The 144,179-nt window shown below is 41.3% G+C and overlaps 1 protein-coding gene and 3 pseudogenes across 1 annotated transcript; 2 read left to right on the plus strand and 2 right to left on the minus strand.

Annotated features, from left to right (window-relative positions):
- Positions 1 to 8,103: 8,103 nt before the first annotated feature.
- Positions 8,104 to 13,692, plus strand: LOC120036619 (piggyBac transposable element-derived protein 4-like). The gene is made up of 4 exons (XM_038983001.1): positions 8,104 to 8,150; positions 12,003 to 12,966; positions 13,096 to 13,252; positions 13,529 to 13,692. Exons 2-4 carry the CDS (start codon positions 12,304 to 12,306, stop codon positions 13,690 to 13,692), a joined length of 984 nt encoding a protein of 327 aa, XP_038838929.1. The 5' UTR covers positions 8,104 to 8,150; positions 12,003 to 12,303.
- A 10,226-nt stretch (positions 13,693 to 23,918) lies between these two features.
- Positions 23,919 to 44,218, minus strand: LOC120036620 (annotated as a pseudogene).
- A 132-nt stretch (positions 44,219 to 44,350) lies between these two features.
- Positions 44,351 to 81,688, minus strand: LOC120036621 (annotated as a pseudogene).
- A 50,062-nt stretch (positions 81,689 to 131,750) lies between these two features.
- LOC120036622 overlaps positions 131,751 to 144,179 on the plus strand; it is a 14,541-nt pseudogene continuing 2,112 nt past the window's right edge.

Consider the following 144,179-nt stretch of genomic DNA (forward strand, 5'->3'; position numbering starts at 1 on the left):
AATTGACCAAAGCTCATCGCTAACAACACATAATAACACCTCACATAATGTTGCCCTAAACCTATGACAATTTCTATCACCCAGTGGCATATGGGCTATTAAGGTGAGTGTAGGTGAGGCCACATGAAGCAGTGCCTGCTTTGTTGAAGGTAACATGGACAGATACGCCTCTACCTGTGTAGAGCTCATGCCCCTTTTCCCTTCCAATCTCTAAAGTGTCCTTTTGGGTGGTGGTATAATCTGTATTCATTTTTTTGTCATTTTTATTCTGAACCCACTGCCTGCAAGTCATTGTTAAATTTGCCTAACTATCTTACAGGTAGACCCTCTTTCACTCTCTCTCATCATGTCACAAGCTGACAGGCTCCCAGAGGCAGGGTAATAAAAGGCCCCCAGCTCACTCAATTGCCCCTCCCCTCTCCAACAGACATCAACCCAGAACATCCTGAAGACAGAACATCTAAAAGATAATCTGGGAATCCTTTCTTCCTCATGGAGCTTTTCAAAAGTGAGTTGAATATTCAATGTGATGTTTGTACGGTGGATTCAGAAAGTATTCAGACCCCTTTACTTTTTCCACATTTTGTTAAATTACAGCCTTATTTTAGAATGGATTTAAAAAATACATATTCAGCAATCTACACACAATACCCCATAATGAGAAAACAAAAACAGGTTTTATGAAAATTTAGCGAATTTATTAAAGATAAAAAACAGAAATACCTTATTTACATAACAGTAAGTATTCAGACCCTTTGCTATGAGACTGTCAGAGCAAAAATCAAGCCATGAGGTAGAAGGAATTGTCCGTATAGCTCCGAGACAGGATTGCGTCGAGGCACAGATCTTGGGAAGGGTACCAAAACACTTCTGCAGCATTGAAGGACCCCAAGAACACAGTGTGGTGAAGAAGGCGCAACAGAGCCTCTTCAACCTCAGGAGGCTAAAGAAAGTTGGCTTGTCACCTAAAACACTCACAAATATTTACAGATGCACAATGAAAGCAATCCTGTGTCGGCGCTCTACGCACCATTCCTTCGCCCTCGTGGCTTGGTTTTTGCTCTGACATGCACTGTGAACTGTGGGACCTCATATAGACAGTTGTGTGCCTTTCCAAATCATGTCCAATCAATTGAATTTACCACAAGTTGTAGAAACATCTCAAGGATGATCAATGGAAACAGCATGCACCTGAGCGAGTCTCATATCAAAGGGTCTGAAAACTTATGTAAATAAAGTATTTATTTTGATTTTCTATCATTTGCAAACATTTCTAAGAACCTGAATACTTTCCGAAGGCACTGTATGTATATAAAAACATGTTTTCCACTAACCCTACCATCCATCCCCTAATTAGAGTAAACTAATGCACAACAACTATTAGGCTTCTACGTCCAGCTTCTACATACTATGTACATTTTACGGACACAATGTATTTTACAATAGATATATTTAGTTCGTTTTTAATCCTATCCTTCAGTTACCCTAAACCTCTCCCATCTATCTCTGAAGACCACCCCGTCCTATCCTTCAGTTACCCTAAACCTCTCCCATCTATCTCTGAAGACCATCCAGTCCTATCCTTCAGTTACCCTAACCAAGTTTGGTCTTTAAAGCAGGGCTGACAGACAAGATTCTTAGTTTTCCCCCCTTCCACTTGTCTCTTCCATTTTTGTGGTAATGCTGCAATTAGTTGGTTGTAATTTTGGGTAGAGCAGACATTTCCATATATGTTTATGAGCTGCATGTGTGACAACTCCACCAGTCCTATTGATGGTATAATTTACAAAGATTATACCTTTTTCATGTAATCAATTGTATTTATTTATTTTGATCAGTTACTATATTTGAGTTTAACCATTTTTTTGTATTATTTGTTTGGTCTTTTCTGGTGGATTAAACTGAAATTGCAACCAACTTTCTAAGGCTTGTTTTAAAAATAACGATCTTTTGGAGATGATTTCATTTTCAAATAACTGAAAGTGAGAGGTTGTAATCTGAATAAAGAGAAAAAGGCCATTCTTGAACATGGGGTGAGACATTCTTACTAATCTGATAGAGAACCAGGTCGGAATAAAAGTATAACTTTTGTATGATTGAAGCTTTTAGTTAGAGATCTAATGCTTTAATAATTAATAATTTCTGCCCTCCGAATTCATATTCATTATATAAATAGTCCTATTTAATTTAATCTTGCTTGCTGATATAAATACAATTAAATATTTTTTTCTCGTATAATTTAAAAGGGGACTGGGAGACAAGTCAGGATCGAGGCAAAGATGAACGGAGCAAAGTACAGAGAGATCCTTGATAAAATCCTGCTCAGGACCTCAGACTGGGACAAAGGTTCACCTTCCAACAGGACAATGACCCTAAGCACACAGCCAAGACATCGCAAAATTGGCTTCGAGACAAGTCTCGGAACGTCCTTGAGTGGGCCAGCCAGAGCTCAGACTTGAACCGGATCGAACATCTCTGGAGAGAGCTCTGGTGCAGGTTTTCATCAAGGATCTCTCTATACTTTTCTCCATTCATCTTTCCCTTGATCCTGACTAGTTTCCCAGTCCCTGCCACTGAAAAACATCCCCACAGCATGATGCTGCCACCACCATGCTTCACCGTAGGGATGATGCCAGGTTTCTTAAAGATGTGACACATGGCATTCAGGCCAAAGAGTTCAATCTTGGTTTCATCAGACCAGAGAATCTTGTTTCTCATGGTCTGAAAGTCCTTTAGGTGCCTTTTGGCAAACTCCAAGCTGGCTTTCTTTTGTCTTTTACGGAGAAGTGGCTTCCGTCTGGCCACTCTACCATAAAGGACTAATTGGTGGAGTGCTGCAGAAATGGTTGTTCTTCTGGAAGGTTCTCCCATTTCCACAGAGGAACTATAGAGCTCTGTCAGAGTGACCATCAGGTTCTTGGTCACCTCTCTGACCAAGGCCCATCTCCCCCTATTGCTTAGTTTGGCTGAGTCGCCAGCACTAGGAAGGGTCTTGGTGGTTCCAATCTTCTTCCATTTAAGGATGATGGAAGCCACTGTGTTCTTTGTGACCTTCAATGTGGCAGAAATGTTTTGGTCCACTTCCCCAGATCTGTGCCGTGACACAATCCTGTCTCGAAAGGAATATATCACATCAAATATAGGCTACTTAAAGTTCAAGTTAGATCACACATTCCTCCGATTGTTGTTGAAAAACGTTTCTTAAACGGAACAAAACGGGGATAAACATACCTGAATTTGTCCAATAGAAACTCTCGTTTGCAACTGTTGGACTAATGATTACACCGTATATCAGCTAGATGCAGGCAAGAGTGTGCAAGGCGGTATTGAATGTGTCACTGTCTGTCACCTCAAATTTTTCTCTCGACCTGTGTGCACCTACGTTGTAAACTTTAATTCATAGGCTAGGTTGTAGAAACCTCATGATAGGTATAGGGGAAATGTTAGTATCATGTAGTAGTCTAAACCTATCGCTGTTACATTGAACAATGTTAATGGAATATGATTGGCAGTCATCTAATATGCTGTAATAGAAATAAGGCCATGCTCATGAAAAAACAAATCGTTCTGCCTCATCTTAAACGGCACTGTTAGGATGGTGGACCATCTTGCTACACATGGGAAACTGTTGAGCTGGAAAAACCCAGCAACTTTGCAGTTCTTGACACAAACCGGTGCACCTGGCACCTACTACCATCCCCCGTTCAAAGACACTTAAATATTTTGTCTTCCCCATTCACCCTCTGAATGATACACATACACAATCCATGTCTCATTTGTATCAAGGCTTAAAAATCCTTATTTAACCTGACTCCTCCCCTTCATCTACACTGATTGAAGTGGATTTAACTTGTGACATCAATAAGGGATCGTAGCATTCACCTGGATTCACCTAGTCAGTTTATGTCATGGAAGGAGCAGGTGTTCTTAATGTTTTGTAGACTCAGTGTAAAGCACTACAGATAATCAAGTGCTATTTGAATGTGACGCATTTGCTCTATTGTTTACAGCGGGGTTGGGAAATTCCAGTCCTCGAGGGCCTGATTAGTGTCACAGTTTTGCCCCAGCCCCAGCTAACACACCTGACTCCAATAATCAACAATTCATGATCTTCAGTTTAGAATGCAATTTGATTAATCAGCTGTGTTTGCTAGGGAGGGAGAAAAAGTGTGACATCAATCAGGCCCCGAGGACTGGAGTTGCCCACCCCTGGTTTACAGGATGATTTGTATCTTAAAGAGCGTAGCTTTAAGGGAATAGTACCGTCACATCTAAATAAAAACGAATGTAAAAAATGAACAGAGCAAATGTGTATTAAAACACTACCTAATCAAATAAGTATTTATTCAACATTTACATATTCAAATTGTAATGAAACAGTAGGGAGCAGGTCTCGAACCCTCGACCTTCTAGCCAGAGGTCCGGCGCGCTATCGACTGTGCCGCAAAAGCATGCACGTGCGGCATGGTCGATTTCTGCGATTATAAACCCAGGGTCGCTATTATTATTACACTATTAAGCTTCTACGTCTGTATACAGGACGGTATTATTTGTAAGACGTAAGAGAAAATATATCAGCTTATTGTTAAATTATTATGACGTTCTTTCCAATACAAAAGTGTAGTAACTATTGTTTCCAAACTGCGTTACCCACTCCAGTCAGCAGAAGGTGATGGGCGTCTTTCAGGTGATGCTTCTTGCGTGACGTATAATCTAGTGGACGGGACAGGAGGCTTCTTCAACAGCGACAAAAGGCTTCTGGTTTAACCACGCGGTGCTTTGCTAGCAAACCTAAAACTCTTTAGACCATTCTTGTGTATATTACTCTTTGTGTTTCGAACATAATTCTGTTTACCTATCTACTGGTTCATTTATAAACGTAATTTGCTTGTTAAATTAGCAATGTGTTACATTGATACTGCACTAGGTTAATTTCCCGGAGCATAAACGCACAAATCTAGACGGAGAAAGAAACCCTGGTGAAAGGAGGCAAAGAAGCTTGAAGAATGAAAATGGAGAAATAAGAGGATGATATTACAGTGAAAGAGGAATATGGGAAAGAGGTTGTCAAAGTGGAAAAAGAGGAAGAAGCTTTCAGAATCAAAAAGGAGGAAGATGCCGTAAAATTGAAAGAAGAGGAAGAACCTTTTCGAGTAAAAGAGGAGGATATCTCAATAAAAGAGGAGACTGAAGTTCCGATTACCACCAGTGAGTACTGTCTTAAAAACAGGGACACAAACTATGCAGTTGTTGAACTGTGTTTTTTAAAGGGGCAGTATACTGAAGTTCTGCACTTTGATATGTTGTTCAGTACTGTAGGAATTGTTTAAGGGGCAATCTCCCATTGGTACATATATTTTGTGCACTTCAAAATTGTATTTATTGAATTCTCTATGTGGCCTATATTAAAGTGCACTTATTCTAATATAACAGGCTTTTAAAATATAATATACAGTGCATCATTTCTACTTAAAATATCAAAGGGACGCAAAATGCACCCATTTTGTGGAACGGCCCTTTAACATTTGCATCACAGTTGTGGGAAAAGTACGCAATTGTCATACTTGAGTAAAGTACAGATACCTGAATAGAAAATTACTCAAGTAAAAGTGAGTCACCTAGTAAAGTACTACTTGAGTAAAAGTCTAAAATATACTGAAGTATCAAAAGTAAAAGTATATAAATAATTTCAAATTCCTTATATTAAGCAAACCAGATGGTGCCATTTTCTAGTTTTAATTTTTTTTTTTTTATAGATAGCCAGGACACACTCCAACTCTCAGACAATCTACAATTGAAACGTGTGTTTAGTGAGTCTGCCAGATCAGAGGCAGGGATGTTCTCTTGATTAGTGTGTGATTTGGACCATTTTCCTGTCCAACTAAGCCTTCAAAATGTAATGAGTACTTTTGGGTGTCAGGGAAAATGTATGGAGTAAAAAGTACATCATTTTCTTTAGGAATATAGTGAAGTAAAAGTCAAATTAGTCAAAAATAGTGAAGTACAGATTCCCTGAAAAACTACTTAAATCGTACTTTAAAGTATTTTTTACTTAAGTACTTTATACCACTGATCACAAAAAAAGAAAAAGTATAATTAAAGTGGCTAATTTAGGCCCTTTTTAGACATATATTCATGCCTCTTGTAACACTATGTAATTGCAATAGATGGTCATAAGTTTACCATCTGTTTGATGTTCTCGTTCACACAGGAGAGAGACATGACTATCCTGGATCCTCTGGGGAGCATCAACAACATCCTGCTGACGAGGAAGAGAAGAGTCTCTCCAGATCAGAACACCAGATGGTACAGCTTGGTTTGGTCTAGTATACAGCTTGCTCTATCGGGGTCTGGGCTGGGTTTCTGTAAAGCACTTTATGTCAACAGTGACATAAGCATCCATAATGATATGTGTCTGTCCCCTCTTTATGGTTACCAGGACAATGCTAGCCCTTCCACCCTCCCAGAGTCCCCATGTCGTGCCTCTCCCGGTAGCGGCTCACTGCTGGGTATGAAGAGGTTGTCTGTGCAGCTGGTGGACTGCAGGAAAACAACTGGGCTGAGTGGAACTGTGAGAGGAAGAGAAGAGAAGAAAGGATCAGATTTGACACATCAAAGTAAGTGCTGTAGTGTAGTTTGAACAAATACAATAGATCTGCCCACTGGTATCTGTTACCAGGACAACCAGCAGAGTTCTGTTAGTTGACATGAAGATGGACTGGTATCTTTTACTAGTAGGGCTGTCACAGACTAATAAACATCTTGTTTGACTTAGTCACCTGTTCTTTCGACCAATCAATTGGTGCAAATTTTAAATGTGTATATCTATATATACACTACCGTTGTAAAGTTTGGGGTCAATTAGAAATGTCCTTGTTTTTGAAAGAAAATGTTTAAAAAAAGTCCAATAAAATAACATCAAATTGATCAGAAATACAGTGTAAACATTGTTCATGTTGTAAATGACTGTTGTAGCTGGAAATGGCAGATTGTTTTATGGAATATCTACATAGGCGTACAGAGGCCCATTATCAGCAACCATCACTCCTGTGTTCCAATGGCACTTTGTGTTACCTAATACAAGTTTATAATTTTAAAAGGCTAATTGATCATTAGAAAACCCTTTTGCAATTATGTTAGCACCGCTGAAAACTGTTATGCTGATTTAAAGAAGCAATAAAACTGGCCTTCTTTAGACCAGTTGAGTGTCTGGAGCATCAGCATTTGTGGGTTTGATTACAGGCTCAAAATGGATCAATTAGCCTTTTAAAATTATACACTTGGATTAGGTAACACAACGTGCCATTGGAACACAGGAGTGATGGTTGCTGATAATGGGCCTCTGTACGCCTATGTAGATAATCAGCCATTTCCAGCTACAATAGTCATTTACAACATTAACAATGTCTACACTGTGTTTATGATCAATTTGATGTTATTTTAAATGGACAAAAAAATAGGTTTTCTTTCAAAAACAAGGACATTTCTAAGTGACTCCGAACTCATGAATGGTATTATATATCCTCACACCATCCATGTTGTAAACAGCATTCTGCATGAATTCCGACTGAACTTGCAACAAAACAATTTTATGAAATCTAATTTTGTTAGAAATCTAACATTGTTTAACATGGTCAAGTTCGGTTTCTGTGCAATCTTCAGACACTCTAGAAGGCAACCAAACTTGTTTCATCATTCTACATGATGTATTGGCTATACAACACCTGAATTAGCCCATGAAGGGTCTTGGTCCAATGACCACCTATCGTTTTGAAACCTAGCTAGATAGCCAATGAGCTGGGCTTTCCAGCAGTATGTGAATGCCGTTTGTAGGACAAACAGCCATCATGCTAGAGCTGTGCGCAACAGAGTTCATTCTCTGGTGAAAGGAAACAGGACGCACTGTAGTTTACGTTTCACAGCAGTTCCTTCTCTTCTACAAACTTCTCAAATCTGAAAAAGTTAAACATGGCTACTAAGAGTGGAAAAGCTAAATCTCAGTCCAAGTATAAACATTTTGATGATATTATTGCAGAAATTGACCAGGAGAGTGACACAGAAGGAATGGATGAGGACTCTGTGAGTGACCACAGTTATGATTCCAGCGCGGAAGAAATGTTTTTGGAAGGAAAAGATCCACTTTTAGATCAGTAAGTAAAATAGGTTTTTGCTTCTCATGCTAATGCAGTTGTTTAAATGGTCGCATATTCATTTGATATTATATATATATATATATATATATACACACAGTCGAAGTTTACATACACTTAGGTTGGAGTCATTATAACTTGTTTTTCAACCACTCCACAAATTTCTTGTTAACCTCACTAGGGTATGTGGGACGGTAGCGTCCCACCTCGTCAACAGCCAGTGAAACTGCCGGGCGCCAAATTCAAAACAGAAATCCCATAATTTAAATTCCTCAAACATACAAGTGTTTCACACCATTTTAAAGATACACCTGTTGTAAATCCAGCTGAAGTGTCCGATTTCAAAAAGGTTTTACGACGAAATCACACCAAACGATTATGTTAGGTTAGAGCCAAGTCACAGAAAAATACAGCCATTTTTCCAGCCAAAGAGAGGAGTAACAAAAAGCAGAAATAGAGGTAAAATGAACTTCTCTTAACTACCGATCCCGGATCCGGGTTTGAAAATAGACAACATACGGTGATCGCCACAAATAGTCATATTAACTTTTACTGCCTCAGAAACCCGGATCCGGGAGCACCCCCCACCACCCCCCACTGACTAGCATAGCTAGCATAGCGTCACAAGTAAATTGTAGCATCTAAATATCATTAAATCACAAGTCCAAGACACCAGATGAAAGATACACTTCTTGTGAATCTAGCCACCATTTCTGATTTTTAAAATGTTTTACAGGGAAGACACAATATGTAAATCTATTAGCTAACCACGTTAGCAAAAGACACCATTTTCTTTAATCCACTATTTTTCCACTCCATCACTAGCTATCACCAATTCGACCAAATAAAGAAATAAATAGCCACTAACCAAGAAAAAACCTCATCAGGTGACAGTCTGATAACATATTTATTGTATAGCATAGGTTTTGTTAGAAAAATGTGCATATTTCAGGTATAAATCATAGTTTGCCATTGCAGCCACCATCACAAATCTCCCCAAAGCGACTAGAATTACTACAGAGAGCAACGTGTATTACCAACTTACTCATCATAAAACATTTCATAAAAATAGACAAAGCATAGCAATGGAAAGACACAGTTCTTGTGAATTCAGACAATATTTCAGATTTTCTAAGCGTTTTACAGCGAAAACACAATAAATCGTTATATTAGCATACCACATGTGCAAACGTTACCCGAGCATTGATACAAGCCAAAGAGAGGGATAACGTAATCATCGCCAAAATGTATTAATTTTTTCACTAACCTTCTCAGAATTCTTCCGATGACACTCCTGTAACATCATTTTACAACATACATATACAGTTTGTTCGAAAATGTGCATATTTAGCCACAAAAAACCGTGGTTATAACATGACAATATTAGCAAAACTAGCCTGAAAATGTCGGGGGCCATTTTGGACAGTGATCTGGCGTAATGAATAACTAATCGTAAACTTGACTAAAAAATATAGGGTGGACAGCAATCGAAAGACAAATTAGTTCTTAATGCAATCGCTGAATAACATTTCTAAAATGATCCTTACTGTGCAATACAGGGTTCGCCAAGCGAAGCTATACCAAACAAAATGGCGGAATACGCGTATAACATTTTTCGACAGAACAACGATTTATCATCATAAATAGTTCTTACTGTGAGCTGTTCTTCCATCAGTATCTTGGGCAATGTATCCTTTCTTGGGTCTAATCTTCTTTTGGTCGAAAGCTGTCCTCTTGTCCGTCGAAATGACCACTAACGTTCGACCGGGACCCCGAAACGTGCCCGGTGCTTCAATATGCATCACAAAGCAATGCCTCAAAATCGCACTAAACGGATATAAATTGCTATAAAACGGTTTAAATTAACTACCTTATGATGTTTTTAACACCTATAACGAGTAAAAACATGACAGGCGATATATAAGTGGCTAAACCAACGCTTGGAAAGCGAGCAAGTCCGAAGTCCATCGCGCGCAAGACGCAGCAGGAAAAGACCGGTACATCCGGTCTTTTCTATTTTATACTGGCCCTGATTGCGCAATCGACTCCATTCAAATTGTCACCTCTTACTGACATCTAGAGGAAGGCATGGGCAGTGTTTGTATCCTCATAGGATTTACAGGGACTTTAAAACTGACCTGGGACCAGAGGCCAAAATTTCTGAAATCTGACTCCATATCAGGAAAAGTGCTGTAGAATGAGTTCTGTTTCACTCAGAGACATAATTCAAACGGCTATAGAAACTAGAGTGTTTTCTATCCAATAATAACTATAATATGCATATTGTACGAGCAAGAATTGAGTATGAGGCAGTTTAATTTGGAGACGATAAATGCTAATGTTGAAACAGCACCCCCTATATTGAGAAAAGGTTAAACATTCCTGAAAATACAAGTGTCTCACATGCTTCAAAAGCCTAGAATCCTGCTAATCCAACTGCGTTGTCAGATTTAAAAAAGGATTTACTGCGAAAGAATAGGATGCGATTATCTGAGCTCAGCGCTCCATAACAAACTACTTTTTCAACCAGCACTAGCGTAACATTATCACAGATTGCGTTGAAATAAATCGTTTACCTTTGAAGATTTTGCTCTGTTTGCAATCCCAAGGCTCATTGTTACACACTGAATGGTCTTTTGTTCAGTTAAATCCATTTTTTATAGCCTAACACGAAACATTTTGTGAACGCTTATGTCGTTGAATTTCATTTCATTAAATTTTCGACGAAACATCCGACCTAAATACACCGACTAAACCTGACGTTATCCAGTCATGTTTGGTTTCCTTGCAATCAACTGTTTGTTTTGTAACACAACCAAACTTGATGGGTCATTTCGTGGGACGTATTGAGCCGAAAAAAACGATTGGAAGACAACGAGTAACGAGCTCATTGTGCACCAATTATAGGACCACTGTCTCGTTGATTGACTGAATTTTAACCCAATGACAACTCATCGTCTTGAAATCTAGCTGGGTAGATAGCCAATGAACAGAGGTAAATGGCACTATCAAATGGTTCTTTGTTTGAAGACCAGCCCATACATGAAACGCAGGCGTAACAAGTGTCTTTTACCTTTGTGTTTAGAACTGGAAGGAAGGAAAGTTATTACGCACAGCAGTATTTCGGCAACTTGCATCTTCAGCTGTTTATTTATCCAACATCATGGCGAATAAGTCCGGGAAAGCTAAATCTAAGACTAGATATACGAATGTAGACAACAGTTTAGAGGAAATTGATCGTGAAAGTGATACAGAACTGTTTTTTGAGGAAGACTCCATTAGCGATCACTCCTATGATTCTGAAACTGAGGCCTATTTTTTGAATGGGGAGGACATTGTTTTGGACTGGTAAGTTCTTGTCACGCTAATGCCGTTGTTTGAAATTAATAATATAAAATATTATTTTATTTGTTTTTACATTTTATTTGCAATAAAAAGGTAATGAAATGTGTAAATTACATGTTGGCTATTCATTGTGAGTGAGGATACATTTGTATGTATGTGAACGACCCATAGCCTATGTTTGTGTGTGTGTATATATATATATATATATATAAATGGAATGGAGTAGAATGTAACAGCAAACCCATACATCTCAACAGAGCCAGCATGCTTTCTCTAATTAGGCTATATATTACGGTTAGAGGTTAGAGGGAGCATGGCCGAGGCGCGTGTGTCTGTTGCTACACCCCACCCCCACATGAAATGGCCTATTTGAGGCAGGCCCACAAAATGGCCAAAGTGAAATGGAACAGCACTTTATGTTCCCTGTACTCTTTATATATGTTTATTATACCTGTTGATACAGGGCTCATATGTGAAACTATTCTAACTGAACATTTTCATTCACAGTGGCACTGATTCCGACTGGGAGCCCCCAGCGCCAACTTGTTCATCCAGCTGGACCCCTGCTGTCTCTGGGCCATCTACAGGTGTGAAGGCACCGACAAAGAAGCGGAAGAGGGGAAGTGTGTCACCTGCTAACTAAGGGACAGAAGGGCGTTGGCACACTGTCCTAGAAGATGATGTGGAGCCACCCCAACCAACTTTTCGGCCGAAAAGGAAGCCAGGACCTCAGGTGAACTCGACCACAACTTACAGCCCCCTTCAGCTTTTTCAGTTGTTTTTCACACAATCCGTTGTAGATTCGCTCATGTCTAACACGAATAAGTATGGGAAGAAGAAGCAGTCAGGCAAAAAGGTAGCATGGAAGCCCATATCCATGTCAGACTTTTTCTGCTACCTTTCACTGGTCATCTACATGGGGATGGTGAAGCTGAAAAGCCTGACGGACTACTGGAAAACGTCATCACTCTACCAGCTGCCTTTCCCCATGACTGTTATGTCCTGCAAAAGGTTTCTGGTTCTTTCACAGGCGCTTCATATCAGTGACCCAAAGGTTGATGAAGCGAATGACAAGAAGAGAGGCACAGCAACGTTTGATAGACTGTGCAAAATAAAACCTCTCTACTCCAGCATTGTTGAGGCCTGCAAGACGTACTTTCAGCCAGCCCAGAACGTGTCAATCGATGAGAGGATGGTAGCCTCAAAGGCCAGAATTGGCCTCAAACAATACATGCGAAACAAACCAACCAAGTGGGGTTACAAGCTGTTTGTGTTGGCTGATTCTGTGTGTGCCTACACATGCAATTTTTTTGTCTATGAGGGGAAGAACAGTTTTGCTACCGGTAAGGGACTTGGCTATGACTCTGTAATGGAGTTATTGGATTTTCAACTGCTAGGGAAGGGCTACAAACTGTTTGTGGATAACTTCTACACAAGCCCTACCCTGTTTGCAGACCTTAGGAAGCGGGAAGTGTGGGCTTGTGGCACCATTCGTACCAACAGGGTGGGCTTTCCGAAGACGAAGGTGAACGACATGCCTGAGCGGGCTGAGCGGGGGACCATGCGATGGATCCGTGAAGATGGCCTGCTTTTTGTAAAGTGGATGGATACCAGAGAGGTGGTGATGTGCACAACAATCCACAAGTCCTTCAGTGGGGATCATGTGGTCAGACGTGTCAAGGATGGTGCCGGGGTATGGACCACCAAAAATGTCCCCATTCCAACTGCAGTAAAGGACTACAACAAGAGCATGGGAGGTGTGGACCTATCAGATGCGCTGATAGGCTATTACAATGTTCTGCATAAGACAATGAAATGGTACAAGACCTTCTATCATTTCGTCGACATTGCTGTGGTGAATGCATTCATCCTACACAAGGAAATGGCTAAGAGCTGTGGAAAGCCCTTCCTCTCACAGAAAGCCTTCAGAGAGCAGCTCATCAAGGAGCTTGCTGGCTACAGCACCACTGCACCACACCCTGTCCCTTCTGCTCCTGCCACAAGTGTTCATCTGCCCAGATATATTTGTGCAGGCATGGATGTGCCTAAGGGCCAAAAGGGCACAGCGTGGAGGCGTTGCTGTGTTGTTTGCAAGATGAAGTCCCCCATCACCTGCGCCACATGCTCGGTGACCCTCTGCTTTACATCAGAAAGAGACTGCTATGGCATCTGGCATCAGCAGCAGAATATTGTGTAGAGCTTTGGCAAAGTGGGTGGGGTTATATCCTTCCTGTTTGGCCCTGTCCGGGGGTCTCATCGGATGGGGCCACAGTGTCTCATGACCCCCTCCTGTCTCTGCCTCCAGTATTTATGCTGCAGTAGTTTGTGTCGGGGGGCTAGGGTCAGTTTGTTATATCTGGAGTACTTTTCCTGTCTTATCCGGTGTCCTGTGTGAATTTTAGTATGCTCTCTCTTTCTCTCCTTTCTCTGAGGACCTGAGCCCCAGGACCATGCGTCAGGACCCCCTGGCATGATGACTCCTTGCTGTCCCCAGTCCACCCGGCCTTGCTGCTGTTCCAGTTTCAACTGTTCTGCCTGCGGCTATGGAACCCTAAACTGTTCATTTTTACTCTTGAGGTGCTGTCCTGTTGCACCCTCTACAACCACTGTGATCTCCACCCGGCACAGCCAGAAGAGGACTGGCCACCCCTCATAGCCTGGTTCCTCTCTAGGTTTCTTCCTAGGTTTTGCCTTTCTAGGGAGTTTTTCCTAGCCACCGTGCTTCTACACCTGCATTGCTTGCTGTTTGGGGTTTTAGGCCGGGTTTCTGTACAGCACATTGAGATATTAGCTGATGTAGGAAGGGCTATGTAAATAGATTTGATTTGATAGAGGACTGAGGGTCTTCCAAATATTGAAAGTGTGTAAATAGTTACCCATGTTATTTTGTAAATATATATTTTTCCCCTCAATTTTTTTTGTGGGGGGTGGTGTTAGAATACCATTTTGGTATTTTGTATATAGTTATTTGTTTCAAAATGTATACCTTCACCAATTTGGCCACTTGGGTACATTTGGGCTACATGTGTGGGACACCTGGGTGGCTTCATGATAAATGTCATGTAGCACACTCATTTTGGAAATGATCAATCTGAAACTTTGCACAAGTACTGTTGCCTTATGTTTTCCACTGAAATTGTCCCCATATTCATATCTAAATGTTTGTTTTATCTTGTTCATTTTAAAGATGATGATACAACAATTAAAAAGAAAAAACGTATTGTTTTTTCATTGTATTATCTAAACCAGATCTATTGTGTTATATTCTCCTACATTCAATTCACATTTACACAAACTTCAGAGTGTTTTCTTTCAAATGGTACCAAGAATATGCATATCCTTGCTCCTGGGCCTGAGCTAGAGACAGTTAGATTTGGGTATGTCTTCAGGTGGAAATTGAAAGAAGGGGGGGGGGTAGTTCTAAGAGGTTTTAATCACTAACCTTTGATGATCTTCATCAGATGACACTCCTAGGACTTCATGTTACACAATACATGTATGTTTTGTTCGGTAAAGTTCATATTTATATCCAAAAATCTGAGTTTAGGCGGGACTCTACTGTCTCACTTGGCCAAAGCCAGAGAAAATGCAGAGTGCCAAATTCAAATGAATTACTATAAAAATCTAACTATCATTAAATCACACATGAAAGATACCAAATTAAAGCTACACTGGTTGTGAATCCAGCCAACATGTCAGAATTCAAATAGGCTTTTCGGCGAAAGCAAACAATGCTATTATCTGAGGATAGCACCATTGTAAACAAAGAAAGAGAAGCATAATTCAACCCTGCAGGCGCGACACAAAACGCAGAAATAAAAATATAATTCATGTTACCTTTGACGAGCTTCTGTTGTTGGCACTCCAATATGTCCCATAAACATCACAAATTGTCCTTTTTTTCGATTAATTCCATCGATATATATATCCAAAATGTCCATTTATTTGGCGCGTTTGATCCAGAAAAACACCGGTTCCAATTTGTGAAACGTGACTACAAAATATCTCAAAGGTTACCTGTAAACTTTGGCAAAAAATGTCAAACTACTTTTGTAATACACCTTTTGGTATTTTTTAATGTAAATAATCGATAAAATTGAAGACGGGATGATCTGTGTTCAATACAGGATTAAAACCAACTGTAGCTAGCTTTCTGGTCACGCGCTTCTAACAAACAGGACACTTCGAGTGACCCTCCTTCAAGATGGCCGTACTTCTTCATTACACAAAGGAATAACCTCAACCAATTTCTAAAGACTGTTGACATGAAGTGGAAGCGGTATGAACTGCAAGAAGGTCCCTTAGAAATCTGGTGTCCCAATGAAACCTCATTGAAAAGACAGTGACCTCAAAAAAATAAATCTGAATGGTTTGTCCTCAGGGTTTCACCTGCTAAATAAGTTCTGTTATACTCACAGACATGATTCAAACAGTTTTAGAAACTTCAGAGTTTTTTTCTATCCAAATCTACTAATAATATGCATATCTTCTGGGGATGAGTAGCTGGCAGTTTAATTTGGGCATGCTTTTCATCCAAAATTCCGAATGCTTCCCCCTACCCAAGAGAAGTTAACTGCCTTGTTCAGGGGCAGAATTTCAAAGTAACCAGATCTGTGTTTACTGCCCCATAGGAGGCATTTTGCCATGCTGTCATTATAAATACGAAATTGTTCTGAGGCTGCTGTTCATGCTGGGAAAGTTGATTGAAGTATGATCAACTAAGAAAACTATCATTTCTATAGTAGATTTTGATCACACAATATACATTGGACATACACAGAAGTAAATGCCACACCTTTTCATTCAATGTCATTCATTTCACTACTTTCACAGGAAGTTCTGCTACACTGCCTACAGAAAGTTATGCTACACTGCCTACAGGAAGTTCTGCTACACTGCCCACAGGAAGTTATGCTACACTGCCTAAAGGAAGCTATGCTACACTGCCTACAGGAAGTTCTGCTACACTGCCTACAGGAAGTTATGCTATCGTATATCTTCATTCCTACAGCCTTCAGTCAGGTAGGAAGTAGCAGCGAAGTCCTATTACCAGTCAGATAGGAAGTAGCAGTGAAGTCCTATTACCAGTCAGATAGGAAGTAGCAGTGAAGTCCTATTACCAGTCAGATAGGAAGTAGCAGTGAAGTCCTATTACCAGTCAGATAGGAAGTAGCAGTGAAGTCCTATTACCAGTCAGATAGGAAGTAGCAGTGAAGTCCTACTACCAGTCAGGTAGGAAGTAACAGTGTCAACACTGCCAAGTGGCTGGGATGTCCTCCACTGAGTCCACAGTCCTCTGCACCATAAACACCATCTGTTGTCTGCACACCTCTGACCAGATCAAATCAAATGTTATTGGTCTCATACACATATTTCTCTGATGTCATCCCTGTTGTATTGAAACAGTGCTGTAATATCTAACAATACAAATCAATACATGCAAATCCCCACAATTTATTTCAAGGATGAAGAAATATAGAAATAGTAGAACGAGCAATGTCAGAGTCTGGAATATAAATATATATACAGTTAGTTTACAATGTATATGATGGTGTGCATAGACATTATGGACTGTATATGAATAGAAAAGGTGTGTACAGTAGTAGTTATATAGGATGAGCCTTGACTAGAATACAGGGTGGAGTACTGGGTGGTAGACGGCAGTGTAACAGTGACTAAAGTTCAGGGCAGGATACTGTGCGGAGGCTGGCTAGAGGTGACTATTTATCAGTCTGATGACCTGGAGATAGACCACACATTAACCACACAATAAGCATTGTGGTGGCAGCATCATGTTATGGGTATGCTTGTCACCAGCAGGGACTGGGGAGTTTGTCAGGATCAAAATAAATATGAAAGGAGCAAAGCCCAGGTAAAAAGTTTGAGGAAAACCCACCTCAGTCTTCTGAGAACCTGTTTCCATCACACCTGTTGTGAGTTTTTTTTATAAGGTATGACTTTACTCACATAACATTTTGGATGGTTAATCAAGCAAAATACAGCCAAATTTTTTCCCCCTCAGGAAGCTCCGGTAAACAGTGGTTGTAGTACACTGCTGCCACCACCAGTCCTGGAGGGCATTTTTACTTTGTTGATAGCTAGCTGCTGTGTGGACAAAGACGTAGCAGCTAGCTAACTGGCTACCGATCAAACCTATTGTGTGAACATTCATATTGGACAGCCTTACCTATAGAATAGTACCACCACGATCAGCCCATTCTCTTCCTGACGTCAAATGGAAACAATGGAGCAAATGTATCACATGTAAATATCACTTGATTATCAGAGGAGTAAACTATGAAGCCAGCAAGAACTACTCAGACATTCTAAATATCACTTGATTATCAGAGGGGTGTATTATGACATCAGATAGAACTACTCAGACATTCCAAATATCACTTGATTATCACAGGAGTGTATTATGACATCAGAACTACTCAGACATTCCAAATCAGGCTTCATCCATATCATGAAGGTGGATATTGATCCAACCATTTCTAAAGTAATGACGGGGCTGATGGAAACAGGATATGCCTGTACACTTTTATAAATGCAGACAGATGTTAGTTCGTTTGACATGGTGGGGTCTTTTTGTGTCAGTAAAAATGTATAAGTGAGAAATGGAGGTGGAAACTCCTTTATGAGCAAATATGTATATAATAAACATCACATCTTAGTTAACTTGGAGTCAAGTGATGATATGTTGTGTGGTCCTCCCTCTACGACTTGGGAAACCATGTAGTTTATTAGGCTACAGATGAAATAAGTAATGAACTTCACAGGGTGGTGAAACTGCATGTGATGAGCTTGATGCTCCTTTCCAATACATTTGGATGGTCTTATTCTGGTGACATGATGATTGATGCTTGGTTGCCATTTGACAAATAATATTGCTCTCATCCATAATAATCTCATTGTGTATGTAGCCTACCATCACTGTATATGTGAGCTGCTGACTACAGTGCACGGGACAAGAGGACATTTTCTATTTCACGCAACAGTTTGACCCCAGGAAAGTAAAACAAAGAACTCTTCATTGAGACAATGATAAACAGCAATCTGTGGGAGAGTTGTGGTGGATATTATAAAATAAGGATCTGCTGGAGTCCAAGTCAAACCAAGATTCTTTATTTCTGAGCTCAGAGAGAATAACAGTTACACAGCGCAGTGTAGACAGTTTGAATTCCTGAAGCATTGGGTGATGAGCACATATCTTTATAGTTTCCTGTTCCTGGGAGGGACTTTATTCATACAAGGACGCAGGTTCAGCTGGTTTGCAACACAGGATGATACTCCCAGGAACAGGAGATTATAATAGGTCAGTTTCACAAGGTTAGTCTGTGGTGGTTAATTTCTGTATTACCAAATGAGAGACAAACTTCACACACTAATCAGTTATACTTAAAAACTTCACACACCAATCAGAGTTATACTTAAACTACATCTTTAATAATAAGATCTTTGCAATGACTTTCAACAATTCACTATTTCTAATGAACCGTTGAGAGTGGCAACACAATGGCTACTGAGATCTTTTATAGCAAAGATCCACCCCCTAGTCGACATAAACCACAGATATTAGGAACAGTTTACAAAGTGAGATTTTATAATGAGAAAGGAGTATCCCGTAGCCAGATAGCATTCTCTATAATTTATCATTCAGTTTGGTCCCTAAGACGAGGTTCTATTCTCATTCCTGGTACTTCATAGCACAAAAACACCAACTCATCCAATGGCATAACTCAATTGTCAACTCTAGATACCCCCATCTCAAGTAAAACCCCTTCTTGACCCCACTCCTGGACACGCTCACTGAGGGGAGTGAGCCTCTAGGTCATACACTATCCCAGGATAAGTGCAACATCAGAGAGGACATACAATGGTTCCAGACACTGCCATACACCTCCCCCCAATGCCAAAGGAGGGAGTGACTTGCGCACAGACATTGTGGAAACCAGTAAGTGGTTCCCCATTAATCACACCATCCCTTCACATAGTTTAACAGATACATTCACATATGAAGACAATGTTCCCTCCTGTCCTCTTCCCTTCCTGATATTCTGCATAGCACCAGGGACATGTGAAAGACAAGCCTGACCTCTGCCCTCTCTGGGACCCAGGTGACTGAGCCCCAGCTGAGGGAAGAAGTGCAACTGCCATCACCAGAGTCCGAAGGGATACATTCTAATAACAAGTATATCACATCAGCATATTATGCAGATAAGAGATCTTAATTATCTATGTTACCCAACTAATTCTGATTCATCCACCACAAGTCACATACTCAGATATGTGGACACATACAATTAACATTTTGCATTACAGAGTCTGTGAACATTTTCATTTCATTAAATCATCAGTGGGCCAACATTGCAAATGTAAACAACGGAACAAATGCATCACATCCAAATATCACTTGATTATCTGCAGTGCTGGAGGAATGACACACAGATAAACACACACACAGTGTCAGAGTTTAAAAAAGGACCATTTAAAACAGAAGGAATCTGACCTACTCTATATTCAAACTCCATATTCAATTCATGTTTTCTAATAAAAACATACAAATATATGTTTTAGTATACTTTGTACAATTCAAGTTCATATGGTAAAAACAGGTAATCATTATCAGTCAACAATATAAGACAGCAAGTCCCCTGTGTGTATTCTCTCATGACATTTCAGCTCCCCCGGCTCGTCAAAACCCTTTCCACACTGGGAGCAGTAGTAAGCCTTCTCCCCTGTGTGTATTCTCTCGTGGTAAGCCTTCTCCCCTGTGTGTATTCTCTCGTGTCGATTCAGGTTCCCTAAATCGTTAAAACTCTTTCCACACTGGGAGCAGTGGTAAGGCTTCTCCCCTGTGTGTATTCTCTCATGCCGTTTCAGCTCCCCTGGCTGTTTAAAACACTTTCCACACTGGGAGCAGTGGTAAGGCTTCTCCCCTCTGTGTATTCTCTCATGTTCATTCAGATGACCTTTCTGGTTAAACCGCTTTCCACACTGGGAGCAGTGGTAAGGCTTCTCCCCTGTGTGTATTCTCTTGTGTTGTTTCAGGTCCCATAATCGGTTCCATCCCTTTCCACAGTGGGAGCACTGGTGTCGTCTTGCTGGTTTGGACATCCCTGGCTCTGGTTCCTCTGAGTCTGGTCTTTCTCCTGCCAAAGACAGTGTGTTTTTAAAAAATAGAGACCTGAATGAAACCTCCACATGATAAATCAACCTTGCTATGAGGGCAAATCCTAATCAGATCCCTCAATAACCTGAGGCCAGTTTTAACAATCTTAGTGTGATTTTAAAATAAATGTAGAGCTTCCTGGTAATTACTGATATGTTTACATTACTTATTTTACTCATCCTGTTTTACCAGTCCGAACACAAAAAACTAAACAGTTCTAGGACACAGACGTCGCTGGATTCCAATTGAGCAGGTGGTTCTAAATATATAACTTTCATAGCTGTTCTAAATATATAACTTTCATAGCTGTATGATACAGAATGCGACCTACACACTTCCTTAACCTGTCTAGGACAGGGGTTCCTCTAGCGCCACTCCTCCCACATTCCACTGAAAAGGCAGAGCGCGAAATTCAAAAAATATATTTTTTTAATATTTAACTTTCACACATTAACAAGTCCAATACAGCTAATGAAAGATAAACATCTTGTGAATCCAGCCAACATGTCCGATTTTTAAAATGTTTTACAGCGAAAACACCACGTATATTTATGTTAGCTCACCACCAAATACAAATATAAAAGCACAGACATTTTTCAGAGACCAAATTGAAATACCTAAATACTCATCATAAAACATTTATGAAAAATACATGGTGTACAGCAAATTAAAGACAAACATCTTGTGAATCCAGCCAATATTTCCGATTCTTTAAGTGTTTTACAGCGAAAACACAATATAGCATTATATTAGCTTACCACAATAGCCAGAAACACAAGACATTTACCAGCAGCAAAAGCTAGCGATCGTAACAAACCAGCAAAAGATATATAATTTTTGACTAACCTCGACAAGCTTCATCAGATGACAGTCCTATAACATCAGGTTATACATACACTTATGTTTTGTTCGAAAATGTGCATATTTAGAGCTGAAATCAGTGGTTATACATTGTGCTAACGTAGCATCTTTTTCCCAGAAAGTCCGGATATTTTTAGGACACTCACCTATTCTGACCAAATAACTATTCATAAACGTTACTAAAAAATACATGTTGTATAGGAAATTATAGATACACTAGTTCTTAATGCAATCGCCGTGTTAGAATTCTAAAAATAACTTCATTACGACATCCAGCTTACGTTATGGCGAGAGAGTGCCCAAAATCTGGGCGCAAACTAATAGTACACATGTACGACAGATATATGAAATAGCATCATAAAATGGGTCCTACTTTTGATGATCTTCCATCAGAATGTTGTACAATGGGTCCTTTGTCGGGAACAATCGTTGTTTGGTTTTAGAATGTCCTCTTCTGCAGTCAATTAGCACGGAAAGCTAGCAAAGTGGCGCGAAGCTCTCCTTCGTGAACAAACGCAGACAAAGCAACACGCCTAACGTCCCGAAAAAATTTCAATAATCTAATAAAACTATATTGAAAAAACATACTTTACGATGATATTGTCACATTTATCAAATAAAATCAAAGCCGGAGATATTAGTCGTCTATAACGACAGCTTTTCAGAAGGCAATACCAGGTCCCTTCTCGCGCGCTCCAGAAAACAGGAAACTGGTGTCACGTCATGCCAAGAGCTTTTATTCGACCTCAGATCAAGTTATACACTCCATTTCTTCTCTCACTGCCTGTTGACATCTAGTGGAAGGCGTATGAAGTGCATGTATACTAATATATATCAAGCACATTTATAGGCAAGCCCTAGAACAGAGCCTCGATTTGAGATTTTTCACTTTCTGACAGGAAGTTTGCTGCAAAATGAGTTCTGTTTTACTCACAGATATAATTCAAACGGTTTTAGAAACTTGAGTGTTTTCTATCCAATAGTAATAATAATATGCATATTGTACGAGCAAGAATAGAGTACGAGGCCGTTTAAATTGGGCACGACTTTTCCCCAAAGTGTAAATAGCGCCCTCTATCCTCAACAGGTTAAACATAAAATAAGTAAAGAAGTAATTTTGTGTGGAAGTCTAAAACTTGTTTTTACGTCGAAGACACAAAGCACATCAAAAAATTCTCCCCGTTGTCTAAAGTGTTCGACACCTGCTGTTTAAATGGCCCAATTTCTTATTTAGACATTCACAGGTTTTCAACATGTTGACTATCGCTGAAGTCATATATTGAGTAAAGTAAAAAATAAGTTGAAATATTTTTCCTAAAACTGATAGTTACTACAATAAACAAAAATATAATTGCAACATGTAAAGTGTTGGATGTTTCATGAGCTAAAAAAAAAGATTGCAGAATTTTTTACATCCCTGTTGGTTAACATTTATTCTTTGCCAAGATAATTCATCCACCTGACAGGTGTGGCATATCAAGAAGCTGACTGAACAGCATGATCATTACACAGGTGCACCTTGTGCTGGGGACAATAAAAGGCCACTCTAAAATGTGCAGTTTTATCACAACACAATGCCACAGATGTCTCAAGTTTTGAGGGAGTGTGCAATTGGTATGCTGACTGCAGGAATATCCACTGGAGCTGTTACCAGATAATTGAATGTTCAATTCTCTACCAGAAGCCGCCTCCAACGTCGTTTTAGAGAATTTGGCAGTACATCCAACTGGCCTCACAACCACAGACCACATATAACGCCGCCAGCCAAGGACCTCCACATCGTCTGAGACCAGCCACCCGACTTGTATTTCTCTTTGTAATGAAGCCCTTTTGTGGGGAAAACCTCATTCTGATTGGCTGGGCCTGGCTCCGCAATGGGTGGGCGTATGCCCTCCAGGGCCCACCAATGGCTGCGCCCCTGCCCAGTCATGTAAAGTCCATAGATTAGTGCCTAATTTATTTATTTACAATGACTGACTTATATGAACTGTAAATCGTTGAAATTGTTGTTTATATTTTGGTTCAGTATACACACACGTGCATTCGTTAAGTATTCAGACCCCTTCACCTTTTCCAAATGTTGTTATATTTCAGCATTATTCTAAAATTGATTCAATTGTTTTCCCCCCCAATGTAAACAATGGAGCAAATGCATCACATCCAAATATCACTGTACTATCTGTAGTGCTGGAGGAATGACACACCCAGATAAACACACAGTCAGAGTTTAAAAAAGGACCATTTAAACACATGGAATCTGATCTACTCTATATTCAAACTGACAGACTCCATATTCACTTCATGTTTTCTCGTAAAAACATACAAATATATGTTTAAGACTACTTTGTACAATTCAATATGGTATAAACAAGTAAACACATTCTCAGTCAACAATATAAATTGGAGCACTGTGTATGTTCTCTAATGAATTTTAAGTCAATGTGATGTGAAACATGAATTTACACACGAGGAGAAGTAATTATTCTCCCGTGTGGATTCTCACATGACGTTTAAGTGACCGTGATGAGTAATATGTCTTCCCACAGTCTGAGCATTTGCAAGGGTTCTCCCCTGTGTGCAGTCTCATGTGTTCTTTCAGCTTTTCTGAATGGTTAAAACGCTTTCCGCAGTGGGAGCAGCGGTAAGGCTTTTCCCCTGTGTGTATTTGCTTATGAGCGTTCAGCTTTCCTGACTCTCTGAAACTCTTTCCACAATGGGAGCAGTGGTAAGGCTTCTCCCCTGTGTGTATTCGCTCATGAGATTTCATGTTTCCTAACTTGTTAAAACTCTTTCCACACTGGGCGCAATGGTGTGGCTTCGCTCCTGTGTGTATCCTCTCATGTCTTTTCAGGCTTCCTAATTTGGTAAACCTAGTTCCACACTGGGAGCAGTGGTAAGGCAACTCCCCTGTGTGTATTCGCTCATGAGCTTTCAGGCTTCCTAACTGGTTAAAACTCTTTCCACATTGGGGGCAGAGGTGTCGTCTTGCTGGTTTGGACATCTTTGGTTCCTCGAAGTTTGGTTTTCCTCCTGCCAAAGACAGTGTTTATTTAAAGAGAGACCTGAATGAAACCTCTTCATGATAATGCTGCCTTGTATGAGGTGTCATGACCGTACCGATTATCTCTCACCCCCAACTTAGGAGAGATCTAGGGGTATGAAGATGTGGGGGGTTTTTGACCCCTCACACCCATTGTAAATCTTAGGCAACAGACAAAATTCTTTTGTCCTCTCACTATGGAGAACCGGCCTCAGAACATTAAACATGGAATAAATGGACTTTGGAACAATGGTTTCCGTCAGCCACAATGGTGGTAATGACGATAGATGGAATATGAAAATTTATGTCATTTTTGTTTTGTTATTAAAGGTTAAAGGACGACGTCATTATGAAAACATTGTAACTTTAAGAGTTTTCCTAGTATATGCTTGATGTTTATACATTGTACGTTGTGTGGAAAATGTTCAAATCAAAGAGAATGTTTTGGTAAAGATGAAATGTGAAGTTAGTTGTCTAAAATTGGATTTGAGTAAAATCTAGACCTTGCCTCATAACTTGGTAGGCCCAGAGAATTGCCCTAAAGGCGGTTACGCCCACATCTGACCCGAGGGTATAAGACATGTGAGTTAAGAATTAACATATCAGACTAAGTGACCCGAGCTGCAGCAAAGGTCTGAGTAGTCAACGAACCCAAAACACAACACGAGGTTGAAGACAAAGGAATCCTTTTCTTCTCATGCTATGGATGAATAGCTGCATCTAAGCGGGTGAATTCAAGCCGGACCACCCGGTCTCAACCCCCCATCGAATCGTGGTATCTACACTGTTTTCATTCCTACGCCGTGAGCCCTGAGCTACAGGGCTGGCTGTCCTCAGAAGAATACTTTCAGAACAAGGGTGAGGAATCAGACCACTAAGCAAAAAGGACACTGACATCGTGAGGACAACCAGAGAGTTGCACCCGAGAAGTGCGTCATTTCTTGAAGCCTAAACGGCCCACGCGGAGAGACCCACAGCGGAGACCTTCAACACGTAAGTACATCATTATATTCTGACCCATAAGAGCGGCAGTTCGGGGCAAGGCTAGGGTTCAAATAAGCATAGCTGACAAATGCACCCAAATGTATATTTCTCTCGTGTACTTTCTCTTTTTCTCTCTTTTAAATCCCCATTTTGGGGAACACGCGTCAGAGTGTGTTGGCCCGTTGTACTAAGTTCTAATCAACAGCCTAGACTGTGTTTTTGTTTATGCGTATCTTCTATTATCATTTTAGCTTTCTAGTAAATAAATAGTCAACTAAAATTGGTGTGGTACGAACTCATTGGTGGGACTCGGGTTTGTGCAGATTCCCGGATTATGCGACGTTCAGAATGAGACTGTAGAGGAAATTGATTAATTAGCGACTGTTGTCAAATCGATATTCTGATATTCTTTGAGGTAATTTGGGAAATAGAAACTCAATAAAACTAATTTTCCCCATGGTGCCCAGGTTAATGAGTTAATAATTGTCTGATTCATTTAATCACGCAATTATAAACCGTTAATCATTCGATGAGCAGCAGTCGTCACATTAACTAATACAACGTCACGACATATTGGCACCCCGTGGGAGGCATCGAAGATAAAACTATGGCCGCACTTTTGGGTTAATTCCATACCAATTGTGTAGCAAGATACATATATACCATTAATAGCTATAGGCAGGACTGGTGTGGGAGAAGCGTGTGTGTGTCGTTCCATTTCACCCAGATACTGGTCGGGAGAGAACCACCCCTGTGGTACATCTGACGAAAGCCAGTGTGTCGGAGGGTCTACTGAATGCTACGAGCTAGGGCATATGTACCAGCCGATGCAGACATTCTGAGAATAATACTAGTGGCCCAACTAGTAGGTCACTTTCAGGAGTGATCTGACTCGGTCATAAGCAATTCCTAGAGCAGAGGACATATGAGCCAGCCATTACGGAAATTTGAGTAGGTATATTCGTTTGACCGAAGCGAAGCCGTTATCTTTCTACCTCTCGCATTTGGTCACGTGAAGAGTTTAAGGGTTGAACGTGAGACGTCACCTAGTAAACCCGTTCCCTTGTTGGGGGGACTTCCCTTGCGCCGCGAAGTGGAAACCCCGCGCAAGGAAAGCTAAGCATTGCGCCAGATGCTAAGCTAACAAAGGGGAGCAGCCATTTTTGTTTTCCCCTTTGTTCATAGTGAATTCCCGCGCCGGGTGGGAATCATGTGAGATCTCTGCTTGCGCTATCAGTAACCTCTGGCGAAGAATCGGCAGTCATTTTTCATGAAATAATTCAGGTTACGCTGCAGGATATCAATCCAGTCTCAACTGATTGGATATCATTGTCTCATTCAATTTAATACATACATTAAATTGATACACTACCTTTCCAGGTTGGTTATTGGAATAATACACAAACTAATGTCTTCTAACCAATGAGACATAGTAAACTTTTCAACGTTAATGAAGCAATACAGACCACATTGAAGTGTCTGGAGTTTAGTTTGTGTGTTCTACAGTCTTGTAAAGATAGGGGGGGTTGACTGGGACAGGCAATGTAACATCCATAATGTTTTAAGGAAAAGGTTTTGTAAAACAAGCACCTTACATCAGATCATCTTGAAACTTTCTCTCTAAAGCTAACTTTCATCAAGGTCTTATATGGTCTATTGGTTTCTCTCTTCATTGGCAGAATCCTTTTTCAGTGTTATATTCATAACATCCATATCCACCAGTCTATCTTCCTGTCAACTAACAGAACTCTGCTGGTTGTCCTGGTAACAGATACCAGTCTATCTTCCTGTCAACTAACAGAACTCTGCTGGTTGTCCTGGTAACAGATACCAGTCTATCTTCATGTCAACAGAACTCTGCTGGTTGTCCTGGTAACAGATACCAGTCTATCTTCCTGTCAACTAACAGAACTCTGCTGGTTGTCCTGGTAACAGATACCAGTCTATCTTCCTGTCAACGTAACAGGACTCAGCAGGTTGTCCTGGTAACAGACACCAGTCTATCTAACAGAACTCAGCAGGTTGTCCTGGGAACAGACACCAGGGGGAAGATCTATTTTATTTTTTCAAACTAAACTACAGAACTTACTTTGTGTCAAATCTGATCCTTTCTTCTCTCCTCCTCCTCTCACAGTTCCACTCAGCCCCGTTGTTTTCCTGCAGTCCACCAGCAGCACAGACAACCTCTTTATACCCAGCAGTGAGGCGCTACCGGGAGAAGCACGACATGGGGACTCCAGGAGGGAGGAAGGGCTAGCGTTGTCCTGGTAACCATAAAGAGGGGACACAGACACATATCATTATGGATGCTGATGTCACTGTTGTCATGAAGTGCTTTACAGAAACCCAGCCCAGACCCCGATAGAGCAAGCTGTATGCTAGACCAGACCAAGCTGTACCATCTGGTGTTCTGATCTGGAGAGACTCTTCTCTGCCTCGTCAGCATCAGGATGTTGTTGAGGCTCCCCAGAGGATCCACAATAGTCATGTCTCTCTCCTGTGTGAATGACAACATCAAACAGACGGTAAACTTATGAACTTCTATTATAATCATAGGGTCTTACAAGAGGCATTAATCTCTCTAAACAGCCTAAAATGCAAATGTTGAAGGGTCGTTCCACTAAATGGGTGCCTTTTGCATCCCTTTGATATTTTAAGTATAAATTATGCTCCAACATTGCATTTTAAAAGCCTGTTATACTAGTTACATGGATAAATTACATGGATAATTTAATAAATCTATTTTAAAAGTCCCCAAAATATATGTACCAATGGCAGATTAAAACTAACAAAGGCAGATGGCCCCTTTAACAATTCCTACAGTACTGAACAACATATTCAAGTGTAGAACTTCAGTAGAATGCCCCTTTAAAACCCCACATTAGTTCAACAACGGCATAGTGTGTGACTCTGTTTTTAAGACAGTACTCACTGGTGTTAATCTGATATTCTGTCTCCTCCTCTTTCACTCCCAAGACGTCTTCCTCCTTCACCTTTATTGAGATAGCATCCTCTTCCTCTGTTTCCTCTATAACATCCTCTTCTTCTTTCACGACAATGTTCAGCCTCAGAGCTTCATTCTGCATACAGCAGACCTCTTCTTTAACGGGGGATGAGTAGTTTAGTGAGCTCATGGTCTGGGATGTTAGAATTAGCGACTAGCCTAACGCTAGGCTCAGTATCAATGTTTAACAACTTTGCAAATTGAACAAGCAAATTAGGTTAAAGTTAACCAGTTGATACGTCAACAGAACTGCGTTTACAACACTGTGATTAGCTAATGTACATTAACATGGTCTAAAGCGTCAATCTTTCAGTTTTATGTTGGCTAGCAAGCTACCGAGGCGGTTGAAAGAGTAGCCGTGTTGTTGTTCCTGAAGAAGCGTCCCGTCCAGTAAATTACACGTCACGCAAGAAGCATCAATTGAAAGACGCACTTCGCCATCTGCTGGCTTGAGTGGGTAACGCAGTTTGGAAACAATAGTTACTACACTTTCTGTATTGGAAAACAACGTCATAATAATTTAACAATAAGCATATATTTTGTAAATGATGAATACATACTTCTATTCATTTTTCACATTAGTTTTTATCTAGATGTGACGGTACTATTTCCTTAAAGCTACGCTCTTTAAGACATTTTAGGCCTTGAGACAAATGAGACATGGATTGTGTATGTGTGCCATTCAGAGGGTGAATGGGGAAGACAAAATAGTTAAGAGCCTTTAAACAGGGTATGGTATTAGGTCCCAGGCGCCGGTTTGTGTCAAGAACTGCAACGCTGCTGGGGTTTTCCAGCTCAACCATTTCCCATGTGTATCAAGAATCATCCAACACCCAAACAGTGCCGTTTAAGATGAGGCAGAACTATTTGTTTTTTCATGAGCATGGCCTTAATTCTATTACAGCATATTAGATGACTGTCATTCATATTCCATTCACCCTGTTCAATGTAACAGCAATAGGTTTCGGCTACTACATGATACTATAATTTTCCCTATACCCATCATGAGATTGCTACAACCTAGCCTATGACTGAAAGTTTAGAACGTAGGTGCACACAGGTCGAGATAGGTTTTTTAGGTGACAGACAGTGACACATGGACAGACAGTCGTGAAGACATCACCAACTAATTATCATGGTCCAAACACACCAAGACAGTCGTGAAGAGGGCACAACAACAAGTTTTCCACCTCGGGAGACTGAAAAGATTTGGCATGGGTCCCCAGATCCTCAAAAAGTTCTACAGCTGCACCATCAAGAGCATCCTGGCCGGTTGCATCACCGCCTGGTATGGCAACTGCTCGGCATCTGACCGTAATGCACTACAGAGGGTAGTGAACATCACTGGGGCCAAGCTTCCTGCCTTCCAGGACTTATATAAAGAAAGACCCAAAAATTGTCAGTCACCCAAGTCATAGACTGTTTTCTCTGCTCCCGCACGTCAAGCGGTACCGGAGCACCAAGTCTAGAACCAAAAGGCTCCTTAACAGCTTCTACCCCCATAAGCCATAAGTCTGCTGAACAATTAATCAAATGGCCCCCTGGACTATTTACATTGACCCCACCTCCATTTGTTTTGTACACTGCTGCTACTTGCTGTTTATTATCTATGAAATGTCACTTCACCCCGACCTACATGTACAAATTACCTCAACTAACCTGTACCCCCGCACATTGACTCGGTACCAGTACCCCCTGTATATAGCCTTGTTATTGTTATTTTATTGTGTTACGTTTTATTATTTTTTACTTTTGGTCATTTGCTCATTTTCTTAACTCTTCTTGAACTGTACTGTTAGTTAAGGGCTTTTAAGTAAGCAAGTCACTGTAAGGTCTACACTTGTTGTATTCGGCACATTTGACAAATAAAGTTTGATTATATTTGACAAATTCAGGTATGTTTATCCCGTTTTTTTCTGTTTAAGAAACGTTTGTCTCTAGAGAGTTGAAAACAGCAGGTTTGGGACAGGTAGCACGTCTGGTGAACAGGTCAGGGTTCCATAGCCGCAGGCAGAACAGTTGAAACTGGAGCAGCAGCACGGCCATCTGGACTGGGGACAGCAAGGAGTCATCATGCCAGGTAGTCCTGAGGCATGGTCCTAGGGCTCAGGTCCTCCGAGAGAGAGAAAGAAAGAAAGAGAGAAAGAAAGAGAGAATTTGAGAGAGCATACTTAAATTCACACAGGACACCGGATAAGACAGGAGAAATACTCCAGATATAACAGACTGACCCCAGCCCCCCGACACATAAACTACTGCAGCATAAATACTGGAGGCTGAGACAGGAGGGGTCAGGAGACACTGTGGCCCCATCCGATGATACCCCCGGACAGGGCCAAACAGGCAGGATATAACCCCACCCACTTTGCCAAAGCACAGCCCTCACACCACTAGAGTGATACCTTCAACCACCAACTTACCATCCTGAGACAAGGCCGAGTATAGCCCACAAAGATCTTCGCCATGGCACAACCCAATGGGGGGTGCCAACCCATGAATACGGCTGCACAGTATTGTCTCTTCTCGATGGCGGTTATGATATCGTTTAGTACCTTGAGCGGGGTTGAGGTGCACCCATGACCAGCTCGGAAACCATATTGCACAGTGGAGAAGGTTCATGCTGAAAGAGCTCTGATAGGTTGGAGGATGTCCTCCGGAAGTTGTCATAATTACTGTTTAAGTCTATGGAAGCCTTGAGAACCATGACCCTCCTAGGTTTTGTATTGAAGTCAATGTACCCAGAGGAGGACGCAAAATATATGTTTTATTCAATTATTTGGTGATGTGATTATATTTAGTATAGTTTTATCCAAAAATTATTTTATTTTAATGTTTTACCAATTTATTTTCTTCTGAAACTCACTGAAAATCCCTTCCCACAATTATGTCATGTTGGCTCGATGTCCTTTGGGTGCAGTGGAGGCTTCTCAGAGGAGGAAGGGGAAGACAATCCTTCTCTGAGCAGCCTCCACTGCACCCAAAGGACATCCAGCCAACATGACACAATTGTGGGAAGCATTGGAGTCAACATGTGCCAGCATCCCTGTGGAAGGCTTTGGACACTTTGAAGAGTTCATGCCCCGACAAATTGAGGCTCTTCTGAGGGAAAAGGAGGAGGTTCCTAGTCCATATTAGGATGTTTATTTCTCTCCAAATGTTTGGTATGATCAGTGTATATATATATATATAAAGAAAATATTGCATGACCAAAAGCACAATTCTATTTTTGTAAAAATGAGACAAGTGTACGAGCATATGTGTGACCTCTCATGAACTTTAAGTAGCCTGTATTTGATGTTATATACTCCTTTCGAGACAGGATTGTGTCACGGCCCAGATCTGGGGAAGTGGACCAAAACATTTCTGCAGCATTGAAGGTCCCCATCATCTTAAAAGGAAGAAGTTTGAAACCACCAAGACCCTTCCTACTGCTGGCTGCCCGGCCAAACTGAACAATCGGGGGAGAAGGGCCTTGGTCAGGGAGGTGACCAAGAACCCAATGGTCACTCTGACAGAGCTCCTCTGTGGAGATGGGAGAACCTTCCAGAAGGACAACCATCTCTGCATCACTCCACCAAGCAGGACGTTATGGTAGAGTTGCCAGACGGAAGCCACTCCTCAGTAAAAGGCACATGAAAGCCAGCTTGGAGTTTGCCAAAAGGCACCTAAAGGACTATCAGACCATGAGTAACAAAATTCTCTGGTCTGATGAATGCCATGGGTCACGTCTGGAGGAAACCTGGCACCATTTCTACGGTGAAGCATGGGGTTGGCAGCATCATGCTGTGGGGATGTTTTTCAGCGACATGGACTGGGAGACTCGTCAGGTTCGAGGGAAAGATGAACGGAGCAAAATACAGAGAGATAATTTTTGAAAACTTGCTCCAGAGCACTCAGGACCTCAGACTGGGGCAAAGGTTAACCTTCCAATAGGACAACGACCCTACGCACAAAGCCAAGACAATGCAGGAGTGGCTTTGGGAGTCTCTGAATGTCCTTGAGGGGCCCAGCCAGAGCCCGGATTTGAACCCGATTTAACATCTCTGGAGAGACCTGAAAATAGCTTTGTAGTGACACTCCCCATCCAACCTGACAGAGTTTGAGAGGATCTGCAGAGAAGAATGGGAGAAACATGAGGCTCCTGCTGCTGCTGTCCTCAAGGGAAAATTGACAGATTTTTCACCTAGTTGTCTTTGGGATTCAAACCAGAGATCTTTCGGTTACTGGCCCAACACTAGTAACCGCTAGGCTACCTGCAGCAGGAGCCCCATGTTGACAGGAGAGCCCACCTTTATTTTTCCCTCATTATGAACATTCATATTGGTCAACAGTCAACCTATTGTGTGTATTGAACATTCATATTGGACTGTAGCAGCTAGCTAACTGGCTACCGATCAACCTATTGTGTGTATTGAACATTCATATTGGACTGTAGCAGCTAGCTAACTGGCAACCGATCAACCTATTGTGTGTATTGAACATTCATATTGGACTGTAGCAGCTAGCTAACTGACTACCGATAAACCTATTGTGTGTATTGAACATTCATATTGGACTGTAGCAGCTAGCTAACTGGCTACCGATCAACCTATTGTGTGTATTGAACATTCATATTGGACTGTAGCAGCTAGCTAACTGGCTACTGATCAACCTATTGTGTGTATTGAACATTCATATTGGATTGTAGCAGCTAGCTAACTGACTACTGATCAACCTATTGTGTGTATTGAACATTCATATTGGACTGTAGCAGCTAACTAACTGACTACTGATCAACCTATTGTGTGTATTGAACATTCATATTGGACTATAGCAGCTAGCTAACTGACTACTGATCAACCTATTGTGTGTATTGAACATTCATATTGGACTGTAGCAGCTAACTAACTGGCTACTGATCAACCTAGTGTGTGTATTGAATATTCATATTGGACTGTAGCAGCACAGCTAACTGGCTACTGATCAACCTATTGTGTGTATTGAACATTCATATTGGACTGTCTTACCTGTAGAGTAGCACCACCACCCATCAGCCCATTCTCTTCTTGACATCAAAGCTGCAGTGTATTGTTGGTATAGTTTTTGATGAATAATAATTCAAATTGTGAAGATAGAAGTGTACAATTTATATATATATTTAATCAACTTTAAGATACTGTTTGCCTCTATGCAGATGTAGAAGCTGAATAGGAATATACATTATCAATAAATAGTTGATTGTTCTTTTTTCACATCATACTAAGAATACTGAGCCACAACCTGTAAATGTGACCATACTATTCCTTTAAAGCCCCTCTGTCAGATATAAATCATCAGAGTGGGAAACCAACTGACATGGAAACAATGGAGCAAATGGATCACTATCAGAGTGTATTATGACATCAGATAGAACTACTCAGACATTCTAAATATCACTTGATTATCAGAGGGGTGTATTATGACATCAGATAGAACTACTCAGACATTCCAAATCAGGCTTCATCCATATCATGAAGGTGGATATTGATCCAACCATTTCAAAAGTAATGACCGGGCTGACGGAAACAGGATATACCTGTACACTTTTATTAATGCAGACAGACAATTTGTTAGTTTGTTTGACATGGTGGGGTCTTTTTGTGTCAGTAAAAATGTATGAGCAAGAAATGGCGGTGGAAACTAATTTATCCACAAATATTTATATATTAACCATCACATCTTATTTAACTTGGAGTCACGTGATGATATGTTGTGTGGTCCTCCCTCTACGACTTGGGAAACCATGCAGTTTATTAGGCTACAGACAAAATAAGTTATGAACTTCACAGGGTGGTGAAACTGCATGTGATGAGCTTGATGCTCCTTTCCAATACATTTTGTTGGTCTTATTCTGGTGACATGATGATTGATGCTTAGCTGCCATTTGACAAATAAAATAATATCGCTCTTATCCATAATAATCTCATCATGTAGGTAGCCTACCAGCACTGTATCTGTGAGCTGCAGGCTACAGTGCACGGGACAAGAGCACGTTTTCTATTTTACACAAGTTTTTAAAACCATCAGGAGAGTTGAAAATGTGATGGAAACCAATTTAACTTGTATTTTTCATTCGGTACATGTGAATTTAACAGCAAACGTTATTCTTCTTGTGCACTACGTCATAACGCAACGCCTTTAATCCACAATAAGTCTGTTTGATGCAAATATTTCTGATGGGAAAATGTGTATGTTGTTTTATGCAGATTTGAGAATATTCACATGGAAATCTGGCGCAAATTACATGGAAACTTAGCTACTAAGGTGGATATTGATCCAACACCTGCTACTTATTCAAACCAGCCCACTGGGCACAGACGTCAGTTCAACATCTAGTTTCTATTTACATTTCTTTGAGTCGTCAACTAAAGTGAATTCAACATTAAATCAACACCAAATGTCACCTGTCATTGGATTTAGGTTGCCAGTTCGTGAAAAATTAAAAATACCTGATGTTCATGGCTTTTTACAAATCCAATCAGTTTTCCACATTGATCAAACATCATCACATGGATTTGTTTTGTTGAAATGACATGGAAACAAAGTTTATTCAACCAGTGGGAGGTTTGTAAATGACCCCAGGAAAATAAAACAAAGAACTCTTCATTGAGACAATGATAAACAGCAATCCGTGGGAGAGTTGAGGTGGATATTATAAAATAAGGATCTGCTGGTGTCCAAGTCAAACCAAGATTCTCTATTTCTGAGCTCAGAGAGAATAACAGTTACACAGCGCAGTGTAGACAGTCTAAATTCCTGAAGCATTGGGTGATGAGCACATATCTTTATAGTTTCCTGTTCCTGGGAGGGACTTTATTCATACAAGGGCGCAGGTGCAGCTGGTTTGCAACACAGGATGATACTCCCAGGAACAGGAGATTATAATAGGACAGTTTCACAAGGTTAGTCTGTGGTGGTTAATTTCTGTATTACCAAATGAGGAGAGACAAACTTCACACACCAATCAGTTATACTTAAAAACTTCACACACCAATCAGAGTTATACTTAAACTACATCTTTAATAATAAGATCTTTGCAATGACTTTCAACAATTCACTATTTCTAATGAACCGTTGAGTGGCAACACAATGGCTACTGAGATCTTTTATAGCAAAGATCCACCCCCTAGTCGATATAACAAACCACAGATATTAGGAACAGTTTACAAAGTGAGACTTTATAATGAGAAAGGAGTATCCCGTAGCCAGATAGCATTCGCTATAATTTATCATTCAGTTTGGTCCCTAAAACAAGGTTCTAATCTCGTTCCTGGTACTTCATAGCACAAAAACACCAACTCATCCAATGGCATAACTCAATTGTCAACTCTAGATACTCCCATCTCAAGTAAAACCCCTTCTTGACCCCACTCCTGGACACGCTCACTGAGGGGAGTGAGCCTCTAGGTCATACACTATCCCAGGATAAGTGCAACATCAGAGAGGACATACAATGGTTCCAGACACTGCCATACACCTACCCCCAATGCCAAAGGAGGGAGTGACTTGCGCACAGACATTGTGGAAACCAGTAATTGGTTCCCCATTAATCACACCATCCCTTCACATAGTTTAACAGATACATTCACATATGAAGACAATGTTCCCTCCTGTCCTCTTCCCTTCCTGATATTCTGCATAGCACCAGGGATATGTGAAAGACAAGCCTGACTTCTCCCCTCTCTGGGCCCCAGGTGACTGAGCCCCAGCTGAGGGAAGAAGTGCAACTGCCAACACCAGAGTCCGAAGGGATACATTCTAATAACAAGTATATCACATCAGCATATTATGCAGATAAGACATCTTAATTATCTATGTTACCCAACTAATTCTGATTCATCCACCACAAGTCACATACTCAGATATGTGGACACATACAATTAACATTTTGCATTACAGAGTCTGTGAACATTTTCATTTCATTAAATCCTCAGTGGGCCAACATTGCAAATGTAAACAACGGAAAAATGCATCACATCCAAATATCACTTGATTATCTGCAGTGCTGGAGGAATGACACACAGATAAACACACACACAGTGTCAGAGTTTAAAAAAGGACCATTTAAAACAGAAGGAATCTGACCTACTCTATATTCAAACTCCATATTCAATTAATGTTTTCTAATAAAAACATACAAATATATGTTTTAGTATACTTTGTACAATTCAAGTTCTTATGGTAAAAACAGGTAATCATTATCAGTCAACAATATAAGACAGCAAGTCCCCTGTGTGTATTCTCTCATGCCATTTCAGCTCCCCCCGGCTGGTTGAAACTCATTCCACATTGGGAGCAGCGGTAAGGCTTCTCCCTGTGTGTATTCTCTCATGTTTTTTCAGATCCCCCGACCGGCCGAAAAACTTTCCACACTGAGAGCAGTGGTAAGGCTTCTGCCCTGTGTGTATTCTCTCATGTTTTTTCAGATTCCCTGACCGGTTAAAACTCTTTCCACACTGCGAGCAGTGGTAAGACTTCTCCCCTGTGTGTATTCTCTCATGTCGGTACAGGTCCTTTAACTTGTTAAAACACTTTCCACACTGGGAGCAATGGTAAGGCTTCTCCCCTGTGTGTATTCTCTCATGCCGTTTCAGATTCGCCGGCTGGCTGAAACCCTTTCCACACTGGGAGCAGTGGTAAGGCTTCTCACCTGTGTGTATTCTCTCATGTTTTTTCAGATTCCCTGACCGGTTAAAACTCTTTCCACACAAGGAGCAGTGGTAAGGCTTCTCCCCTGTGTGTATTCTCTCATGCCGTTTCAGATTCGCCGGCTGGCTGAAACCCTTTCCACACTGGGAGCAGTGGTAAGGCTTCTCACCTGTGTGTATTCTCTCATGTCGGTACAGGTCCTTTAACTTGTTAAAACACTTGCCACACTGCAAGCAGTGGTAAGAATTCTCCACTGTGTGTATTCTCTCGTGTTCTTTCAGATTCCCTAACTGGTTAAAACACTTGCCACACTGGGAGCAGTGGTAAGGCTTCTCCCCTGTGTGTGTTCTCTCGTGTTTTTTCAGGTTCCCTAAATCGTTAAAACTCTTTCCGCACTGGGAGCAGTGGTAAGGCTTCTCCCCTGTGTGTATTCTCTCATGTTTTTTCAGGTTCCCTAAATCGTTACAACTCTTTCCGCACTGGGAGCAGTGGTAAGGCTTCTCCACTGTGTGTATTCTCTCGTGTTCTTTCAGATTCCCTAACTGTTTAAAACACTTGTCGCACTGGGAGCAGTGGTAAGGCTTCTCCCCTGTGTGTATTCTCTCATGTTTTTTCAGCTCCCCCGGCTGGTTGAAACACTTTCCACACTGGGAGCAGTGGTAAGGCTTCTCCCCTGTGTGTATTCTCTCATGTTTTTTCAGCTCCCCCGGCTGGTTGAAACACTTTCCACACTGGGAGCAGTGGTAAGGCTTCTCCCCTGTGTGTATTCTCTCATGTTTTTTCAGCTCCCCCGGCTGGTTGAAACACTTTCCACACTGGGAGCAGTGGTAAGGCTTCTCCCCTGTGTGTATTCTCTCGTGTTTTTTCAGGTTCCCTAAATCGTTAAAACTCTTTTCGCACTGGGAGCAGTGGTAAGGCTTCTCCCCTGTGTGTATTCTCTCATGCCGTTTCAGATTCGCCGACTGGCTGAAACCCTTTCCACACTGGGAGCAGTGGTAAGGCTTCTCACCTGTGTGTATTCTCTCGTGTTCTTTCAGGGTACTTAAATGGTTAAAACACTTTCTACAGTGGGAACACTGGTGTCTTCTTGTTGGTTTGGACGTCCCTGGCTCTGGTTCCTCTGAGTCTGGTCTTTCTCCTGCCAAAGACAGTGTGTTTTTAAAAAAAGAGACCTGAATGAAACCTCCACATGATAAATAGGCCTTGCTACGAGGGTAAATCCTAAACAGATCGCTCAATAACCTAAGGCCAGTTTTAACAATCTTGGTGTGATTTTAAAACAAATGTTGTAGAGTTTCCTGGTAATTACTGATAATGTTTACATTACTTTTTTATTAGTTCTGTTTTACAAGTCAGAACACAAAAAACGAAACCGTTCTTGGACACTCAAGACACAGACGTCGCTTAATTGCAATCGAGCAGGTGGTTCTAAATATATAACTTTCATAGCTGTATGATACAGAATGCGAGCTACAGTTGTGGCCAAAAGTTTTGAGAATGACACAAATATTAATTTCCACAAAGTTTGCTGATTCAGTGTCTTCAGATATTTTTGTCAGATGTTACTATGAAATACTGAAGTATAATTACAAGCATTTCATAAGTGTCAAAGGCTTTTATTGGCAATGACATGAAGTTGATGCAAAGAGTCAAAATTTGCAGTGTTGACCCTTCTTTTGCAAGACCTCTGCAATCCACCCTGGTGTCAATTAACTTCTGGGCCACATCCTGTGATGGCAGCCCATTCTTGCATAATCAATGCTTGGAGTTTGTCAGAATTTGTGGGTTTTTGTTTGTCCACCCGCCTCTTGAGGATTGACCACAAGTTCTCAATGGGATTAAGGTCTGGGGAGATTCCTGGCCCTGGACCCAAAATATTGATGTTTTGTTCCCCAAGCCACTTATCACGTTTGCCTTATGGCAAGGTGCTCCTTCATGCTGGAAAAGGAATTGTTCGTCACCGAACTGTTCCTGGATGGTTGGGAGAAGTTGCTCTCGGAGGATGTGTTGGTACCATTCCTTATTCATGGCTGTGTTCTTAGACAACATTGTGAGTGAGCCCACACCCTTGGCTGAAAAGCTACCCCACACATGAATGGTCTCAGGATGCTTTACCGTTGGCAAGATACAGGACTGATGGAAGCGCTCACCTTGTCTTCTCCGGACAAGCTTTTTTCCAGATGCCCCAAACATTCGAAAATGGGATTCATCAGAGACAATGACTTTACACCAGTCCTCAGCAGTCCAATCCCTGTACCTTTTGCAGAATATCAGTTTGTGTGCAGATGCACTCACACCTGCCTGCTGCTATTCCTGAGCAAGCTCTGTACTGGTGGTGCCCCGATCCCGCAGCTGAATCAACTTTAGGAGACGGTCCTGGCGCTTGCTGGACTTTCTTGGGTGCCCTGAAGCCTTCTTCACAACAATTAAACCGCTCTGAAGCCTTCTTCACAACAATTGAACCGCTCTCCTTGAAGTTATCGATGTTCCGATAAAAGGTTGATTTAGGTGCAATCTTACTGGCAGCAATATCCTTGCCTGTGAAGTCTTTTTTTGTGCAAAGCAATGATGACGGCACGTGTTTCCTTGCAGGTAACCATGGGTGACAGAGGAAGAACAATGATTCCAAGCACCACCATCCTTCTGAAGCTTCCAGTTTTGGGGGGGGGGATTCAGTTCATTTGCATGGCAAAGAGGGACTTTGCAATTAATTACAATTCATATGATCACTCTTCATAACATTCTGGAGTATATGCAAATTGCCATCATACAAACTGAGGCAGCAGACTGAAAATTCATATTTGTGTCATTCTCAAAACTTTTGGCCACAATTGTACACACTTCCTTAAACATAAAATAAGTAAATAAGTAATTTTAAGTGGAAGTCCAAAACTTGTTTTTACGTCGAAGACACAAAACACATCAGTAAAATCTCCCCGTTGTCGAAAGGGTTCGACACATGCTGTTGAAATGGCCCAATTTCTTATTTAGACGTTCACAGATTTTCAACATTTTAACTATCGCTGATGTCATATTTTGGGTAAAGTAAAAAATAAAGTGAAATATTTGGGAAGATGTTCCTAAAACTGAGAGTAACTACAATAAACAAAAATATTAGCGCAACATGTAAAGTGTTGGATGTTTCATGAGCTGAAAAAAAAGATTGCAGAATTTTTTACATCCCTGTTAGTTAACATTTATTCTTTGCCAAGATAATCCATCCACCTGACAGGTGTGGCATATCAAGCTGATTAAACAGCATGATCATTACACAGGTGCACCTTGTGCTGGAGAGAATAAAAGGCCACTAAAATGTGCAGTTCTGTCACACAACACAATGCCACAGATGTCTCAAGTTGAGGGAGCGTGCAATTGGCATGCTGACTGCAGGAATATCCACTGGAGCTGTTACCAGATAATTGAATGTTAAAATCTCTACCAGAAGCCGCCTCCAACGTCATTTTAGAGAATTTGGCAGTACATCCAACTGGCCTCACAACCACAGACCACATATAACGACGCCAGCCCAGGACCTCCACATTGTCTGAGACCAGACACCAGAGTTGTATTTCCTCTTTGTAATGAAGCCCTTTTGTGGGGAAAAACTAATTCTGATTGGCTGGGCCTGGCTCCGCAATGGGTGGGCGTATGCCCTCCAGGGCCCACCAATGGCTGTGCCCCTGCCCAGTTATGTAAAGTCCATAGATCAGGGCCTCGTTTATTTATTTACAATCACTGACTCATATAAACTGTAAATCGTTGTTTATATTTTGGTTCAGTATACACACACAGTGCATTCGTTAAAAACTTCTCTAGGATAGGGGGCAGCAATTTCACGTTTGGATGAAAAGCATATCCAAATTAAACTGCCAGCTACTCATCTTCAGAAGATAAGATATGCATATTATTAGTATTATTGGATAGAAAACACTCTGAAGTTTCTAAAACTGTTTGAATGATGTCTGTGAGTATAACAGAACTCATATGGCAGGCGAAAACCTGAGAAAAATCCAACCAGGAAGTGGGAAATCTGAGGTTTGTAGTTTTCAACTCATTGCCTATCGAATGTACAGTGTCTATGGGGTCATATTGCACTTCCTAAGGCTTCCACGAGATGTCAACAGTCTTAGAACATTGTTTGAGGCTTCTACTGTGAAGGAGGGGGGAATGAGAGCTGTTTCAACCAGAGGTCTGCCAGAGTGGCATGAGCTGGTCATGCGCCTACACGTGAGAGCGACCTGCGTTCCATTGCAATTCTAAAGACAAAGGAATTCGCTGGTTGGAACATTATTGAAGATTTATGTTAAAAACATCCTAAAGATTGATTCTATACATCGTTTGACATGTTTCTACGAACTGTAACATACATTTTTGAACTTTTCATCGGAACTTTCGCCTGGACTTGCTCGCGCCTCGTGAGCTTGGATTTGTTTACCAAACGCGCTAACAAAAGGAGGTATTTGGAAATAAATGTTGGACTTTATCGAACAAAACAAACATTTATTGTTGAACTGGGATTCCTGGGAGTGCATTCTGATGAAGATCATCAAAGGTAGGTGAATATTTAAAACGCTATTTCTGACTCAACAACATGGCGGGTATCTGCATGGCTTGTGTCTGAGCGCCGTACTCGGATTATTGCATGGTTTGCTTTTTCCGTAAAGCTTTTTTGAAATCTGACACAGCGGTTGCATTAAGGAGAAGTATATCTATAATTCTGTGCATAATACTTGTATCTTTTATCAACTTTTACATGTTTATTATGAGTATTTCTGTAAATTGATGTGCCTCAAAATTTGCCGGATGTTTTCGATGCTCAACATTACTGACCATAAAGCGCCAATGTAAACTGAGATTTTTGGATATAAATATGAACTTTATCGAACAAAACATACATGTATTGTGTAACATGAAGTCCTATAAGTGCCATTTTATGAAGATCATCAAAGGTTAGTGATAAATTTAATTTAATCTATATTTCTGCTTTTTGTGACTCCTCTCTTTGGCTGGAAAATGGCTGTGTGTGTTTTTGTGACTAGGCTCTGACCTAACATAATTATATGGTGTGCTTTCGCTGTAAAGCTTTTTTTGAAATCGGACACGATGGGTAGATTAACAAGAAGTTAAGCTTTAATTTGGTGTATTGCACTTGTGAATGCATCAAAGTTACATATTTCTAAAAAATATTTTTGAATTTAGCGCTCTGCCTTTTCAGCGGAATGTTGTCGAGGGGTTCCACTAGCCATAAGAAGTTTTAAGACTCCATAATGTTTCATCATTAGATGCTACAGTCCTCCTTCAAGACTCCATAATGTTTCATCATTAGATGCTACAGTCCTCCTTCAAGACTCCATAATGTTGCATCATTAGATGCTACAGTCCTCATTTAAGACCCCATAATGTTTCATCATTAGATGCTACAGTCCTCCTCTAAGACCCCATAATGTATAATCATTAGATGCTACAGACCTCCTTCAAGACCCCATAATGTATAATCATTAGATGCTACAGTCCTCCTCTAAAACTCCATAATGTTTCATCATTAGATGCTACAGGCTACAAATCAACAATGGGTGTCATGAATCTTTACCACTTGCTCTGTAATATGAGTAGTATTCGGATTTCATTCAAACATTTCTTACATGAATATTGAAAATATAAATGTTGATTTTTGTATATATTGTTGAATATAATATACTGTAAGGGTATATCAGTTCCAGGATCTCTGCTAGTGTTAAAGTTATGGGCCATTATATACAGAGAAATTGTGGCGAAATCCTGCACGACTACGCTAAACTTGCCACGGTTTTGAAAATAGAATTCAGTGGTTCTGCGACTCGCAAACACGACAGCTCGTTGGCTAACAATATCAGACAAGCTCAAAATGAACACCCACAGACCTACTATCACCTGCTTCGTTCAGCTTACTTTGGCATGCTCACTGAAACGGGAATGGAAGACCTATTACCATTCAAACAACTGTTTCTGTCAAACATCTACTTCATCAACTACTTGGGCCCTACTGCCCACATTGGGTTGCCAATCTCGACGCTCTGAGAGCTTGTAAGCACCGCTTTTGAAGCATCAAAAGCAAGCCGGGCTAAGAGCCCGGACACCTCGACTTTCGAGCTTAGGCGGGAACCATCACTCCAATTAGAAGGTGCAGCATTAGGGACAGGTGCGGTAAAAGATGACGATCAAAGGGGGTGGCAACCAAGTAACCACCACACTGACAACCACTGCAGTAACAATAGCTATGATGAACGTCCCCAATCTAACAGGTCCCGTAGAGATCAACTTGGCCGATATGTCCCTGCGCCTAACCCTCACAAAGGGTCAGGACACAAGAGTAACAAGCGCAACAAAGTGTTCAACAATGATCTAAACCCTAAGCGAAATGATATAGAAACTCTGATAAGAGATGTACTGCATCGTAAGAAATTTGAGAAAGAGGACAACATAACTAGGCTTAAAATTGTTGGGAACCAAGTCAGCCGAAACTAACGCAATTCGAGAGGACGTCAACATTTCCAATACCCCCGCCCCCACTCCAATCCCTGTCCAGGGACCACTCGTTCTAGATAAGCAGCTTTGCAACAGATGATTCCTCTCCCATTCCGATAGAGGACCCACTGGGTCACATAGGTGAGTTATCCGTCTTGGAAATCGACACAGATTACAAACCGCTCGGTACTCCCAACCCACTCCATTATGTTGGGGATATGATGAGAAAACCCAACTCGAACAGGCCATACCTTAGAACAGTCCTGGAGGACTGTTTGACCTGTCACGCTCTGATAGAGTCGGGTTTGACAATTTCACTCATATCCGAAACCTTGCTGGATGAACTAAAAGGGGCAGTGGACCCAACAAACCGTTGGTTGAAAACGGAACGTTGCGACACGAAGCTTAGGGGTTTCACCGAAGCTACCTCGCCACTATTCAAGTGTCTCCTACTTAAACTCAACTTCGAAAGCGATTACCATCGACATCGAACGGATGCTTATTGGGATAGATTTAATTGACCGTTTGGTACCATTAATGGATTGGAAAACCAACCAAATCTGGTGACAAATATGTATGCCAACTCCGTTGACTTCCCCGCATTCTTCCAAGGCTACCTGTCATACATTGCGCAACGGCGTGGGTTCGACGTCAGCATCTGCCACAAACCCGGTGAACTTGGTTATGAGTTCGCCATTGGTGACAAATGACAAGGTGAGTTCAACACGGAACTTAACCGAACATGAGGTTTTCCTGTGTGGCTTGGGTGATTCACCAGCAGACACATACCGACCTCCACACGCTCCTCTGATAGGGGGCGTGTGCCTAAACGGCACTATGGTTGAGGATGCCAGACTGGCAACCTTGTCAGGAAAATCTGCAATCAGTTTGGAAATGATCAACGATGCTTGTGTAAATGTGATTTTCAGAGTATTTCTGTTATATGACCATATCCCCCGTATATCCCGCGAATCCCCCGTGCATCCCGCAAAGGCGGAGGTGTTGCTAACATTTACGATAGCAAATTTCAATTTACAAAAAAAAAAAATGACGTTTTCGTCTTTTGAGCTTCTAGTCATGAAATCTATGCAGCCTACTCAATCACTTTTTATAGCTACTGTTTACAGGCCTCCTGGTTCATATACAGCATTCCTCTCTGAGTTCCCTGAATTCCTATCAGACCTTGTAGTCATAGCAGATCATATTCTAATTTTTGGTGATTTTAATATTCATGTGGAGAAGTCCACAGACCCACTCCAAAAGTCTTTCGGAGCCATCATCGACTCAGTGGGTTTTGTCCAACATGTCTCTGGACCTACTCACTGCCACAGTCATACTCTGGACCTAGTTTTGTCCCATGGAATAAATGTTGTAGATCTTAATGTTTTTCCACATAATCCTGGACTATCGGACCACCATTTTATTACGTTTGCAATCGCAACAAATAATCTGCTCAGACCCCAACCAAGGAGCATCAAAAGTCGTGCTATAAATTCTCAGACAACACAAAAATTCCTTGATGCCCTTCCAGACTCCTTCTGCCTACCCAAGGACGTCAGAGGACAAAAATCAGTTAACCACCTAACTGAGGAACTCAATTTAACCTTGCGCAATACCCTAGATGCAGTTGCACCCCTAAAAACGAAAAACATTTGTCATAAGAAACTAGCTCCCTGGTATACAGAAAATACCCGAGCTTTGAAGCAAGCTTCCAGAAAATTGGAACGAAATGGCTCCACACCAAACTTTAAGTCTTCCGACTAGCTTGGAAAGACAGTACCGTGCAGTACCGAAGAGCCCTCACTGCTGCTCGATCATCCTACTTTTCCAACTTAATTGAGGAAAATAAGAACAATCCAAAATTTATTTTTGATACTGTTGCAAAGCTAACTAAAAAGCAGCATTCCCCAAGAGAGGATGGCTTTCACTTCAGCAGTAATAAATTCATGAACTTCTTTGAGGAAAAGATCATGACCATTAGAAAGCAAATTATGGACTCCTCTTTGAATCTGCGTATTCCTCCAGGGCTTAGCTGTCCTGGATCTGCACAGCTCTGCCAGGGCCTGGGATCGGGAGAGACACTTAAGTGTTTTAGTACTATATCTCTTGACACAATGATGAAAATAATCATGGCCTCTAAACCTTCAAGCTGCATACTGGATCCTATTCCTACTAAACTACTGAAAGAGCTGCTTCCTGTGCTTGGCCCTCCTATGTTGAACATAATAAACAGCTCTCTATCCACCGGATGTGTACCAAACTCACTAAAAGTGGCAGTAATAAAGCCTCTCTTGAAAAAGCCAAACCTTGACCCGGAAAATATAAAAAAACTATCGGCCTATATCGAATCTTCCATTCCTCTCAAAAATTTTAGAAAAAGCTGTTGCGCAGCAACTCACTGCCTTCCTGAAGACAAACAATGTGTACGAAATGCTTCAGTCTGGTTTTAGACCCCATCATAGCACTGAGACTGCACTTGTGAAGGTGGTAAATGACCTTTTAATGGCGTTAGACCGAGGCTCTGCATCTGTCCTCGTGCTACTAGACCTTAGTGCTGCCTTTGACACCATCGATCACCACATTCTTTTGGAGAGACTGGAAACCCAAATTGGTCTACACGGACAAGTTCTGGCCTGGTTTAGATCTTACCTGTCGGAAAGATATCAGTTTGTCTCTGTGAATGGTTTGTCCTCTGACAAATCAACTGTACATTTCGGTGTTCCTCAAGGTTCCGTTTTAGGACCACTATTGTTTTCACTATATATTTTACCTCTTGGGGATGTTATTCGAAAACATAGTGTTAACTTTCACTGCTATGCGGATGACACACAGCTGTACATTTCAATGAAACATGGTGAAGCCCCAAAATTGCCCTCGCTAGAAGCCTGTGTTTCAGACATAAGGAAGTGGATGGCTGAAAACGTTCTACTTTTAAACTCGGACAAAACAGAGATGCTTGTTCTAGGTCCCAAGAAACAAAGAGATCTTCTGTTAAATCTGACAATTAATCTTGATGGTTGTAAAGTCGTCTCAAATAAAACTGTGAAGGACCTCGGCGTTACTCTTGACCCTGATCTCTCTTTTCACGAACATATCAAGACTGTTTCAAGGACAGCTTTTTTCCATCTACGTAACATTGCAAAAATCAGACATTTTCTGTCCAAAAATGATGCAGAAAAATGAATCCATGCATTTGTTACTTCTAGGTTAGACTACTGCAATGCTCTACTTTCCGGCTACCCGGATAAAGCACTAAATAAACTTCAGATAGTGCTAAATACGGCTGCTAGAATCCTGACTAGAACCAAGAAATTTGATCATATTACTCCAGTGCTAGCTTCCCTACACTGGCTTCCTGTTAAGGCAAGGGCTGATTTCAAGGTTTTACTGTTAACCTATAAAGCGTTACATGGGCTTGCTCCTACCTATCTTTCCGAGTTGGTCCTGCCGTACATACCTACACGTACGCTACGGTCACAAGACGCAGGCCTCCTAATTGTCCCTAGAATTTCTAAGCAAACAGCTGGAGGCAGGGCTTTCTCCTATAGATCTCCATTTTTATGGAACGGTCTGCCTACCCATGTGAGAGACGCAGACTCGGTCTCAACCTTTAAGTCTTTACTGAAGACTTATCTCTTCAGTAGGTCATATGATTGAGTGTAGTCTGGCCCAGGAGTGTGAAGGTGAACGGAAAGGCTCTGGAGTAACGAACCGCCCTTGCTGTCTCTGCCTGGCCGGTTCCCCTCTCTCCACTGGGATTCTCTGCCTCTAACCCTATTACAGGGGCTGAGTCACTGGCTCACTGGTGCTCTTTCATGCCGTCCCTAGAAGGGGTGCGTCACTTGAGTGGGTTGAGTTACTGACGTGATCTTTCTGTCTGGGTTGGTGCCCCCCCTTGGTTTGTGCTGTGATGGAGATCTTTGTGGGCTATACTCGGCCTTGTCTCAGGATTGTAAGTTGGTGGTTGAAGATATCCCTCTAGTGGTGCGGGGGCTGTGCTTTGGCAAAGTGGGTGGGGTTATATCCTTCCTGTTTGGCCCTGTCCGGGGGTATCATCGGATGGGGCCACAGTGTCTCCTGACCCCTCCTGTCTCAGCCTCCAGTATTTATGCTGCAGTAGTTTATGTGTCGGGGGCTAGGGCCAGTTGGTTATACCTGGAGTACTTCTCCTGTCTTATCCAGTGTCCTGTGTGAATTTAAGTATGCTCTCTCTAATTCTCTCGTTCTCTCTTTCTTTCTCTCTCTCTGAGAACCTGAGCCCTAGGACCATATGTCACGGCAAACCGGGCATGATGACTCCTTGCTGTCCCCAGTCCACCTGGCCTTGCTGCTGTCCCAGTTCCAACTGCTCTGCCCGCGGTTATGGAACCCCTACCTGTCCCAGACCTGCTGCTTTCAACTCTTAATGATCGGCTATGAAAAGCCAACTGACATTTATTCCTGATTATTATTTGACCATGCTTGTAATTTATGAACATTTTGAAAATCTTGGCTCTCTCTAATTCTCTCCTTCTCTCTTTCTTTCTCTCTCTCGGAGGACCTGAGCCCTAGGACCATACGTCAGGACTACCGGGCATGATGACTCCTTGCTGTCCCCAGTCCACCTGGCCTTGCTGCTATTCCAGTTTCAACTGTTCTGCCTGCGGTTATGGAACCGCCACCTGTCCCAGACCTGCTGCTTTCAACTCTTAATGATCGGCTATGAAAAGCCAACTGAAAATTATTCATGATTATTATTTGACCATGCTTGTCACTTATGAACATTTTGAACATCTTGGCATAGTTCTGTTATAATCTCCACCCGGCACAGCCAGAAGAGGACTGGCCACCCCTCATAGCCTGGTTCCTCTCTAGGTTTCTTCCTAGGTTTTGGCCTTTCTAGGGAGTTTTTCCTAGCCACTGTGCTTCTTCACCTGCATTGCCTGCTGTTTGGGGTTTTAGGCTGGGTTTCTGTACAGCACTTCGAGATATTAGCTGATGTACGAAGGGCTATATAAAATAAACTTGATTTGATTTGAATGATGTGGCTCTCTGCAATTTCTCCGGATATTTTGTTGGCATTTCTGAACATGGTGCCAATGTAAACTGAGATTTTTGGATATAAATATGCACATTATCGAACAAAACATGCATGTATTGCGTAACATGATGTCCTATGAGTGTCATCTGATGAAGATCATCAGAGGTTAGTGATTAATTTTATCTCTATTTCTGCTTTTTGTGACTCCTATCTTTGGCTGGAAAAATGTCTGTTTTTTTGACTTGGTGGCGATCTAACATAATCATATGCTGTGCTTTCGCTGTAAAGCATTTTTGAAATCGGACACGATGGGTAGATTAACAAGATGTTTATCTTTCATTTCCTGTATTGGACTTTTTAATGTGTGAAAGTTACATATTTCAAAAAAATATTTTTGAATTACCCGTGCTGCCTTTTCAGCGGAATGTTGTCGAGGGGTTCCGCTATCGGAACGCATGTCCTAGACAGGTTTAAGGGGTATTTGTGTGTAGATTGAATCAGGCTGTAATGTAATAAAATATGGAAAAGTCAAGGGGTCTGAATACTTTCCGGAGGCACTGTATGTAGCCATGTTATGAAGTATGAAAAGGCTTGTTCAGTCACATGTCATGAATTCACTATGACATCATCATATTTATATACATTTATATCAATACAAAGTGTTTTTTTTCTCAGACATAAATAAACAATTCCAGGTGAAAACCAAAGGCCATAGCTGTAATACAATAACAAACTGGCAAAGCAGCAGAGTGAGGCCCGCATCCAGCAACGTCACAAGTCACGTTTTGCAGCTGTTTCAGTACAGCACTACAGGGAGAGAGAAAACTCCACTGGACTAGTTTCAATGTATGGAATCACTTCAGAGTTTCTGGATTTTGGGTAAACTTCTCCTTTAACCTCACTAGGGTAGGGGGCAGCATTCGGAATTTTGGATGAAAAGCGTGCCCAAAGTAATCTGCCTGCTACTCAGGCCCAGAAGCTAGGATATGCAAATTAGTAGATTTGGATAGAAACCACTCCAAAGTTTCTAAAACTGTTAAAATAATGTCTGTGAGTATAACAGAACTGAAATGGCAGGTGAGAACCTGAGGAAAATCCATCCAGGAAATGCTTTTATTTTGAAATGCCTGTTTTTCCATTGAAAGCCTATCCACCATACAAAGACTTATGACGCAGGTCACTATCTCTATTGCTTCCTCAACATGTGGCCAGTCTTTAGGCATTGTTTCAGGCTTTTACTCTGAAAAATGAGGGAGAAACAGCACGTTCAATGAGTGTACAGTGGAAATTTCCAGCCATGAGCCCAGCGCATGATCGGAAGGGCGCATTTCTTGTTTCTCCTCTTCTATTGACGAAGCTTTTGTCCGGTTGAAATATGATCGATTATTTATGACAAAAACAACAATGAGAATGGATTATAAACACTGTTTGACATGTTTCTATGAAATTTTATGGTACTTTTCAGATTTTTTGACTGCTGTGACCGCGCTTTGTTCCAATGTATTACTGAACAAAACGCACCAAGAAAACTGAGGTTTTTGGACATAAAGAGTGACTTTATCGAACAAAACAAACATTTATTGTGTAACATGGAGTCTTCGGAGTGCAACCATATGAAGATCAAAGGTAAGTGATACATTTTAACGCTATTTCTGGCTTTTGTTACTCTTCTTCTTGGCTGCTAACTGTTTGTAATGATTTGTCTGCTGGGCGCTGTTCTCAGATAATCGCATGGTTTGCTTTCGACGGAAAGCCTTTTTGAAATCTGACACAGCGGTTGGATTAACAAGAAGTTTATCTTTAAGCTGGTGTATAACATTTGTGTCTTTCATGTATGTTTATTATGAGAATTTCTGTTTTGTTGAGTTTCAAGCTCTGAAATTTCACCGGATGTTGTTTGAGACAGTGTTTTACTGAACAAAACGCGCTAACAAAACAGAGGTTTTTGGATATGAAGAGGGACTTGATCGAACAAAACAAACATTTATTGGGTAACTGGGAGTTTTGTGAGTGTAATCATATGAAGATCATCAAAGGTAAGTGATTAATTTTATCGCTATTTCTGACTTATGTTACTCGTCTACATGGCCGGTTACTGTTTGTTATGATTTGTCTGCTGGGCGCTGTTCTCAGATAATCGCATGGTTTGCTTTCGCCGTAAAGTCTTTTTTGAAATCTGACACCGTGGTTGGATGAACAAGAACTTAATCTTTAAACCGATGTATAACACTTGTATGTTTCATGAATTTTTATAATGAGTATTTCTGTTTTGGAATTTGGCGCTCTGTAATTTCACTGGATGTTGGCCAGGTGGGACGATAGCGTTCCACACCCCCTAGAGAGGTTTTAAAGCATCATTGAGAAATAATGAATTGAAGTTGGAACATTTGTGACATTTGTAGACTAGAGATTAAGAATGTTGGGCCATTAACCGAGAAGTCGCTGGTTCGAATCCGAACGCCCGCAAGGTAGAAAAAAGCTGCCGTTCTACCCTTGAGCAAGGTAGTTAACCCCCAACAACTGCTCCCCGGGCGCCGATAACGTGGACGTCGATTAAGGCAGCCCCCGCACCACTCTGATTCAGAGGGGTTGGGTTCAATGCGGAAGACACATTTAGGGTGAATGGATTCAGTTGTGATTGACTAGATATCCCCTTTCCTTTCCCATCCCAGTCCTCCTTTAAGACTCCATAATGTTTCATCATTAGATGCTAAGAGCGATCTTTGATGAAAACCTGCTCCAGAGCAGAACCTGCTGCTTGAACAGAGTTCTGAGTATAGGGTCTGAGTACTTAAGTAAATGTAATATTTCAGTTTTGTATTTTTTGATAAATTAGCAAAATTATCAAACAAAAATATTTTTGCTTTGTCAGTATGGGGTATTGTGTTTTTAGAAAAAGGCTGTAATGTAACAAAATGTGGAAAAAGTCAAGGGGTCTGAATACTTTCAGGAGGCACTGTACTCTCCGATAGCAACGGCCAATAGCAGACCACTTCCTATATCAGGGACATAGTCGCTCCCGTCTTCCATGTGTGAAAGGTAACCTGGTGAATATCATAGAATCAGGGTTCTGTTAGGTAACCTGGTGAATATCATAGAATCAGGGTTCTGTTAGGTAACCTGGTGAATATCATAGAATCAGGGTTCTGTTAGGTAACCTGGTGAATATCATAGAATCGGGGTTCTGTTAGGTAACCTGGTGAATATCATAGAATCGGGGTTCTGTTAGGTAACCTGGTGAATATCATAGAATCAGGGTTCTGTTAGGTAATCTGGTGAATATCATAGAATCAGGGTTCCGTAAGGGAACCTTCAGTTCTATTTCAGTGACTCGTTAGTCTCTCACTTTGGGGATATAGTCAACTACCACAGAGCTCATACCCTCTCTGATGCCAAGTCTAGACAGGATCATCCCTCAGAGGTCCCCACTCTACTCACCGTATGTGTAGTGATGTCCAGTCAGTAGAACCTCATGAAGGTACATCACCACAACATGCTGCATTACAGATCTCTTGAACAGAGATGCCTTTGAACAATGCCTATGTTGTAGCCATACCTCTGGTGGATTGAGCCATCAAGCCCTCCGGAGGTGTCAGATGCTTGCAACTATAGAACCTCATGAAGGTATGGGGGTGTAACTCATTATACGGATATAATGGCTTAAGTAAAGCAGTTTTAAACAAGATAAATCTAATTTCTATTCTTTCCAGCGGCTCCAACAGCAGAAATGGCCTCAAGCAAAACATAAAAACCCCAGGATGGGACTAGCTGTTTGGGTACTGGGCGTAGGTGACCCTTCATAAAACAACAGATCAGGGGGTGTTCCACTGTATAGTTGTTGCAGCCTAAATGGCAGCCAAATATACATTTATAGTTGAAAAGGCTTTCCTTCGTCAGAAAGCAGAGTAGCTCTGAAACAGAACAAACAAAGGGACTGATTTGTTTCTGATCTCACCATCTGTTAAATACACTGTGCTATAGTAATTATTGTGCTATAGTGAGTGTGTGGCTCTAGAACTCTGAATATAGGTTATTCTCAAGGAGAGCGGTCACGTGTGTTGAGAAGCAGAGGATCACTGGTTTGAGCCTGGTATGGGGACAGGGACAGTGGAGGAATTTCAACTGTTAGCATCAGTTACACATTTTATGAATAAAGTTAGTCATTTCCAAATGAACCATGTTCTTTAAGGTCAATATGTTGGAGTTCAGGCTTTACTTGACCTGTTAAAGTAGGAAATGAAATGAACTTTGTCCATTACAGAGACGGAGGTCAAGACAAAAAAGGGAGCTTGTTTTAAAATATATATTGGCCTGTTTAACAAGCTGTGTAGATCAGATATTAATGAAGCAATACAGACCACATTGAAGTGTCTGGAGTTTAGTTTGTGTGTTCTAGAGTCTTGTAAAGACAGGGGGGTTGACTGGGACAGACAATGTAACATCCATGTTTTTAGGAAAAGGTTTTGTAAAACATTCACCTTACATCAGATCATCTTGAAACTTTCTCTCCAAAGCTAACTTTCATCAAGGTTTTATATGGTCTATTGGTTTCTCTCTTTTCATTGACAGAATCCCTTTTCAGTGTTATGATATTCATAACATCCATATCCACCAGTCTATCTTCCTGTCAACTAACATAACTCTGCTGGTTGTCCTGGTAACAGATACCAGTCTATCTTCCTGTCAACTAACAGAACTCTGCTGGTTGTCCAGGTAACAGATACCAGTGGGCAGATCTATTGTATTTGTTCAAACTAAACTACAGCACTTACTTTGATGAGTTAAACCTGATCCTTTCTTCTCTTCTCTTCCTCTCACAGTTCCACTCAGCCCCGTTGTTTTCCTGCAGTCCACCAGCAGCACAGACAACCTCTTCATACCCAGCAGTGAGGCGCTACCGGGAGAGGCACGACATGGCGACTCTGGGAGGGTGGAAGGGCTAGCGTTGTCCTGGTAACCATAAAGAGGGGACACAGACACATATCATTATGAATGCTTATGTCATCACTGTCATGAAGTGGTTTACAGAAACCCAGCCCAGACCCCGATAGAGCAAGCTGTATTTTAGACCAGACCAAGCTGTACCATCTGGTGTTCTGATCTGGAGAGACTCTTCTCTTCCTCATCAGCATCAGGATGTTGTTGAGGCTCCCCAGAGGATCCACAATAGTCATGTCTCTCTCCTGTGTGAATGAGAACATCAAACAGATAGTGAACTTACGACCGTCTATTATAATCATAGGGTCTTACAAGAGGCATTAATCTCTCTAAACAGGGTCTAAAATGCAAATGTTAAAGGGTCGTTCCACTAAATGGGACCTTTTGCATACCTTTGATATTTTAAGTATAAATTATGCTCCAACATTGCATTTTAAAAGGCTGTTATACTAGATGAGATGCACTTTAATGTAGACCACATGGATAATTTAAATAATATAATTTAAAAGTCCCCAAAATATATGTACCAATGGCAGATTAAAACTAACAAAGGCAGATGGCCCCTTTAACAATTCCTACAGTACTGAACAACATATTCAAGTGTAGAACTTCAGTAGAATGCCCCTTAAAACCACACATTAGTTCAACAACGGCATAGTTTGTGTCCCTGTTTAAGACAGTACTAACTGGAGTTAATCTGATATTCTGTCTCCTCCTCTTTCACTCCCAATACGTCTTCCTTCTTCACCTCTACTGAGATAGCATCCTCTTCCTCTCTAAGAGGTTCTTCCTCTGTTTCCTCTATAACATCCTCTTCTTCTTTCACGACAATGTTCAGCCTCAGAGCTTCTTTCTGCATACAGCAGACCTCTTCTTTAACAGGGGATGAGTAGTTTAGTGAGCTCATGGTCTGGGATGTTAGAATTAGCGACTAGCCTAGTGCTAGGCTCAGTATCAATGTTTTAACAACTTTGAAAATTGAACAAGCAAATTAGGTTAAAGTTAACCAGTTGATACGTCAACTGAACTGCGTTAACAACACTGAGATTAGCTAATGTACATTAACATGGTCTAAAGCGTCAATCTTTCAGTTTTATGTTGGCTAGCAAGCTACCGAGGTGGTTAAAAGAGTAGCCGTGTTGTTGTTCCTGAAGAAGCGTCCCGTCCAGTCCATTATACGTCACGCAAGAATCAACACCTGAAAGACGCATATCGCCATCTGCTGGCTGGAGTGGGTAACGCAGTTTGGAAACAATAGTTACTACACTTTTGTATTGGAAAAAACGTCAGAATAATTTAACAATAAGCTGATATATAGTAAATGATGAATACATACTTCTATGAATAGGTAGTGTTTTAATAAACATTTGCTCTGTTAATTTTTCACATTCGTTTTTATCTAGATGTGACGGTACTATTCCATTAAAGCTACGCTCTTTAAGATACAAATCATCCTGTAAACCAGGGGTGGGCAACTCCAGTCCTCGGGGCCTGAATGGTGTCACTTTTTCTCCATCGCTAGCAAACACAGCTGATTAATCAAACTGCATCCTAAACTGAAGATTATGATTAGGTGATTATTGGAGTCTGGTGTGTTAGCTGGGGCTGGAAGCTATCATCCCTTATTGATGTCACTAGTTAAATCCCCTTCAATCAGTGTAGATGAAGGGGAGGAGACAGGTTAATTAAGGCATTTTAGGCCTTGAGACAAATGAGACATGGCTTGTGTATGTGTGCCATTCAGACGGTGAATGGGGGAAACAAAATATTTAAATGTCTTTGAACGGGGGATGGTATTAGGTCACAGGCGCCGGTTTGTGTCAAGAACTGCAACGCTGCTGAGGTTTTCCAGCTCAACGGTTTCCCATGTGTACCAAGAATCATCCACCACCCAAACAGTGGTGTTTAAGATGAGGCAGAACGATTTGTTTTTTCATGAGCATGGCCTTAATTCTATTACAGCATATTGGATGACTGTCATTCATATTCCATTCACCCTGTTCAATGTAACAGCAATAGGTTTAGGCTACTACATGATACTAACATTTTCCCTATACCCATCATGAGATTGCTACAACCTAGCCTATGACTGAAAGTTTAGAATGTAGGTGCACACAGGTCGAGATAGGTTTTTTAGGTGAGAGACAGTCTTGAAGACATCACCAACTAATTATCATGGTCCAAACACACCAAGACAGTCGTGAAGAGGGCACGACAACAACTTTTCCACCTCAGGAGACTGAAAAGATTTGGCATGGGTCTCCAGATCCTCAAAAAGACTTACAGCTGCACTATCGAGAGCATCCTGACCGGTTGCATCACCGCCTGGTATGGCAACTGCTCGGCATCTGACCGTAATGCACTACAGAGGGTAGTGAACATCGCTGGGGCCAAGCTTCCTGCCATCCAGGACAATTATAAAGAAAGCCCAAAAAATTGTCAGATGCTCCAGTCACCCAAGTCATAGACTGTTTTCTCTGCTCCCGCACGTCAAGCGGTACCGGAGCACCAAGTCTAGAACCAAAAGGCTCCTTAACAGCTTCTACCCCCATAAGCCATAAGGCTGCTGAACAATTAATCAAATGGCCACCTGGACTATTTACATTGACCCTCCATTTGTTTTGTACACTGCTGCTACTTGCTGTTTATTATCTATGAAATGTCACTTCACCCCGACCTACATGTATAAATTACCTCGACTAACCTGTACCCCTGCAGATTGACTCGGTACCAGTACCCCCTGTATATAGCCTTGTTATTGTTATTTTATTGCGTTACTTTTTACAATTTTTTACTTTTGGTCATTTGCTCATTTTCTTAACTCTTCCTGAACTGTACTGTTAGTTAAGGGCTTGTAAGCAATTCACTGTAAGGTCTACACTTGTTGTAATCGGCGCATTTGACAAATAAAGTTTGATTTTATTTGACAAATTCAGGTATGTTTATCACGTTTTTTTCTGTTTAAGAAACATTTGTCTCTAGAGAGTTGAAAACAGCAGTTCTGGGACAGGTAGCACCTCCGGTGAACAGGTCAGGGTTCCATAGCCGCAAGCAGAACAGTTGAAACTGGAGCGGCAGCATGGCCAGCTGAACAATCGGGGGAGAATGGCCTTGCTCAGGAAGGTAACCAAGAACCCAATGGTCACTCTGACAGAGCTTCTCTGTGGAGATGGGAGAACCTTCCAGAAGGACAACCATCTCTGCATCACTCCACCAAGCAGGACGTTATGGTAGAGTTGCCAGACGGAAGCCACTCCTCAGTAAAAGGCACATGAAAGCCAGCTTGGAGTTTGCCAAAAGGCACCTAAAGGACTATCAGATCATGAGTAACAAAATTCTCTGGTCTGATGAATGCCAAGGGTCACGTCTGGAGGAAACCTGGCACCATTCCTACGGTGAAGCATTGGGTTGGCAGCATCATGCTGTGGGGATGTTTTTCAGCGGCATGAACTGGGAGACTCGTCAGGATCGAGGGAAAGATGAACGGAGCAAAATACAGAGAGATAATTTTTGAAAACTTGCCCCAGAGCACTCAGGACCTCAGACTGGGGCAAAGGTTAACCTTCCAATAGGACAACGACCCTACGCACAAAGCCAAGACAACGCAGGAGTGGCTTTGGGAGATGTCTCTGAATGTCCTTGAGGGGCCCAGCCAGAGCCCGGATTTGAACCCGATTTAACATCTCTGGAGAGACCTGAAAATAGCTTTGTAGTGACACTCCCCATCCAACCTGACAGAGTTTGAGAGGATCTGCAGAGAAGAATGGGAGAAACATGAGGCTCCTGCTGCTGCTGTCCTCAAGGGCAAATTTACAGATTTTTCACCTAGTTGTCTTTGGGATTCAAACCAGAGATCTTTCGGTTACTGGCCCAACACTAGTAACCGCTAGGCTACCTGCAGCAGGAGCCCCATGTTGACAGGAGAGCCCACCTTTATTTTTCCCTCATTATGAACATTCATATTGGTCAACAGTCAACCTATTGTGTGTATTGAACATTCATATTGGACTGTAGCAGCTAGCTAACTGGCTACCGATCAACCTATTGTGTTCATTGAATATTCATATTGGACTGTAGCAGCTATCTATCTGGCTACTGATCAACCTATTGTGTGTATTGAACATTCATATTGGATTGTAGCAGCTAGCTAACTGACTACTGATCAACCTATTGTGTGTATTGAACATTCATATTGGACTGTAGCAGCTAACTAACTGACTACTGATCAACCTATTGTGTGTATTGAACATTCATATTGGACTGTAGCAGCTAGCTAACTGGCTACTGATCAACCTATTGTGTGTATTGAACATTCATATTGGACTGTCTTACCTGTATAGTAGCACCACCACCCATCAGCCCATTCTCTTCTTGACGTCAAAGCTGCAGTGTATTGTTGGTATAGTTTTTGATGAATAATAATTCAAATTGTGAAGATAGAAGTGTACAATTTATATATATATTTAATCAACTTTAAGATACTGTTTGCCTCTATGCAGATGTAGAAGCTGAATAGGAATATACATTATCAATAAATAGTTGATTGTTCTTTTTTCACATCATACTAAGAATACTGAGCCACAACCTGTAAATGTGACCATATTATTCCTTTAAAGCCCCTCTGTCAGATATAAATCATCAGAGTGGGAAACCAACTGACATGGAAACAATGGAGCAAATGGATCACTATCAGAGTGTATTATGACATCAGATAGAACTACTCAGACATTCCAAATCAGGCTTCATCCATATCATGAAGGTGGATATTGATCCAACCAATTCAAAAGTAATGACCGGGATGACGGAAACAGGATATACCTGTACACTTTTATTAATGCAGACAGACAATGTGTTAGTTTGTTTGACATGGTGGGGTCTTTTTGTGTCAGTAAAAATGTATGAGCAAGAAATGGCGGTGGAAACTAATTTATCCACAAATATTTATATATTAACCATCACATCTTATTTAACTTGGAGTCACGTGATGATATGTTGTGTGGTCCTCCCTCTACGACTTGGGAAACCATGTAGTTTATTAGGCTACAGACAAAATAAGTTATGAACTTCACAGGGTGGTGAAACTGCATGTGATGAGCTTGATGCTCCTTTCCAATATATTTTGATGGTCTTATTCTGGTGACATGATGATTGATGCTTGGCTGCCATTTGACAAATAAAATAATATCTCTCTCATCCATAATAATCTCATCATGTAGGTAGCCTACCAACACTGTATCTGTGAGCTGCTGGCTACAGTGCACGGGACAAGAGCACGTTTTCTGTTTTTAAAACCATCAGGAGAGTTGAAAATGTGATGGAAACCAATTTAACTTGTATTTTTCATTCTGTACATTGGAATTTAACAGCAAACGTTATTCTTCTTGTGCACTACGTCATAACGCAACGCCTTTAATCAGCAATAAGTCTGTTTGATGCAAACATTTCTGATGGGAAAATGTGTATATTGTTTTATGCAGATTTGAGAATATTCACATGGAAATCTGGTGCAAATTACATGGAAACTTAGCTACTAAGGTGGATATTGATCCAACACCTGCTACTTATTCAAACCAGCCCACTGGGCACAGACGTCAGTTCAACATCTAGTTTCTATTTACATTTCTTTGAGTCGTCAACTAAAGTGAATTCAACATGAAATCAACACAAAATGTCACCTGTCATTGGATTTAGGTTGCCAGTTCGTGAAAATTAAAAATACCTGATGTTCATGGCTTTTTACAAATCCAATCAGTTTTCCACATTGATCAAACATCATCACATGGATTTTTTTGTTGAAATGACATGGAAACAAAGTTTATTCAACCAGTGGGAGGCTTGTAAATGACCCCAGGAAAATAAAACAAAGAACTCTTCATTGAGACAATGATAAACAGCAATCTGTGGGAGAGTTGTGGTGGATATTATAAAATAAGGATCTGCTGGAGTCCAAGTCAAACCAAGATTCTTTATTTCTGAGCTCAGAGAGAATAACAGTTACACAGTGCAGTGTAGACAGTCTGAATTCCTGAAGCATTGGGTGATGAGCACATATCTTTATAGTTTCCTGTTCCTGGGAGGGACTTTATTCATACAAGGACGCAGGTGCAGCTGGTTTGCAACACAGGATGATACTCCCAGGAACAGGAGATTATAATAGGACAGTTTCACAAGGTTAGTCTGTGGTGGTTAATTTCTGTATTACCAAATGAGGAGAGACAAACTTCACACACCAATCAGAGTTATACTTAAACTACATCTTTAATAATAAGATCTTTGCAATGACTTTCAACAATTCACTATTTCTAATGAACCGTTGAGTGGCAACACAATGGCTACTGAGATCTTTTATAGCAAAGATCCACCCGCTAGTCGACATAAACCACAGATATTAGGAACAGTTTACAAAGTGAGACTTTATAATGAGAAAGGAGTATCCCGTAGCCAGATAGCATTCGCTATAATTTATCGTTCAGTTTGGTCCCTAACACAAGGTTCTAATCTCGTTCCTGGTACTTCATAGCACAAAAACACCAACTCATCCAATGGCATAACTCAAGTAAAACCCCTTCTTGACCCCACTCCTGGACAAGCTCACTGAGGGGAGTGAGCCTCTAGGTCATACACTATCCCAGGATAAGTGCAACATCAGAGAGGACATACAATGGTTCCAGACACTGCCATACACCTCCCCCCAATGCCAAAGGAGGGAGTGACTTGCGCACAGACATTGTGGAAACCAGTAATTGGTTCCCCATTAATCACACCATCCCTTCACATAGTTTAACAGATACATTCACATATGAAGACAATGTTCCCTCCTGTCCTCTTCCCTTCCTGATATTCTGCATAGCACCAGGGACATGTGAAAGACAAGCCTGACCTCTCCCCTCTCTGGGCCCCAGGTGACTGAGCCCCAGCTGAGGGAAGAAGTGCAACTGCCAACACCAGAGTCCAAAGGGATACATTCTAATAACAAGTATATCACATCAGCATATTATGCAGATAAGACATCTTAATTATCTATGTTACCCAACTAATTCTGATTCATCCACCACAAGTCACATACTCAGATATGTGGACACATACAATTAACATTTTGCATTACAGAGTCTGTGAACATTTTCATTTCATTAAATCATCAGTAGGCCAACATTGCAAATGTAAACAACGGAACAAATGCATCACATCCAAATATCACTTGATTATCTGTAGTGCTGGAGGAAAGACACCCAGATAAACACACATAGTCAGTTTAAAAAAGGACCATTTAAACACATGGAATCTGATCTACTCTATATTCAAACTGACATACTCCATATACAATTTGTTTTCTAATAAAAACATACAAATATATGTTTGAGTAGACTGTGTACAATTGAATTTCTTATAGTAAAAACAAGTAAACACATTCTCAGTCAACAACATAAGACAATGGGAGCAGTGTGTATGCCCTCTGATGAATTTTAAGTGTATGTGATGTGAATTACAAGTTTACACACTAGGATAAGTAATTATTCTCTCCTGTGTGGATTCTCATATGTTTTGTAAGTGACTGTGATGAGTAATATGTCTTCCCAGTCTGAACATTTGTAAGGATTCTCCCCTGTCTCATTTGTTCTTTCAGGCCTCCTAAATAGGTAAAACGCTATGAACTCTGGGAGCAGTGGTAAGGCTTCTCCCCTGTGTGTGTTCGCTCATGAACTCTCAAGCTTTCTAAAAGGCTAACACTCTTTCCACACTGGGCGCAATGGTATGGCTTCTCAAATGTGTGTAATTTTCCCAAGGGCTTTCAGGTTTCCTGAATGGCTAAAACTCTTTCCACACTGAGCACAATGGTATGGTGTCTGCCCTGTGTGTATTCGCTCATGAGCTTTGAGGGCGTCTAACCGCTTAAAACTCATTCCACACCGGGAGCAAGGGTGTGGCTTCGCTCCTGTGTGTATCCTCTCATGTCCTTTCATGCTACCTAAATGGGTAAAACTCTTTCCACAATGGGAGCAGTAGTAAGGCTTCTCCCCTGTGTGCAGTCTCATATGTTCCTTCAGGCTTCCCGAATGGCTAAAACTCTTTCCACACTGGGCGCAACGGTATGACTTCTCCCCTGTATGTATTCGCTCATGAACTTTCAGGCTTCCTGACTGGCTAAAACTCTTACCACACTGGGCGCAATGGTATGACTTATCCCCTGTATGTATTCGCTCATGAACTTTTAGGCTTCCTGAATGGCTAAAACTCTTTCCACACTGGGAGCAATGGAAAGGCCTCTCCCCTGTGTGTGTTCGCTCATGAGCTTTCAGATTTCCTAAGTGGCTAAAACTCTTTCCACAATGGGAGCAATGGAAAGGCTTCTCCACTGTGTGTGTCCTCTCATGTCTTTTCAGGCTTCCTAACTTGTTAAAACTCTTTCCAATCTGGGAGCAGAGGTGTCGTATTGCTGGTTTAGAAGTCATTGGTTCCTCCAAGTTTGGGTTTCCTCCTGCCAAAGACAGTGTTCATTTTAAGAGAAACCAGGATGAAATCTCCACATCATAAAACTGCCTTGCTATGAGGTTTAATCCAAATCAGATCCCTCAACCTGAGGCCAGCTTTCAAACATTACATAATTTAAAACAAATATTGTAGAGCTGCCTGGTAATTACTGATAATGTTTACATCACTAATTTTATTCATTCTGTTTTACAAGTCAGAACACAAAAAACTAAACAGTTCTAGGACACTCAAGACACAATCCACTGGATTATTTTCGAGCAGGTGGTTGTAAATATATAACCTTCATAGCTGTATGATACAGAATGCGACCTACACACTTCCTTAAAACTAAATTGAGTAAAGAAGTCATTTCGTGTGGAAGTCGAAAACGTTTGTTTTCTTACATTGAAGACAGACACATAACACATCAGTAACATCTCCCCGTTGTCGATAGAGTCGACACAATGGCTTTTTTTACATGTTGACACACATTTAACATTTTGACTATCATTATTGTCACAATCATTTGGGTAAAGTAAAAAAAGAATGAAATATTTTGGGTAGATGTTCCAAAAAAAATATAAATATGTAAAGTGTTGGTCCCATGTTTCATGACCTGAAATAAAAGATCCCAGAATTTTTCAATTCGCACAAAAGCTTATTTCTCTTAAATTTGGTGCACAAATTTGTTTACATCCCTGTTAGTGAACATGTATCCTTTGCCAAGATAATCCATTCACCTGACAGGTGTGGCATATCAAGAAGCTGATTAAACAGCGTGATCGTTACACAGGTGCACCTTGTGCTGGGGACAATAAAAGGACACTAAAATGTGCAGTTTTGCCACAACACAATGCCACAGACGTCTCAAGTTTTGAGGAAGCGCGCAATTGGCATGTTGACTGCAGGAATATCTACTGGAGCAGTTATCAGAGAATTGAATGTTAATTTCTCTACCAGAAGCCGCCTCAAACTTTATTTGAGAATTTGGCAGTACATCCAACCGGCCTCACCACCGCAGACCACATATAACGACGCCAGCCCAGGACCTCCACATCGTCTGAGACCAGCCACCCGAGTTGTATTTCTCTCTGTGATAAAGCCCTTTTGTGGGGAAAAACTAATTCTGATTGGCGGTTCTGGGTTATGCCCTCCCAGGGCCACCAATGGCTGCCCCCCCTCGCCAGTCATGTGAAGTCCAAGTGCCTCATTAATTAATTTACATTGACAAATTTTCTTATTTGACCTGTAAATCGTTGAAATTGTTGCATTTATATTTTTGTTCAGTATTTTTACAGTGTCTTCGGAAAGTATTCAGACTCCTTGACTTTTTCCTGAGGTACAGCCTTATTCTAAAATGTATTCAATTGTTTTTTTCCCCCTCATCAATCGACACACAATACCCCACAATGACAAAGCAAAAACGTTAAATTTTCCCCCTAATTTATTAAAAATAATACATTTAAATATCACATATACATAAGTATTCAGACCCTGTACTTTGTTGAAGCACCTTTGGCAGCGATTACAGCCTAGAGTCTTCTTGGGTATGACGAACACACCTGTATTTTGGGAGTTTCTCCCATTCTTCTTTGCAGATCCCCTCAAGCTCTGTCAGGTTGGATGGGGAGCGTCGCTACACAGGATAATCAATGGAAACATGATGAACAGCTCAGTTTCGAGTCTCATAGCAAAGGGTCTGAATACTTATGTAATAAGGTATTTCTGTTTTTAATAGATTTGCAAAAATTTCTAAAATCCTGTTTTCACTTTGTCATTAAGGGTGTAGATTGATGAGGAATATATATATATTTAAATCATTTTAGAATCAGGCTGTAACGTAACAAAATGTAGAAAAAGTCAAGGGGTCTGAATACTTTCTGAAGGCACTGTATATAGCCATGTTAGAAAGTATGAAAAAGTTTGTTCATTCACGTCATGAATTCACTATGACATCATCATATTTGTATATGTTTTATGGGTTGAAAAAAAAGCCATAACTAATAAAATAACAAATTAACTGGCAAAGTAGCAGACCAAGGCTCGTATCCAGCAATGTCACAAGTCACATTTTTGCAGCGGTTTCAGTACAGCACTACAGGGAGAGAGAGAGGGAGAGGACAAACTCCAATGGACTAGTTTCAATGTATGGAATCACTTAGGAGTTATTGGATTTTGGGGAAACTTCTCCTTTAAAGCATCAGACTCCATAGTAATTCATCATTAGAAGCTACAGTCCTCCTTTAAGACTCCATCATGTTTCATCATTAGATGCTACAGTCCTCCTTTAAGACTCCATAATGTTTCATCATTAGATGCTACAGTCCTCCATTAAGACTCCATAATGTTTCATCATTAGATGCTACAGTCCTCCTTTAAGACTCCATAATGTTTCATCATTAGATGCTACAGTCCTCCTTTAAGACTCCATAATGTTTCATCATTAGATGCTACAGTCCTCCTTTAAGACTCCATAATGTTTCATCATTAGATGCTACAGTCCTCCATTAAGACTCCATAATGTTTCATCATTAGATGCTACAGTCCTCCTTTAAGACTCCATAATGTTTCATCATTAGATACTACAGTCCTCCTGTAAGACTTCATAATGTTTCATCATTAGATGCTACAGTCCTCCTGTAAGACTCCATAATGTTTCATCATTAGATGCTACAGTCCTCCTTTAAGACTCCATAATGTTTCATCATTAGATGCTACAGTCCTCCTTTAAGACTCCATAATGTTTCATCATTAGATGCTACAGTCCTCCTTTATGACTCCATAATGTTTCATCATTAGATGCTACAGTCCTCCTGTAAGACTCCATAATGTTTCATCATTAGATGCTACAGTCCTCCTTTAAGACTCCATAATGTTTCATCATTAGATGCTACAGTCCTCCTTTAAGACTCCATAATGTTTCATCATTAGATGCTACAGTCCTCCTTTAAGACTCCATAATGTTTCATCATTACATGCTAATGTCCTCCTGTAAGACTCCATAATGTTTATCATTAGATGCTACAGGCCTCCTTTATGACTCCATAATGTTTCATCATTAGATGCTACAGTCCTCCTTTAAGACTCCATCATGTTTAGAATGTGTCTGGAAGCGCTACTCTATCTATTCTACTCTTATCCTTTCGGTTTTAATAATATATAATAATAATGTTATAATAGGTAATAACTAACTTTAATAACTAGGGTTAATACCTGCCTGGCGCCCCAACAAATTCTTTATCTTTACCCCCCCTCTAACAATACCGCTACAGAATTAGCATAGTAGGCCATGTAATTTAAGGTAATCTGAAATATTTAGGACTAACTAACTATTCCTTGCCACCCATTCTGAAACTCACTGCAGCTCTTTGTTAAGTGTTGCTGTCATTTCAGTTGCTGTGGTAGCTGACGTGTACAGTGTTGAGTCATCCGCATACATAGACACACTGGCTTTACTCAAATGTCGTTGGCATGTCGTTGGTAAAGATTGAAACAAGCAGGTGCCAAACAGCTGCCCTGGGGAATTCCTGATTCTACCTTGATTTTGTTGTACAGGCTTCCATTAAAGAACACTGTGTTCTGTTAGACAGGTAGCTCTGGGGCGGCAGGTAGCCTAGTGGTTAGAGCGCTAGGCCAGTAACCAAAAGGTTGCTGGATCGAATCCCCGAGCTGACAAGCTAAAACTCTGTTGTTCTGCCCCTGAACAAGGCAGTTAACCCACTGTTCCTAGGCCGTCATTGAAAATAAGAATTTGCTCTTAACTGACTTTCCTAGTTAAATAAAGGTAAAATAGAAATCAAACACCGGTGACATGTCATTGTTGATTTTTTTCTAACCAAAATTGAATTGAAGGTGCTCCAAAGATTTTTACAATCATTCTTCAAGTCATTTATCTTTGTTTCTATTATATTAGGCCCAGCCTTTGGAACTTTGGTTTTCCTAGACATGGCTACTATATTGTGATCACTACATCTGATGGATCTGGATACTGCTTTCAAACACATTTCTGCAGCATTAGTAAAGATATGATCAAAACATGTTGATGATTTCATTCCTCTACTGTTTGTAACTACCCTGGTAGGTTGACTGATAACCTGAACAAGGTTGACGGCACTGGTTACAGTTTGAAGCTTTCTCTTGAGTGGGCAGCCTGATCACAGCTTTCCTCCAGTATTAGTTTATTAATTAACAGTGTCTGGAGTTTAGTTTTCCTGTTCTACAGTCTTGTAAAGATGAGGGAGGGTTGACTGGGACAGACAATGTAACATCCATAATGTTTTAAGGAAAAGTTTTTGTAAAACAGGCACCTTACATCAGATTATCTTGAAACTTTCTCTCTAAAACTAACGTTCATCAAGGTTTTATATGGTCTATTGGTTTCTCTCTTTTCATTGGCAGAATTCTTTTTCAGTGTTATGATATTCACAACATCCATATCCACCAGTCCATCTTCCTGTCAACTAACAGAACTCTGCTGGTTGTCCTGGTAACAGATACCAGTTGGCAGATCTATTTTATTTGTTCAAACTAAACTACTTACTTTGATGTGTCAAATCTGATCCTTTCTTCTCTTCTCCTCCTCTCACAGTTCCACTCAGCCCCGTTGTTTTCCTGCAGTCCACCAGCAGCACAGACAACCTCTTCATACCCAGCAGTGAGGCGCTACCGGGAGAGGCACGACATGGGGACTCCAGGAGGGAGGAAGGGCTAGCGTTGTCCTGGTAACCATAAAGAGGGGACACAGACACATCATTATGGATGCTGATGTCACTGTTGTTATGAAGTGCTTTACAGAAACCCAGCCCAGACCCCGATAGAGCAAGCTGTATGCTAGACCAGACCAAGCTGTACCATCTGGTGGTCTGATCTGGAGAGACTCTTCTCTGACGCGTCAGCATCAGGATGTTGTTGAGGCTCCCCAGAGGATCCACGATAGTCATGTCTCTCTCCTGTGTGAACGAGAACATCAAACCGACTGTAAACTTATGACCATCTATTACAATCAAGAGGCATGAATATGTCTAAAATGGCCTTTTTCATCATGATTTTGTCAAATATTGTTTGTGTTGCATTACATTAGTTCAACAACGGCATAGTGTGTGACTGTTTTTCAGACAGTACTCACTGGTGTTAATCTGATATTCTGTCTCCTCCTCTTTCACTCCCAAAACGTCTTCCTCCTTCACCTTTATTGAGATAGCATCCTCTTCTTCTCTAAAAGGTTCTATCTCTTCTTTCACTGTAACAGCCTCCTCTTCTTTCACTATAACAGCCTCCTCTTCTTTCACTATAACAGCCTCCTCTTCTTTCACTGTAACAGCCTCCTCTTCTTTCACTGTAACACCCTCATCTTCCACGACATTGTTCAGTCCCAGAGCTTCTTTCTCCATACAGCAGACCCCCTCTTCTTTAGCAGGGGAGGAGTAGTTTAGTGAGCTCATGGTCGGGGATGTTAGCTAGTTAGTTAGCATTAGCGACTAGCCTAGTGCTAGGCTCAGTATCAATCTTTAACACGTTTGCAAATTGAACAAGCAAATTAGGTTAAAGGTCATCAGTTGATAAGTCAACAGAAATGTGTTCAAAACACTGAGATTAGCTAATGTACACAAACACGGTGTAAAGCGTCAATCTATCGGTTTCATGTTGGCTAGCAAGCTACCGAGGTGGTTGAAAAAGTAGGCGCCTTGTTGTTCCTGAAGAAACGTCTCGTCCACTAAATTATACGTCACACAAGAGGCATCACCTGAAAGATGCAAATCGCCATCTGCTGACTGGAGTGGGTAACGCAGTTTGGAAACAACAGTTATTACACTTTTGTATTGGAAAGAACGTCATAATAATTTAACAATAAGCTGATATATTTTCTCTTACGTCTTACAAATAATACGTTCCTGTACACAGACGTAGAAGCTTAATATGAATATGTAGATGATGAATAAATACATCTATGAATAGGTAGTGTTTTAATACAAATTTTCTCTGTTCATTTATCACATTCGTTTTTATCTAGATGTGACGGTACTTTTCCCTTAAAGTCACGCTCTATAAGATACAAATCATACTGTAAACAATAGAGCAAATGCATCACATGCAAATAGCACTTGAATATCTGTAGTTCTATACACTGGGTATACAAAACACCTGAACACCTGCTCCTTCCATGACTTAGACTGACCAGGTGAATCCAGGCTAAAGCTATGATCCCTTATTGATGTCACTAGTTAAATCCACTTCAATCAGTGTAGATGAAGGGGGGAGTCAGGTTAAATAAGGAATTTTAAGCCTTGAGACATGAGACATGGATTGTGCATGTGTGCCATTCAGAGGGTGAATGGGGAAGACAACATATTTAAGTGTCTTTGAACGGGGTATGGTAGTAGGTGCCAGGCTCATCGGTTTGTGTCAATAACTGCAAAGTTGCTGGGTTTTTCCAGCTCAACAGTTTCCCAAGAAAGGTCCACCACCCAAACAGTGGCGGTCAGTGCCGTTTAAGATGAGGCAGGACGATTTGTTTATTCATGGCCTTATTTCTATTACAGCATATTAGATGACTGTCATTCATATTCCATTCACCCTGTTCAATGTAACAGCGATAGGTTTAGGCTACTAGATGATACTAACATTTCCCCTATTCCCATCATAAGGTTGCTACAACCTGGCCTATGAATGAAAGTTTAGAATGTAGGTGCACACTGGTCGAGAAAAACATTTGAGGTGACAGACAGTGACACATGGACAGACACATTCAATACTGCCTTGCACACTCTGGCCTGCATCTAGCTGAAATAGAGATTCTATTGGACAAATTCAGGTATGTTTATCCCGGTTTTGTTCCGTTTAAGAAACGTTTGAAAACAGAACGGGCTGAATGAATTCACCCCTGATGACGCGTAAACACAGTTCACTTTCACAACTGCCACGTTGTATTTCCTCTCACGTCAATTCGCTCTCCTTTTCCCTTCGCTTGTGGACGTCAATGAACAACACATCAACTGTAGGTGACCAGGAGAAAAAACCTTTCCAAACCAAACCATTTCATAACTGCTACACACAGCATCGTTGTCACCATATTAGCTAAAGTAACGTCATAGTCAACACAGCTAATATAAATAACGTGTTAGTAAACCTGCTACAATCATGACAGAGCTCCTCTGTGGAGATGCTACATGTTTCATCATTAGATGCTACAGTCCTCCAACAATGGGTGTCATATGAAGCTTTACCACTTGCTCTGTAATAGGAGTAGTATTTTTCCTCGACTCACCTGTGTCCCCGCACATTGACTCTGTATCGGTACCTCCTGTATATAGCCTCCACATTGACTCTGTACCGGTACCTCCTGTATACAGCCTCCACATTGACTCTGTACCGGTAATACCTGTATATAGCCTCCACATTGACTCTGTACCAGTGCCTCCTGTATACAGCCCCCGCACGTTGACTCTGTACCGGTACCTCCTGTATACAGCCTCCACATTGACTCTGTACCGGTAATACCTGTATATAGCCTCCACATTGACTCTGTACCGGTAATACCTGTATACAGCCTCGCTACTGTTATTTTGCTGCTGCTCTTTAATATGAATTATTTGTATTTTATACATAACACTTATTTTTCTTAAAACTGCATTGTTGGTTAAGGGCTTGTAAGTAAGCATTCCACTGTAAGGTCGACACTTAAAATTTGATTTGATTTGTATTTTGATTTCATTCATACATTTCTTACATGAATTTATTAATATAGAAAATATAAATATTGAAAATATAAATGTTTCGATTTTTTATATATATTGTTGAACATAATATACTTTAAGGGTATATTAGTACCAGGATCTCTGCTAGTGTTAAAGTTATGGGCCATTTAATACAGAGAAATTAGCATAGTAGGACCTGTAACTTAAGGTTACCTAACATAACCCCTGTTCTATGATATTATAAGCCTCATTAGGGGCGGAGTCTAGGGAGATCCAATCAAACTACGTCTGTCAAGCAACAGCTACTAGCAGATGACTCCACCTCCTATATAAGGACCATAGTCTCTCCCGACTTCACATCTAAGTACATTTGTCTTCCATGTGTGAAAGGTAACCTAGTCAACTACCAACTACCATAGAGCTTATATACTCTCTGATGCCAAGTCTAGACAGGATCATCCCTCAGAGGTCCCCACTCTACTCACCGTATGTGTAGTGATGTCCAGTCAGTAGAACCTCATGAAGGTACATCACCACAACATGCTGCATTACAGATCTCTTGAACAGAGATGCCTTTGAACAATGCCTATGTTGTAGCCATACCTCTGGTGGATTGAGCCATCAAGCCCTCCGGAGGTGTCAGATCCTCGCTACTATAGAACCTCATGATGGTATTTATTTATTTATATTTATTTCACCTTTATTTAACCAGGTAGGCCAGTTGAGAACAAGTTCTCATTTACAACTGTGACCTGGCCAAGATAAAGCAAAGCAGTGCGACAAAAACAACAACACAGAGTTACACATAAACAAATGTGCAGTCAATAACACAATAGAAAAATCTATGTACAGTGTGTGCAAATGTAGAAGAGTAGGGAGGTCATCTCAAGGACTCAAGGACTGGAATCATCTCAAGGACTTCATCAAACTGACACTAGTGGAAGTCGTCTCGAGAATTCCAGAAAAATCTGTTTGGTCCTACGCGATGTATATATTTCACTTATACACTAACTTCATCCGTGCCGAGGGTGATGCCTGGATAAAAAAGGATTTTCCTCATTGGCTGGCTGTTCTGGAGCAGCCAGGACCTTCTGCCTGAAACTGAAGTGCTGTGTGTTATTAAAGCATGTACAGTTTAGGTCCTTCTTTGTTGAACAAAGGCTACTGACATCACCAGACATCAGCTCACCAGGAGCCATGGTGATGACCTGGTGTATTCTCATGGTGGAGGGCACCGCTTTTATGGGTCTTGGCATCATCTCCATCGCACGTTCAACATCGGCACTCTTCACACAGAACAGCTTCACTGACGTGTTTGTCTGATGGAGGCCTTGTAAAGCTCCTGTGCATCACTGATATCACGGCCCTTAGCCACCAACCTGTCTGCCGTTCTCTTCAACGTTCATGATGTGGACTTAGTGGTCAAGTTCCTCAGTGCTCCTTTCCTCTCCTTGCTTCTTTTGTATGCTGTTCTCCACTGTTTACGCTTCTGATGCTGGTCTGTCTCACTTAATAAATCAATTATCTTTTCTTTTTCCCCCTGAATCAACATTCCTTTTCCTTTTCCATCTCTCTCTCTCAAAGTACTGTTCCCTTTTTACTGGGTCAGCATTGTGACGTGCTAGACACTGCCTTTGTCGTTCTGCTGCTGATGTGGGTGCCATCATTCCCTAGATGTTTCAATGGAATAACGTTAAACAAAGATTCTTAGAATATATACATGTATACACTATAATCATTGAGTAATTTAGGATCCAGAGCAACTTAAAGGAACAACTGAAGAGTCTTGCCCAACTCTCCTACCACCAGGCTACCTGCCATAAAATATATTTTCTGTTCACATGGAACACGTTACAGCATGTTTCATAAGTGAATATAAACAATATATAATGTATAATATATTCAATTATTAATTTGTTTAGATGCAATATTCATAAATAAAGTAAATAACTCAACCCTGTCACAGATTTACAACCCGTTACATGTAGACTGAGGGACAGAGCTAAATTGTGTAAATTTAATCAATAATCATGCATTTATTTGATAAAAAATACTTTCTCAACAAAATAACACAAATTTATGTTTGCATTAAATTATGTGCACATTTTAATATTAATTTCCCAAGTAAAAATGTATTGAAACGCCTGGGGGACATGACACAATTCTTGGTGTCAGTTAAAAAAATATGATTTTGTAATAATAAAGTTTAAATTAATTCTATATTTATTTCAATTCATTATACTGGACATTTCAATTTATAATCAAAATCAGTCAGTGGGACTGAAATATTACCAGAGCTCAAGAATGACCCAAATACTGTTAGAATAGAAATAGTTTTCTCTGTCTGTTATTTATTCACATCTAAATGTGGCCATAAAACTCCCTTAAAGTGGAGGTAGCTAAATGTAACCACATGTAACATATGGATCTGCATTAGTATAGCATCACAAGTCCCAATGCAAAGTTCCACCTCTCTTTTCTAGTACATAAAACCGATCAGAATTCCAAAGAATGCCGAAGTCATGTCAGAATGTTTTTTTACAGGCTGTGAAGTAATATGGAGGACCCGGCTAGCCAGCCTATTCCCTACAATGTAAACTCTGACAGAAACATCTTCAAATAGATCACTTCAAATTAAACCAAATCGTGTGCACTCATGACTAGTGGTTTCAATAACATTTTCAGCCAACTTACAAGCAAATACTTTATGAATTGACAGTTACAGATAAGCTTGCAAGGTTGCTAGGCAACTAGCCTGCTAATGTTAGCCCTACCAGGCCTACCTACTTCAGCAAATTTGGAGAGGACAGCATTCGAAAAGTATTCAGACGCCTTGACTTTTTCCAATTTTTGTTACGTTACAGCCTCAAATTTTGTTACGTTACAGCCTTTTTCTAAAATTGATAAAAATATGTTTTTCCGTCATCACAATACCCCATAATGACATCACAATACCCCATAATGACAAAGCAAAAACAGGTTTTTAGAAATTTGAACTGAAAAACTACATTTACATAAGTATTCAGACCCTTTACTCAGTACTTTGTTGAAGCACCTTTGTCAGTGATTACAGCCTCGAGCCTTCTTGGATATGACGACACAAGCTTGGCACACCTGTATTTGGGTAGCTTCTCCCATTCTTCTCCGCAGATCCTCTCAAACTCTGTCAGGTTGGTTTGGGAACGTTGCTGCACAGCTATTTTCAGGTCTCTCCAGAGATGTTCGATCAGGTTTAAGACCGGGCTCTGGCTGGGCCACTCAAGGACATTCAGAGACTTGTCCTGAAGCCACTCCTGCGTTATCTTGGCTGTGTGCTTAGGGTCATTGTCCTGTTGGAAGGTGAACCTTAGCCCCAGTCTGAGGTCCTGAGGTCTCTGGAGGAGGTTTTCATCAAGGATCTCTCTGTACTTTGCTCTGTTCATCTTTGCCTCAATTGTGACTAGCCTCCCAGTCCCTGCCGCTGAAAAACATCCTCACAGCATGATTCTGCAACCACAATGCTTCACCGTAGGGAGGGTGCCAGGTTTCCTCCAGACGTCACGCTTGGCATTCAGGCCATTGTTCAATCTTGACTTCATCAGACCAGAGAATCTTGTTTCTCATGGCCTGAGAATCTTTTGGTTGCCTTTTGGCAAACTCTAAGTGAGCTGTCATGTGCCTTTTACTGAGGAGTGGCTTCCGTCTGGCCACTCTACAATAAAGGCCAGACTGGCAGAGTGCTGCAGAGGTGGTTGTCCTTCTGGAAGGTTCTTCCATCTCCACAGATATGACCAGCCTTTCAAAGCACTTCATGGCTACAGACGTGAGTGCTATGGGTCGGTAGTCATTTAGGTAGGTTACCTTGGTGTTCTTTGGGCACAGGGACTACGGTGGTCTGCTTGAAACATGTTGGTATTACAGACTCAGACAGGGAGAGGTTGAACATGTCAGTGAAGACACTTGCCAGTTGGTCAGCGCATGCTCAGAGTACACGTCCTAGTAATCCGTCTGGCCCTGCGTTGTGATCTAGGGACCAATGCCAAACCTTTTCAGTCTCCTGAGGGGGAATAGGTTTTGTCGTGCCCTCTTTATATAGCCAAATTATTTTTCACTCTGGAAGCTCCGGTAAACATTGGTTGTAGTGCACTGCTGCCACCACCAGGCCTGGAGTCCATTTTGACTTTGTTGATAGCGAGCTGTGTTAGCTAGCTGTGCGGCTAAAGACGTAGCAGCTAGCTAACTGGCTACCGATCAACCTAGTGTGTGTATTGAACATTCATATTGGACTGTAGCAGCTAGCTAACTGGCTACTGATCAACCTAGAGTGTATTGAACATTCATATTGGACTGTAGCAGCTAGCTAACTGGCTACCGATCAACCTATTGTGTGTATTGAACATTCATATTGGACTGTAGCAGCTAGCTAACTGGCTACCGATCAACCTATTGTGTGTATTGAACATTCATATAGGACTGTAGCAGCTAGCTATCTGGCTACCGATCAACCTATTGTGTGTGTTGAACATTCATATTGGACTGTAGCAGCTAGCTAACTGGCTACTGATCAACCTATTGTGTGTATTGAACATTCATATTGGACTGTAGCAGCTAGCTAACTGGCTACCGATCAACCTATTGTGTGTATTGAACATTCATATTGGACAACCTTACCTATATAGTAGCACCACCAACCATCAGCCCATTAATAATCCTATTCATTTCAAGCCACACTAAGATGTCACCATACTATTCTTTTGAAGCCCCACTATGTAAGACATAAATCATCAGAGTGGGCCTCCAACTTAAAAGTAAACAATGGAGCAAATGCATCACATGTGAATATCACTTGATTATCAGAGGGGTGTATTATGACATCAGATAGAACTACTCAGACATTCCAAATATCACTTGATTATCAGAGGGGTGTATTATGACATCAGAACTACTCAGACATTCCAAATCAGGCTTCATCCATATCATGAAGGTGGATATTGATCCAACCATTTCAAAAGTAATGACCGGGCTGATGGAAACAGGATATGCCTGTACACTTTTATAAATGCCGACAGACGATTTGTTAGTTCGTTTGACATGGTGGGGTCTTTTTGTGTCAGTGAAAATGTATAAACGAGAAATGGCAGCATTAATCCTTTATGCGCAAATATTGATTTAATAACGATCATATTAGTTAACTTGGAGTCAACGCGATATGTTGTGTGTGTAACAGTATAACTTTAAACCGTCCCCTCGCCCCGACACGGGCGCGAACCAGGGACCTTCTGCACACATCAACAACAGTCACCCACGAAGCGTCGTTACCCATCGCTCCACAAAACCCGCGGCCCTTGCAGAGCAAGGGGCAACACTACTTCTAGGTTTCAGAGCAAGTGACGTAACTGATTGAAATGCTAGTAGCGCGTACCCGCTAACTAGCTAGCCATTTCACATCCGTTACATGTGGTCCTCCCTCTACGACTTGGGAACCCATGCAGTTTATTAGGCTACAGATGAAATAAGTTATGAACTTCACAGGGTGGTGAAACTGCATGTGATGAGCTTGATGCTCCTTTCCAATACATTTTGATGGTCTTACTCTGGTGACATGATGATCGATGCTTGGTTACCATTTGACAAATAAAATAATATCTCTCTTATCCATAATACTCTCATCATGTAGGTAGCCTACCAACACTGTATCTGTGTGCTGCAGGATACAGTGCACGAGACAAGAGCACGTTTTCTATTTTAAGCAAGTTTTTAAAACCATCAGTGGAGTTGAAAATGTGATGGAAACCAATTTAACTTGTATTTTTCATTCGGTACATGGGAATTTAACAGGAAACGTTATTCTTCTTTATTTTGTTGTGCACTATGGAAATCTGGCACAAATTGCATGGAAACTTTGCTACTAAGGTGGATATTGATCCAACACCACGTATTCAAACCAGCCCACTGGGAACAGATGTGTTGACCGTCTAGTTTCTCTTTACATTTCTCTGAGTCGTCAACTAAAGTGAATTCAACATGAAATCAACACAAAATGTCACCTGTCATTGGATTTAGGTTGCCAGTTCGGTGAAAAATAAAAAAATACCTGATGTTCATGGCTTTTTACATATCGAATCAGTTTTCCACATTAATCAAACATCATCACATAGATTTGTTTTGTTGAAATGACGTGGAAACAAAGTTTATTCAACCAGTGGGAGGCTTGTAAATGCCCCCAGGAAAGGAAAACAAAGAACTCTTCATTGAGACAATGATAAACAGCAATCTGTGGGAGAGTTGTGGTGGATATTATAAAATAAGGATCTGCTGGAGTCCAAGTCAAACCAAGATTCTTTATTTCTGAGCTCAGAGAGAATAACAGTTACACAGCGCAGTGTAGACAGTCTTAATTCCTGAAGCATTGGGTGATGAGCACATATCTTTATAGTTTCCTGTTCCTGGGAGGGACTTTATTCATACAAGGATGCAGGTGCAAACTGGTTTGCAACGCAGGATGATACTCCCAAGAACAGGAGATTATAATAGGTCAGTTTCACAAGGTTAGTCTGTGGTGGTTAATTTCTGTATTACCAAATGAGGAGAGACAAACTTCACACACCAATCAGAGTTATACTTAAACTACATTTTTAATAATAAGATCTTTGCAATGACTTTCAACAATTCACTATTTCTAATGAACCGTTGAGAGTGGCAACACAATGGCTACTGAGATCTTTTATAGCAAAGATCCACTCCCTAGTCGACATAACAAACCACAGATATTAGGAACAGTTCACAAAGTGAGACTTTATAATGAGAAAGGAGTATCCCGTAGCCAGATAGCATTCGCTATATTTTATCATTCAGTTTGGTCCCTAAGACGAGGTTCTAATCTCTTTCCTGGTACTTCATAGCACAAAAACACCAACTCATCCAATGGCATAACTCAATTGTCAACTCTAGATACTCCCATCTCAAGTAAAACCCCTTCTTGACCCCACTCCTGGACAAGCTCACTGAGGGGAGTGAGCCTCTAGGTCATACACTATCCCAGGATAAGTGCAACATCAGAGAGGACATACAATGGTTCCAGACACTGCCATACACCTCCCCCCAATGCCAAAGGAGGGAGTGACTTGCGCACAGACATTGTGGAAACCAGTAATTGGTTCCCCATTAATCACACCATCCCTTTACATAGTTTAACAGATACATTCACATATGAAGACAATGTTCCCTCCTGTCCTCTTCCCTTCCTCTTCCCTTCCTGATATTCTGCATAGCACCAGGGACATGTGAAAGACAAGCCTGACCTCTCCCCTCTCTGGGCCCCAGATGACTGAGCCCCAGCTGAGGGAAGAAGTGCAACTGCCATCACCAGAGTCCAAAGGGATACATTCTAATAACAAGTATATCACCTCAGCATATTATGCAGATAAGAGATCTTAATTATCTATGTTACCCAACTAATTCTGATTCATCCACCACAAGTCACATACTCAGATATATGGACACATACAATTAACATTTTGCATTACAGAGTCTGTGAACATTTTCATTTCATTAAATCATCAGTGGGCCAACAATGTAAATGTACACAACGGAACAAATGCATCACATCCAAATAACACTTGATTATCTGTAGTGCTGGAGGAATGACACCCAGATAAACACACACAGTGTCAGAGTTTAAAAAAGGACCATTTAAAACAGAAGGAATCTGACCTACTCTATATTCAAACTCCATATTAAATTCATGTTTAATATGCAAATATAACATACAAATATATGTTTTAGTATACTTTGTACAATTCAAGTTCATATGGTAAAAACAGGTAATCATTATCAGTCAACAATATAAGACAGCGAGTCCCCTGTGTGTATTCTCTCATGCCGGTTGAAAAACTCTTTCCACACTGGGAGCAGTGGTAAGGCTTCTCCCCCGTGTGTATTCTCTCATGCCGTTTCAGATCCGCAGGCCAGTTGAAACCCTTTCCACACTGGGAGCAATGGTACGGCTTCTCCCCTGTGTGTATTCCTTCATGCCGTTTCAGCTTCGCCGCCTCTCTGAAACCCTTTCCACACTGGGAGCAGTGTTAAGGCTTCTCCCGTGTGTGTAATCTCTCATGCCGTTTCAGATCCGCAGGCCGGCTGAAACCCTTTCCACACTGGGGGCAGTGGTAAGGCTTCTCCCCTGTGTGTATTCCTTCATGCCGTTTCAGCTTCGCCCCAGTGGTAAGGCTTCTCCCCTGTGTGTATTCTCTCATGCTGTTTCAGATGCGCAGGCCGGTTGAAACACTTTCCACACTGGGAGCAATGGTAAGGCTTCTCCCCTGTGTGTATTCCTTCATGCCGTTTCAGCTTCGCCGCCTCTCTGAAACCCTTTCCACACTGGGAGCAGTGGTAAGGCTTCTCCAATGTGTGTATTCTCTCATGCCGTTTCAGCTTCGCAGGCCGGTTGAAACCCTTTCCACACTGGGGGCAGTGGTAAGGCTTCTCCCCTGTGTGTATTCTCTCGTGACGTTTCAGCTCCCCTGACCGGGCTGAAAAACTTTCCACACTGGGAGCAGTGGTAAGGGTTCTCACCTGTGTGTATTCTCTCGTGTTCTTTCAGGTTCCCTAACTGGTTAAAACACTTTCCACACTGGGAGCAGTGGTAAGGCTTCTCACCTGTGTGTATTCTCTCGTGTTCTTTCAGGTTCCCTAACTGGTTAAAACACTTTCCACACTGGGAGCAGTGGTAAGGCTTCTCACCTGTGTGTATTCTCTCGTGTTCTTTCAGGTTCCCTAACTGGTTAAAACACTTTCCACACTGGGAGCAGTGGTAAGGCTTCTCCCCTGTGTGTATTCTCTCATGTTGTTTCAGATTCCCTAACTTGTTAAAACACTTTCCACACTGGGAGCAGTTGTACGGCTTCTCCCCTGTGTGTATTCTCTCATGGTTTTTCAGGTACCCTAAATTGTTAAAACTCTTTCCGCACTGGGAGCAGTGGTAAGGCTTCTCCCCTGTGTGTATTCTCTCATGCCATTTCAGCTCCCCCGGCCGGTTGAAACCCTTTCCACACTGGGAGCAATGGTAATGCTTCTCCCCTGTGTGCATTCTCTCATGCCATTTCAGCTCCCCCGGCTGGTTGAAACACTTTCCACACTGGGAGCAATGGTAAGGCTTCTCCCCTGTGTGTATTCCTTCATGCCGTTTCAGCTTCGCCGCCTCTCTGAAACCCTTTCCACACTGGGAGCAGTGGTAAGGCTTCTCCCGTGTGTGTATTCTCTCATGCCGTTTCAGATCCGCAGGCCGGCTGAAACCCTTTCCACACTGGGAGCAGTGTAAGGCTTCTCCCCTGTGTGGATTCTCTCATGTTTTTTTCAGGTGTGCTATAAATTTAAAACACTTTCCACACTGGGGGCAGTGGTAAGGCTTCTCCCCTGTGTGGATTCTCTCATGTTTTTTCAGGTGTGCTATAAATTTAAAACCCTTTCCACACTGGGGGCAGTGGTAAGGCTTCTCCCCTGTGTGTATTCCTTCATGCCGTTTCAGCTTCGCCGCCTCGCTGAAACCCTTTCCACATTGGGAGCAGTGGTAAGGCTTCTCCCGTGTGTGTATTCTCTCATGCCGTTTCAGGTCCCATAACCGGTTACAACCCTTTCTAGAGTGGGAGCACTGGTGTCGTCTTGCTGGTTTGGACGTCCCTGGCTCTGGTTCCTCTGAGTCTGGTCTTTCTCCTGCCAAAGACAGTGTTTAAAAAAAAAAATAGAGACCTGAATGAAACCTCCACATGATAAAACAACCTTGCTACGAGGGTAAATCCTGAATCAGATCTCTCAATAACCTGAGGCCAGTTTTAACAATCTTTGTGTGATTTTAAAACAAATGTTGTAGAGCATCCTGGTAATTACTGATATGTTTACATTACTTATTTTATTCATCCTGTTTTACAAGTCAGAACACAAAAAACTAGACAGTTCTATGACACTAACATCGCTGGATTCCTATCAGCAGGTGGTTCTAAATATATAACCTTCATAGTTGTATGATACAGAATGTGACCTATGTGACCTACAAACTTCCTTAAACATAAAATAACTAAATAGGTAATTTTGTGTGATAATCCAAAACTGGTTTTTACGTCGAAGACACAAAGCACATCAGTAACATCTCCCCGTTGTTGAAAGGGTTCGACACATGATGTTTAAATGGACCAATTTCTTATTTAGACGTTCACAGATTTCCAATATTTTGACTATCGCCGATGTCATATTTTGGGTAAAGTAATATTTTGGGTAGATGTTCCTAAAACTGACAGTTGATACAATTAACAAAAATATAAACTCAACATGTAAAGTGTTGGATGTTTAATTCCCAACTCATCCCAAACCATCTCAATTTGGTTGAGGTCGGGGGATTGAGTAGGCCAGGTCATCTGATGCAGCACTCCATCACTCTCCTTCTTGGTCAAATAGCTCTTACACAGCCTGGAGGTGTGTTGACCAAGGTCATTGTCCTGTTGAAAAATAAATGATAGTGGGACTAAGCCCAAACCAGATGGGATGGCGTATCGCTGCAGAATGATGTGGTAGCCATGCTGGTTAAGTGTGACTTGAATAAATAAATCACTGACATTGTCAACAGCAAAGCAACCGCACACCATCACATCTCCTCCTCCATGCTTCACGGTGGGAACCACACATACGGAGATCATCTGTTCATCTACTCCGCGTCTCACAAAGACATGACGCTCGGAACCAAAAATCTCAAATTTGGACTCATCAGACCCAAGGACAGATATCCACCGGTCTAATGTCCATTGCTCGTGTTTCTTGGCACAAGCAAGTCTCTTCTTATTGGTGTCCTTTTGTAGTGGTTCCTTTGCAGCAATTCGACCATGAAGGCCTAATTCACGCAGTCTCCTCTGAACCGATGATGTTGAGATGTCTGTTGCTTGAACTTTGTGAAGCGTTTATTTGGGCTGCAATTTCTAAGGCTGGTAACTCTAATGAACTTATGCATCAGAAGTAACTCTGGGCTTTCCATTCCTGTGATGGTCCTAAAAGTAATGGACTGTTGTTTCTCTTTGCTTATTTGAGCTGTTCTTGACATAATATGGACTTCGTCTTTTACCCAACAGGGCTATTTTCTGTATACCACCCCTACCTTGTCACAACACAACTGATTGGCTCAAACACATTAAAATCTGTTATGGCTAGGGGTTCCACTAGCGGAACGTTTCGACAACATCCGGTGAAATTGCAGAGCGCAAAATATATATTTTTTTTATTAGAAATATTTAACTTTCATGCATTCACAAGTGCAATACACCAAATTAAAGCCTAACTTCTTGTTAATCTAGCCACCGTGTCAAATTTCAAAAAGGCTTTACGGGGAAAGCAAACCATGCTATTATCTGAGGACAGCACCCCATCAAACAAACACATTACAAAATCATATTTCAACCCGCCAGGCGTGAAACAAAACTCAGAAATAACTATATAATTCATGCCTTACTTTTGAAGAGCTTCTTCTGTTGGAACTCCAATATGTCCCATAAACATCACAAATGGTCCTTTTGTTCGATTAATTCCGTCGTTATATCTCCAAAATGTCCTTTTATTTGGAACACCGGTTCCAACTCGCCCAACATGAATACAAAATATCTAATAAGTTACCTGTAAACGCTGTCCAAACATTTCAAACAACTTTCCTAATCACACTTCAGGTATTTTAAAAGGTAAATAATCAATAAAATTTAAGACGGGATAAACTGTGTTCAATACAGGATAAAAACAACGTGAAGCGTGTGACCTGGAGCGCACATCAAAACATTAGAGAGCACTAGGATGGACCCTCGTTCTGAATCGCCGTACTTCTTCATTTCTCTTAAGAAAAACATCAACCAATTTCTAAAGACTGTTGACATCTACTGGAAGCAATAGGAACTGCAACCAAGTGCCACAGAAAAGTGCCACACAAAACCAATTGAAAACAGAGTCAACTCAACAACAACAAAAAATCCTCCTAGATGGTTTGTACTCGGGGTTTCACCTGCCAAATAAGTTCTGTTATACTCACATACATTATTTTAACAGTTTTAGAAACTTTAGAGTGTTTTCTATCCAAATCTACCAATTATATGCATATCCTAGCTTCTGGGCCTGAGTAGCAGGCAGTTTACTTTGGGAACGCTTTCAACCTGGATGTGAAAATACTGCCTCCAAACAGGTTTTAAGGAAAGAAATTCCACACCTTAACTTCTAAAAAGGCACACATGTTAATTGAAATGCATTCCAGGTGACTACCTCATGATGCTACAGTCCTCCTTTAAGACTCCATGCTACAGTCCTCCTTTAAGACTCCATAATGTTTCATCATTAGATGCTACAGTCCTCCTTTAAGACTCCATAATGTTTCATCATTAGATGCTACAGTCCTCCTTTAAGACTCCATCATGTTTCATCATTAGATGCTACAGTCCTCCATTAAGACTCCATCATGTTTCATCATTAGATGCTACAGTCCTCATTTAAAACTCCATAATGTTTATCATTAGATGCTACAGACCTCCTTTAAAACTCCATAATGTTTATCATTAGATGCTACAGGCCTCCTTCAAGACTACATAATGTTTCATCATTAGATGCTACAGTCCTCCTTTATGACTCCATGTTTAGAATGTGTCTGGAAGCGATACTCTATCTATTCTACTCTTATCCTTTCGGTTTTAATAATATTTAATAATAATAATGTTATAATAGGTAATAACTAACTTTAATAACTAGGGTTAATACCTGCCTGGCGCACCAACAAAATCTTTCTTTACCCCCCTCTAACAATACCGCTACAGAATTAGCATAGTAGGCCATGTAACTGAAGGTAATCTGAAATATTTAGGACTAACTTATTCCTTGCCACCCATTCTGAAACTAACTGCAACTCTATGTTAAGTGTTGCAGTCATTTCAGTCGCTGTAGTAGCTGACGTGTACAGTGTTGAGTCATCCGCATACATAGACACACTGGCTTTACTCAAATGTCATTAGCATGTCGTTGGTAAAGATTGAAAAAAGTAGGTGCCAAACAGCTGCCCTGGGGAATTCCTGATTCTACCTTGATTTTGTTGTACAGGCTTCCATTAATGAACACTCTCTGTTAGACAGGTAGCTCTGGGGTGGTAGGCCAGTAACCGAAAGATTGTTGGATTCCCGAGCTGACAAGGTAAAACTCTGTTGTTCTGTCCCTGAACAAGGCAGTTAACCCACTGTTCCTAGGCCGTCATTGAAAGTAAGAATTTGTTCTTAACTGACTTGCCTAGTTAAATAAAGGTTACATAAAAAAAAGCTCTTAAAACCTTTTCTCAATATAGGGGGTGCTGTTTCAACTTCGACATTTTGCATCTCCAAATTAAACTGCCTCGTACTCAATTCTTGCTCGTACAATATGCATATTATTATTACTATTGGATAGAAAACAATCTCTAGTTTCTAAAACCGTTTGAATTATGTCTGTGGGTGAACCAGAACTCTTTCTGCAGCGAAATCCATGACAGGACATGCGAAGCTCTGAAAAATAGTCTCTGATCTCGGATCAGTTTAAAACTCTGTGTATGCCCTATGGATGGAAATGAACTGCACCCGCCTTCCCCTGGATGTCAGTAACCAATGAGAAGTGGAATGGCGTCTCTACGTGTTTGTCAGAGTTTATAAAAGGCAATGGAGTCAGATGTACCTTCTTTTGGACGCTCGCCAGGACGCAATAGAGGATATCAGAATGGCATGCTCAAAAGCTCTCGTTATTGACCAAAGATATGTCCGTCTGTGATTTAATTCGAAATAGGTGTTAGAAACATCATAACAAAGTTATTTGAAACCGATTTATATCAGTTTATGCGAGTATATTGCTATTTTTCGGAATTTCCTTAGTATTGCGTTTGAGGATTTGGACATGTGTGTGCCGTGTAGCTATCGTTAGCTGCTAGTTCCGAAGTTGAAGAGGTCGTTTTACAACAAAGCAACGATTCTTTTGGACAAAGGACACCAAGCCCAAGATACTGATGGAAGCTCGTCCAAAAGTAAGAGTTATTTATGATTTTATTCCGTATTTATGTGGAGAAATGTAAACGCAGTTGTCGGCCATTGTTGCGGCACTAGTCTGGCTGTAGCGCACACTGGATGTCTAGAAACGTTAATTTTAAAAATCTAAATCAGCGGTTGCATTAATAACTAATGCATCTTTCATTAGCTGTCCAACCTGTATTTTTTTAGTCAATCTAATCGATAGATAATCGTAAACTTACGTGCCTTTCCAAGATGGCGCTGGCCAGAATTCATGCCATGTTTTGACAGATTACATTGCATAACCACGATTTGTGATGCTAAATATGCACATTTTCGAACAAACTCTATATGCATTGTGTAATATGATGTTACAGGACTGTCATCTGAAGAATTCTGAGAAGGTTAGTGAAACAATTAATATATTTTGGTGGCAATAACGTTATCGCTCTCTTTGCCTTGAATAAATGCTGGGGTGATGTTAGCTCATGTGGTATGCTAATATAACGATATATTGTGTTTTCGCTGTAAAACACTTAGAAAATCTGAAATATTGTCTGGATTCACAAGATGTTGGGCTTTCATTTGCTGTACGCTGTGTATTTTTCTGAAATGTTTTAAGATGAGTAATTAGGTAATACACGTTGCTCTCTGTAGTTATTCTAGTCGCTTTGGGTGAGTTTTGTGATAGTGGCTGCAATGGTAAACTGTGATTTATACCTGAAAAATGCAAATTTTTCTAAAAAAACATATGCTATACCATAAATATGTTATCAGACTGTCATCTTATGAAGTTGTTTCTTGGTTAGTGGCTATATATATCTTTATTTAGTCGAATTAGTGATAGCTACTGATGGAGTAAAAAACTGGTGGAGTAAAAAAAGTGGTGTCTTTTGCTATGGTGGTTAGCTAATAGATTTACATATTGTGTCTTCCCTGTAAAACATTTTAAAAATCAGAAATGATGGCTGGATTCACAAGATCTGTATCTTTCATCTGGTGTCTTGGACTTGTGATTTCATGAACATTTGATTATATGATATCCCTGTAGCTGTAGGCTAGGCTATGCTAGTCAGCTTTTGTGATGGGGGGGATTCCGGATCCGGGGTTGGTAGCAATGAAAGGTTAAGACTCCATAATGTTTCATCATTAGATGCTACAGTCCTCCTTCAAGACTCCATCATGGTTCATCATTAGATGCTACAGTCCTCCTTTAAGACTCCATAATGTTTCATCATTAGATGCTACAGTCCTCCTTTATGACTCCATCATGTTTAGAATGTGTCTGGAAGCGCTACTCTATCTATTGTACTCTTATCCTTTCGGTTGTAATAATATTTAATAATAATGTTATACTAAGTAATAACTAACTTTAATAACTAGGGTTAATACCTGCCAGGCGCACCAACAAAATCTTTCTTTAACCCCCTCTAACAATACCGCTACAGAATTAGCATAGTAGGCCATGTAACTGAAGGTAATCTGAAATATTTAGAACTAACTTATTCCTTGCCACCCATTCTGAAACTAACTGCAGCTCTATGTTAAGTGTTGCAGTCATTTCAGTCTCTGTAGTAGCTGACGTGTACAGTGTTGAGTCGTCCGCATACATAGACACACTGGCTTTACTCAAATGTCATTAGCATGTTGTTGGTAAAGATTGAAAAAAGTAGGTGCCAAACAGCTGCCCTGGGGAATTCCTGATTCTACCTTGATTTTGTTGTACAGGCTTCCATTAATGAACACTCTCTGTTAGACAGGTAACTCTGGGGTGGTAGGCCAGTAACCGAAAGATTGTTGGATTCCCGAGCTGACAAGGTAAAACTTTGTTGTTCTGTCCCTGAACAAGGCTGTTCACTGTTCCTAGGCCGTCATTGAAAATAAGAATTTGTTCTTAACTGACTTGCCTAGTTAAATAAAGGTTACATTTGAAAATATATATTTAAAAAATGTATCCACAATATAGCAGGGGGTGTAAGGCCATACGTCTTTTTCAGCAGCAGACTACGATCGATAATGTCAAAAGCCGCACTGAAGTCTAACAAAACAGCCCTAACAATATTTCTATCATCATCAACTTCTCTCAGCCAATCAGTCATTTGTAAGTGCTGTGCTTGTTGAATGTCCTTCCCTATAAGCTGAAAGTCTATATTTGTTTACTGTAAAATAACATTGTATCTGGCCAAACTATTTTTTCCCAAAAATGTAAGGGTTGGTAATAGGCTGATTACTGGCTTAAATAGCCGACCAAAGGGAGCTTTACTATTCTTGGGTAGTGGAATGTCTTTAGCTTCCCTCCAGGCCTGAGGGCACACATTTTCTAGTAGGCTTAAATTAAAGACAAGGCAAATAGGAGTGGCAATATCGGCCGCTATTATCCTCAATTTTCCATCCACGTTGTCAGACACCAGTGACATGTCATTGTTGATTTTTTTGCCCAAAATGTCATTGAAGATGCTCCAAAGATTTTTACTATCATTCTTCATGTCATTTATCTTTGTTTCATAGTGTAGTTTCTTCTTCTTTTTATTCAGTTTAGTCACATGATTTCTCAATTTGCAATACGTTTGCCAATCAGTTATACAGCCAGACCTATTTGCCATCTCTTTTGCCTCCCTCTTCATCATACCATTTTTTGATTCCTCATCAATCCACGTGGATTTAACAGTTTTTGCAGTCATTTTCTTAATGGGTGCATGCTTATTAGTAACTGGGATAAGCATTTTCAAATGTGTCAAGGGCAGCGTCTGGTTGCTCATCATTACACACCACGGACCAACAAATATTATTTACATCAAAAACATAGGAATCACTACAAAACGTATTGTATGACCTATTATACACAATATTAGGCCCAGCCTTTTGGAACTTTGCTTTTCCTAGATATGGCTACTATATTGTGATCACTACATCTGATGGATCTGGAAACTGCTTTAAAACACATTTCTGCAGCATTAGTAAAGATATGATCAAAATATGTTGATGATTTAATTTCTGTACTGTTTGTAACTACCCTGGTAGGTTGACTGATAACCTGAACCAGGTTGCCAGCACTGGTTACAGTTTGAAGCTTTCTCTTGAATGGGCAGCCTGATCACAGCTTTCCTCCAGTATTAGTTAATTAATTAACAGTGTCTTGAGTTTAGTTTGCCTGTTCAACAGTCTTGTAAAGATAGGGAGGGTTGACTGGGACAGACAATGTAACATCCATAATGTTTTAAGGAAAAGTTTTTGTAAAACAAGCACCTTACATCAGATTATCTTGAAACTTTCTCTCTAAATCTAACTTTCATCAAGGTTTTATATGGTCTATTGGTTTCTCTCTTTTCATTGGCAGAATTCTTTTTCAGTGTTATGATATTCATAACATCCATATCCACCAGTCTATCTTCCTGTCAACTAACAGAACTCTGCTGGTTGTCCTGGTAACAGATACCAGTCTATCTTCCTGTCAACTAACAGAACTCTGCTGGTTGTCCTGGTAACAGATACCAGTGGGCAGATCTATTGTATTTGTTCAAACTAAACTACTTACTTTGATGTGTCAAATCTGATCCTTTCTTCTCTTCTCCTCCTCTCACAGTTCCACTCAGCCCCGTTGTTTTCCTGCAGTCCGCCAGCAGCACAGACAACCTCTTCATACCCAGCAGTAAGGCGCTACCGGGAGAGGCATGACATGGGGACTCCGGGAGGGAGGAAGGGCTAGCGTTGTCCTGGTAACCATAAAGAGGGGACACAGACACATATCATTATGGATGCTGATGTCACTGTTGTCATAAAGTGCCTTACAGAAACCCAGCCCCAGATAGAGAAAGCTGTATGCTAGACCAGACCAAGCTGTACCATCTGGTGTTCTGATCTGGAGAGACTCTTCTCTGCCTCGTCAGCAGGATGTTGTTGAGGCTCCCCAGAGGGTCCACAATAGTCATGTCTCTCTCCTGTGTGAACGAGGACATCAAACAGATGGTGAACTTATGACCATCTATTATAATCATAGGGTCTTACAAGAGGCATTAATATCTCTAAACAGCCTAAAATGCAAATGTGAAGGGTAGTTCCATGAAATGGGTGCCTTTCGCGTCCCTTTGATAAATGATGCTCCAATATTGCATTTTAAAAGCCTGTTGTATTAGATGAGGGGAACTTTAATACAGACCACATGGAGAGTTCAATACATCTAATTGAAAAGTACCCAAAATATATGAACCAATGGCAGATCGAACCTTTAACAATTTATTCAGTACAGAACAACATATTCAAGTGTAGAACTTCAGTAGAATGCCCCTTTAAAACCACACATTAGTTCAACAACGGCATAGTGTGTGACTCTGTTTTTAAGACAGTACTCACTGGTGTTAATCTGTGTTAAACATGCCCCTTCATCTCCTAGAGATGAACGTACTTTGGTGCGAAAAGTGCAAATCAATCCCAGAACAGCAACAAAGGACCTTGTGAAGGTGCTGGAGGAAACGGGTACAAAAGTATCTATATCCACAGTTAAACAAGTCCTATATCGACATAACCTGAAAGGCTGCTAAGCAAGGAAGAGGCCACTGTTCCAAAACCGCCATAAAAAAGACAGACTACAGTTTGCAACTGCACATGGGGACAAAGATTGTACTTTTAGGAGAAATGTCCTCTGGTCTAATGAAACAAAAATAGAACTGTTTGGCGATAATGACCATCGTTATGTTTGGAGGAAAAAAGGGGAGGCTTGCAAGCCAAAGAACACCATCCCAATCGTTAAGCATGGGGGTGGCAGCAACATGTTGTGGGGTTGCTTTGCTGCAGGAGGGACTGGTACACTTCACTTAATAGATGGCATCATGAGGTAGAAAAATTATGTGGATATATTGAAGATATATCTCAAGACATCAGTCAAGAAGTTAAAGCTTGGTCACAAATGGGTTTTCCAAATGGACAATGACCCTAAGCATACTTCCAAAGTTGTCGCAAAATGGCTTAAGGACAACAAAGTCAATGTATTGGAGTGGCCATCACAAAGCACTGACCTCAATCCTATAGAAAATTTGTGGGCAGAACTGAAAAAGCGTGTGTGAGCAAGGAGGCCTACAAACCTGACTCAGTTACACCAGCTCTGTCAGGAGGAATGGGCCAAAATTCACCCAACTTATTGTGGGAAGCTTGTGGAAGGCTACCTGAAACGTTTGACCCAAGTTAAACAATTTGAAGGCAATGCTACCAAATACTAATTGAGTGTAAGTAAACTTCTGACTCACTGGGAATGTGATGAAAGAAATAAAAGCTGAGATCATTCTCTCTTCTGACATTTCACTTTCGTAAAATAAAGTGGTGATCCTAACTGACCTAAGACAGGGAATTTTTACTAGGATTAAATGTCAGGAATTGTGAAAAACTGAGTTTATATGTATTTGGCTAAGGTGTATGTAAACTTCTGACTTCAGCTGTATATACAGAACAAAAATATAAACACAACATGCAACTATTTCAACCATTTACTGTTCATATAAGGAAATCACTCAATGTAAATAAATTCATTAGGCCCTAATCTATGGATTTCACATGACTGGGCAGGGGCACAGCCATAGGTGGGCCTGGGAGGGCCTAAGCCCACCAACTGGGGAGCCAGGCCCAGCCAATGAGAATTTGTTTTTCCCCACAAAGGGGCTTTGTTACAGAGCTAAATACTCCTCAGGTTCATCATCTGTCTGGTGGCTGGTCTCTGGGTGGCTGGTCTCAGACGATGTGGAAGTCCTGGGCTGGCGTTGTTATACATGGTCTGCGGTTGTGAGACCGGTCGGATGTACTGCCAAATTCTCTAAAACAACGTTGGAGGCGGCATATGGTAGAGAATTCAACAGCTCCAGTGGATTTTCCTGCAGTCAGCATGCCAATTGCTCGCTCCCTCAAAACTTGAGATATCTGTGGCATTGTGTTGTGTGACAAAACTGCACATTTTAGAGTGGCCTTTTATTCTCCCCAGCACAAGGTGCACCTGTGTAATGATCATGCTGTTTAATCAGCTTGATATGCCACACCTGGAGGATGAATTATCTTGTAAAAGGAGAAATGTTCACTAACAGGGATGTAAACAAATTTGTGCACCAAATTTGAGAGAATGAAGCTTTTGTGCGTAAGTGAAGAATTCTGTGATCTTTTATTTCAGCTCATGAAACACGGGTCCAACACTTTAAATGTTGTATTTATAGTTTTTGTAACATCTTACCAAATCGACAATGGGGAGATCTTACTGTGCTTTGTGTCTGTCTCTAAGTTTTGGACTTCCACACAAAATGACTTCTTTCCCTATTTTAGGTTTAAGGAAGTGTGTAGGTCGCGTTCTGTATCATACAGCTAGTTTTATCATGTAGAGGTTTCATTCAGGTCTCTCTTTAAATAAACACTGTCTTTGGCAGGAGAAAAAACAAACCCGGAGGAACCAGGGACATCCAAACCAGCAAGACAACACCTCTGCTCCCAGATTGTAAGGAGTTTTACCAAGTTAGGAAGTCTGAAAAGACATGAGAGGAAACACACAGCAGAGAAGCTATACCATTGTGCCCAGTGTGGAAAGAGTTTTAACCACTTAGGAAACATGAAATGTCACGAGCGAATACACACTGGGGAGAAGCCATACCTTTGCGCCCAGTGCGGAAAGAGTTTTAGCCGCTTAGGACAACTGAAATGTCATGAGCGAATACACACAAGCCATACCATTGCGCCTGGTGTGGAAAGAGTTTTAAGGTGTCAGGAATGCTGACAACTCATGAGCGAATACACACAGGGGAGAAGCCTTTCAAATGCTCAGACTGTGGGAAGACATATTACTCATCACAGTCACTTAAAAGTCATGTGAGAATCCACACAGGAGAGAAGAATTACTTCTAGTGTGTACATTGATATTTCACATCACATTGACCTAATTACTTCTCCTAGTGTGTAAATTGATATTTCACATCACATTGACTTAAAATTCATCAGAGAACATACACAGTGCTCCCATTGTCTTATATTGTTGACTGAGAATGTGTTTACCTGTTTTTACCATATAAAATTGAATTGTACAAAGTATAGTAAGAAATATATGTGTATGTTTTTATTAGAAAACATGAAGTGAATATGGAGTCTGTCAGTTTGAATATAGAGTAGATCAGGTTCCATGTGTTTAAATGGTCCTTTTTTAAACTCTGACACTGTGTGTGTGTTTATCTGGGTGTCATTCCTCCAGCACTACAGATATAAAGTGATATTTGGATGTGACCGATAATGTGTTTACCTGTTTTTTCCACATGAAATTGAATTGTACAAAGTATACTCAAACATATATTTGTATGTTTTTATTAGAAAACATGAATTGAATATGGAGTATGTCAGTTTGAATATAGAGTAGGTCAGATTCCATGTGTTTAAATGGTCCTTTTTTAAACTCTGTGTGTGTTTATCTGGGTGTCTTTCCTCCAGCACTACAGATAATACAGTGATATTTGGATGTGATGCATTTGTTCCATTGTTTACATTTGCAATGTTGGTCCACTGATGATTTAATGAAATTAAAATGTTCACAGACTCTGTAATGCAAAATGTTAATTGTATGTGTCCACATAACTGAGTATGTGACTAACCTTGTGAAACTGACCTATTATAATCTCCTGTTCTTGGGAGTATCATCCTGTGTTGCAAACTAGCTGCACCTGCGTCCTTGTATGAATAAAGTCCCTCCCAGGAACAGGAAACTATAAAGATATGTGCTCATCACCCAATGCTTCAGGAATTCAGACTGTCTACACTGCGTTGTGTAACTCTGTTATTCTCTCTGAGCTCAGAAATAAAGAATCTTGGTTTGACTTGGACTCCAGCAGATCCTTATTTTATAATATCCACCACAACTCTCCCACGGATTGCTGTTTCATCATTGTCTCAATGAAGAGTTCCTCGTTCCACTTTCCTGGGGTCATTTACAAGCCTCCCACTGGTTGAATAAACGTTGTTTCCACGTCATTTCAACAAAACAAATCCACGTGATGATGATAGATGTAGAAAACTGATTGGATTTGTAAAAAGCCATCAATATCAGGTCTTTTTTATACATTTTTCACAGAACTTGCAACCTACATCCAATGTGTTGATTTCATGTTGAATTTACTTTAATTGATATGTAACTAGAAACTAGATGTTGAACTGACGTCTGTGCCTAGTGGGCTGGTTTGAATAAGCGGCAGGTGTTGGATCAATATCCACCTGCTGTTAAATCCCGAATTTAAATTTAATGCCGAATGAAAAATACAAGTTAAATGGGTTTCCATCGCAGTTTCACCTCTACTGATCTAAACCGCTGAATTATATAGCAAACGTGCTCTTGTCCAGTGCACTGTAGCCAGCAGCTCACAGATACAGTGCTGGTAGGCTACCTACATGATGAGATTATTATGGATAAGAGGGATATTATTTTATTTGTCAAACAAAATAAAAAACCATGTAAAACAAACTAACAAATCGTCTGTCGTCATTTATATAAGTGTACAGGCATATCCTGTTTCCATCAGCCCGGTCATTACTTTGGAAATGGTTGGATCAATATCCACCTTCATGATATGGATGAAGCCTGATTTGGAATGTCTGAGTAGTTCTATCTGATGTCATAATACATCCCTCTGATAATCAAGTGATATTGTTTACATTTAGGTTGGTGACCCACTCTGATGATTTATATTTTACAGCTTGGGGCTTTAAAGGAATAGCATGGAGACATCAAATAAATAGGATTATTCATCAAAAACCCCTTTACCAACAATACACTGCAGCTTTGAAGTCAAGATGAGAATGGGCTGATGGGTGGTGGTGCTACTCTATAGGTAAGGCTGTCCAATATAAATGTTCAATACACACAATAGGTTGATCAGTAGCCAGTTTGCTAGCTGCTACGTCTTTAGCCGCACAGCTAGCTAACACAGCTCGCTATCAACATTGTCAAAATGCCCTCCAGGCCTGGTGGTGGCAGCAGTGCACTACAACCACTGTTTACCGGAGCTTCCTGAGGGGAAAATAAGTAGTCTGTATACAGATTGATTAACCACGTTTCCATCCAAAGGTTATTTGTGAGTAAAGTCATACCGTATAAAAAACTCACAGAAACAGGAAGTTGTGATCAGTGGTGGTGTACACTCTATAGGTAAGGCTGTACAGGCCAATATGAATGTTCAATACACACAGTCAAAGTCCTGCAATAAAAGCTAAGACACTAATATTTGTGTAAACTATACATAGTTGTGTTCTGTGGTTGTCACTGAGTTGGCTGATATCCCATTTCACTCCGTAGTTAAGGCTGTACAGTGTTCTGTTGTCACTGAGTTGGCTGATATCCCATTTCACTCCGTAGTTAAGGCTGTCAGGTTTTGGTCACTAGATGTCCCCATTGCACCTTTTTTGTGCCTTTTGTTTTTCCTTGCTCTAATTATTGTTTGCACCTGTGTGTCGTTCCCTTGTTAGTATTTAAACCCTGTGTGTCCCTCAGTTCCTTGCTCAGTGTTTGTATGTTAGCACCCAGCCCCAGCCCAAGCCTTGTTCTGAACATATGATTCTCCTATTGGATTTTCCAGAGGTTCTCTGGTTTAGTTCTTGTGTATTTTTGAGTAGTGTTTTGAGGTTTGTTTTTCCCTGCTGTTTTTACCACTTTGTGGAGTTGCTTTGTATTTTGGAGGATATCCATTTTGTGCTTCTTGGCTTTATGTTTGGACATTGTGGATTTAGATTCTTTGCCTGAAGATTTTGTTCTTTAATTAAACCACCATCTCTAGTACTGCTGTGTCTGCCTCATCTTCTGGGTTCTGACGATTATTAGTGACTGTTTCTCGCACCGGGTCCTGACAGAAACACTGAGCCTTCTGTCAGGACCCGGTGCGAGAAACAGTCACTAATAATCGTCAGAACCCAGAAGATGAGGCAGACACAGCAGTACTAGAGATGGTGGTTTAATTAAAGAACAAAATCTTCAGGCAAAGAATCTAAATCCACAATGTCCAAACATAAAGCCAAGAAGCACAAAATGGATATCCTCCAAAATACAAAGCAACTCCACAAAGTGGTAAAAACAGCAGGGAAAAACAAACCTCAAAACACTACTCAAAAATACACAAGAACTAAACCAGAGAACCTCTGGAAAATCCAATAGGAGAATCATATGTTCAGAACAAGGCTTGAGCTGGGGCTGGGTGCTAACATACAAACACTGAGCAAGGAACTGAGGGACACACAGGGTTTAAATACTAACAAGGGAACGACACACAGGTGCAAACAATAATTAGAGCAAGGAAAAACAAAAGGTACAAAAAAGGTGCAATGGGGACATCTAGTGACCAAAACCTGACAAAGGCTGTACAGTGTTATATTGTCACTGAGTTGGCTGATATCCCATTTCCCTCCGTAGTTAAGGCTCTACAGTGTTCTGTCGTAGTTAAGGCTGTACAGTGTTCTGTTATCACTGAGTTGGCTGATATCCCATTTCACTCCGTAGTTAAGGCTGTACAGTGTTCTGTTGTAGTTAAGGCTGTACAGTGTTCTGTTGTCACTGAGTTGGCTGATATCCCATTTCACTCCGTAGTTAAGGCTGTACAGTGTTCTGTTGTCGCTGAGTTGGCTGATATCCCATTTCACTCCGTAGTTAAGGCTGTACAGTGTTCTGTTGTAGTTAAGGCTGTACAGTGTTCTGTTGTCACTGAGTTGGCTGATATCCCATTTCACTCCGTAGTTAAGGCTGTACAGTGTTCTGTTGTCACTGAGTTGGCTGATATCCCATTTCACTCCGTAGTTAAGGCTGTACAGTGTTCTGTTGTCACTGAGTTGGCTGATATCCCATTTCACTCCGTAGTTAAGGCTGTACAGTGTTCTGTTGTCACTGAGTTGGCTGATATCCCGTTTCACTCCGTAGTTAAGGCTGTACAGTGTTCTGTTGTCACTGAGTTGGCTGATATCCCGTTTCACTCCGTAGTTAAGGATGTACAGTGTTCTGTTGTAGTTAAGGCTGTACAGTGTTCTGTTGTAGTTAAGGCTGTACAGTGTTCTGTTGTCACTGAGTTGGCTGATATCCCATTTCACTCCGTAGTTAAGGCTGTATAGTGTTCTGTTGTAGTTAAGGCTGTACAGTGTTCTGTTGTCACTGAGTTGGCTGATATCCCATTTCACTCCGTAGTTAAGGCTGTACAGTGTTATATTGTCACTGAGTTGGCCGATATTATATTTCACTCCGTAGTTAAGGCTGTACAGTGTTCTGTTGTCACCGAGTTGGCTGATATCCCATTTCACTCCATAGTTAAGGCTGTACAGTGTTCTGTTGTCACTGAGTTGGCTGATATCCCATTTCACTCCGTAGTTAAGGCTGTACAGTGTTCTGTTGTCACTGAGTTGGCTGATATCCCATTTCACTCCGTAGTTAAGGCTGTACAGTGTTCTGTTGTAGTTAAGGCTGTACAGTGTTCTGTTGTCACTGAGTTGGCTGATATCCCATTTCACTCCGTAGTTAAGGCTGTACAGTGTTCTGTTGTAGTTAAGGCTGTACAGTGTTCTGTTGTCACTGAGTTGGCTGATATCCCATTTCACTCCGTAGTTAAGGCTGTACAGTGTTCTGTTGTCACTGAGTTGGCTGATATCCCATTTCACTCCGTAGTTAAGGCTGTACAGTGTTCTGTTGTCACTGAGTTGGCTGATATCCCGTTTCACTCCGTAGTTAAGGCTGTACAGTGTTCTGTTGTCACTGAGTTGGCTGATATCCCGTTTCACTCCGTAGTTAAGGATGTACAGTGTTCTGTTGTAGTTAAGGCTGTACAGTGTTCTGTTGTAGTTAAGGCTGTACAGTGTTCTGTTGTCACTGAGTTGGCTGATATCCCATTTCACTCCGTAGTTAAGGCTGTACAGTGTTCTGTTGTAGTTAAGGCTGTACAGTGTTCTGTTGTCACTGAGTTGGCTGATATCCCATTTCACTCCGTAGTTAAGGCTGTACAGTGTTCTGTTGTCACTGAGTTGGCTGATATCCCGTTTCACTCCGTAGTTAAGGCTGTACAGTGTTCTGTTGTCACTGAGTTGGCCGATATCCCATTTCACTCCGTAGTTAAGGCTGTACAGTGTTCTGTTGTCACTGAGTTGGCTGATATCCCATTTCACTCCGTAGTTAAGGCTGTACAGTGTTCTGTTGTCACTGAGTTGGCTGATATCCCATTTCACTCCGTAGTTAAGGCTGTACAGTGTTCTGTTGTAGTTAAGGCTGTACAGTGTTCTGTTGTCACTGAGTTGGCTGATATCCCATTTCACTCCGTAGTTAAGGCTCTACAGTGTTCTGTTGTAGTTAAGGCTGTACAGTGTTCTATTGTCACTGAGTTGGCTGATATCCCGTTTCACTCCGTAGTTAAGGCTCTACAGTGTTCTGTTGTAGTTAAGGCTGTACAGTGTTCTGTTATCACTGAGTTGGCTGATATCCCATTTCACTCCGTAGTTAAGGCTGTACAGTGTTCTGTTGTCACTGAGTTGGCTGATATCCCGTTTCACTCCGTAGTTAAGGCTGTACAGTGTTCTGTTGTTGTTAAGGTTGTACAGTGTTCTGTTGTCACTGAGTTGGCTGATATCCCGTTTCACTCCGTAGTTAAGGCTGTACAGTGTTCTGTTGTAGTTAAGGCTGTACAGTGTTCTGTTGTCACTGAGTTGGCTGATATCCCATTTCACTCCGTAGTTAAGGCTGTACAGTGTTCTGTTGTAGTTAAGGCTGTACAGTGTTCTGTTGTCACTGAGTTGGCCGATATCCCATTTCACTCCGTAGTTAAGGCTGTACAGTGTTCTGTTGTCACTGAGTTGGCCGATATCCCATTTCACTCCGTAGTTAAGGATGTACAGTGTTCTGTTGTCACTGAGTTGGCTGATATTCCATTTCACAGTTAAGGCTGTACAGTGTTCTGTTGTCAGGATGTACAGAGCCTATAGAAAGGCTTTTTTTCACATTTTGATGCCCAGAATAAAGAAGAGACCCGCACATAGTATCACTGCTCTTTAATAAGTACAGCGCAAGAAGAATGTCAGAGTCATCTGGGGGCATTAATTCATATTCACATGTATCCTACCATGACTATATCCAACCCAACTCCATGTTTTGCCACTATCATGTATAATACCATGACTATATCAAACCCAGCTCCATGTGTTGCCACTATCATGTATCCTACCATGACTATATCAAACCCAGCTCCATGTGTTGCCACTATCATGTATCCTACCATGACTATATCCAACCCAACTCCATGTGTTGCCACTATCATGTATCCTACCATGACTATATCCAACCCAACTCCATGTGTTGCCACTATCATGTATCCTACCATGACTATATCCAACCCAACTCCATGTTTTGCCACTATCATGTATAATACCATGACTATATCAAACCCAGCTCCATGTGTTGCCACTATCATGTATCCTACCATGACTATATCAAACCCAGCTCCATGTGTTGCCACTATCATGTATCCTACCATGACTATATCCAACCAAACTCCATGTGTTGCCACTATCATGTATCCTACCATGACTATATCCAACCCTACTCCATGTGTGTCCACTATCATGTATCCTACCATGACTATATCCAACCCAACTCCATGTGTTGCCACTATCATGTATCCTACCATGACTATATCCAACCCAGCTCCATGTGTTGCCACTATCATGTATCCTACCATGACTATATCCAACCCTACTCCATGTGTTGCCACTATCATGTATCCTACCATGACTATATCCAACCCAGCTCCATGTGTTGCCACTATCATGTATCCTACCATGACTATTTCAAACCCTACTCCATGTGTTGCAACTATCATGTATCCTACCATGACTATATCAAACCCAACTCAATGTGTTGCCACTATCATATATCCTACCATGACTATATCCAACCCAACTCCATGTGTTGCCACTATCATGTATCCTACCATGACTATATCCAACCCAACTCCATGTGTTGCCACTATCATGTATCCTACCATGACTATATCCAACCCTACTCCATGTGTTGCCACTATCATGTATCCTACTTGGCTGAAGCTTTGATCCAGTGGAAGAAGTATTGAGGAGCAGGGAGGTTAAAGGTCACTTCAGGATACAGCTGTTACTCTACACTATCCCTAGATAATCCAGTAATGAGAGAAAATGTATAGAATATTTAGGCCCTATAACATCTCTATCTATATATAACATCTCTATCTCATTTTTTTTAACCTATTTCCATTTTCTCCGTCTGGGCTTTCCAGGTTTCACATTTGTCCCTGTTTTTCTGTTTTTCTCTCTAAATCACACTGTTAATAGAATAACAACAACAATGGAAGTCCTCAACAATACTTAAACCACATCAGGAGACCACTTTTGAAGTCTGAGAAAAATCTAAGAAATTTTCATTTTTGTGTGTAGATACCCTTTAATGTAAGTGGCACCAGCAAGAGCCTTGCTTGGTTGGTGGTGTCTCTGTAGCACACATGTGATTGCAGAGTTTGCTGAACAAATCACAACTGGATTGATGCAAATAATCATGATATCATTCTGCCAGGTAGGCATAGACTACTTTCTAGTTAACATTTAATTGACAAGGTTTTTGGGAAAGCTTTTCTATCAACCAGAAGATGGTTGTCATTAGCATAATTGCTAACAACTACACATAGTGGTAGACAAATGCACACAGACAAGGGCATTTCCGGGCTGTTTCCTCTTCAGAAAGTTTAAGGAAAATACAAATCACTGAGGCAAATTTAATGACGATTTGCAGACAGTGAATATAGAATAACTATGTCAAAAAAATGAATACAGATTATACCACCACCCAAATGGGCACTTCAGAGACTGTAAGGGCAAAGGGGCATGTGCTCTACAAAGGTAGAGCCCTATCTGTCCACGTCCTATCTGTCTTTAAACAAAGCGGGCACTGCTACATGTGGCAACAGCAACACTCACCTAAATAGCCCATATGCCACTGGGTGAGAGAAGTTAGCATCGTATCGTTAGCATTGTCTCTAAAGGAATATTTCACATCAAATATAAGCTACTTAAAGTTCATGAGAGAACACACATACTGCTCGAACACTTTTTTTACAAAAATATAATTGTGCTTTTGGTCATTAAGCCACATTAAATCAAACTGTATAAAGCTGTATGTTTTCTATTTCAACACCTGCCTCTACACTGTGCCTCAGTACATTGACTCGATACATGGACCCCCTGTATATTAACTCTGTATTGTTTTCAACACCTGCCTCTACACTGTGCCTCAGTACATTGACTCGATACATGGACCCCCTGTATATTAACTCTGTATTGTTTTCAACACCTGCCTCTACACTGTGCCTCAGTACATTGACTCGATACATGGACCCCCTGTATATTAACTCTGTATTGTTTTCAACACCTGCCTCTACACTGTGCCTCAGTACATTGACTCGATACATGGACCCCCTGTATATTAGCTCTGTATTGTTTTCAACACCTGCCTCCACACTGTGCCTCAGTACATTGACTCGATACATGGACCCCCTGTATATTAACTCTGTATTGTTTTCAACACCTGCCTCTACACTGTGCCTCAGTACATTGATACATGGACCCTCTGTATATTAGCTCTGTATTGTTTTCAACACCTGCCTCCACACTGTGCCTCAGTACATTGACTCGATACATGGACCCCCTGTATATTAGCTCTGTATTGTTTTCAACACCTGCCTCCACACTGTGCCTCAGTACATTGACTCGATACATGGACCCTCTGTATATTAACTCTGTATTGTTTTCAACACCTGCCTCTACACTGTGCCTCAGTACATTGATACATGGACCCTCTGTATATTAACTCTGTATTGTTTTCAACACCTGCCTCTACACTGTGCCTCAGTACATTGATACATGGACCCTCTGTATATTAACTCTGTATTGTTTTCAACACCTGCCTCTACACTGTGCCTCAGTACATTGATACATGGACCCTCTGTATATTAACTCTGTATTGTTTTCAACACCTGCCTCCACACTGTGCCTCAGTACATTGACTCGATACATGGACCCCCTGTATATTAACTCTGTATTGTTTTCAACACCTGCCTCTACACTGTGCCTCAGTACATTGACTCGATACATGGACCCTCTGTATATTAACTCTGTATTGTTTTCAACACCTGCCTCTACACTGTGCCTCAGTACATTGATACATGGACCCTCTGTATATTAACTCTGTATTGTTTTCAACACCTGCCTCTACACTGTGCCTCAGTACATTGACTCGATACATGGACCTCTGTATATTAACTCTGTATTGTTTTCAACACCTGCCTCTACACTGTGCCTCAGTACATTGACTCGATACATGGACCTCTGTATATTAACTCTGTATTGTTTTCAACACCTGCCTCTACACTGTGCCTCAGTACATTGACTCGATACATGGACCCCCTGTATATTAACTCTGTATTGTTTTCAACACCTGCCTCTACACTGTGCCTCAGTACATTGACTCGATACATGGACCCCCTGTATATTAGCTCTGTATTGTTTTCAACACCTGCCTCTACACTGTGCCTCAGTACATTGACTCGATACATGGACCCTCTGTATATTAACTCTGTATTGTTTTCAACACCTGCCTCTACACTGTGCCTCAGTACATTGATACATGGACCCCCTGTATATTAGCTCTGTATTGTTTTCAACACCTGCCTCTACACTGTGCCTCAGTACATTGACTCGATACATGGACCCCCTGTATATTAGCTCTGTATTGTTTTTCTTATTGTGTTAATTTTTTTTCCTTTAGTTTATTCAGGAAATATTTCCTTAACCAAAAACACAGTTTTAAGAAAAATGAGTTAAGGGCTTGTCAGGGAGGATTTCACAATAAGGTCTACACTTGTTGTATTCAGCATTTCACGGTAAGGTCTGCACTTGTTGTATTCAGAATTTCACAGTAAGGTCTACACTTGTTGTATTCAGCATTTCACAGTAAGGTCTACACTTGTTGTATTCAGGATTTCACAGTAAGGTCTACACTTGTTGTATTCAGAATTTCACGGTAAGGTCTACACTTGTTGTATTCCGAATTTCACAGTAAGGTCTACGCTTGTTGTATTAATGTGACAAATAACATTTGATTTGAACTACATATGGAGTATGTCAGTTTCAATATTACGTCTTTTGATTAAATTATATTTTTCAAACTCAGGCTGTGTGTTTATGTGTTTATCTCTGCCATTCCTTGATCATTCCTTGTGGTCCTGTAGCTCAGTTGGTAAAGTATAGTGCTTGTAAAACCAGGGTAGTGGGTTTGATTCCTGGGACCACACATATGTAAAGTGTTTGCACACATGACTGCAAATATGTACACTGATTATACCAAACATTTGGAACAACTTCCTAATATGGAGTTGGACCCTCCCCTTTCTCCCTCAGAACAGCTTCAATTCGTTGGGGCATGGACTCTACAAGGTGTCGAAAGCTTTCCACAGGGATGCTGGCCCATGTTGACTCTAATTCTTCCCACAATTGTGTCAAGTTGGCTGGATGTCCTTTGGGTGCAGTGGAGGCTCCTCAGAGGAGGAAGGGGAGGACCCTCCTCCTCAGTGATTTTCATAAAAATAAAAATGGTAAACATATAAAAAGTGCTAATTTTTTAGATAAAACTATACTAAAGATAATCACGTCACCAAATAATAATTAAAATTTGAGTATCATGTAGTGGTCTAAACCTATTGCTGCTATATTGAACTGGGTGAATGGAATATGAATGACAGTCATCCAATATGGTGTAGTAAAAATAAGGCCATGCTCATGAAAAACAAAATGGTCCTCCCTCATCTTAAACGGCACTGTTAGGGTGGTGGACCATTCTTGGTACACATGGGAAACTGTTGAGCTGAAAAACCCAGCAGCGTTGCAGTTCTTGACACAAACCGGGGAGCCTGGCACCTACTACCATACCCTGTTCAAAGTAACTTAAATATTTTGTCTTCCCAATTCACCCTCTGAATGGCACACATACACAATCCATGCCTCAATTGTCTTGCGGCTTAAAAATCCTTTTTTAACCTGTCTCTCCCCCTTCATCTACACTGATTGAATTGGATTTAACTAGTGACATCAATAAGGGATCATAGCTTTAGCCTGGATTCACCTGGTCAGTCTAAGTCATGGAAGGAGCAGGTGTTCTTAATGTTTTGTAGACTCAGTGTATAGCACTACAGATAATCAAGTACTATTTGCATGTGATGCATTTGCTCTGTTGTTTACTTGTATCTTATAGAGCGTGGCTTTAAGGGAATAGTATGGTCACATCTAGATAAAAGTGTTCATACCATGTCTGAACTGGGTTCTGGCTGCAGTGTTCATACCATGTCTGAACTGGGTTCTGGCTGCCGTGTTCATACCATGTCTGAACTGGGTTCTGGCTGCCGTGTTCATACCATGTCTGAACTGGGTTCTGGCTGCCGTGTTCATACCATGTCTGAACTGGGTTCTGGCTGCCGTGTTCATACCATGTCTGAACTGGGTTCTGGCTGCCGTGTTCATACCATGTCTGAACTGGGTTCTGGCTGCCGTGTTCATACCATGTCTGAACTGGGTTCTGGCTGCAGTGTTCATACCATGTCTGAACTGGGTTCTGGCTGCAGTGTTCATACCATGTCTGAACTGGGTTCTGGCTGCAGTGTTCATACCATGTCTGAACTGGGTTCTGGCTGCAGTGTTCATACCATGTCTGAACTGGGTTCTGGCTGCAGTGTTCATACCATGTCTGAACTGGGTTCTGGCTGCAGTGTTCATACCATGTCTTAAAAACTTATTCAGGCTGCAAGCCCGACACCGGTACACTTATGACAACATCCAGCTCAAGTGCAGGGCGCGAAATTCAAAATGTATTTTTTAGAAATATTTAACTTTCACACATTAACAAGTCCAATACAGCATTTGAAAGATAAACATCTTGTGAATCCAGCCAACATGTCCGATTTTTAAAATGTTTTACAGCGAAAACACCACGTATATTTATGTTAGCTCACCACCAAATACAAAAAAGGAGAGACATTTTTCACAGCACAGGTAGCATGCACAAAGCCAACCTAACTAACCAAGATCCAACCAAACAAACCTAGAAACAACTTCCTCAGATGACAGTCTTATAACATGTTATACAATAAATCTATGTTTTGTTCGAAAAATGTGCATATTTGAGCTATAAATCAGTTTTACATTGATGCTACCATCACAGCTACAGTCAGAAATAGCACGGAAGTAGCCAGAGTAAATACAGACACCAACGTCAAATACCTAATTACTCATCATAAAACATTTCTGAAAAATATATGGTGTATAGCAAATGAAAGACAAAGATCTTGTGAATACAGCCAATATTTCCGATTTTTTAAGTGTTTTACAGCGAAAACACAATATAGCGTTATATTAGCTTACTACAATAGCTAACACACAACAGCATTGATTCCAGGTAATCGGTAGCGATAGCACAGTTCGACAGATATATGAAATAGCATCCCAAATTGGGTCCTACCTTTCTTGATCTTCCATCAGAATGTTGTACAAGGGGTCCTTTGTCCAGAACCGTCTTTGTTTGGATTCAGAACCACCTCTTTCCCTCTTGAATTAGCAAGCACACTGGCCATGCGGCGCTAAGCTGTCCATCCTGAACAAAATCAGACAACGCAACACGCCTAACGTCCCGAATAAATTTCAATAATCTAATGAAACTATATTGAAAAAACATACTTTAGGATGATATTGTAACATGTATCAAATAAAATCTAAACCGGAGATTGTATTCGCCCATAACGACAGCTTTCCAGAAGGCGATTCCAGGATCAACTACGCACTTTCGAAAAAAAAAAAAATGGTGGTCCTCTCACTCCAAGATGATGTATTCAACCTCAGAACAAGATAATAAACTCATTGGGGAAGGTGTATGACGTGTATGTAGACTCCTAAGTGTCATGCCCATTTATAGGCAAGCTCTTGAACAGAGACCTCGCGTTCAGAAATCTCACATCCGGATAGGAAATGGGCTGCAGAATGAGTTCTGTTTCACTTAGAGAAATAATTCAAACGGTTTTAGAAACTAGAGAGTGTTTTCTATCCAATAGTAATAATAATATGCATATTGTACGAGCAAGAATTGAGTACGAGGCCGTTTGAAATGGGCACCTTTTTCCTGGTTACTCAATACTGCCCCTGCAGCCAGAAGAAGTTAAAGGAGGACTGTAGCATGGAGTCTTAAAGGAGGACTGTAGCATCATGAGGTAGTCACCTGAAATGCATTTCAATTAACACGTGTGCCTTTTAGAAGTTAAGTTGTGGAATTTCTTTCCTTAACCTGTTTGGGATAGGGGGCAGTATTTTCACGTCCGGATGAAAAGCGTGCCCAAAGTAAACTGCCTGCTACTCAGGCCCAGAAGCTAGGATATGCATATAATTGGTAGATTTGGATAGAAAAAACTCAAAAGTTTCTAAAACTGTTAAAAGAATGTCTGTGAGTATAACATAACTTATTTGGCAGGTGAAACCTCGAGGACAAACCATCCAGGAGGAATTTTTTGTTGTTGAGGTGACTCTGTTTTCAAATGGCTTTGTGTGGCACTTTTCTGTGGCACTTGTTTGCAGTTCCTATTTCTTCCACTAGATGTCAACAGTCTTTAGAAATTGGTTGATGTTTTTCTTTAGAGAAATGAAGAAGTACGGCTATTGTCGTGGATAATCGTCTCAGAAATATAACACTCTTACAAGAACTTGTAAATTCAATATAGGCTTTTAATATAACATATCAGAAGCCGTGTCAGTCCGCGGAAAGACCACCTTCCATAAGCACTGGCTCTGTTCTTATACACACACATAAAAATGAGTCCATCACATACATTAATTAAATTACTTATCATACGTCATATGTTACCATTGTCTTTCATTTTCAGGCTTCCTGCTTGTTCATGCCCAATAACGCCTGTATCCGCTCTTGATTAGATTACAATGGTGCCAGGACCTTCTCAGTGTCCTAATATAAATATGTATTATGCCTATAGTCCATCTGTTGGTCATTTGGCTGGCCCCCTCCTTTGTATGTCCCTCTGACCTCGGTTTTTCCAGCTCTTCTATGTACTTATGGCCTTGCTTTAGTTTCCTTTCCTAGACAATAGACAATGTACTTTAAGTTTACCCTAAACCTTTATGCTTATAATGGCTTCGGCCATTATGTCTGTTATGTCTTAGTTTCCTGTTTTTACCAGCCTGTATCCATTCACTCATGTCTGCCTTCTCCTCCTATATTCTAATGTACACTTCTATGTCTGTCCCTAAATGTATCATTCACTCCCACACTATTCAGAACGAGGGTCCAGCCTAGTGCTCTCTAATGTTTTGATGCGCGCTCCAGGTCACACGCTTCACGTTGTTTTTATCCGGTATTGAACACAGTTTATCCCGTCTTAAATTTTATCGATTATTTACATTTTAAAATACCTAAAGTTGGATTAGGAAAGTTGTTTGAAATGTTTGGACAGCGTTTACAGGTAACTTAACTTATTAGATATTTGTAGTCATGCTGGGTGAGTTGGAACCGGTGTTTTTTTTTATTAAACGCGCCAAATAAATTGACATTTTGGAGATATAACGACGGAATTAATTGAACAAAAGGACCATTTGTGATGTTTATGGGACATATTGGAGTGCCAACAGAAGAAGCTCTTCAAAAGTAAGGCACGAATTATATCGTTATTTCTGAGTTTTGTATCGCGCCTGGCAGGTTGAAATATGATTGTCATGTGTTTGTTTGATGGGGTGCTGTCCTCAGATAATCGCATGGTTTGCTTTTGCCGTAAAGCCTTTTTGAAATCTGACACGGTGGCTAGATTAACAAGACGTTAAGCTTTAATTTGGTGTATTGCACTTGTGAATGCATGAAAGTTAAATATTTCTAATAAAAAATATATATATTTCGCGCTCTGCAATTTCACCGGATGTTGTCGAAACGTAACCATAACAACCCTAGCCATAACAGGTTTTAATGTGTTTGAGCCAATCAGTTGTGTTGTGACAAGGTAGGGGTGGTATACAGAAAATAGCCCTGTTGGGTAAAAGACGAAGTCCATATTATGTCAAGAACAGCTCAAATAAGCAAAGAGGAACAACAGTCCATCATTACTTTAAGGACCACCACAGGAATGGGAGACCCAGAGTTACTTCTGATGCATAAGTTCATTAGAGTTACCAGCCTTAGAAACTGCAGGCCAAATAAATGCTTCACAAAGTTCAAGTGCTTTGTATCTTGTGCTTTGTATCTTCGACGTAAAAACAAGTTTTGGACTTCCACACAAAATTACTTCTTTAGTTATTTTATGTTTAAGGAAGTGTGTAGGTCACATTCTGTATCATACAGCTATGAAAGTTATATATTTAGAACCACCTGCTCGATTGGAATCTAGCGACGTCTGTGTCTTCAGTGTCCTAGAACTGTCTAGTTTTTTGTGTTCTGACTTGTAAAACAGGATGAATAAAATAAGTAATGTAAACATAGCAGTAATTGCCAGGAAGCTCTACATTTGTTTTAAAATCACACTATAATTGTTAAAACTGGCCTCAGGTTATTGAGAGATCTGATTTAGGATTTACCCTCATAGCAAGGTTGTTTTATCATGTGGAGGTTTCATTCGGGTCTCTATTTAAAAATAACACAGTGTCTTTGGCAGGAGAAAGACCAGACTCAGAGGAACCAGAGCCAGGGACGTCCAAACCAGCAAGACGACACCAGTGCTCCCACTGTAGAAAGGGTTGTAACCGGTTATGGGACCTGAAACAACACGAGAAAATACACACAAGGGAGAAGCCTTACCACTGTTCCCAGTGTGGAAAGTGTTTTAAGCTTTTAGGAACCCTTAAAGCTCACGAGAAAATACACACAAGGGAACCCAAGCCTTACCACTGCTCCCAGTGTGGAAAGTGTTTCAACCAGTCAGGGGAGCTGAAACGACATGAGAGAATACACACAGGGGAGAAGCCTTACCACTGCTCCCAGTGTGGACAGTGTTTCAGCCAGAAAGGAAACCTGAACCAACACGAGAGAATACACACAGGGGAGAAGCCTTACCACTGCTCCCAGTGTGGAAATAGTTTTAAACAGAAATCACACCTAAAAGGTCATGAGATAATACACACAGGGGAGAAGCCTTACCACTGCGGAAAGTGATTCAATCAGCCAGGGCATCTGAAACGGCATGAGAGAATACACGAATACACACAGGGGAAAAGCCTTTTCACTGCTCCCAGTTTGGAAAGAGTTTTATGCTTTTAGGAACCCTTAAAGCTCACGAGAGAATACACACAGTAGAGAAGCCTTACCATTGCTCCCAGTGTGGAAAGAGTTTTAACCAGAAAAGCAATCTGATCAAACACGAGAAAATACACAGAGGGGAGAAGCCTTACCACTCCTCCCAGGGTGCAAAGCGTTTGCCCATTTAGGAAGCCTGAAAGAACACATGAGACTACACACAGAGGAGAAGGCTTAGAAATTGCTCAGACTGGGAAAACATATTACTCATCACAGTCACTTAAACGTCATGAGAGAATCCACACAGAAGAGAAGAATTACTTGTATATTGATATTTCACATCTCATTGACTTAAAATTCATCAGAGAACATACACAGTGCTCCCGTTGTCTTATATTGTTGACTGATAATGTGTTTACCTGTTTTTACCATATGAAATTGAATTGTACAAAGTATACTAAAACATGTTTGTTTGTTTTTATTAGAAAACATGAATTTAATATGGAGTATGTCAGTTTGAATATAAAGATCAGTTTCCTTGTTTTAAATGGTCCTTTTTTAAAACTCTTTGTATGTGTTTATCTGGGGGTGTCATTCCTCCAGCACTACAGATAATCAAGTTTTGGATGTGATGCATTTGTTCCATTGTTTACATTTGCATTGTTGGTCCACTGATGATTTAATGAAATGAAAATATTCAGACTGTAACGGAAAATTTTAATTGTATGTGTGTCCACATAACTGATTATGTGACTAACCTTGTGAAACTGTCCTATTATAATCTCCTGTTCTTGGGACCATCATTATGTGTTGCAAACCAGCTGCACCTGCGTCCTTGTAAGAGTAACTGTGTAACTCTGTTAGTCTCTCTGAGCTCAGAAATAAAGAATCTTGGTTTGACTTGGACTCCAGCAGATCCTTATTTTATAATATCCACCACAACTCTCCCACGGATTGCTGTTTATCATTGTGTTAATGAAGAGTTCTTTGTTTTACTTTCCTGGGGTCATTTACAAACCTCCCACTGGTTGAATAAACGTTGTTTCCACGTCATTTCAACAAAACACCTTTTGTTTCATGGACTTGCAACCTAAATCCAATGACAGGTGACATTTTGTGTTGATTTCATGTAGAATGTAAATAGAAAGAAATGTAAATAGAAACTAGATGTTGAACTGACGTCTGTGCCCAGTGGGCTGGTTTGAATAAGCAGCAGGTGTTGGATCAATATCCACCTTAGTAGTTAAGTTTCCATGTAATTTGCAACAGATTTTCATGTGAATATTCAAAAATCTGCATTAAACAATATATGCATTTTTGCACAAGAAATGTTTCTATCAGACAGACTTATTGCTGATCAAAGGCTTTACGAGACAAAAAAATACGTTTGCTGTTGAATTCCCATGTGCCGAATGGAAAAATACAAGTTAAATGGGTTTCCATCACATTTTCAACTCTACTGATGTATTTAAAAACTTGCGTAAAATAGAAAACGTGCTCTTGTCCCGTGCACTGTAGCCAACAGCTCACATATACAGTGTTGGTAGGCTACCTACATGATGAGATTATTATGGATGAGAGCAATATTATTTTATTTGTCAAATGGCAACCAAGCATCAATCATCATGTCACCAGAATAAGACCCTCAAAATGTATTGGAAAGGAGCATCAAGCTCATCACATGTAGTTTCACCACCCTGTGAAGTTCATAACTTATTTAGTCTGTAGCCTAATAAACTGCATGGTTTCCCAAGTCGTAGTGGGAGGACCACACAACATATCATCACGTGACTTCAAGTTAACTAAGATGTGATGGTTATTAAATCAATATTTGCTCATGAAGGAGTTTCCACCATTTCTCGCTCATAAATGTTTACTGACACAAAATGATCCCACCATGTAAAACAAGCTAGCTGCTACAGTCCAATATGAATGTTCAATACACACAATAGGTTGATCAGTAGCCAGATAGCTAGCTGCTACAGTCCAATATGAATGTGCAATACACACAATAGGTTGATCAGTAGTCAGTTAGCTAGCTGCTTCAGTCCAATATGAATGTTCAATACACATAATAGGTTGATCAGTAGCCAGTTAGCTAGCTGCTACAGTCCAATATGAATGTTCAATACACACAATAGGTTGATCAGTAGCCAGTTAGCTAGCTGATACAGTCCAATATGAATGTTCAATACACACTAGGTTGATCAGTAGCCAGTTAGCTAGCTGCTACAGTCCAATATGAATGTTCAATACACACAATAGGTTGATCGGTAGCCAGTTAGCTAGCTGCTACAGTCCAATATCTCTTATGTTGCTCTATAACATCTCTATCTCCTTTTCTTCTACCTAATTCCATTTTCTCCGTTTAGTTTTTCCAGGTTTCTGACTTGTCCCTGTTTTTCTGTTTTTCGCTCTCTAAATCACACTGTTAATAGAATAACAACAACATTGGATGTTCTAAGTCCACAACAATACTTAAACCACATCAGGAGACCACTTTTGAAGTCTGAGAAAAATCTAAGAAATTTTCATTTTTGGGTGTAGATACCATTTAATTCAAGTGGCACCAGCAAAAACCTTGCTTGGTTAGTGGTGTCTCTGTAGCACACATGTGATTGCAGAGTTTGCTGAACAAATCACAACTGGATTGATGCAAATAATCATGATATTATTCTGCCAGGTAAGCATAGACTACTTTGTAGTTAACATTTAATTGACAAGGTTTTTGGGGAAAGCTTTTCCATCAACCAGAAGATGGTTGTCATTAGCATCATCGCTAACAGCTACACATAGTGGTAGACAAGTGCACTCAGACAGGGGCATTTCAGGGCTGTTTCCTCTTCAGAAAGTTGAAGGAAAATACAAATCACTGAGGCTAATTTAGACGACTTGCAGGCAGTGGGTTCAGAATAACTATGACATAAAAATGAAAACTCTTTAATCTGTCACCTAATCCTCCCTAATGGGCAGGTCAGCCCTGGAGGAAAGTATTGGCTGTAAGAAGGAAGAGAAAACATAACATCTGTTTTTTTATTTTTTATTACCTCTCATGACATTGCTTGCAAGAATAAACATTGTAAATAATATTTTTCCAATCTGCGTTACCCACTCCAGTCAACAGATGGCGATTTGAGTCTTTCACGTGATGCTGCTTGCGTGACGTATAATCTAGTGGACGGAACTGGAGGCTTCTTCAACAGCAACAAAAGGCTTCTGATTCAACCAAAGTGGTGGTTTGCTAGCGAACCTAAAACCGAAACATTGAAGCGCTTTAGACCAATCTTGTGTATTTTACTCTTAGTGTTTTGAATATAATTCTGTTTACTTGTCTACTAGTTCATATAACGTAATTTGCTTGTTAAATTAGCAAATGTGGTAAACTAGGCTAATCGACCGGAGTATGAGTTCACTAAGCTCGACGGAGAAAGAAGCTCTGATGAAAGGAGAGGAAGAAGCTTTCAGGATGAGGAAGGGGAAGCTATCACATTGAAAGAAGAAGAGGATGATATTACAGTGAAAGAGGAAGATGGGAAAGAGGTTGTCAAAGTGGAAGAGGAGGAGGTAGAAGCTTTCAGAATCAAAAAGGAGGAAGATGCCATAACATTGAAAGAAGAGAATGTAGTGAAAGAAGAGGAAGAACCTTTTAGAGTAAAAGTGGAAGAGGAGGCTATCTCAATAAAAGAGGAGGAAGACGTTTTGGGAGTGAAAAGGGAGGAGGGTCAAGATCGGGTTACAAACGGTGAGTACTGTCACAAAAACAGGGGCACTATGAAGTTCTTGATTTAATGTATTGTTTTAACGGGGCATTCTAAATCAAATCAAATGTATTTATATAGCCCTTCGTACATCAGCTGATATCTCAAAGTGCTGTACAGAAACCCAGCCTAAAACCCCAAACAGCAAGCAATGCAGGTGTAGAAGCACGGTGGCTAGGAAAAACTCCCTAGAAAGGCCAAAACCTAGGAAGAAACCTAGAGAGGAACCAGGCTATGAGGGGTGGCCAGTCCTCTTCTGGCTGTGCCGGGTGGAGATTATAACAGAACATGGCCAAGATGTTCAAATGTTCATAAATGACCAGCATGGTCAAATAATAATAATCACAGTAGTTGTCGAGGGTGCAGCACCTCAGGAGTAAATGTCAGTTGGCTTTTCATAGCCGATCATTAAGAGTATCTCTACCGCTCCTGCGGTCTCTAGAGAGTTGAAAACAGCAGGTCTGGGACAGGTAGCACGTCCGGTGAACAGGTCAGGGTTCCATAGCCGCAGGCAGAACAGTTGAAACTGGAGCAGCAGCACGGCCAGGTGGACTGGGGACAGCAAGGAGTCATGTCAGGTCGTCCTGAGGCATGATCCTAGGGCTCAGGTCCTCCGAGAGAGAGAGAGAATTAGAGAGAGCATACTTAAATTCACACAGGACACCGGATAAGACAGAAGTACTCCAGATATAACAAACTGACCCTAGCCCCCCGACACATAAACTAATGCAGCATAAATACTGGAGGCTGAGACAGGAGGGGTCAGGAGACACTGTGGCCCCATCAGATGATACCCCCGGACAGGGCCAAACAGGAAGGATATAACCCCACCCACTTTGCCAAGGCATAGCCCCCACACCACTAGAGGGATATCTTCAACCACCAACTTACCATCCTGAGACAAGGCCGAGTATACCCCACAAAGATCTCCGCCATGGCACAACCCAAGGGGGGCGCCAACCCAGACAGGAAGATCATGTCAGTGACTCAACCCACTCAAGTGACGCACCCCTCCTAGGGACGGCATGAAAGAGCACCAGTAAGCCAGTGACTCAGCCCCTGTAATAGGGTTAGAGGCAGAGAATCCCAGTGGAGAGAATTGGAATTGACCCTATACATTTGCAACACAAACAATATTTGACAAAATCATGATGAAAAGGACCATTTTAAACATATTCATGCCTCTTGATTGTAATAGATGGTCATAAGTTTACGTCTGTTTGCTGTTCTCGTTCACACAGGAGAGAGACGTGACTATCGTGGATCCTCTGGGGAGCCTCAACAACAGCCTGATGCTGACGAGTCAGAGAAGAATCTCTCCAGATCAGAACACCAGATGGTACAGCGTGGTTTGTTCTAGCATACAGCTTGCTCTATCTCGGTCTGGGCTGGGTTTCTGTAAAGCACTTCATGAAAACAGTAACATCAGCATCCATAATGATATGTGTCTGTGTCCCCTCTTTACGGTTACCAGGACAACGCTAGCCCTTCCTCCCTCCCGGAGTACCCATGTCGTGCCTCTCCTGGTAGCACCTTACTGCTGGGTATGAAGAGGTTGTCTGTGTTGCTGGTGGACTGCAGGAAAACAACGGGGCTGAGTGGAACTGTGGGAGGAGGAGAAGAGAAGAAAGGATCAGATTTCACTCATCAAAGTAAGTGCTGTAGTTTAGTTTGAACAAATACAATAGATCTGCCCACTGGTATCTGTTACCAGGACAACCAGCAGAGTTCTGTTAGTTGACAGGAAGATGGGCTGGTATCTGTTACCAGGACAACCAGCAGAGTTCTGTTAGTTGACAGGAAGATGGACTGGTAGATATGGATGTTATGAATATCATAACACTGAAAAAGGATTCTGCCAATGAAAAGAGAGAAACCAATAGACCGTATTAAACCTTGATGAAAGTTAGCTTTAGAGAGAAAGTTCTAAGATGATCCAATGTAAGGTGCTCATTTTTCAAAAACATTTTCTCAAAATATTATGGATGTTACAATGTCTGTCCCAGTCAACCCCCCTATCTTTACAAGACTGTAGAACAGGAAAACTAAACTCCAGACACTGGTAATTAATTAACTAATACTGGAGGAGCTGTGATCAGGCTGCCCACTCAAGAGAAAGCTTCAAACTGTAACCAGTGCCTCCAACCTGGTTCAGGTTATCAATCAACCTACCAAGGTAGTTACAAACAGTACAGAAATGTAATCATCAACATGTTTTGGTCATATCTTTACTAATGCTGCAGAAATGTGTTTTAAAGCAGTTTCCAGATCCATCAGATGTAGTGATCACAATATAGTAGCCATGTCTAGGAAAACCACAGTTCCAAAGGCTGGGCCTAATATTGTGTAAAAGAGGTCATACAATCTTTTGTAGTGATTCCTATGTTGTCGATGTAAATAATATTTTTTTATGAAACAAAGATAAATGACATGAAGAATGATTGTAAAAATCTTTGGAGCACCTTCAATTCAATTTTGGTTAAAAAAAAATCAACAATGACATGTCACCGGTGTTTGATTTCTATTTTACCTTTATTTAACTAGGAAAGTCAGTTAAGAGCAAATTCTTATTTTCAATGACGGCCTAGGAACAGTGGGTTAACTGTCTTGTTCAGGGGCAGAACAACAGAGTTTTACCTTGTCAGCTCGGGGATTCGATCCAGCAACCTTTTGGTTACTGGCCTAACGCTCTAACCACTAGGCTACCTGCCGCCCCAGAGCTACATGTCTAACAGAACACAGAGAGTGTTCTTTAATGGAAGCCTGTACAACAAAATCAAGGTAGAATCAGGAATTCCCCAGGGCAGCTGTTTGGCACCTGCTTGTTTCAATCTTTACCAACAACATGCCAATGACATTTGAGTAAAGCCAGTGTGTCTATGTATGCGGATGACTCAACACTGTACACGTCAGCTACCACAGCAACTGAAATGACAGCAACACTTAACATAGAGCTGCAGTTAGTTTCAGAATGGGTGGCAAGGAATAAGTTAGTCCTAAATGTTTCTGATTACCTTAAGTTACATGGCCTACTATGCTAATTCTGTAGCGGTATTGTTAGAGGGGGGTAAATATAAAGATTTTGTTGGGGCGCCAGGCAGGTATTAACCCTAGTTATTAAAGTTAGTTATTACCTATTATAACATTCTTATTATTATTAAATATTATTAAAACCGAAAGGATAAGAGTAGAATAGGTGTCACGTTCCTGACCTGTTTTCTGTTGTTTTGTATGTGTTTAGTTGGTCAGGACGTGAGCTGGGTGGGAATTCTATGTTGCGTGTCTAGTTTGTCTGTTTCTATGTCAGCCTAGTGTGGGTTCTCAATCAGAGACAGATGGTAGTCGTTGTGTCTGATTGAGACTCATATATAGGAGGCTTGTTTTGTGTTGGGATTTTGTGGGTGTTTGTTACCTGTCTCTGTGTTTGTGTTCTGCACCAGATAGGTCTGTATCGGTTTTGCACATTTGTTATTTTGTATGTTGTTTGTAGTGTTTCACTTGTTCTGGTATTAAACATGTTTAACACTAGCCGCGCTGCACTTTGGTCCTCTCCTTCACCCCTGGAAGAAAACCTTTACAGAGACACCCACCAAACCCGGACCAAGCAGCGTGGCAACGGGCAGCAGCAACAGCAGCAGCGGTACCAGGAGGAATGGTCATGGGAGGAAATCATAAACGGAAAAGGACCCTGGGCAAAGGTGGGAGAGAATCGCCACTCTTGGGAGGAGAAGGAGGCAGCCACAGCCCAGGAGCGCTGGATTGAGGAGGCAGCACGTAAGAGAGGCTGGAAGCCCGAGAGGCTCACCCAAAAATTTCTTGGGGGGGGGGGGGGGGGGGGGGGGGGCTAAAGGGGAGTGTGGCGAAGCCGGGTTGGATACCTGAGCCAACTCCCCGGGCTTACCGTGGAGTGAGAGGGCGTCGTACTAGTCAGACACCGTGTTATGCGGTAAAGCGCACGGTGTCCCCAGTACGCGTGCTTAGCCCAGTGCGGGCTATTCCACCTTGCCGCACTGGGAGGGCTAGGTTGGGCATCGAGCTGGATGTCATGAAGCCGGCCCAACGTATCTGGCCTCCAGTACGTCTCCTCGGGCCGGCGTACATGGCACCAGCCTTACAGGTGGTGTCCCCGGTTCGCCTGCATAGCCCAGTGCGGGTTGTTCCACCTCGCCGCACTGGCAGGGCTACGGGGACCATTCAACCTGGTAAGGTTGGAGAGGCTCGGTGCTCAAGAGCGCGTGTCCTCCTTCACGGTCCGGTATATCCGGCGCCACCTTCCCGCCCCAGCCCAGTACCACCAGTGCCTACACCACGCACCAGGCTTCCAGTGCATCGCCAGAGCCCTGTTCCTCCTCCCCGCACTCGCCCTGAGGTGCGTGCCCTCAGCCCGGTACCTCCAGTTCCGGCACCACGCATCAGGCCTATAGTGCGTCTCAGCCGGCCAGAGTCTGCCGTCTGCCCAGCGGTGCCTGAACTGCCCGTCTGCCCAGCGGCGCCTGAACTGCCCGACTGCCCAGCGCCGTCTGAGCCGTCCGTCTGCCCAGCGCCGTCTGAGCCATCCGTCTGCCCAGCGCCGTCTGAGCCATCCGTCTGCCCAGCGCCGTCTGAGCCATCCGTCTGCCCAGCGCCGTCTGAGCCATCCGTCTGCCCAGCGCCATCTGAGCCATCCGTCTGCCCAGCGCCGTCTGAGCCATCTGTCTGCCCAGCGCCATCTGAGTCATCCGTCTGCCACGAGCCATTAGAGCCGCCCGTCTGTCCCGAGCCATTAGAGCCGTCCGTCAGTCAGGAGCCGCTAGAGCCGCCAGCCAGTCAGGAGCTGCCAGAGCCGCCAGCCAGTCAGGAGCTGCCAGAGCCACCAGCCAGTCAGGAGCTGCCAGAGCCGCCAGCCAGTCAGGAGCTGCCAGAGACGCCAGCCAGTCAGGAGCTGCCAGAGACGCCAGCCAGTCAGGAGCTGCCAGAGACGCCAGCCAGTCAGGAGCTGCCAGAGACGCCAGCCAGTCAGGAGCTGCCAGAGACGCCAGCCAGTCAGGAGCTGCCAGAGACGCCAGCCAGTCAGGAGCTGCCAGAGCTGCCCTACAGTCATGTGCTGCCCTCCAGTCATGAGCTGCCCTCCGGTCATGAGCTGCCCTCCGGTCATGAGCTGCCCTTCGGTCATGAGCTGCCCTTCGGTCATGAGCTGCCCTCCGGTCATGAGCTGCCCTCCGGTCATGAGCTGCCCTCCGGTCATGAGCTGCCCTCCGGTCATGAGCTGCCCTCCAGTCATGAGCTGCCCTCCAGTCATGAGCTGCCACTCAGTCCGGAGCTGCCACTCAGTCCAGAGCTGCCACTAGTCCGGAGTTGTCCCTCTGTCCTGAGCTACCTCTCTGTCCTGGGCTACCTCTCTGTCCTGGGCTACCTCTCTGTCCTGAGCTACCTCTTTGTCCTGAACTACCTCTCTGTCCTGAGTTGTCTCCTCTATTGTAGAGGGGAGTTGGTGAAGGTTCCTGGACCATGGTCGGGGGCGAGGGTCGCCACTCAAGGGACGCTAAGGAGGTGGACAAAGACAATGGTGGAGTGGTGCCCTCGTCCACCGCCGGAGCCGCCACCTCGGACAGATGCCCACCCAGACCCTCCCCTTGAGTTTTAGGGGTGCGCCCGGAGTTCGCACCTTGAGGGGGGGGTTCTGTCACGTTCCTGACCTGTTTTCTGTTGTTTTGTATGTGTTTAGTTGGTCAGGACGTGAGCTGGGTGGGAATTCTATGTTGTGTGTCTAGTTTGTCTGTTTCTATGTCAGCCTAGTGTGGGTTCTCAATCAGAGACAGATGGTAGTCGTTGTCTCTGATTGAGACTCATATATAGGAGGCTTGTTTTGTGTTGGGATTTTGTGGGTGTTTGTTACCTGTCTCTGTGTTTGTGTTCTGCACCAGATAGGTCTGTATCGGTTTTGCACATTTGTTATTTTGTATGTTGTTTGTAGTGTTTCACTTGTTCTGGTATTAAACATGTTTAACACTAGCCGCGCTGCACTTTGGTCCTCTCCTTCACCCCTGGAAGAAAACCTTTACAATAGGTAGAGTAGCGCTTCCAGACACATTCTAAACATGATGGCGTCTTAAAGGAGGACTGTAGCATCTAATGATTAATTACTATGGAGTCTGATGCTTTAAAGGAGAAGTTTACCCAAAATCCAGAAACTCCTAAATGATTCCATACTATGAAACTAGTCCAGTGGAGTTTGCCCTCTCCCTCTCCCTGTAGTGCTGTACTGAAACAGCTGCAAAAACGTGACTCGTGACGTTGCTGGATGCGGGCCTCGCTCTGCTGCTTTGCCAGTTAATTTGTTATTTTATTACAGCTATGGCCTTTGTCTTTCACCTGGAGTTGTTTATTTATGTCTGAGAAAAAAACACTTTTCAACCCATAAAACATATACAAATAAACTCAGCAAAAAGATGTACGTATCTTTTTCAGGACCCTGTTTTACAAAGATTATTCATAAAAATCACAGATCTTCATTGTAAAGGGTTGAAACACTGTTTCCCATGCTTGTTCAATGAACCATGAACAATTAATTAACATGCACCTGTGGAACGGTCATTAAGACACAAACAGCTTACAGACGGTAGGCAATTAAGGTCACAGTTATGAAAACTTAGGACTCGAAAGAGGCCTTTCTACTGACTGAAAAACACAAAAAGAAAGATGCCCAGGGTCCCTGCTCATCTGTGGGAACGTGCCTTAGGCATGCTGCAAGGAGGCATGAGGACTGCAGATGTGTCCAGGGCAATAAATTGCAATATCTGTACTGTCAGACAGCTTATCGTCCTCGCAGTGGCAGACCACTTGTAACAACACCTGCACAGGATCGGTACATCCGAACATCACACCTACAGGTACCTACAGGATGGCAACAACAACTGCCCAAGTTACACCAGGAACGCACAATCCCTCCATCAGTGCTCAGACTGTCCACAATAGGCTGAGAGAGGCTGGACTTGGGGCTTGTATGCCTGTTGAAAGGCAGGTCCTCACCAGACATCACCGGCAACAACGTAACCTCTGGGCAAAAACCCACCGTTACTGGACCAGACAAGACCGGCAAAAAGTGCTCTTCACTGACAAGTCGTGGTTTTGTCTCCAGGGGTAATGGTCGGATTTGCGTTTATCGTCGGAGGAATGAGTGTTACACCAAGGCCTGTACTCTGGAGCGGAATCGATTTGGAGGTGGAGGGGCCGTCATGGTCTGGGGCGGTGTGTCCCAGAATCATCGGACTGTGCTTGTTGTCATTGAAGGCAAACTCAACGCTGTGCATTACAGAGAAGACATCCTCCCTCATGTGGTACCCTTCCTGCAGTCTCATCTTGACATGACCCTCCAGCATGATAATGACACCAGCCATACAGCTCGTTCTGTGCATGATTTCCTGCAAGACAGGAATGTTAGTGTTCTGCCATGGCCAGCGAAGAGCCCGGATCTCAATCCCATTGAGCACGTCTGGGACCTGTTTGATCGGAGCGTGAGGGCTAGGGCTAAGGCCATTCCCCCCAGAAATGTCTGGGAACTTGCAGGTGCCTTGGTGGAAGAGTGGGGTAACATCTCATAGCAAGAACTGGCAAATCTGGTGTAGTCCATGAGGAGGAGATGCACTGCAGTACTTAACTTCTTGCGAATATAGGGGGTGCTGTTTCGACTTAGCATAAATCGGGCTCCAGATTAAACGGCTTCCTACTCAATTCTTGCTCGTACAATATGCATATTATTATTATTGGATAGAAAACACTCTCTAGTTTCTATAGCCGTTGGAATTTTGTCTCTGAGTGAAACAGAACTCCTTCTACAGCACTTTTCATGACAGGGAGTGAGATTTCAGAAATCTTGGCCCCTGTTCCCAGGTCGGTTGTAAAGTCCCTGTAAATGCTATGGAGAAACACACACTGCCTACGTCTTCCTCTGGATGTCAGTACGTGGTGACGCTTTGAATGGAGTCGATTGCGCAATCAGGGCCTCTATAAAACACCAAAGACCGGAAGTAGCTTTCTTTTCCTGCCCGCGCCTGACGCACGATGGACATCGGACTTGCCTCCTTCCAAGCTGTTGTTTAGCCAGTAATATTTCTCCGGTCATGTTTTTACTCGTTATAGGTGTTAAAAACATCATAAGGTAGTTAATTTGAACCGTTTTATAGCAATTTATATCCGTTTAGGGCGATTTTATGGCATTTCTGTGTAATGCACTTTGAAGCGCTGGGCACTTTTCGAGTGCATGGTGAACGTTAGTGGCCATTTCGACGGGACAAGAGGAGATCTTTCGACCAAAAGACGATTAGACCGGAGAAAGGATTCATTGCCCAAGATTCTGATGGAAGAACAGCTCATAGTAAGAACTATTTATGATGATAAATCGTGTTTCTGTCGAAAAATGTTAAACGCTTATGCCGCCATTTTGTTTGGTATAGCTTCGCTTGGCGCAACCTGTATTGAAAAGTAAGGATAATTTAAAAAATGTAATTCAGCGATTGCATTAAGATTTAAATTGTCTATCAATCGCTGTCCACCCTGTATTTTTTAGTCAAGTTTATGAGTATTTATGTATAAGACTAGATCACTGTCTAATATGGCGCACGACATTTTCTGACCAGTTGGGCTACTTTTCTCATTGTCTAACCATGATTTTGGTGGCTAAATATGCACATTTTCGAACAAACTCTATATGTATGTTGTAATATGATGTTACAGGAGTGTCATCTGAAGAATTCTGAGAAGGTTAGTGAAAAAATTAATACATTTTGGTGGTGATAATGCTATCGCTCTTTTTGCCGTGAATCAATGCTGGGGTAATGTTTGCACATGTGCTATGGTAATATAACGATTTATTGTGTTTTCGCTGTAAGACACTTAGAAAATCTGAAATATTGTCTGGATTCACAGGATCTGTGTCTTTCAATTAGTGTACGCTGTGTATTTTTAAGAAATGTTTTATGATTAGTAATTAGGTAATACACGTTGCTCTCTGTATTTTTTCTAGTCGAGTTGTGATGGTGGGTGCAATTGTAAACTATGATTTATACCTGAAATATGCACATTTTTCTAACAAAACCTATCCTATACAATAAATATGTTATCAGACTGTCATCTGATGAGGTTTTTTCTTGGTTAGTGGCTATCAATATCTTTATTTGGCCGAATTGGTGATAGCTACTGATGCAGTAAGAAAATGGTGGAGTAAGAAAATTGTTGTCTTTTGCTAACAGTGGTTAGCTAATAGATTTACATATTGTGTCTTCCCTGTAAAACATTTTACAAATCAGAGATGATGGCTTGAATCACAAGATCTGTATCTTTCATTTGGTGTCTTGGACTTGTGATTTCATGAACATTTTTTTTTATGATATCTCTGTAACTTTAGGCTAGGCTATGCTAGTCAGCTTTTGTGTTGGGGGGGATCCCGGATCCGGGTTTGGTAGGCGTTAGAGGTTAATGCAGCTGGTGGCCACACCAGATACTGACTGTTACTTTTGATTTGGACCCCCCCCCTTTGTTCAAGGACACATAATTCCATTTCTGTTAGTCACTTGTGTGGAACTTGTTCAGTTTATGTATGTTGTTGAATCTTGTTATGTTCATACAAATATTTACACATGTTAAGTTTGCTGAAAATAAAAGAAGTTGACAGTGAGAGGACGATTCTTTTTTTTGCTGAGTTTAGATTGACAATGGGGGAAAAAACTATTTAATCAATTTTAGAATAATCCTGAAAAGTAACAACATTTGGAAAAGGACAAGGGGTCTGAATACTTAACGAATGCACTGTGTGTGTGTATACTGAACCAAAATATAAACAACAATTTCAACAATTTACAGTTCATATAAGTCAGTCATTGTAAATAAATAAATTAGGCCCTAATCTATGGACTTTACATGACTGGGCAGGGACGCAGCCATTGGTGGGCCCTGAAGGGCATACGCCCACCCATTGCGGGGCCAAGCCCAGCCAATCAGAATGAGTTTTTCCCAAAAAAAGGGCTTCATTACAAAGAGAAATACAACTCGGTTGGCTGGTCTCAGACGACGTGGAGGTCCTGGGCTGGCGTCGTTATATGTGGTCTGTGGTTGTGAGGCCAGTTGGATGGACTGACAAATTCTCTAAAATGACGTTGGAGGCGGCTTCTGGTAGAGATTTGAACATTAAATTATCTGGTAACAGCTCTAGTGGATATTCTCGCAGTCAGCATGCCAATTGCACACTCCCTCAACTTGAGACATCTGTGGCATTGTGTTGTGACAAAACTGAACATTTTAGTGGCCTTTTATTCTCCCCAGCACAAGGTGCACCTGTGTAATGATCATGCTGTTTAATCAGCTTGATATGCCACACCTGTCAGGTGGATGAATTATCTTGGCAAAGGAGAAATGTTCACTAACCGGGATGTAAACAAATTTGTGCACAACATTTTTGAGAAATAAGCTTCTGTGCTTATGGAAAAATTCTGGGGTCTTTTATTTCAGATCATTAAACATCCAACACTTTACATGTTGCGTTTATATTTTTGTTTATTGTAGCTACTCTCAGTTTTAGGAACATCTTCCCAAATATTTCACTTTATTTTTTACTTTACCCAAAATATGACATCAGCGTTACTCAAAATGTTGAAAATCTGTGAACGTCTAAATAAGAAATTGGGCCATTTAAACAGCAGGTGTCGAACCCTTTCGACAACGGGGAGATTTTACTGATGTGCTTTGTGTCTTCAACGTAAAAGCAAGTTTTGGACTTCCACTTAAAATTACTTATTTACTTATTTTATGTTTAAGGAAGTGTGTACAATTGTGGCCAAAAGTTTTGAGAATGACACAAATATGAATTTTCAGTCTGCTGCCTCAGTTTGTATGATGGCAATTTGCATATACTCCAGAATGTTATGAAGAGTGATCAGATGAATTGCAATTAATTGCCAAGTCCCTCTTTGCCATTCAAATGAACTGAATCCCCCCCAAAACGGGACGCTTCAAAAGGAGTGTGGTGCTTGGAATCATTGTTCTTCCTCTGTCACCCATGGTTACCTGCAAGGAAACACGTGCCGTCATCATTTCTTTGCACAAAAAAGGCTTCACAGGCAAGGATATTGCTGCCAGTAAGATTGCACCTAAATCAACCATTTATCGGATCATCAAGAACTTCAAGGAGAGCGGTTCAATTGTTGTGAAGAAGGCTTCAGGGCACCCAAGAAAGTCCAGCAAGCGCCAGGACCGTCTCCTAAAGTTGATTCAGCTGCGGGATCGGGGCACCACCAGTACAGAGCTTGCTCAGGAATGGCAGCAGGCAGGTGTGAGTGCATCTGCACACAGACTGATATTCTGCAAAAGGTACAGGGATTGGACTGCTGAGGACTGGGGTCAAGTCATTTTCTCTGATGAATCCCCTTTTCGATTGTTTGGGGCATCTGGAAAAAAGCTTGTCCGGAGAAGACAAGGTCAGCGCTTCCAACAGTCCTGTGTCATGCCAACGGTAAAGCATCCTGAGACCATTCATGTGTGTGGTTGCTTTTCAGCCAAGGGTGTGTGCCCACTCACAATGTTGCCTAAGAACACAGCCATGAATAAGGAATGCTACCAACACATCCTCCGAGAGCAACTTCTCCCAACCATCCAGGAACAGTTCTGTGACGAACAATGCCTTTTCCAGCATGAAGGAGCACCTTGCCATAAGGCAAAAGTGATAAGTGGCTCGGGGAACAAAACATCAATATTTTGGGTCCATGGCCAGGAATCTCCCCAGACCTTAATCCCATTGAGAACTTGTGGTCAATCCTCAAGAGGCGGGTGGAAAAACAAAAACCCACAAATTCTGACAAACTCCAAGCATTGATTATGCAAGAATGGGCTGCCATCAGTCAGGATGTTTTAGCCCAGAAGTTAATTGACACCAGGGTGGATTGCAGAGGTCTTGAAAAAGAAGGGTCAACACTGCAAATATTGACTCTTTGCATCAACTTCATGTCATTGCCAATAAAAGCCTTTGATACTTATGAAATGTTTGTAATTATACTTCAGTATTTCATAGTAACATCTGACAAAAATATCTGAAGACACTGAAGCAGCAAACTTTGTGGAAATTAATATTTGTGTCATTCTCAAAACTTTTGGCCACGACTGTAGGTCGCATTCTGTATCATACAGCTATGAAAGTTATATATTTAGAACCACCTGCTCGATTGGAATTAAGCGACGTCTGTGTCTTGAGTGTCCTAGAACGGTTTAGTTTTTTGTGTTCTGACTTGTAAAACAGAATGAATAAATAAGTAAGTAATGTAAATATTATCAGTAATTACCAGGAAACTCTACAACATTTGTTTTAAAATCACACCAAGATTGTTAAAACTGGCCTTATGTTATTGAGGGATCTGATTAGGATTTACCCTCGTAGCAAGGCCTATTTATCATGTGGAGCTTTCATTCATGTCTCTTTTTTTAAAAACACACTGTCTTTGGCAGGAGAAAGACCAGACTCAGAGGAACCAGAGCCAGGGACGTCCAAACCAACAAGAAGACACCAGTGTTCCCACTGTGGAAAGAGTTTTAACCTGTTAGGGTCTCTGAAACGACATGAGAGAATACACACAGGGGAGAAGCCTTACCACTGCTCCCAGTGTGGAAAGAGTTTTAACCAATTAAGGAGCCTGAAAGTCCATGGGATAATACACACAGGGGAGAAGCCTTACCACTGCTCCCAGTGTGGCAAGTGTTTTAACCAGTTAGGGAACCTGAAACAACATGAGAGAATACACACAGGGGAGAAGCCTTACCACTGCTCCCAGTGTGGCAAGTGTTTTAACCAGCCAGGGCACCTGAAAGCTCACTAGAAAATTCACACAGGGGAGAAGCCTTAACACTGCTCCCAGTGTGGAAGGAGTTTTAACCAGAAAAGCAACCTCAACCAACATGAGATAATACACAACGGGGAGAAGCCTTACCACTCCTCCCAGGTGCAAAGCTTTTGCCCATTTAGGAAGCCTGAAAGAATACGAGACTGCACATAGAGGAGAAGGCTTACAAAAGCTCGGACTGTGGGAAAACATATTACTCATAACAGTCACTTTAACGTCATTAGAGAATCCACACAGGAGAGAGAAATTACTTCTCTTAGCATGTATTATGATATTTCACATCACATTGACTAAAAATTCATCAGAGGACATACACAGTTCTCCCGTTGTCTTATATTGTTGACTGATAATGTGTTTACCTGTTTTTACCATATGAAATTGCTTCTTCCAATTATTGATAAACATGTACCTGTTAAGAAACTGACTGTTAGAACTGTAAAGACTCCGTGGATTTATGAGGAATTTAAAAACTGTATGTTTGAAAGAGTTGGGGCAAAAGGAGTGGCTAATAAGTCTGGCTGCACATCTGGCTGGCTTATGTACTGAAAATTGAGAAATGATGTGACCAAACTCAACAAAATAATACACTTTATTAGGAAGCCAAGATCAATGATATAAAGAATGATGGGGGAAAAAAACGTATAAAAAATCATAATGAAAGAAAAGCAGTGCAAGTATTGAATGTTGTAAAGTTAGTGTGGGAGAGGTGGAAAAATTGTTATCGATCAATAATGACATTGACAACTTAGATGGAAAGCTACTAAGGACGGTAGCTGACTCTATAGCCTCTCCTATCAGTCATATTTTTAATCTGAGCCTAGAGGAAAGTCTTTGTCCTCAGGCCTGGAGGAAAGCCAAAGTAATTCCATTACCCAAGAGTGGTAAACACGGCCTTTACTGGTTCTAACAGCAGACCTATAAGCTTGCTGCCAGCTCTTAGCAAACTGTTGGAAAAAATTGTGTTTGACCAAATACAGTGCTATTTCTCTGTAAACAAATTAACAACAGACTTTCAGCATGCTTATAGAGAAGGGCACTCAAAACTGACACAAATGACTGATGATTGGTTGAGAGAAATTGATGACAAGAAGATTGTGGGAGGTGTACTGTTAGATTTCAGTGCAGCCTTTGATATTATTGACCATAACCTGTTTTTTAAGAATGTCTGTGCTGTGGCTTTTCAACCTCTGCCATAATGTGGATTCAGAGCTATCTATCTACTAGAACTCAGAGGGTTGTTAATGGAATCTTCTCTATTGTCAAACATGTGAAGTGTGATGTACCGCAGGGCAGCGCTCTAGGCCCTCTACTCTTCTATTTTTACTAATGACCTGCCACTGGCATTAAACAAAGCATGTGTGTCCATGTATGCTGATGGTTCAACCATATAAGCATCAGTAACCACAGCTAATGAGGTCACTGAAACCCTTAATAACCTCTCTGGGAAGTTAGCTTCCCACCTGGCCAACATCCGGTGAAATGGCAGAGCGCCAAATTCAAATTAAATTACTATAAATATTAATCTTTCATGAAATCACAAGTGCAATACATCAAAATAAAGCTTAACTTGTTGTTAATCCAACCACAGTGTCCGATTTTAAAAACGCTTCACGTCGAAAGCACACCATGCGATTATGTTAGGACAGCGCCTAGCCACAGAAAAACAGATATTTTCTAGCAAAGGAGAGGACTCACAAAAATCAGAAATAGTGATTAAATTAATCACTAACTTTTGATGATCTTCTTCAGATGGCACTCCCAGGACTCCATGTTACACAATACATGTTTGTTTTGTTCGATAAAGTTCATCTTTATATCCAAAAACCTCAGTTTACATTGGTGCGTTATGTTCAGTAATGCATTTTCTCAAAAACATCCGGTGAAATTGCAGAAAGCCAAATCAAATAACAGAAAATACTCATCATAAACATTGATGAAAGATACAAGTGTTATACATAGGATTAAAGATAAACCTCTTCTTAATGCAACCGCTGTGTCAGATTTCAAAAAAGCTTTACGGCGAAAGCACGCTATGCGATAATCTGAGTACAGCGCTCAGCTTGCAAAACAATACATACAGTTACCCGCCAAGTTGTGGAGTCAGCAAAAGTCAGAAATAGCGTTTTAAATATTCACTTACCTTTGATGATCTTCATCGGATGGCACTCCCAGGAATCCCAGTTCCACAATAAATGTTTGTTTTGTTCGATAAAGTCTTTATGTCCAAAAACCTCCTTATTGTTCGCGCGTTTAGTTCAGTATTCCAAAGGCACAAAGCGCGGTCCCAATATCCAGACGAAAAGTCATTAAATTAAAGTTCAGACGCTTCTAAAGCCATGACATAATTTTCTGGAATTTTCCTAAGCTGTTTAAAGGCACAGTCAATTTAGCGTATGTAAACTTCTGATTCACTGGAATTGTGAATTATAAGTGAAATAATCTGTCTGTAAACAATTGTTGGAAAAATTACTTGTGTCATGCACAAAGTGGATGTCCTAACCGACTTGCCAAAACTATAGTTCGTGAACAAGAAATTTGTGGAGTGGTTGAAAAATGAGTTTTAATGACTCCAACCTAAGTGTATGTAAACTTCTGACTTCAACTGTATCCTTCACTATCTATTCTTTACTATCTATTGCATCTTAGCCGCTCTGTTACTGCTCATACATATGTTTTATACTTGTATATATCCCATTCCTTTACTAGATTATATGTATTAGGTTTAGTTGTGGAATTTGTTAGATATTATCTGTTTTATACTGCTGCACTGTCGGATCTAGAAGCATAAGCATTTTGCTACACTCACAATAACATCTGCTAACCATGTGTATGTGACCAATAACATCTGCTAACCATGTGTATGTGAGCAATAACATCTGCTAACCATGTGTATGTAAGCAATAACATCTGCTAACCATGTGTATGTGACCAATAACATCTGCTAACCATTTGTATGTGACCAATAACATCTGCTAACCATGTGTATGTGACCAATAACATCTGCTAACCATGTGTATGTGACCAATAACATCTGCTAATTATGTGTATGTGACCAATAACATCTGCTAACCATGTGTATGTGACCAATAACATCTGCTAACCATGTGTATGTGACCAATAACATCTGCTAACCATGTGTATGTGACCAATAACATCTGCTAACCATGTGTATGTGACCAATAACATCTGCTAACCATGTGTATGTAACCAAAAACATCTGCTAGCCATGTGTATGTGACCAATAACATTTTATTTGATTTTAACAAAACAAATCCATGTGATGATGTTTGATTAATGTGGAAAACTGATTGGATTTGTAAAAAGCCATCAACATCAGGTATTCTTATTAATTTTCACACAACTGGCAACCTAAATCCAGTGACAGGTGACATTTTGTGTTGATTTCATGTTGAATTCACTTTAGTTGACGAATCAAAGAAATGCAAATAGAAACTAGATGTTGAACTGATGTCTGTGCCTAGTGGGCTGGTGTGAATAAGCAGCAGATGTTGGATCAATATCCACCTTAGTAGCTACATTTCCATGCAATTTGCGACAGATTTTCATGTGAATATTCTCAAATCTGCATAAAACAATATATGCATTTTCCCCACCGGAAATGTTTGCATCAAACAGATTTATTGTGGATAAAAGTCTGCTGATGAAGTAGTGCACGGAACAAAATGTTTTTCTGTTGAATTCCCATGTACTGAATGAAAAATACAGTTAAATGGGTTTCCATTGCATTTTCAACTCTGCTGATGGTTTTGAAAAACCGTTGAGTTATATAGCAAACGTGCTCTTGTCCCGTGCACTGTAGCCAACATCTCACAGATACAGTGTTGGTAGGCTACCTACATGATGAGATTATTATGGATAAGAGAGATATTATTTTATTTGTCAAATGGCAACCAAGCATCGATCATCATGTCACCAGAATAAGACCAACAAAATGTATTGGAAAGGAGCATCAAGCTCATCACATGCAGTTTCACCACCCTGTGAAGTTCATAACTTATTTCATCTGTAGCCTAATAAACTGCATGGTTTCCCAAGTCGTAGAGGGAGGACCACACAACATATGATCACGTGACTCCAAGTTAACTAAGATATTATCGTTATTAAATCAATATTTGCATAAAGGATTAATGCCGCCATTTCTCGTTTACACATTTTTACTGACACAAAAAGACCCAACCATGTCAAACGAAATAACAAATCGTTTGTCTGCATTTATAAAAGTGTACAGGCATATCCTGTTTCCATCAGCCCAGTCATTACTTTGGAAATGGTTGGATCAATATCCACCTTCATTATATGGATGAAGCCTGATTTGGAATGTCTGAGTAGTTCTATCTGATGTCATAATACACCCCTCTGATAATCAAGTGATATTCACATGTGATGCATTTGCTCCATTGTTTACATTTAAGTTGGAGGCCCACTCTGATGATTTATGTCTTACATAGTGGGGCTTTAAAAGAATAGTATGGTGACATCTTAGTGTGGCTTGAAATGAATAGGATTATTAATGAACTGATGGTTGGTGGTGCTACTATATAGGTAAGGTTGTCCAATATGAATGTTCTATGTTGCTCTGCCTGTATGCTACGTCTTGCTTGTCCTATGTTGCTATGTCTGTATGCTATGTCTTGTTCTATGTTGCTATTGTCTATATTGTAATTGTTTTTAATAACCTGCCCAGGGACTGCGGTTGAAAATTAGCCGGCTGGCTAAAACCGGCACTTTTACTGAAACGTTGATTAATGTGCACTGTCCCTGTAAAAATAAAATAAACTCAAACTCAAACACAATAGGTTGATCGGTAGCCAGTTAGCTAGCTGCTACAGTCCAATATGAATGTTCAATAAACACAATAGGTTGATCGGTAGCCAGTTAGCTAGCTGCTACAGTCCAATATGAATGTTCAATACACACAATAGGTTGATCAGTAGCCAGTTAGCTAGCTGCTACAGTCCAATATGAATGTTCAATACACACAATAGGTTGATCAGTAGCCAGTTAGCTAGCTGCTACAGTCCAATATGAATGTTCAATACACACACTAGGTTGATCAGTAGCCAGTTAGCTAGCTGCTACAGTCCAATATGAATGTTCAATACACACACTAGGTTGATCGGTAGCCAGTTAGCTAGCTGCTACGTCTTTAGCCGCACAGCTAGCTAACACAGCTCGCTATCAACAAAGTCAAAATGGACTCCAGGCCTGGTGGTGGCAGCAGTGCACTAGAATCAATGTTTACCGTAGCTTCCAGAGTGAAAAATAATTTGGCTATATAAAGAGGGCACGACAAAACCTATTCCCCCTCAGGAGACTGAAAAGGTTTGGCATGGGTCCTCAGATCACAACGCAGGGCCAGACGGATTACTAGGATGTGTACTCTGAGCATGCGCTGACCAACTGGCAAGTGTCTTCACTGACATTTACAACCTCTCCCTGTCTGAGTCTGTAATACCAACATGTTTCAAGCAGACCACCATAGTCCCTGTGCCCAAGAACACCAAGGTAACCTACCTAAATGACTACGGACCCATAGCACTCACGTCTGTAGCCATGAAGTGCTTTGAAAGGCTGGTCATATCTGTGGAGATGGGAGAACCTTCCAGAAGGAAAACCACCTCTGCAGCACTCTGCCAGTCTGGCCTTTATTGTAGAGTGGCCAGACGGAAGCCACTCCTCAGTAAAAGGCACATGACAGCTCACTTAGAGTTTGCCAAAAGGCAACCAAAAGATTCTCAGACCATGAGAAACAAGATTCTCTGGTCTGATGAAGTCAAGATTGAACAATGGCCTGAATGCCAAGCGTGACATCTGGAGGAAACCTGGCACCCTCCCTACGGTGAAGCATTGTGGTTGCAGAATCATGCTGTGAGGATGTTTTTCAGCGGCAGGGACTGGGAGGCTAGTCACAATTGAGGCAAAGATGAACAGAGCAAAGTACAGAGAGATCCTTGATGAAAACCTCCTCCAGAGACCTCAGGACCTCAGACTGGGGCTAAGGTTCACCTTCCAACAGGACAACGACCCTAAGCACACAGCCAAGATAACGCAGGAGTGGCTTCAGGACAAGTCTCTGAATGTCCTTGAGTGGCCCAGCCAGAGCCCGGTCTTAAACCTGATCGAACATCTCTGGAGAGACCTGAAAATAGCTGTGCAGCAACGTTCCCAAACCAACCTGACAGAGTTTGAGAGGATCTGCGGAGAAGAATGGGAGAAGCTACCCAAATACAGGTGTGCCAAGCTTGTGTCGTCATATCCAAGAAGGCTCGAGGCTGTAATCACTGACAAAGGTGCTTCAACAAAGTACTGAGTAAAGGGTCTGAATACTTATGTAAATGTAGTTTTTCAGTTCAAATTTCTAAAAACCTGTTTTTGCTTTGTCATTATGGGGTATTGTGATGTCATTATGGGGTATTGTGATGACGGAAAAACATATTTTTATCAATTTTAGAAAAAGGCTGTAACGTAACAAAATTTGAGGCTGTAACGTAACAAAAATTGGAAAAAGTCAAGGCGTCTGAATACTTTTTGAATGCTGTCCTCTCCAAATTTGCTGAAGTAGGTAGGCCTGGTAGGGCTAACATTAGCAGGCTAGTTGCCTAGCAACCTTGCAAGCTTATCTGTAACCGTCAATTCATAAAGTATTTGCTTGTAAGTTGGCTGAAAATGTTATTGAAACCACTATTCATGAGTGCACACGATTTGGTTTAATTTGAAGTGATCTATTTGAAGATGTTTCTGTCAGAGTTTACATTGTAGGGAATAGGCTGGCAAGCCGGGTCCTCCATATTACTTCACAGCCTGTAAAAAAAACTTTCTGACATGACTTCGGCATTCTTTGGAATTCTGATCCGTTTTATGTACTCTAAAGATAGAAAAGAGAGGTGTAACTTTGCATTGGGACGTGTGATGCTATACTAATGCAGATCCATATGTTACATGTGGTTACATTTAGCTACCTTCACTTTAAGGGAGTTGTATGGCCACATTTAGATGTGAATAAATAACAGACAGAGAAAACTATTTCTATTCTAACAGTATTTGGGTCATTCTTGAGCTCTGGTAATATTTCAGTCCCACTGACTGATTTTGATTATAAATTGAAATGTCCAGTATAATGAATTGAAATAAATATAGAATTAATTTAAACTTTATTATTACAAAATCATATTTTTTTAACTGACACCAAGAATTGTTTCATGTCCCCCAGGCGTTTCAATACATTTTTACTTGGGAAATTAATATTAAAATGTGCACATAATTTAATGCAAACATAAATTTGTGTTATTTTGTTGAGAAAGTATTTTTTATCAAATAAATGCATGATTATTGATTAAATTTACACAATTTAGCTCTGTCCCTCAGTCTACATGTAACGGGTTGTAAATCTGTGACAGGGTTGAGTTATTTACTTTATTTATGAATATTGCATCTAAACAAATTAATAATTGAATATATTATACATTATATATTGTTTATATTCACTTATGAAACATGCTGTAACGTGTTCCATGTGAACAGAAAATATATTTTATGGCAGGTAGCCTGGTGGTAGGAGAGTTGGGCAAGACTCTTCAGTTGTTCCTTTAAGTTGCTCTGGATCCTAAATTACTCAATGATTATAGTGTATACATGTATATATTCGAAGAATCTTTGATTTAATGTTATTCCATTGAAACATCTAGGGAATGATGGCACCCACATCAGCAGCAGAACGACAAAGGCAGTGTCTAGCACGTCACAGTGCTGACCCAGTAAAAAGGGAACAGTACTTTGAGAGGGAGAGATGGAAAAGGAATGTTGATTCAGGGGGAAAAAGAAAAGATAATTGATTTATTAAGTGAGACAGACCAGCATCAGAAGCGTAAACAGTGGAGAACAGCTTACAAAAGAAGCAAGGAGAGGAAAGGAGCACTGAGGAACTTGACGACTAAGTCCACATCATGAACGTTGAAGAGAACGGCGGACAGGTTGGTGACTAAAGGCCGTGATATCAGTGATGCACAGGAGCTTTACAAGGCCTCCATCAGACAAACACGTCAGTGAAGCTGTTCTGTGTGAAGAGTGCCGATGTTGAACGTGCGATGGAGATGATGCCAAGACCCATTAAAAGCAGTGCCCTCCACCATGAGAATACACCAGGTCATCACCATGGCTCCTGGTGAGCTGATGTCTGGTGATGTCAGTTGCCTTTGTTCAACAACGAAGGACCTAAACTGTACATGCTTTAATAACACACAGCACTTCAGTTTCAGGCAGAAGGTCCTGGCTGCTCCAGAACATCCAGCCAATGAGGAAAATCCTTTTTTATCCAGGCATCATCCTCGGCACGGATGAAGTTAGTGTATAAGTGAAATATATACATCGCGTAGGACCAAACAGATTTTTCTGGAATTCTCCAGACGACTTCCACTAGTGTCAGTTTGATGAAGTCCTTGAGATGATTCCAGTCCTTGAGTCCTTGAGATGACCTCCCTACTCTTCTACATTTGCACACACTGTACATAGATTTTTCTATTGTGTTATTGACTGCACATTTGTTTATGTGTAACTCTGTGTTGTTGTTTTTGTCGCACTGCTTTGCTTTATCTTGGCCAGGTCACAGTTGTAAATGAGAACTTGTTCTCAATTGGCCTACCTGGTTAAATAAAGGTGAAATGAATACAAATAAAAAAATACCTTCATGAGGTTCTATAGTAGCAAGGATCTGACACTTCCGGAGGGCTTGATGGCTCAATCCACCAGAGGTATGGCTACAACATAGGCATTGTTCATAGGCATCTCTGTTCAAGAGATCTGTAATGCAGCATGTTGTGGTGATGTACCTTCATGAGGTTCTACTGACTGGACATCACTACACATACGGTGAGTAGAATGGGGACCTCTGAGGGATGATCCTGTCTAGACTTGGCATCAGAGAGTATATGAGCTCTATGGTAGTTGACTAGGTTACCTTTCACACATGGAAGACAAACGTACTTAGAAGCAAAGACGGGAGTGACTATGGCCCTTATATAGGAAGTGGAGTCGTCCGCTATTAGCTGTTACTTGACAGACGTTGTTTGATTGGATCTCCCTAGACCCCACCCCTAACGAGGCTTATAATATCATAGAACCGGGGTTATCTTAGGTAACCTTAAGTTACATGTCCTACTATGCTAATTTCTCTGTATTAAATGGCCCATAACTTTAACACTAGCAGAGATCCTGGAACTAATATACCCTTAAAGTATATTATGTTCAACAATATATATAAAAAATCTAAACATTTATATTTTCTATATTAATAAATTCATGTAAGAAATGTATGAATGAAATCAAAATACAAATAAAATAAAATTTTAAGTGTCGACCTTACAGTGGAATGCTTACTTACAAGCCCTTAACCAACAATGCAGTTTTAAGAACAATAAGTGTTATGTAGAAAATACAAATAAATAATTAAAGAGCAGCGGTAAAATAACAGTAGCGAGGCTGTATACAGGTATTACCGGTACAGAGTCAATGTGGAGGCTATACAGAGGGGGTACCAGTCCAGAGTCAATGTGGAGGCTATATACAGGTATTACCGGTACAGAGTCAATGTGGAGGCTGTATACAGGGGGTACCGGTACAGAGTCAATGTGGAGGCTATATACAGGTATTACCGGTACAGAGTCAATGTGGAGGCTGTATACAGGAGGTACCGGTACAGAGTCAATGTGGAGGCTATATACAGGTATTACCGGTACAGAGTCAATGTGGAGGCTGTATACAGGTATTACCGGTACAGAGTCAATGTGGAGGCTGTATACAGGTATTACCGGTACAGAGTCAATGTGGAGGCTGTATACAGGTATTACCGGTACAGAGTCAATGTGGAGTCTGTATACAGGTATTACCGGTACAGAGTCAATGTGGAGGCTATATACAGGAGGTACCGGTACAGAGTCAATGTGGACTCTATATACAGGTATTACCGGTACAGAGTCAATGTGGAGGCTATATACAGGAGGTACCGGTTCAGAGTCAATGTGGAGGCTATATACAGGTATTACCGCTACAGAGTCAATGTGGAGGCTGTATACAGGAGGCACTGGTACAGAGTCAATGTGGAGGCTATATACAGGAGGCACTGGTACAGAGTCAATGTGGAGGCTGTATACAGGAGGTACCGATACAGCGTCAATGTGGAGGCTGTATACAGGAGGTACCGGTACAGAGTCAATGTGGAGGCTATATACAGGTATTACCGGTACAGAGTCAATGTGGAGGCTATATACAGGAGGCACCGGTACAGAGTCAATGTGGAGGCTATATACAGGTATTACCGGTACAGAGTCAATGTGGAGGCTATATACAGGTATTACCGGTACAGAGTCAATGTGGAGGCTGTATACAGGAGGTACCGATACAGAGTCAATGTGGAGGCTGTATACAGGAGGTACCGGTACAGAGTCAATGTGGAGGCTATATACAGGTATTACCGGTACAGAGTCAATGTGGAGGCTATATACAGGAGGCACCGGTACAGAGTCAATGTGGAGGCTATATACAGGTATTACCGGTACAGAGTCAATGTGGAGGCTGTATACAGGAGGTACCGATACAGAGTCAATGTGCGGGGACACAGGTGAGTCGAGGAAAAATACTACTCCTATTACAGAGCAAGTGGTAAAGCTTCATATGACACCCATTGTTGGAGGACTGTAGCATCTAATGATGAAACATGTAGCATCTCCACAGAGGAGCTCTGTCATGATTGTAGCAGGTTTACTAACATGTTACTTATATTAGCTGTGTTGACTATGACGTTACTTTAGCTAATATGGTGACAACGATGCTGTGTGTAGCAGTTATGAAATGGTTTGGTTTGGAAAGGTTTTTTCTCCTGGTCACCTACAGCTGATGTGTTGTGCATTGACATCCACAAGCGAAGGGAAAAGGTGAACGAATTGACGTGAGAGGAAATACAACGTGGCAGTTGTGAAAGTGAACTGTGTTTACGCGTCATCAGGGGTGAATTCATTCAGCCGATTCTGTTGACAAACGTTTCTTAAACAGAACAAAACCGGGATAAACATACCTGAATTTGTGCAATAGAATCTCTATTTCAGCTAGATGCAGGCGAGAGTGTGCAAGGCAGTATTGAATGTGTCTGTCCATGTGTCACTGTCTGTCACCTCAAATGTTTCTCTCGACCTGTGTGAACCTACATTCTAAACTTTCATTCATAGGTGGGGTTGTAGCAACCTTATGATGGGTATAGGGGAAATGTTAGTATCATGTAGTAGCCTAAACCTATCGCTGTTACATTGAACAGGGTGAATGGAATATGAATGACAGTCATCTAATATGCTGTAATAGAAATAAGGCCTTGAATAAACAAATCGTCCTGCCTCATCTTAAACGGCACTGACCGCCACTGTTTGGATGGTGGAAAACCCAGCAACTTTGCAGTTCTTGACACAAACCGATGAGCCTGGCACCTACTACCATACCCCGTTCAAAGACACTTAAATATTTTGTCTTCCCCATTCACCCTCTGAATGGCACACATGCACAATCCATGTCTCATGTCTCAAGGCTTAAAATTCCTTATTTAACCTGACTCCCCCCTTCATCTACACTGATTGAAGTGGATTTAACTAGTGACATCAATAAGGGATCATAGCTTTAGCCTGGATTCACCTGGTCAGTCTAAGTCATGGAAGGAGCAGGTGTTCTTAATGTTTTGTAGACTCAGTGTAAAGCACTACAGATAATCAAGTGCTATTTGCATGTGATGCATTTGCTCTATTGTTTACAGGATGATTTGTATCTTATAGAGAGTGGCTTTAAGGGAAAAGTACCGTCACACCTAGATAAAAACGAATGTGAAAAATGAACAGAGTATTAACACAAATGTGTTTTAACACACTACCTATTCATAGAAGTATTTATTCATCATCCACATATTCATATTAAGCTTCTACGTCTGTGTACAAGAACGTATTATTTGTAAGACGTAAGAGAAAATATATCAGTTTATTGTTAAATTATTATGACGTTCTTTCCAATACAAAAGTGTAGTAACTAGTGTTTCCAAACTGCGTTACCCACTCCAGCCAGCAGATGGCGATTTGCATCTTTCGGGTGATGCTTCTTGCATGACGTATAATTTACTGGACGGGATGCTTATTCAGGAACAACAAGGCGTCTACTTTTTCAACCACCTCGGTAGCTTGCTAGCCAACATAACACCGATAGATTGACGCGTTACACCGTGTTAATGTACATTAGCTAATCTCAGTGTTTTAAACACATTTCTGTTGATTTATCAATTGATGACATTTAGCCTAATTTGCTTGTTCAATTTGCAAACTTGTTTAAGATTGATACTGAGCCTAGCGTTAGGCTATTCGCTAATGCTAACTAACTAGCTAACATCCCCGACCATGAGCTCACTAAACTACTTATCCTCTGCTAAAGAAGAGGGGGTCTGCTGTATGGAGAAAGAAGCTCTGGGACTGAACAATGTCGTGGAAGATGAGGGTGTTACAGTGAAAGAAGAGGAGGCTGTTATAGTGAAAGAAGAGGAGGCTGTTATGGTGAAAGAAGAGGAGGCTGTTACAGTGAAAGAAGAGGAGGCTGTTACAGTGAAAGAAGAGATAGCATCCTCTTCCTCTCTAAAAGTTTATATCTCAATAAAGGTGAAGGAGGAAGACGTTTTGGGAGTGAAAGAGGAGGAGACAGAATATCAGATTAACTCCAGTGAGTACTGTCTTAAAAACAGGAACACACACTATGCAGTTGTTGAACTAATGTGGGGGTTTTAAGGGGCATTCTACTGAAGTTCTACACTTGAATATGTTGTTCATTACTGTAGGAATTGTTTCAGGGTCCATCTGCTGTTGGTACATATATTTTTGGGACTTTTAAATTAGATGAATCGAATTCTCCATGTGGTCGACATTAAAGTGCACCTCATCTAATATAGCAGGCTTTTCAAATTCAATATTGTTGCATATTTTGTACATGAAATATCAAAGGGACACAAAAGGCACCCATTTCGTGAAACTACCCTTTCACATTTGCAACACAAACATTTTTTTTTTTTAAATCATGATGAAGTGGCCATTTTAGGCCCTTTTTAGACATATTAATACCTCTTGTAAAACCCTATGATTGCAAGATCATAAGCTTACAATCGGTTTGATGTTCTTGTTCACACAGGAGAGAGACATGACTATCGTGGATCCTCTGGGGAGCCTCAACAACATCCTGATGCTGAAGAGGCAGAGAAGAGTCTCTCCAGATCAGAACACCAGATGGTACAGCTTGGTCTGGTCTAGCATACAGCTTGCTCAATCAGGGTCTGGGCTGGGTTTCTGTAAAGCACTTCATGACAGCGGTGACATAAGCATCCATAATGATATGTGTCTGTGTCCCCTCTTAATGGTTACCAGGACAACGCTAGCCCTTCCTCCCTCCCGGAGTCCCCATTTCGTGCCTCTCCCGGTAGCACCTTACTGCTGGGTATGAAGAGGTTGTCTGTGCTGCTGGTGGACTGCAGGAAAACAACGGGGCTGAGTGTAACTGTGAGAGGAGGAGAAGAGAAGAAAGGATCAGATTTGACACATCAAAGTAAGTGCTGTGGTTTAGTTTGAACAAATAAAATAGATCTGCCCACTGGTATCTGTTACCAGGACAACCAGCAGAGTTCTGTTAGTTGACAGGAAGATGGACTGGTATCTGTTACCAGGACAACCAGCAGAGTTCTGTTAGTTGACAGGAAGATAGACTGGTATCTGTTACCAGGACAACCAACAGAGTTCTGTTAGTTGACAGGAAGATAGACTGGTATCTGTTACCAGGACAACCAGCAGAGTTCTGTTAGTTAACAGGAAGATAGACTGGTGGATATGGATGTTATGAATATCATAACACTGGAAAAGGATTCTGCCAATGAAAAGAGAGAAACCAATAGACCATATAAAACCTTGATGAAAGGTAGCTTTAGAGAGACAGTTATAAGAGGATCCTATGTAAGGTGCTTGTTTTTCAAAAACATTTTCTCAAAATATTATGGATGTTACATTGCCTGTCCCAGTCAACCCCCCTATCTTTACAAGACTGTAGAACAGGAAAACTAAACTCAAGACACTGTTAATTTTATTAACTAATACTGGAGGAAAGCTCAACCTTGTTCAGGTTATCAGTCAACCTACCAGGGTAGTTACAAACAGTAGAGGAATGAAATCATCATGTTTTGATCATATCTTTACTAATGCTGCAGAAATGTGTTTTAAAGCAGTATCCAGATCCATCAGATGTAGTGATGACAATATAGTAGCCATGTCTAGGAAAACCACAGTTCCAAAGGCTGGGCCTAATATTGTGTAAAAGAGGTCATACAATCTTTTGTAGTGATTCCTATGTTGTTGATGTAAATAAAAAAATGTTTTAAACAAAGATAAATGACAAAGAATGATTGTAAAAATCTTTGGAGCATCTTCAATGAAATTTTGGTTAAAAAAAATCAACAATGACATGTCACCGGTGTTTGATTTCTATTTTACCTTTATTTAACTAGGAAAGTCAGTTAAGAGCAAATTCTTATTTTCAATGACGGCCTAGGAACAGTGGGTTAACTGCCTTGTTCAGGGGCAGAACAACAGAGTTTTAGCTTGTCAGCTTGGGGATTCGATCCAGCAACCTTTTGGTTACTGGCCTAGCGCTCTAACCACTAGGCTACCTGCCGCCCCAGAGCTACCTGTCTAACAGAACACAGAGAGTGTTCTTTAATGGAAGCCTGTACAACAAAATCAAGGTAGAATCAGGAATTCCCCAGGGCAGCTGTTTGGCACCTGCTTGTTTCAATCTTTACCAACGACATGCCAATGACATTTAAGTAAAGCCAGTGTGTCTATGTATGCGGATGACTCAACACTGTACACGTCAGCTACCATGGCAACTGAAATGACAGCAACACTTAACAAAGAGCTGCAGTTAGTTTCAGAATGGGTGTCAAGGAATAAATTAGTCCTAAATATTTCAGATTACCTTAAATTACATGGCCTACAATGCTAATTCTGTAGCGGTATTGTTAGAGGGGGGTAAAGATAAAGATTTTGTTGGGGAGCCAGGCAGGTATTAACCCTAGTTATTAAAGTTAGTTATTACCTAGTATAACATTATTATTATTATTAAATATTATTAAAACCGAAAGGATGAGAGTAGAATAGATAGAGTAGCGCTTCCAGACACATTCTAAACATGATGGTGTCTTAAAGGAGGACTGTAGCATCTAATGATGAAACATTGTGGAGTCTTAGAGGACTGTAGCATCTAATGATGAAACATTATGGAGTCTTAAAGGAGGCCTGTAGCATCTAATGATGAAACATTATGGAGTCTTAAAGGAGGACTGTAGCATCTAATGATTAAACATTGTGGAGTCTTAAAGGAGGACTGTAGCATCTAATGATTAAACATTGTGGAGTCTTAAAGGAGGACTGTAGCATCTAATGATGAAACATTATGGGGTCTTAAAGGAGGACTTTAGCATCTAATGATGAAACATTATGGAGTCTTAAAGGAGGCCTGTAGCATCTAATGATGAAACATTATGGAGTCTTAAAGGAGGACTGTAGCATCGAATGATGAAACATTATGGGGTCTTAAAGAAGGACTGTAGCATCTAATGATGAAACATAATGGAGTCTTAAAGGAGGACTGTAGCATCTAATGATGAAGCATTATAGAGTGTTAAAGGAGAACTGTAGCATCTAATGATGAATTACTATGGAGTCTGATGCTCTAACGGAGAAGTTTACCCAAAATCCAGAAACTCCTAAGTGATTCCATACATTGAAACTAGCCCAGTGGATTTTTTCTCTCTCCCTGTAGTGCTGTAATGAAACCGCTGCAAAAACGTGACTCGTGACGTTGCTGGATGCGGGCCTTGCTCTGCTGCTTTGCCAGTTAATTTGTTATTTTATTACAGCTAAGGCCTTTGTCTTTCACCTGGAGTTGTTTATTTATGTCTGAGAAAAAAAAAACTTTTCAACCCATAAAACATATACAAAATAAACCCAGCCAAAAAATGTACCTATCTTTTTCAGGACCCTGTCTTTCAAAGATTATTTTTAAAAATCAAAATAGCGTCACAGATCTTTATTGTAAAGGGTTTAAACACGGTTTCCCATGCTTGTTCAATGAACCATAAACAATTCATGAACATGCACCTGTGGAACGGTCGTTAAGACACAAACAGCTTACAGATGGTAGGCAATTAAGGTCACAGTTATGATATCTTAGGACTCTAAAGAGGCCTTTCTACTGGCTCTGAAAAACACCAAAAGAAAGATGCCCAGGGTCCCTGCTCATCTCCGTGAATGTGCCTTAGGCATGCTGCAAGGAGGCATGAGGACTGCAGATGTGGCCAGGGCAATAAGTTGCAATGTCCGTACTGTGAGACGCCTAAGACAGCGCTACAGGGAGACAGGATGGACAGATTATCGTCCTCGTAGTGGCAGACCACGTGTAACAACACCTGCATGGGATTGGTACATCCAAACATCACACCTGCGGGACAGGTACAGGATGGCAACAACAACTGCCCAAGTTACACCAGGAACACACCAATCCCTCCATCGGTGCTCAGACTGTCCGCAATAGGCTGAGAGAGGCTGGACTGAGGGCTTGTAGGCCTGTTGAAAGGCAGGTCCTCACCAGACATCACCGGCAACAACGTCGCCTCTGGGCACAAACCCACCGTCACTGGACCAGACAGGACTGGCAAAAAGTGGTCTTCACTGACAAGTCGCGGTTGTCAGTGGTGATGGTCGGATTTGCGTTTATTGTCGAAGGAATGCGCATTACACCGAAGCCTGTCTGGATAGGGATCGATTTGGAGGTGGAGAGGCCGTCGTGGTCTGGGGCGGTGTGTCACAGCATCATCAGACTGAGCTTGTTGTCATTGCAGGCAATCTCAAAGCTGTGTGTTACAGGGAAGACATCCTCCTCCCTCATGTGGTACCCTTCCTGCAGGCTCATCCTGACATGACCCTCCAGCATGACAATGCCACCAGCCATACTGCTCGTTCTGTGCGTGATTTCCTGCAAGACCGGAATGTCAGTGTTCTGCCATGGCCAGCGAAGAGCCCGGATCTCAATCCCATTGAGCACGTCTGGGACCTGTTGGATCGGAGGGTGAGGGCTAGGGCCATTCCCCCCAGAAATGTCCGGGAACTTGCAGGTGCCTTGGTGGAAGAGTGGGGTAACATCTCACAGCAAGTACTGTCAAATCTGGTGCAGTCCATGAGGAGGAGATGCACTGCAGTACTTAATGCAACAGGTGGCCACACCAGATACTGACTGTTACTTTTGATTTTGACCCCCCCTTTGTTCAGGGACAAATTATTAAATTTCAGTTAGTCACATGTCTGTGGAACTTGTTCAGTTTATGTCTCAGTTGTTGAATCTTGTTATGTTCCAACAAATATTTACACATGTTAGGTTTGCTGAAAATAAACACAGTTGACAGTGAGAGGACGTTTCTTTTTTTTGCTGAGTTTAGATTGACGAGGGAAAAAACAATTTAATAAATTTTAGAATAATGCTGAAATGTAACAAAATTTGGAAAAGGTGAAGGGGTCTGAATACTTAACGAATGCACTGTGTGTGTATACTGAACCAAAATATAAACAACAATTTTAACGATTTACAGTTCATATAAGTCAGTCATGGACTTTACATGACTGGGCAGGGGCGCAGCCATTGGTGGGCCCTGGAGGGCATTGGCCCAGCCAATCAGAATTCGTTTTTCCCCACAAAGGGCTTCATTACAAAGAGAAATACAACTCGGGTGGCTGGTCTCAGACGATGTGGAGGTCCTGGGCTGGCGTCGTTACATGTGTTCTGTGGTTGTGAGGCCAGTTGGATGTACTGCCAAATTCTCTAAAATGACATTGGAGGCGGCTTCTGGTAGAGAATTTAACATTCAATTATCTGGTAACAGCTCCAGTGGATATTCCTGCAGTCAGCATGCCAATTGCTCGCTCCCTCAAAACCTGAGACATCTGTGGCATTGTGTTGTGTGACAGAACTGCACATTTTAGTGGCCTTTTATTCTCCCCAGCACAAGGTGCACCTGTGTAATGATCATGCTGTTTAATCAGCTTGATATGCCACACCTGTCAGGTGGATGAATTATCTTGGCAAATGATAAATGTTCACTAACAGGATGTAAACACATTTGTGCACAACATTCATGAGAAATAATCTTTCATGCTTATGGAAAAATTCTGGTGTCTTTTATTTCAGCTCATGAAACATGGGACCAACACTTTACATGTTGTGTTTTATATTTTTTAGCAACATCTACCCCCAAATTGTTTTTACTTTACACAAACTATCATGACATTTGTGATAGTCAAAATGTACAAAATTTGTGAACGTCTAAATAAAAGAAATTGTCACAGCTGGCGTTGTTGTGGAAATTCATGTATACTGAGAGAGACTTTGTCATTTCTTCAAACAATCATCTTGATTTAATATTGATTAATTATTGCAATAATGAAGCTGTTGACCCCACACTCTTGAGTGTGTTGCCGAGAGCTTAACCTTGAATGAAAACAGAGCTCTTATAAATGCTTAGTCAGGGCTGGTTCCACCCCTCCCATGCTGATCGGGGGGCATCACAAGCCATCCTGGGTTCATCCTGTGGTCATCTGCACCTGGTGTTGTTTTAACCCCCCAACCCGGCTGTAGGTTTTTATCAGTAAGTCATGAATCAATTGTCAGCTCAAGCTCCAGAGGCCCAACTCAGTCCCATAGACACAGATGAGAGAGTACCCATCAAAGCTATTCGATGGCTAAACAGTATTAATACAATCTTGTCATTTTTCTCAGTGTCCACCCTATCGACAATGGGGAAATGTTACTGTGCTTTGTGTCTGTCTCCAATGTAAAAAATATATATATAAAATTGACATTCCTGCAGTCAGCATGCCAATTGCACGCTCCCTCTGAGACATCTGTGGCATTGTTGTGTGAAAAAGCTGCACATTTTAGAGTGGCCTGTTATTGTCCCCAGCACAAGGTGCAACTGTGTAATAATCAAGCTGTTCAATCAGCTTCTTGATATGCCACACCTGTCAGGTGCATGGATTATCTTGGCAAAGAATAAATGTTAACTAACAGGGATGTAAAAAATTCTGCAATCTTTTTTTTCAGCTCATGAAACATCCAACACTTTACATGTTGCGTTAATATTTTTGTTTATTGTAGTTACTCTCAGTTTTAGGAACATCTTCCCAAATATTTCACTTTATTTTTTACTTTACCCAAAATATGACATCAGCATTAGTCAAAATGTTAAATCTGTGAACGTCTAAATAAGAAATTGGGCCATTTAAACAGCAGGTGTCGAACCCTTTCGACAACGGGGAGAAGATACTGATGTGCTTTGTGTCTTTGACGTAAAACAAGTTTTGGACTTCCACTTAAAATTACTTATTTACTTATTTTATGTTTAAGGAAGTGTGTACAATTGTGGCCAAAAGTTTTGAGAATGACACAAATATGAATTTTCACAAAGTCTGCTGCCTCAGTTTGTATGATGGCAATTTGCATATACTCCAGAATGTTATGAAGAGTGATCAGATGAATTGCAATGAATTGCCAAGTCCCTGTTTGCCATGCAAATTAACTGAATCCCCCCCAAAAACTGTAAGCTTCAAAAGGAGGGTGGTGCTTGGAATCATTGTTTTTCCTCTGTCACCCATGGTTACCTGCAAGGAAACACGAGCCGTCATCATTGCTTTGCACAAAAAGGGCTTCACAGGCAAGGATATTGCTGCCAGTAAGATTGCACCTAAATCGACCATTTATCGGATCATCAAGAACTTCAAGGAGAGCGGTGCAATTGTTGTGAAGAAGGCTTCAGGGCACTCAAGAAAGTCCAGCAAGCGCCAGGACTGTCTCCTAAAGTTGATTCAGCTGCGGGATTGGGGCACCACCAGTACAGAGCTTGCTCAGGAATGGCAGCAGGCAGGTGTGAGTGCATCTGCATGCACAGTGAGGCAAAGACTTTTGGAGGATGGCCTGGTGTCAGGAAGGGCAGCAAAGAAGCCTTTTCTCTCCAGGAAAAACATCAGGGACAGACTGATATTCTTCAAAAGGTACAGGGATTGGACTGCTGAGGACTGGGGTAAAGTCATTTTCTCTGATGAATCCCCTTTCCGATTGTTTGGGGCATCCGTAAAAAAGCTTGTCCGGAGAAGACAAGGTGAGCGCTACCATCAGTCCTGTGTCATGCCAACAGTAAAGCATCCTGAGACCATTCATGTGTGGGGTCGCTTCTCAGCCAAGGGTGTGGGCTCACTCACAATGTTGCCTAAGAACAC

The sequence above is a fragment of the Salvelinus namaycush genome, unplaced genomic scaffold (genome assembly GCF_016432855.1).
Source record: "Salvelinus namaycush isolate Seneca unplaced genomic scaffold, SaNama_1.0 Scaffold14, whole genome shotgun sequence".
NCBI lineage: Eukaryota > Metazoa > Chordata > Actinopteri > Salmoniformes > Salmonidae > Salvelinus > Salvelinus namaycush.

Excerpts from the sequence above, each read along its gene's own strand:
- LOC120036619 (XM_038983001.1), top strand. The coding sequence starts at position 12,304 with ATGTCTAACACGAATAAGTATGGGAAGAAGAAGCAGTCAGGCAAAAAG. Across the intron at positions 12,967-13,095 it reads CAGACCTTAGGAAGCGGGAA|TGGATGGATACCAGAGAGGT; the intron begins GTGTGGGCTTGT and ends CTTTTTGTAAAG. Across the intron at positions 13,253-13,528 it reads CTACAACAAGAGCATGGGAG|GCATGGATGTGCCTAAGGGC; the intron begins GTGTGGACCTAT and ends ATATTTGTGCAG.